We start from the raw sequence: 144,179 nt of genomic DNA, 5'->3' as shown, positions 1-144,179 counted from the left end.
TCAACCACATTGCCTTTCATTTTGCAGAATCACAGATTTAGCGCCAAAAAGAATCTTAAAGGTCATTAAATCTAACTCTGTTGGTTCCTGAGAGGGGACTGAGGCCCACAGAGGTTAAGTGACTTGCCAAAGATCACACAGACAGTAAATATGAAAGGTGATTTTTAACTGAGATGACTTATTAGGATTTATTTTTGGACTAGAAATCTAACCAAAGCAAAGTTTCAATCTTTATCATCTCTCTTAGGCTATATTTGTACTTTTTCCTAGAAAAAAGGAAGTCAAAGAAAACCAGATTGGAATATTGCCCAACTGTCAATTGGATGGAATACCTGAGCTTGTCGTGTAATCAAACTGGGAATAATGTAAAACAAAGAATGTGTAAGTTAGTAGTTGGACTGGAATCTTACACAATGAATAAAATTAGGTCCCTTATAATTCCTATTTCTGTGTTCCATTTTTTATCAAGTGTTTTTCTCAAGACCTTTGAATTTACTGTTTTTAGTGTGGTTACACTACCAACCCTGTCCTGTTTGTATAGCTTACACAGGGTGGCAATAGTCTGCCAGATTTCAGTTTCATAATTTCAGGTACTGTTGCCATAGAGGGCAAGGAAAGGGAGGTGTTAGGTATATACATAAAAGTATATTTGAAATGAAGAGAGGGAAAAAAAATCTACATTTCAATGGAAATACTTTCAAGGCATTTCAAATAAGAGTTGGAGAGAAATAATTACAAAGTTTGGAAAGAAAGAATCTTCGCTTTGATCTGCCTTTCTTCTGTAAAGCAATTAAAATAAGCAATTTTTCAAATACTAAGCAGAAAATTACTAATGGCTGAACCCAAAGCTTTCATTTTCTTCTTGGGGCTTTCATTCCTCTAAAAAAAAGACAAAAAATATTAAGGTGGCTTTCCAGATAGATTAATGCATAAAGCATTTACTGGTTGGCTGTCATAAAACTATGGCAGCATAGAATAGCTGAGATTAAGAGCTAGATTTAAATCATGCAACAGTCCAGTTAATATCAATGTCTAATTAAGAAATGCATAAGAAGTCTGTAATGTTGATTTGATGGAGAACAACTCTAATAGGGCTCTATTCGAATTTTCCATTTCAATTGCCTTTGTAGACATTTAATGGCTATGTCTCTTACACAGTCTTTGGTATTCACAGGAATCATTTCCGAGTTAAAATCAGGACCTAAAGTGGAACATAGGTAGACAAAATTAACTCATCTGGAACATAGGCTTTATAAACAGCAACAACAACAAAATGTGACAGTGCTTGAAGATTTAATTTGAAAAAGACTACTAGAATTGGACTTCAAAGTTAAGCTTCACTTTCTTCTTCACTTCTTAAGCCTTCAGATCAATCAACATTCATATATAGTGAGATATGAAATACTTTGTCATTTACTGAAGTTATTGTACTGGATGTGTTGAACTGTAATTGTACTAGCTGCTTAGATTGTAATCTCTTGGCATGTCTCCCCATCACCAGCAATGTGAGTAATTAACCATTTGTCTGCCATTGAGGAGGCATGACAAAGATCACAAAGGTTGTAATTGTTGATATTAGGAAGTATAATATGATTGGGTACTGCTTCAGTGGTCTTCTTTGTTATTCCTAAATGCTCTCAAGTAACTGAATTAGTGACTATTTCAATCGTTATGTTTCTAATGGCTTTAGAAAAGAGACAGAAGAAATAAAGGACTAGTGCTGTATTAAATCAGTAACGTACATGCTATCACTACCTTAGTGTTGATCCAGAGGGAATTAGAGTAGGATTTGAAACACTAAATAACCCTAATGACACTAGGAGGAAGCTCACCAGGGAGTTGTTTAAGAGTTTGTCAGAGCACATTAAAATACAATACATTCACATAATAAAAAAGGGTATATCATTCCATCTGTCTATACATTCCTTTCCAATATTATATTTGTCCAGGGACTTTTCAAAATTACATCACCTAACTCTATCCCTTTACTTAGTGAATAAAAAATGTGCAAAAAATGGAGACCAAATCAGAATAATGTATACAAGTGAAAGTCTATAATTTAAATCATTATTGCTTAAGTTACCATTGCTTTAATCAGTCTTATCATAAATCAGTCCTTTTCACATAAGAAGTTCTTAAAGTGCTGTTAAACAAATCGTGTCTCTTAAAAGGAATGATGCAATTGGGAAGCTTCCGAAGACAGAAAATTCTTTTTAGCTTCCAGTCCAATTCAGCTATTTTACACATTGGCTTTAATTCTATAGTTACCCAGTTATTTCTTGAAAATTATGTTACAAATATTTATGCCCATAGTATTGCATTAAAAAAAATACTATTCCTAGGAAAAATTCATACCTATCGGTTATTGCTTCTACTAGTTGGAAATAAAGTCTTATTTTCTCCCCTTTTGGACTCAGTATATTGCTATATTGGTAATATGAAGTTTGTTATTTGACCAAAATCCAGAATAAAGTGCTTTCTATGCTGTGTAGTGGATTATTTGAGGAAATTTAAGTCAAAAACATTTATTAAGGGCATAGTATATGCAAGGTACATGCTAGACACTGGGGATGCAGAGACAAGGAAAAACAAGTTTCTACCTTCAATAAGTTAACATGGGAATATAATTTTTAGTCACTTATATTTTGTAAGATATTTTGCAGTTTGATGGATAGATTTTTAAAAAATGTTTTATTTATTTTTCAAAAAGCCAGGAAAATTTACTTTTTGTCCTGGGTTGTTTTCATGTATGATTTCTTGAAATATAGTTCTGAAAAAACAGGCTTAAATAAAAGCCCATTGTGATTCAAATGGAGATACTTGACTATATCTCTAAACCAAATCATTATGATTTGGCTTTCCTTGAATGGCCAATGATAGTCTCCAGCCCAAACCTCTGTCACTCAATGTTTAGGCTGATGGCTTAGAATGAGCATAAATAGCAATTGTTTTCTGTTCTAGCCAGAAACTCCAGAGGGCCTTCCCCTTCCAAATCAATACTTTTGTGGTGGTAAACTAGGCTGTCTTGTTCTTTTTTGGGCAAACTGATGCAGCCTACCCTCATGACTACCTCTATTCCCAGGGGCTCCTCATGCCAAACTTAGTGTAGATACCTAATTGACACATCCCACTGCAGCTCAGAACTCCCTAGCTTCAGTCTTCCTAGGAGCTGGCATTATAGGAATGTCTGGCTATGCCAATTGTCCTTTAATATTTGACCAAATTATCTACCTCTGTAGCAATGGCCATATTCTGGACTTCTGGCAAATAAAGCAAGTGGCTTTGAAAGTGCGGAAAGAGCTGAACTATGATCTAGAATCTTCATTTGCGTATTTCATTGTAATGGTTGGTTGATTGGTTGTTGTCCATTCTCAAAGAGGATCAAAATGACATCATTATGTTGGAGCCAATGTACAGTATGTCTGACTGTGGCTGATCAGACCAATATGAGGTTGGAAGGTTCCACCACAGATTGAGCACAAATAGTCCCCATGAATATTTGGGAGGTAGATGTCTCTAGATTTGTGCATCTCACATTTCTTTTGAGCTACTGCAATTCTGTTTCACTTACAGAGTACAGCACCTTCTTTGATGAGGGCATGTCATGCTGGACAATCCTGTGCATCTCCCATGTCACACAATCAGTTCTAAAGTTCTTCAGAGAAATCTCATTGCAATAATCAGGTAAAAAGTAATCAGTTGAGTCAACTGCACCAGTAAAATCAGCTGAGAAGTTATGTAGCAGAAAGCATTGTTACACAAACTGTGCCCTGTGACTATTAAACAATGATCCATGTTCCATGTGTGGTATGTATACATACACATACATACATACATACATACATACATACATACATACATACACAGCCACATGTACATGGTCAATCCTGGGATCTCTCCCTCTATGTGCAGTCTGATCAGATTCCACTTGATTGTGCTCAGTTCTAGAGTCAGTCACAGAGGAAGAATTAAAAAAAATTTAGAGGGGGTTTGGGTAGCTCACTAGAACAAATAAAGACTTGGAAAGTCAACCACAGGAAAGGCAAAGGAAATGAGAATGTTTAACCTAGAAAACAGAAGACTAACAAGAGACTCAGAAATGGTCCTTAATATCCAAAGTATTTTATGAAGAAGTTTAACTAACTCTTTTTTTCCTTTTTCCCTGAGACAGAACAACATAAGATAACATTAAACTGTGGTCCAAGCAGTTTAGGCCAAATACAAGAGAGAAGAGTCAAATGTGGCTTAGTGGATACAGAGCTGGCCTCAAAGACAGGAAGACCTGGATTCAAGTCCTGACTCTGACTTAGACTACTATGTGACCTTGGGTAAGTCATGTGACTTCTCAATGCTCTAGTCAACTTTCTATAATTCTCAGGAAAGATGTTAACTTGCATTAAAAAAGAGAAATTTCCACACCAGGGAGCTCTTCATAATTATGAAATCATACTTTCAACACCTGTTCTATAAGGAAGAACATTTTGAGAGTGGCAGTTGTTGAATACTCTGATGGAACAGTTATGGAACTTCCTTCTGTTGTAAGAGTTGGGTAGATTCTTATCTAGGTATGATATCTTAGATATATGTGAAGATGAAAGGATGTATACATTGACTCTTGTTAATTGTATTACCTTTATGTATACCTTTAATGACTTTGATTAAGAGCTGTTTAAAACTCATGAGTGAAATATTTTAAATCTTAAAGCAGGCATACTATCTTTTTTTTTTTTGCAAAGTTATTGAACTAGCTTATCCTGATATGTAATGGATCTCTGAGCTTACTAATTTAGCTATTCCTGTAATTATGCAGCTCACTAGGTCAGCCCATCCTATGGAAATCTTGTCCATCACCTCCAGTGAATTCATCACAGGGACTCCACCCACCATTCAGGAGGCTTGCCTTGTTTTCTGGTGGATAATTTGCAGATAACAATCAAGTACCTAAGATGGTCATGGTTGTCTCTCACTCTCACCATATGACCATGGGAAGGGGAAAGGACTTCTTTTTAATTCATACATTTGTCAGGGTCACACTTTATTTTCCAAATAAACCAGCCTTTTTGCTCTTTTTCATAAGTGAAATTCCAGTTCCCATTTGTTCCTCATGCCTGGAATGCACTCTCTCCTCACCTATACTTCTTAAAATCCTGAGTTTCCTTCAAAGCTCAGCTCCAATTATGAGGTGTTCTCCCATCCCTCAGTTACTAATGCTCTTCCCCACTGCCGAAATTATCTTGTATATATTTTGTACATATTTAGATGAGTACACATTTTCTCCCTTGATATGTCATAAGCTCTCTGACTTGTAATATTTTAGGTACTGGGGATTCAGCTGCCTGGGACATAATAGGTGCTTAAGAAATGCTTGTTGATTGACTGAGTGGTCAGTACTTGAATTGCGTGCCACTGGGAATTACATATGACCTTGTGAGAGCTATTTGGAAAGGCAGCATGATATAGTGGAAACTGCAATGAACTGGAAGTCAGGAGCCCTTGGATCTAGTTCTAGTTTTGCTAATACTAGCTGTGTGATGCTGTAAGTAAGCCACTAACCTTGCTGGAGCCTCAGTTTCTTCAACTATAAAATGAAGTTAGGAAACATGATCTCCAAGGCTCTTTCTAGCTTACTGTTCACTCCTCTAAGCTCAGCTCCTGAGTTTCCAGACTTCTCAACCATAAACCAGCCTTCTCACACTGGAATGTCTTTCTCTTTGTCTTCATGGCGTCCTCCTCCAATTGGGGAGTTCCTCCTGAACCTCCATTTTGGGGAAGGCCAGCCATGTTAATTCTTTTACTCCTCTTCTGGCTCTATGATTGACTCTACAAACTTCTCCACTGTGGCCCTTAGTGGCCCTTCTCCTTCCTCTCCCCCAACAGACTCAGCTTCCTTTTATATATTTTCCCTCATTAGGGGGAAGGGTATAAGCGTTTCTATGCTACGTACCATGTGCTGTTCACTGTGCTAATGGTCTTTTGTTTTCTTTTTTCTTTTTTATGAATATTATTTCATTTTATCCTTGCAACAAGTCTGAAATACAGATGCCATTATTATTCCTATTTTATAGTTGAGGGATTTGAAGCAGATAGAGGTTAATTGACTCAATCAGGGTTACATAGCTAGTTCATATTTGTGACCAGATTTGAACTCAGGTTTTCCTTATTCCAGGCCAGGAACTCTCCTGCATTACCAGCCGCCTCTATTAGAATATAAGCTCCTTTAGGTCTTTCTCTTTCCTTGCATCTGTATTCCCAGTGCTTAGCACAGTGACTGATGCACACTAACCACTTAATATATGCTTTCTGACTTGACTTCCAGTTATAAAATTGTATGACTACAAAATTAATCTTTATTAGAAATAGTGAAGCAATTCATTTTTTTGGCATTATATATGTATCTGTATGTATATGTATGTGTATATATATATCTGTGTGTATATATATACGTATATATATGTGTGTGTATATATATATGTATATATAGGTGTGTGTATATATATCTGTGTGTATACATATGTATACATATGTGTGTGTGTATATATATAGAGAGAGTGTGTGTGTGTGTGTGTGTGTGTGTGTGTGTGTGTGTGTGTATGTCTAGGTGAGAGTAGCAAACAACGAGTCCTCCCCTCTGGACAGGTTACTGGATTCTCAAAGCCATTGCTATGATTTTTGTTTCCCTAAATTCTTTTTAACAGAGAATGCTGCCGTTGTCCCATAACAAGGATTGTAGCTATCAGGTTGTCTTTTAGTAGACATAGCCAGAAGTACATGTCCAGTATGTAAATACTTTGTTTTTAAAAAAATGTTTTTTATTTACTTACATATGTATGTGTTAGCTCCATCTATAGAACGTAAGCTCCTTGAGGACAGGGACTAATTCATTTTGTTTTTGTTTCCCAAGGGCCTAGAAGAGTGCCTGGCACAGAGAAGGTGCTTGGTAAATACTCACTGAATTAAATAATAGCAAGGGAATTCAATCAATCGATCAACACACATTTATTAAGTGCCTATTATGTGCTAAGTATACAGGAAAGAAAGAAATGTAAAGAAAGTGTAAAGAAATTCAGGACCAGTGAGACAGAATGTTTTTTCTTTGTTGTTATCCCAAATTTTTCTCAAGCACTACATTCATTTTGAAAAGCTAAAATGTTCTTTTGTATTTTATTCTCTCCAAACCAGGTTTTCTGTAGGTGTCTTAAAAAGGTTCCCAAACCAATTGTTCCTGCTGTGATTCTGCCCTTCAGACCTCAGGTGTAGGCCTCATTACATTACACCTGCTTTGCTTTGTGGTCACATGTGGGTGGCGTCATTCCACATTATTCCACTTTTCAAAACCCCTGTATAATTGACTCACCCATTCCAGTTTCCTCTGGGACTAGTGCTGTGTGCCTTGTCTACCTCACAATTGTGGGTAAGTGGAATTGTTCTCCATCATGTGATCTTTGGCCGTCTGGATGAAAGAGAAGAAATTGCTCATTTCCATTTGTGACCGATTTCAACACTACAAAGATAAAAGACTGGAAGTTGTGAGGTTTCTTGGGGGCTACTTGTTAGGTACTGAGAAAGACTTGAATGTAAATCTTACAAGGCTGGTAAGAAGGGTTCAGAGAGAAATCAGCCAATATTGAGGGAAGGGAAAGAATCACTGTTAATACCACTCACTACCCTTCTAGATCATTACAGATTCTTTATAACCATAAAAATCGACTTGAATAGTAAGCACACTAAAACAAATGAGGGGCAGCATGGCATAGGAAGGCCTAGATTCAAATCCTGAATCTGACACTTACTTGATGCTTAACCTTGAGAGGGTCTCAGTTTCCTCATCCATGATATGGGAATAATAATACCTGCAAAACCCATTACATAAACTTATTGCGTGTGAGGCATAAATGACCTAATTTGTATAAAGCAGTGTGTAAACTTTAAGTCACTATACTAATACCCATTATTATTAAATAAACTAAATGATCAACCTCAAGGTAAAAGGAAAATAGATGTGTTTGAGAGGAATTAATGCCCATAGACTATCTAGGTAAGAACCCCAATAAAACACGTAAGATATTTGGTGTCTTCTCTCTAAAGAAGTATTCAGCAAAACGTACCTATTGCATTTCCTAATCTAAATAATGATTTTCCTCCAAAGTAAGAAATGCCCACGTTACTAGACCAAAGAGATAGGACCTTCTTAAGCTGACCATTGTCTATGCCCATCTTAAATTCTTTTATAACTCAGAATGTAAGGAACATCAGAGATCACCAAGTCCTACCTCATTTTACAGGAACTGAGGCAGAAGTTACCAAGTGACTTGCCCAAGGTCACATAATTAGTGAATAACATAGCTAGGTCTCCTGATTACTAATCTAATGCTCTTTCCATTACTTGCTGTAGAAATGCTCTCCACTGATGTGGATTGGCAACTTGACTGTAATTTATAATCTTAGAGATTTAACTAGGGCACAGAGATGTTAACTGACTTATTCACAGTCACACAGCTAGCATGCATTAAAGACAAGACTTCAAGTTAGGTCTTCATGACTTCAAGGTTAGCATTTTATATGTTACGAGATGCTTCCTGTCATATTTCTTCATATGAACTATTAGCAAGAAAGACTCACCTTATTCCAGCAATAGAATATAAACTCCTAAAGGGCAGAAATAGGTCTTACTTTTTTGTATTTGTATTACTAGTGCTTGGCAGGTAGTAGGTGCTTAGTAAATATTTGTTGTTGATCATTTAGTATTTTATGTTTGAAATCTTTTTTTTTTGTCACATTCTGTGCAGGAAGATGGTACAAATCATTATTGCTCCCATTTGACAGATGGGAAAATTGAAATGCAAAGAGATTTCATATCTAGTAAATGTTGGAGCTAGAACAAAAGCCCAGGTCTCTTGATTCCAAATGTGGGGTTCATTCTATGACATCATGCTGCCTCTCTAATAGTTTGTAGCATTATATTGAGAGCACAGTTTAATGTGACAAAAATTATATTTTCTGAAAAATAATTTTTTGCCATTTTGCATTACAAAAGGGAAGTTTTACAATTCTCAAACCAGCAGAATTTATATCTATAGTGTATTTTATACTCAGAATTGTGGAATGAGAACATAGAAATCCTCTGTTAAAAGATCATTGGGCCATCTACTTTGGTGACTTGCCTTTGGCAATGGTCTATGCCTAATGTTACAGACGAAGGCAAAAATAAAAACCATAATGCACCTGGTCAATTATGCATTGCTATACCATAGGGGGGAAATTCCTTCCTAACCCCAGCTGGTTTTTGCCCTCAAGCATGGGGACTGATATGCCTTGTAACTTTTTAACCTAGTTAGTGTAACTGCCAATGTTATTCCTATTCATATAAATTTCTAATCCTTTTTTGAATCTTGCAAGACTATTTGCCTCAATAATATCCTGCGGCCACAAATTCCATAGGTTGATTATACGCTGCTTAAAAAAGTATTTCCTTTTATCCGTTTTAAATTTGTTGCTTTTTAACTTCATCAGATGGTTCTTGTTCTTGCATTATGGGGCACAGGCAGTTGGAACTGGCTTTTATTTACCCAATCATTTCCTCTATTTCCATTAAAATCTATTCTTTTAATTTTTCAGTCTGGCTAATACTATTTTGATCCTCAACAACATTAAGAATTCTTTGTTTATGTCATTTATCTTCAAAAGAGTTCAAAGATCTTCCATCAGTCTTGGGTAATATCCTAGCAACATTCATATGGCATTTATTATTCTCATTTTATTTGTGAGAAAACAAGAATGGGAAGTCAAATGACTTACCTAAGATAACATAGCAAATCATTGATTCTCCTTAAGAAAATAATTGGCTTCACTCTGCCATATTGCCTTTCCCTCAAATGCCCTAACAGCCTCTGATGAAGAAATGGCTCTTTTGCTCACCACCCCTACAGTTGCTGTTGCAGGCAGAGGTGTGTTGGAGCCAGCTCACAGGTGCTTCTGAGAGTCAAATACCAAAATTTCAGTGTGAGCATTTAACCTCAGAAATGAGCAAAGGTTACAAACCAGGCCTTGATTTATTGTTTTGTTGATTGTCTTGACTTAAGAAAGTGATAGATAAAAATATTATAACACAGATTAAACTCAAAAGTGTGTCATGTGTACATAACATCCCCCCACTCCCACCCAAAGAGAGCTAGTTGTTAAACAAGCATACCCATTCCCCTAGGTATACTTGATCCTATCCTGTTCCCCATTCCTGGCATATTGCCCCCACTCATCTTTTCTTTCTGTCTGTCTCTCCCAGTCTTCCCGGTTCTAGCTCCCTTCTTTTCTTTCTTCCACTCTTTCTCTTTCTTCCTTTCTCTTTTAATATCTCCCTATCAATGGTTCCTTCCTTGCTATCTCCAAACACACTCAAATTTTCCCCATACTTAAAAAATAACCTTGCCTATATCCCACCATTCCTGCTGGATATCATCTCATATAACTCTCCTTTTCTCACCCAAACTCCTGGAAAAATCATTTATATTCAGTTCCTCCACTTTCCCTGTTCTCACTCTCTTCTAAACCTTCTGCAATTTGGCTGCCAGCCTTATCTTAATTGCCAAATGTAATAGTATCTTCTCACTCTTCATCCTTGTTATCTATCTATCTATCTATCTATCTATCTATCTATCTATCTATCTATCTATGCATTTATTTATTTATCCATCCATCCATCCATTCATTCATTTATTTGTTTGTTTGTTTGTTTGTTTATTTATTTATTATTTTTGGCTAGGCAATGAGGTTAAGTGATTTGCCCAAGGTCACACAGCTAGTAAGTGTCAAGTGTCTGAGTCTGGATTTGAACTCAGATTCCAGGGTCAGTGCTTTATCCTCTGCACCACCTTGCTGCCCCAACTCTTCACTCTTCTTGATATTTCTAAAGCACTTGACATTGTTGACCACCCTCTCTTATGGAGGCTTTTCTTTCTCTTCTCTTGAGTTTTAATGATCCTGTTGTCTCTTGGTTTTCTTCCTACCTGACTGCTTCTTCTCTCTTTCTTTCACTCATTTTATCATCTATGTCATGCCCTTTACCCCAAAGTTTTATCCTGGGCGCTCATTCATCTCTTTTCTCTCTACATTCTCTCATTTGGTGACCTTATCAGCTTTAATATGTTCAATTACTGTCTCTATGCTGATGACTCTCTTTCTGTCTCTGTCTCTGTCTCTCGCTCTTTTTCTTTCTCTTTTTCACCTTGGTCTATCTTCTGAGTTCCATGTATACACCAATGGCCTATTGAACATTTTAAATTGTATATCCCATAGTCATCTCAAACTCAACACGTCCAAAACAAAGCTCATTATTTTCTCTCAGTATCATACCACTTCCAAACTTCCCTAAAACTGTTGAGACACCACTGTCCTCCTAGTTACCTAGGTTTGTAACATTGATGTTGTCCTCTACTCTCACTCACTCCCCATAGTTACATATTGAGGCATCTGGAGTCCGTAAGACTTGAGTTCAAATCAGGCCTCAGACATTTACTAGCTGTGTGACCCTGGGCAATTCACTTAACCTCTTTTTGCCTCAGTTTCTTTAACTGTAGAATAAGACTACCTATAGCACCTGTCTCACAAGGTCGTTGTGAAGATCAAATGAGATTATATTTATAAAGAACTTAACACAGTGCCTGGCATGTAATAGGCACGATATAAATGTTAGTTATTATTATTGTTAATCATTACCACTCAGGTATAAAATCTCAGTTATCAAAGGTTATTTCTGTCCCCATAGAACATCTTGTAGATGTCTCTTCCTTACCACTTACATAGCCACCGCTCTAGTTTAGACCTTTATCACTTCTTGCCCTCTTTCCCCCTTTCTTATATCTTTATCCACCCTTCCTCCATCTTATCTTACTTTCTATTGCTTCTTTTTTCTCACCCTTATCTTTCTACTAGTCTCAACCAGGAACATTACTTAGCTCTGTTAGTGGTACTTAAGACTAAGAGGATTGATAATGCCTGCAGTAAATCATGTTCATCTTAATTGATCTTAAGCATACATTAGATAGGAGTATTATTTAACAAATGAGTACAATAAATTCTCAGTAAATTCTAATATTTCCTTTTGTTCTGTACTATTTTTTTTGTTCCAGAACACAAAAATCACAGAACAACAGAGTTAAATGGGATATTAGAGATCATCTATTCTACACCATACTAATACAGGAATCATTACTACTACAATGTTCTAGACCAGTAGGCATCTTGCCTCAAACTGAAGACCTTCAATGATGGAGAACCTAGAACTTTATAAGGCAAACTCTTTCACTTTTAGACAGCTCTAAATATTAGAAAAATTTTCTCTGCATTGAATCTATAGTTGCCTTGCTACAACATCTGCTCATTGTTCCTCTTGGGCCAAGAAGAATAATTCAGATTCTCTTTCTATGTAATAGATTTTCAAACAGTTATCATATTACCTCCTGCTTTCAAGTCCTTTTTTCTCTACGTAAAACACTTGTAGTTCTTGTAACTGATTCATATAAAGCATGGTTTCCAATTTCTGTACTCTTTTTTTTTTGTTCTGTTCAAGGTCCTGCTTCATAATAAATGGCTCCCATAATTGAACACAATATAGTAGATGTGGTCTGACCATGGCAAAGTGCACTAACACCAATATCTTGCTCATTCAAGGTATTATATCTCTCAATGCAGTCTAAGAAATTTCTATAAGCCAGAGCCCACCTGAATTTGTAGTATCTTTTTATACACTAGACCTCTCCACTTTAACAGATTCAAGTTGCACATTCTTTTTGACTGCCATATCATACATATGTATATCAAGGATCCTTGAAATATGTAGCAATAGAGATAACTTTATTACAAGACCCTAATTATCACATACAATTTGTACTATTCTTACGATAGCAAGAGAGGAATAAAACAATGAGACAGGAGCTAGCCAAAAGTATTTGCCACTTTGGAGGATGTCCAGTGTAGAGTCCAAATGGAAGAGGAATTCCTTCTAGATAAGTACCTGTTTACAGCTGATGTCATAATTGCATCAAGTTCAGAATCACTATGTAACCTATTAAATGAAATTTATTATTAGGTAGAAACAGTTTGGCCTAATTAAATACATATACACATATACATACACATACACATACATATACATATACATATATATGTGTATATACACACACATATATAGAAGATAGCCATCACATATTATATATACACATATACACATACATATGTGTACATACATACATACATACATCCTTCATGGTAACTCTGTTTATTTGAAAGAAAATGAGTTCCAGAGCAATGAGATTATATAGAAACTTTCTGATAATTGAAGAAAGTGAAGTTTTAGATTTATCATTTAGATTACCCATATTCATTACCTAAATACTTTGGTCACTTACCAGCTCTTTGCTTTTTTTTTTCTTTTCCAACAATACAGCATCTTGGAATGATGCAAATAGAAATAACTATTTAAGTTTTCCCTTGGATTCTTTTTCATTGATAGTTTACACCCCTACAGTTTTGTTTCTTCAAGTAAATTGAAAAGGAGGATCAAAGAACACATTCAGGTAATTTTTTTGAAAAGCTTATGGATATGAAGAATCTGAGCTGTTAAGCTACAGGATGCAAATTTGTTGGCAAATAATGCAGCTGGTACCCTTGCACTAACTTCACTGCATTTTATTTTGTCTGTGGAGCCGTGGGCTGGGCTGACACTAGGAAAATTTGTGAAGTAGGTGAATTTCATCTCTTTTCCCCCTCACCTTCTTCTGTGTCTGTTTTCCTACCTTTCACTTTCTTTCCTCCACCCCTTAAACATCTAGTGCTATGACTTCCAGATCTCTCATCTTTATAAGAAAGTGATCCTGATTAGTCATTAACACTATAATGTTAATTCAACTCATTAAAAATACTTTAAAGTATACGGCTATGTCAAAGTTTATAAAGTAGAATATTTTAAAGTTCTAATCCCGATAAGGAATATATATGTTACTTATATATCATATATGTATGTATATATGCATGCATAAAATCTAGTTCCTCGTATTTCTCCTGGAAGATTTGAATTTTAAAGAAAAAAAAGAAACCTCCAAGAGTGAATCTCTAATTGTGCTATTTGAAATACTGTGCCTGAGAATGACTCTAGTCATACTCTTGGAGTGTGTAAGTGAAGTTTTTGTTTTTGTTTTTAAGTGCATTCACCACTCTTTGTTTTATGAAGTTGTAAAAATCAAATAATTCATCACGAAATGGACTGCCTCTTGATTATGACTTTATCCACTTTTAGCTAAGATGGTCCTCAGAAAACAAAGGGTTTAAAATATTTTTAAGGGGGGTTGTACTCAGTAGAATCTGCCAGAGCTCATGCTCCATTTCAGAATCTAATTCCACCTTGAGATGAGGCTTAAAGGTAGGACTTTGTATGGTTCAGAAAAGATGGCATTATCAAAGATGTATTCGCTTGAAAAAGATGGGTTGCTCAAGAAGTAAGTGTGATAGATAATTGAATATGAGTCTGTGAACTCCACTGGTATTCTTGAGATGTTAAGAAAATATGGGGAAAGCATCAAGGCATATTGGGTGATTCTCCTGTGGTGAAATTAGAGGAGGATTTGGACAGAGTTACATAGGATGAGGAGGCATGAATGGGTTACTATTTGCATTGCTGAGGGAAATACACAATCATTGAGATCATGGATCCACTGACATAACTAAATTTGCCATTCCTGGGAAAATATGCTACTTAATTTCTCCTCTGAGTTCTCATATATCCTTTTAGACCTATTTTGAATGTTTACATAGGAATGTACATAAAATGTAAATATACATGTATAATGTACATGTAAATATACATGTCTGTTTCTATTTTTATGCCTAAAGATCACATAAGAAAATATTTCTAAAGCACTTAGCACAATGTCTGGTACATAATAGGTGCTTAATAAATGCTTATTCCCTTCCCTTCCCATCCTTTCTCCAAAAATGCTGTGACTAACTGTCCTGCATGATTATTTAGTTGTGAACATCCTTAGAATACAGTTCCATGTCCTTTTTATGCACTTATTATGCATGAAACCAATCTTTTTTGGTTTGTTTGAGGCTACTGATAGACCTGTGGTGGTACATCACTCAGGCTGTACTTCTGTTTAAAATGCGTCATTCTATTTCTCAGCACTGGCTCTTCCATTTGCTACTGTTTCTGAGCTGTCCACAACTATGCTGGATCATTTGAAGTTGTACTGAAGTACAATTTGCGTTTCTTTTGACCACCCTGCTTCCTTCTGTCCCAATTGAATTCCCAATATAGCAGCTGCCTGTGTATCCTACTGTATGGCATGATGAAGTAAATTGGAGTTCTAAAAACAGATGTACTGAAGTGCTTCAAGAAGAAGTAAGTATGGCCAAAAATAACAATGCTTTACAGATGAATCTAGTTACCCAGCCACGATCATTACTAGAGCATTGTATCCTGTTTTCAGTTTTATACTGAAAAAAGGAAAAGTTATAGAAAATATGGGAAGGAGTAATGAAACAAGATAAAAGATATGAAAGAGGAACTATAATAATACACATTTATAGAGCAACTTAAAGTTTACAAAATGCTTTCCTAAAAACAACCTGTGTTGTACATAATAAGAAAGTGATGATTATTTTTTTTTCCTGTTCTTCCCCTGCTAAACCAATCCATCGTTAAAGTCCTTATTTCTGTCAAAGTTACCACCATCCTTGCAGTCATTCCGCTTTGCTAACTAGGAATCATTCTCAATTCTTCACTATTCCTCATTTTCTATACTCAGTCATTTACCAAGTCTTGTCAATTTTACCTCTAAAACATCTATTGCACCACTTCCTTTCTGTCTATTTACATGGCTAGCACGTTAGTTGCTTAGACCCTCAAGGCCTCTTCCCTAGATTATTGTCTCTTAATTGGAGTTCTGGCTTCCAGTCTCTTTTCTCTTCAGTCTATCCTCTGCGCAGTAACAACAACAACAACAACAACAACAACAACAGCCAGCAACAAAGCCTTCCTAATCACAGGTATGAAAGGTTTATACTTAATGCTTTTTTGAATGAAATTTAGCCATCATCTTAAAAATAAGTTAACTGAGGTTTAGGTAGGTTTCAGTGACTTGTCCATGTTTTCCTAAGGTAATGAGTAACAGGTTAATAGATTCACACATTTTTTGTTGTTGGACCAGACCTCAGCAACCATCTAGTCCAACCCATACCTTAAAAGGAATCCCAATTACAACATATTTGACAAGTGCTTAAAGATATCCAATGAAGGAGAAGCCATCATCTCCTGAGACAGCCTATTCCTACTTGGGAGATTTTCTTTCTATAAAACTTAAATTTATCTCTTTGAAACTTCTAACCTTTGCTCTGACTTAATATTCCAGCAAATCTGGAAAATTCCACAGTGGCCACTGAACTGAAAAGATCAGTTTACATCCCAATCCTAAAGAAGGGCAATGCCAAAGAATATTCAAATTACCAAACAATTGTGCTCCCTTCACATACCAGCAAGGTTGTGCTTAAGATTCTGCAAGCTAGGCTTCAGCAATATTTGAACCAAGAATTATTAAAAGTGCGGGCTAGTTTTTGAAGAGGCAGAGGAACTAGAGACCAAATTACCAACATTTACTGAATTATGGAGTAAGCTAGAGAGTTTCAGGAAAAGAAAAACACAGCATCTGCTTCTGCTTCATTGACAACACTAAAGTTGTCTGTAGATCACAACAAAAAGTGTCAAGTTCTCAAACAGATGGGAGTGTCAGATCATCTTACTTGTCTCCTGAGGGACCTGTGTGCAAGTTAAGAATTAACAGAACCAAACATGGAACAACTGATTGGTTTAAGATGGGAAAAAGAGTAAGATAGGCTATATATTGCCACTTTATTTATTGAACTCATATGTAAAGTACATCATGCAAAATGCCAAGATGGAATTAAGGTTGCCAGGTGAAATATCAACAATCTCAGATGTGCAGATGATATCACTCAGAAAGTGAAGAAGAATTAAGAAACCTTTTGATGTAAGTGAAAGAAGAGTGTAAAAGCTGGCTTGAAGCTTAACATAAAAAAAAACCCCTAAGATCTTGGCAAATGGTCTCATCGCTTCCTGGCAAACAGAAGAAGAAATAGAAGCATTGTCAGATTACATATTTTTAGGCTTAAAATCACTGCAGATGGTGACAGTAAGCCATGAAAGTAAAAGACACTTGCTCCTTGGAAGGAAAGCTATAGCAAATTTGGACAGCATATTCAGAAACACCTTGCCAACAAAGGTCTGTATGATCAAAGCTATGGTTTTTCCAGTAGCAATGCATGATTGAGAGAGTTGGACTATAAAGAAAGCTGAGTGCTGCAAAATTGATGCTTTTGAATTGTGGTGTTGGAGAAAACTTTTGAGAATCCCTTGGACAACAAGGAGATCAAATCAGTCAATACTTAAAGAAATTAATTCAGACTATTCATTGGAAAGACAAATACTGAAACTGAAGCTTAAATACTTTGGCCACATAATGTGAAGATAGGATTCATTGCAAAAGACCCTGGTGCTGGGAGAGATTGAAGGTAAAAGGAGAATGGGACAGCAGAAGATAAGATGGATAGATAGTGTCATGGAAGCAATGAACATCAGCTTGGAAAGACTTTGAAAGATAGTAGAGGATAGAAGGGTCTGGTGTACTATGGTCTATGGGATCATGAAGAGTCAGACACAACTGAACAACTGAATGATAAAAACCCCTTGTTCCTAATTCTGCCCTCTGAGATAAAACAGAAGAAATCTAATCCCCTTTTCACATGACAATCCTTCAAGTACTTGATGACAGCTATCATATCTCCACTGAATTTTCTTTTCTTCAGACTAAACATCCCTAGTACCTTCAATAGATACTCACATGACATGGACTCAAAGTACTTCACCATTCTGGTTGTCGTTCTCTGGAAACCTAATAATTTATTGATGTCCTTCCTAGATTGTAGTGCACACAATTGAACACAATACTTAACCTGTGGTCTGATGAGGGCAGAGTCCATTGGATTATGACCTCATTATTTTTGGAAACTGTCTTCAAAGAAGCCCAAGAACAGATTTGGTTTTTTTTTTTTCTTTCACATTATGTTTCTGACTCATCTTGAGTTGGTAGTGTACTAAAACCCCCATTTTTTTTGGACAAACTACTGTCTAACTGCCCCCATCTTGTAACTTGTCACATCGATTTAAAAAAAAATCTATGTAAAACTTAACATAGATCTTCATTAAATTTCACCATATTAGATTCATCTGAAAGGTTCAACCTGTCAAGATCTTATTGGATTCTGACTTATCCTATATATTAGTTATCATCTTCAGCTTTGTGTAATCTGCAAATTTGATAAGTATGCCTTCTATATCTATAGTCAAATCATTGAAAAAAGTTAAAAAGCCAAACAAAGATTTCTGGGCACCTCTAATGAAGATACCAGCCAAGTTGAAAAAAAAATTCTCAATTCTGAATCTATCTAATTGTACTATCCTCTGTCCATATCTCTCTATCTTTTTCACGAGGACATGTGACAATGTGTCAAATGTTTTGTTAAAATCAAGGTAAACTATATCTATGATGTTCCCCTGATTTGCCAGGTTAGTAACTCAGAAAAAAAGTGTTATAAGATTAGTCAGGTGTGAATATTCTTTTTTATTATTCTTTTTTAAAAATTATCAAGCATTTCTTTGTTCTTTTCTCCCTGGCTTGACCTATTCTTGATGAAGCCATGATGACTTTTGTAATGACTGTTTCCTTTTCTAGATTCACTAATCATCCCTTGAAAATACATCCTAGAATTTTCCCAGGAATTAAAATCAAACTCATTGGCTTATAGTTTGTAGATTCTACTCTTTTTTATTTTTTGGAAACTAGGATATCTTTGCCTCTGCCCATCCAGTAGTGCCTCTGTCATTCTTCACAGCCACACAAATATCACAAACAATGGCTCAAAATTTTTATCTATCTATCTATCAGATTTTTCTGTACCTGAGAATGGAATTCATCTGGGCCAAGTGTAATAATAATTATCAAGGGCAGCTAAGTGCTCACTTACTGTTGCACGGACTGTTTCTTAAGCCTTTCCAGCATGATAGTACTTGTTGGTGTTAGAGCCAGGGTTTGAACCTACGTCTCCTGACCAATTCCATTATATAACATTGTGGAAGTTTAAGGATCTGAGATTCTTTAGAAAAAAAGAAAAGAAAATGTAGAGTTAAATTTTGAAATAGTCCTTAGGTATTTGGAGAACTGTTGATTGATCATAGAATGTTGACTAGGTATTTTGTATCTCCTTTAAAAGTAAAAAAAAAGAGATATGGAATCAAATTGTGTAGGAAGAGATTAGTTACAAAGATGGCATAAACAACTGGAGAAAAGGGGGTAGAAGAAATAGATAAGCTTTTTTACCCCCTACTCTACATATCTGAAATAAAATCAACAGATATTTATCAACATCTCTGTTGATCTAGTCGCTGCGGGGGAAACAAAGGAGAGTAAAACACATTCCCTTTATTTAAAGACCTTGTAGTCCATATAGTGAGATGATATAAATTTGTATAAAGTCATATAATAATAAAGAAAGAACCACAGACAACAATAGAAAGACTATAACATAGAAAAAAATGATTGGTAAAACGACCAATAAAGTTAATAAGTGCTCTAGGAGTTTAGGAAGGGAGAGAAACTGTCAAAAGAGCTCAAAAATGTTGGGGGACAGCTTTAACTTTGTCTGGTACCCATGTCTAGATGGACATATATCTTCTTATTGTTTTTGCTTCTGTATACATTTTTGATTAGGGTCTTTGTTTACTCTTTCTGCATGTTTACATGTTATCTTTTATAATATATTCTCCAGTACTTCCTCCGTCTTGCCATTTTTCTGCCTGTGCTGATTTGTTACTATCCTGGAAAATCTTCAGATTTTCACATTTCCATGACCTCTGAATTTCAAGTCATTTTACTGGCTAATATTGCCTAAATCCACACATACATATAGATTTGTTTTCTCAACCTAAGACTTCTTTCACTTTCCCTATCTCCTTTCCCTTCAATCCTTTCCCTCAGTTACTTAATTCTATTGTTGCATTCACAGACATTCTAGTTCCTTGCTACTGCAAACCAAAACCAAAATTCAACAACGATTCTGCTTGTATGATACTACTCTCTTCTTTGGAGAAATCCTACTTTCTCCCATTCTCTCTTCACTCACTGAGAGAATTAGTTTTTGTCTTACTCTCCAATGCCATCTTCAGATCAATGAAATGCCACCCATCTTTTAGCTTTTTATTTGGAACTTATGCCACCTCTTTCTTTTATTCACAATATCAACTTGTATGTAGCCTTTTCTACTGATGTACCCCCAGCCCTGGAAATAATATCCATCTTTCTAAATGACTTTAATAGCTCTCTATTTCATCACTTGATTTTTCTTGGTAACTTCAGCGTCTCTATCAGCAACCCACAAAACACCTCACCTTCATAATACATCAATTTTCTGGACTATACTAACCTTGTGATCATATGTCCCCAAATGAACCTTCACTGTTATCATTAGCAAGCATGGCTTTACCTTTCAAAATTCTACTGTGGGCTTCCTCATCACATATCATTGTCTCCTTGGCTATAAGCTTTCCTATCTTCTGCTCACTCCGAATGTACTCTCTGTCCTCACTAGTACCTTGAACTTGTTGGCCTTGTACACTATAGATACCAGTTCTTTGCCATTTAGGATTTCCTCTTTATACTGAATTCCTGAAGCACAATTACTCTAGTCCTGCCTTTATCATCATCCTATATACCTTTGACACTCCTAAACTCTCTTAATAAATAAACTTCTAGTATTTACTATTTGTTTCTTGTGCTATAGTGATTTTAGAGAAAATATTTCCAAAATTTTGTGATGTCCTTCACAAAAACATATTCCAAATCTTTCTATATTTTGAGGCACTTTCATAATTGAACACAGAAGAAATGCAAATCATAAAGGTTGCTAGTTTGATCTGGCTTTAGCAGTCTAAGTAGGTAGTGCCCTATGCATTTCCTGCAGAGCCAAACTCAGGGTTGGCCTTATAATATACATGTGAAACTCTCTTTAGATATAAGAAAAGGAGAAAACTTGAAAAAAAGAATTAGTTTTTATTTCTTCTTTAGCTGGTGGAAAAAACTCTTAAAGCCAATTAGCTAATTCCAAAATGATCTTTCTTATGGCTTATTTCTCTTAATATTTGAGTGCTCTTTTTTTTTTCCAAATTAGGTGCTTTTTTGTTGTTGAAGATTATGAAGTAGTGAATTAGCCAATTCCACTTCTACAGAATGAAGAGTGAATTTCTTTTGAAATTTCTTTTCAGGTGTGGGGGCATTTAATTTTAAAATATGAAGAAAGCAAGTCTAGGCAGTTGTTTAAAAAATAGAAAAGCCCTTAATATTCAATGTCACATTTATTGCTATAAAATATTTCTCTCTCTCTCTTAGACATCTGGTTCCCATTATGTATAGTATTGGGTACTTCAGTTCACTAGCCATTTTGCATACAAAATAGCATGCTACCAAAATCCTCATTGGTATCAGTTGGTACATGTTTTCTCCAAGTAATTTTACTTGACAAAGGTTTACAGGCAATGCATCTATTATCAGCTTGAACCTTAAATATACAGAAAAGAAAAATTAATTTGACTCCAATACTCACCTCAAAGAGTAAGTTGTTTAAAACTGGGAAATGAAGAACTTCACAAAGAATCTTTCTTTTATGTGTTTATTAGGGAAAAACTGGGTTGCAAATAATAACAAAAAAGTGAGCAAAATATATGAAAACTGAAATGAATATTTTCTATTAACATTGACCTAGAAATGAGAGATGCAATATGTAATGTTTGTTAATGAGTCATGAATTTCATTGTAATTGCTTCCACATTTAGGATAGTGCCCTTCCTAAACCATCTAATCTTTGACATATCCTGCTACAATCCCATGTGTTGTAAATGATTTTGCTTTATTTCTTAGGGTACTATTAAGAGCTTATGTTATGGTTCATTTAATTTTCTTTTTAAAACACACACACGCACATTCCAAAAAACCACACACATATACACACTCAATATAATCATGTTCAATGTCTGTTGTCCTATATATTTCAAGACTAAATAATTATGAGACAAGAAGGAAGCACTCATTTCTCTCTCTGCAAATTAAAGCAAATACACTGAGGAAGAAATGTGAACTGTAGTCCATTTTAGAACCCTAACTCAAGACTCAGAGTTAAAACAGAAGTGCTTACATTAACATAGTGCTTAAAGATTTGCAAAACAGTTTATAATGCATTCCTCGGTTTATGTCATTCCTTCCTCACAAAAGCTCTGAACAGTTGATAGTATTGTTATCACCCCTCTATGGAAGAAAAAACTGAAGCTCATTGAGGTTAAGTGATTAGCTCAGAGTCACAGTCTCTAAAGATGGATTTGAATTCAAATCTTCTGACTACGTTATCATTTTCTATTGAACATGCCATGTTGCCTCTCAAACAAGTAGCCAATGGTACTTTATAATGTTCTCAGACTTAAGAACATATAACAGAGTTAGTAGAAATGCCAGTATTCAGTATGGTAATAACAACAAGTTACGAATGACTTTTAAAAACTGTTCACAGTATAAAATGATCTATTAACATTATATTACTTTAATAGTTACAGTGACTAATTTTAATTGCATGATTAGGCCTTTGGCAAAAAGTCAAGAATTACTTGATATGGAGAGTATTTTATCACTTTAAGATGGTTAAATGTGGATTTACTTGGGGGGAGAGGCTGTGTGTATGAAGGGGAAGCTTTATTTCTTTCATAAGAAACACTGTGAGAAGCAAAGAATTACTTTCTGGTTGAATTAAGAAGAAAGTGTCAGGAGTTTTTGTTATTTGCTTATTATTTGATTCATAAAGTAAGAAGCCAAGCATGTGAAACATCTGTCTATTACTCTTTGCTTTTCCTAATATGAAAACTGCTTGAAGTCTGTTCGCAGAACTTGCAAAAGTTGTCTAGAAGATACTATAGGAAGAGTCATCTCTAATGAGCTTCATTAGCAATTAAGGTGGTGTTTTTATGTTTTGCTTTTTTGTTATTGTTGTCCTTCAGAACTCCTTGTCATAAAATCAGTAATAAAGCATTTCTCAAACTTTTTCTACATGCCAGGTATTGTACTAAGGGATGAGAGCACAAGTGCAAGTAATTGAGACAGTCGCTACTCTCAATAAATTTCTATTCTACTGGGAGAATATAACAATAACAACAACAATAGCAATCACATTTATAGAAAAGCTTTAAGGTTTGCAAAGCACTTGACACATAGTATCTGATTTTTTTTTTCACGACAATAACCCTGGGAAATAGATAAAATCCTCATTTTATAGAAGAGAATACTAGGGCAGAAAGGAGACAAGTGACTTGTCCAGGGTTACCTAGCTAATAAATGTCTGAGGCTGGATTTGAATGTCAATCTACTTCACTCCATGTCCACACTCTTCTAAACACTGTGCAACCTAAGGAGGACCTAGAAAGGAGGCAAGGGCAAGTATGTGGTGGAGTCATGGTTCTACAATGGCCAGGAGGTGATGTGGAGCCCTGGTTAAGGGCAAAATAAAGGTGAAAGCTGGAGGATGCCTGATGTGAACTTCATTACTATACAGAATAATTTTCAATGTATCTGAGAGAAATTTAAGCAATTTACCATGATACTGTAGGCCCAGTTACAGTCTCTTGTCAGAGGACCATCCCAGTTTCAGGAAGCTTCATTCAATTGGTTACACAACAGAAATCCTGTGAAGATCAAATAAGCAATGGATATAAAGCATTTCGCAAACCTTAAAGTGCTATATAAATGCCAGTTATTATTATTATTATCATTATTATTATTATCATCATCATCATCATCATCATCATCATCATCATCATCATCATCATCATCATCCTGGTGATGAGTTCATTTCCACAGTCTTCTACTATACCCTGAGTTCAAGCAATGTTGATTGAGTAATACAGGGATATGCTAGTAAATGATTAATGATCAGGTTCTGGAGAAAACAAGTGTGTACATACATTTTCAAGTTTTATTTGAATTCTTACCACTTTCTTTTCCAGACAACCAACAAAACAACAATTTATAGGACTTACCAGTTTCTGAGGCGGAACTGCATTCAAGCTGAAAATTTAACAATTGCCTTACTGGCCTTTTACAGCTGTCTCCAGAATAGCCATGCCATAGGGTGACGACTTTTTTTGCCATGTTAATTTTCAAAGGCCTTTGCTAAGCCATAGGAAAACTGTGATCTGCCTGTGTGGAGGGAATATCCAGGTAGATGACAAAAAAAGGCATCAAAATACTGAAATTTTGTGAGGTAGCAAGTACTTTTGAAAAGTAATGATTCTGGGGCAGCTAGGTGGCACGGTGGATAGAGCACCGGCCCTGAAGTCAGGAGGACCTGAGTTCAACTCCAGCCTCAGACCAAACACTTGCCACTTACTAGCTGTGTAACCCTGGGCAAGTCACTTAACCACAATTGCCTTAAAAAAAAAAAAGGTAATGATGCTACACTCTCAGTTATAAACAATGTTTAAAATTTCCAGGAAAAAAAAAAGGAGGAGGAGGGTAGAATTTAAAGAAGTGATGTTCCATTAAAAAAAAAGTTTTCATTTTGACTTGGGCTTCAAATTTTTAATGTGTGTGTGTGTGTGTGTGTGTGTGTGTGTGTGTGTGTGTGTGTGTGTGTGTGTGTGTGTATTACAAGAGAATGACTGAGTGGCAAGTTGTGGAATCTTTGCTGAAATCCCCACATTTATACGTGTTATACCCTTAGGATGGAAACATGTACTTGAACTCCAGGTTTTTGCATCCCCTGTCATTGGAATGCTAATGGGCTAGACTGAAGAAAAATTGATCTTTTTCCTCACTTTTTCAAAAAATGACCTCAAATCCACTCAAGCAAATGAGTTATTTCTCTTAACACCTAACCTAGAAAAGGAAGATATTTAGTTGTGAGTGTGCTTTAGATAGTCACATCTTTTCTACTATTTGACATTTCTACCTATTTTACGAAAAGTTTTCTCAAAATTGATAGTGCTTACTAGAATTGGGTTTCCAAACAGTAGACTCCCCACACATTTTCCCCAAACCAAGTTACCTAGGATTTCTTTGTGTCTAAATCACAGGGCAGGAATATTTTGTATTGACTAGAGTTGGTATACCCAACAGCACTTTGGTTATAAAAATATATTCCTAAAGATGTACCTGAATCAGGAAAAGTAATGCATTTCCCTCTTCTTGAATCAAATTACAAATGTTATACCTCTTATGCAAAAAGATAATGATCCACAGATTTAGTTCATAAACTCAGTCTGAATGATGACATTTAATTATTTATTTTTCTTGGCATATTCTTTGCTGATCTTTAAATATGTAATGGCATAAGACACCACTTTTCAGTAAATTCATTTCTTTGGCACTGCAAATAGGATAAGATTTCCAGGTAATATAATTTTACCCACCCAATGATTGGTTGGTTGAAGAAGAGGTGATATCACAAACACACACCATGTGGAAAATGACACAATTATCTGAGTTAGGAGCAGATGATTTTCCCCAAAATATTATTCCAACAACTGAGGCAAAAGTGTTGTTTTTATCATCACTTGAGCTGTCAAGATAATTTCCTCAATATTCCACTTGTATATGTAGACACAGCATTAGCCAGTGAAAATTTTGTTTCTATATCATGACCAATATGAGTATGTGTATTATTTTTGCTATAATGAGGTGAGCATGGATGTTACCTATTACAAATGCTCTCATTCATTCTAGATATCCAACAGGATTTTTTTGACACCTTCTTGGTTTTTGTCTTTAGTAAACGAGCTTAGGAATACGTGAAGATGTAAAGCTTTAGGTTGTATGGGTTTAGAGTTAGAAGGCCCATTAGTGATTATCTCATCCAACCGTCTCATTTTACAGATGAAGAAACTGAGGCCCAGAGAAATTTATATGATTTGCATAAAATAAGGAGTATTTGACATCAGATTCTCTGACTATGCCTCCAATTAATTTTGGGGTCAGTGGTGTAAGTTTAAATTCTGGAAAACTGAGCAAAAGTTTTTAAACGAATCCAAAACTTTTTATGGCAAAATAAATAGGTAAAGGAGAGGATTTTTCTCCTTTGCTCCCTCTAGTTCCTTTCCCACTGTCTCACTCCCACCCCAAACCCTATAATGTAGGGGATGTTTGGGAAGCTGATTTTTGAATTTTTACAACTAAAGAGGATGACTAACCAAGTAGATATGACATAAATGTATGTAAGATAATGGCAATGATTTTCTTCTTATTATATCAATAAGAGCACTTATCTTTCATCCTTCACATCACAATGGATATTTATCTTGTCTCCTTTGAGACTTTGAAGCTTGTGACTCTTAAAAATAAAATAAAATAAAATAAAATAAAATAAAATAAAATAAAATAAAATAAAATAAAATAGTAATTACAATATCATCTCCCATATCAAACCAGGAAGTGGATGGTTCAAGTATGATCATTTTTGTTTTACAGATATGAAAATTGAGCCTCCGAGTGGTTAAGTGACTTGCCCAAGTTGCCATTGCTAGTTAAGTGGCAGAACTGGGCAGAGAATCCAAGAACACCTTATATCAATTCAGTACTCTATCGTTTGCTAGGTCTTAGAGAACTACAGAGAGCAAATGCTTTATTTTGTAATTCCTACTTATCTTGGTGAGTCATGAGATCTAAGCAAAAAAGAATAGCTCTGCCTTTTGGTTTGGAAATTTTTGGTATTAGTTACCTACTTGTCAATGAAATAGAAGCTTACTTTGGATGGAGCAAAGAGAATTGTATTTACATTCATTTATTATTACCTAGAAAACTATTTTTACAACTTATGTATTAAGTGCACATTCAAAAGGTCCTCCCTGAGGGTAGGGCTTATGACATTTTTCATCTTTCTTACATTATGGCTAAGGAAAGCAAGTATTTTTTCAATAGAATTGAACATGATCATGGATCATGTTTAGAGATGGAAGGGATCCTACAGATCGATTAGTCCAACCTCTCATTTTATTGATGAGAAAAGGGAGGTAAAAGGAATTGAAGGGATTTTCCCGTGGAAGCACAGATATTAAGTAACTGAGCAGTAAGTAACTTGAAAACAGGCCCTCTGACTCCAGATCCCAGGCTTTTCCTCCACACTTCGCTAATTCTTTCAGTGTGGACATTTCGCTCAACTTTGTTTGGCATTTTGAAGAATACAGAAAATATTTTAGGTCCTTATGGTACTGTTCAAACTACATTAGACTAGTAATTAGCTACCAAGAGCTTAAATGGCTTTCAGAACTCAGTGTGAAGTTGAAAGAAGATAAGCAATCTAAAACTTGGCCTACCACTATGTGATTTTAGAACTTCTCAGAGGTTCTGTCAGGATCCTCATGTGTAAAAATGGAGACTATAATTAATACCAGTCCTGTCTGCTCTGAGGATGTTAGGAAAAGTCTTTTTTTTTAAATAAAATCACAAACTCTATATTATAAAAATCTTTGAAAAAGCATGAAAGCTTTTTTTTTTACTAACCTGACAATTAGGTCTGCTGAAATGAATTTTATTTTGATAGAAGGTAAGCAGCACACAACTAACCAAATAACAGAGTACCTGAAATGTAGCTACAATGGCTCTAGATTGTTCAGAAATTTATATAAGGAATGGAAATCTATATTTATTATGGGTTTATGACTTAGATATTAGTTTAATAGAGTGAAAATTAAAGGGGATGTCAGCAAAAACATTCCAGAATTGTAAAAATCTATAGTTTTATCACAAGCACTTAAAAGGAAATGCCTATCTGTCCTTGAAAACTGACCTGGTGGCTTAGCTTGCAGTATTTTGGGAGATGGACAAAAAAAAAATCACACTTAAATGGTTAGAATATAATGCTGAACTTTCCCCAAAGTGTCCAACTTAGAAAAAGAGCAGTGTTGGTCCTGGGAAAAATTCTGACTTCTTTTAAGAATAATACATCCAGGGCCATCTCTAGTTGTCCTGATCTATATCTTGCCACTGGACCTACATGCCCCTGGAGGAGTGAGGCTGGTGAGGCCCTCCCTCACTTAAATCCAATTCACCTGCAAGTCATGGTATCCTATTCCTGATGTCATGGTCCTTTTCCAGAACAAAGGACAAACATCAACATTCCTAAAGTAAGATCACTTCAAAAACTAATCTCAAAAAATAGGATTATTGGAATAAACATTCCAATGTAGTTTGTTTGTGGAGGAAGGATATTTTGTTTTATTTTAAACATATTCACTGTCATTTCTCTTTTATCAAGTGGTCTGAGAGACTCACTGAAATGGCTGCTGTACACTTGTCAGCAATCTAACAGAGTTCAATGTTAAAGACGGATGGGGAAGCTTTTACTCAGACAGCATTTGTCCAGGAAGGATTTGATATGTAATCTAAATTGAATTATTGATGAGTGAAAGGGATTGGAACATAGGTAGTAAAACACTCTCATGGAGTTAACCAGCCTAGTAAATAAACCATTGGGAGCAACCTTTGGACATTGGAGTGTTTTTGTTGTTGTTGTTGTTTACTTGCTTCCTTTTATTCTCCCTTCCTCAACCTTCCCTCAGTCTCTTCTGTTTCATTCTTGACACCAGGACATTATTTTGTGTAGGAGACGCAGTGAAACTTAGCCAGTGAATGAAAGGGATAAAACAAACAAACACATGATTTCATAGGAATATGGAAGTCACATAAACCAGTGGTGTCAAACTCAAATAGAAATTGGGACCACTAATTCATCCCTGTAGGTGACATATTGACTTAATTTTAAAATGTAATATTACCTCGGATTTATTGTATTTTATTTATTTTTTTTAAATATTTCCCAATTACATTTTTCAGGGCAGCTAGGTGGCACAGAGGATAGAATACCAGGCCTGAAGTCAGGAAGATTCATCTTCCTGAGTTCAAATCTGGCCTCAGACACTTCCTAGCTGTGTGACCCTAGGCAAGTCACTTAACCCTGTTTGCCTCAGTTTCCTCATCTGTAAAATGAGCTGGAGAAGGAAATGGCAAACCATTCCTGTATCTTTGCTAAGAAAACTCCAAACAGGGTCATGAAGCATCTGACACGACTGAAACTAATAAACAACAACAATTACATTTTAATCTGGTATATGTTATGTGCCACACACATTTCACACTCCTGGCTTAAATGATTAGATATCTTGTTGTAGTAGATTGGACTTGAAGGCAGAAAGCCTTGGGTTCAAATACACCCTCCAATACTTACTAGCTATGTGATTTTGGTCGAGTCATTTATCATTTCCAAACCTGTTTCCTCCTCTCTAAAATTGGGAGAATAATATGTGAGAGAAGAATATTTCACAGACTTGTTATGAAACTCCAAGGAAATAACATATATAAAGTTCTTTGCAAACTTTAAGGGACTACGTACTCATTATTTCTATTTTCTACTTCTTTTAACTGAGGCGGCTGGGTATAAGACACAGAATGCTGGTCTTAGAGTAAAGAATTATTTGGGTTCAACTACCACATCAGAAGCTTGCTAGCTGAAGAATCCTGGAATAGTCACTTAACCTCTCTGAGGCTCAATTTACCTTCCGTATAAAGTAGGGAGATAGTGCCAGTAGTACCTACCTCACAGGGTTGTTTCAAAATTCAAATGAAATAATGCATTTAAAATACCTTTCAAATGATAAATGACTATATAAATGTTTGCTTTCACATTTAACTAAGTTAAACTGATATAAAACTAAATTAAGGATGCTAATTGTTCTATATTGGACAACTCAAGTGATAAAAACTACTGCATCTTGAAAAAATGAGGTTTTTTTTTCCCCTAGAAAATGTCCAAACTTAAAATTCCCACATGCAAACTACAGACTATATTGGGATTACTTTGGCTTCCTCTGAGATATATACCAAGGAAGCTGTCTAACAGAGGCAGAGCCACTCACCCCAACAGATGAATATGGATGGAGGATTCTATATCGAAAGCTGGAACCTGGCCAGACCAGAAAACCAACACTATGCCTTTTGAGAGTATCATGGGATCATCCCAGACCCCAAGGGCATGAAATTTGCGTTTGTGATCTCATTCCCCAGGACAGCTCTTCCAAGCCACACAAATGCTTCCTTTTACCCCGATAACCACAGGACAGACTACCTGTTCAGTGACAAAGTACTTCTCCCTCCCTTTTCTCAGCACAGCTATCCTTTGTATCGGGGGTTAACTCACAGGCAACTGCTTAACTCCAGGCTTAGAAAGCACATGCTGCATCTTTAAGAAATAGTTTACTTGTGAATCAGTAAATGGACTAGACAAGGCAGCCGTTATTTATGCATTCTTGCATACATGGCAAGGTGAAAATAATAGAATAAACATCATATACTTCATTATGATATCGGTTTACACTTCCAGGGTACACAAAAAGAGGCCATTTCATCAAGCTAATTGCCTGAAAGTAAAAGAGAGAGAACTTTAGCTATTAGTCTATTATGGGGCTTTTTTCTTAATCACAAATAGGGGCCGTGTGTCCCTAGGGGGATGTGTATTCTAATTTACAATTGAACTACAGATCAGAGCAATCAATCTTGTGCAGCACTTTTACAGTGTAATTGCTGCAACATAACAAATAAAAAAAAAAGTTGGGGAGGGGGAGAACCTAGGCTGAGCTTCAGCTTGAGGTGGGGATATTTACCAGGCATTGGTTCAGGGTAGGAGGGAGAGAAGAAACTCCACTGACATGAATATGCAATGAGGGCTCATTAGCAGCCCAGTGTTGCCATGACGAATGGCATTATCCCCAGCCTGGTGCTGCCTAAACATGAATTTTATAACAACCCATTTATCATGACTTGTCACGGGCTCCTCTACTGTACTTTCTTCCAGCTTGCACACCTTTGCCCATTACTGCTGGCGAATCCTGGCCTTTTATTATGATTGTTTCATTTCATATTGATTTCCATCTCCCCCGAAGTAAACATTAATAAACAGGAGCATACTAATGAGTAATTGTTGAGTTCAAAGTAAAAAAAAAGTACAATGAGATGATGTTTCTGACCTCTGTGTTAGCCTATGTTTTTATTCCATTGAACTTTTATGGAGAGCTTGGATTTTTTCCTCTTCTTTCTCTCTGTCTTCTAGATTCAGAGTAGTACATGTCAGTGGAAAGATATGAACTCAAATCTTCCTTAGTCTAAGGCTAGCCCTCAGTCCACTTCTTAATTCTGCCTTTCATTTTTCTGCCACATATACAGAGAGATGGATGCATATTAGAATTTAAGTTCTATAAATGAAGGGCCATGTCATCTCAAAACTTAACTACCACCCACACCCACACCTACTACCACAGCATTCTTCACCTAGATTGCAGTTAAACAAAATTTGTTAAATTGGATTCCCTTATGTCTGGGTGGAATATTTTTTCTCTCATGTAATAAAATCTCTTGTAGAGTATTTCAACAGTTTTATTTTGGGAGAGTCTTGGAATTATTTTCTTTTTTTTTTTGGTAAAGTGTAGATTTAAAAACCTAGAACAGAAATCTAGAAAAATCTAGAATCTTAAAAGTGTGTGTGTGAGATGGATCCTCTTTGACAGTCTGGTGAAACCTATGGACTCCTCAGAATAACATTTTCAAATGAACAAAATATGTAAAGTTATGAAAGAAACCAATTAAATTGAAATAAAGCTGTATTTTTTTTCCCATCCAAGTTCACAGACTCTCTGAAACCTAGCTATGTACTATGGATCCCAGGTTAAGAAACATTTTTAGTGCTAGGTAGTTTATGAACTTCTGAGTTAGTTTCTTACTCATGATGTCTTCTCCACACTCCAAACTAGCTAATAATTCATGTTTTGGTGAAAGCTTCCTAGCCATCAGCTTTTGAGGAAAGAAGAAATGAGTTAAAACGGTGATACATTGTTTGAAAACAAGAAAAAGTTAAAAAAAATGCAGTCTGGTTTATTATTTAGGAAGCTAAAGAGCTGGGATATAAATGTGAAAAAAAGAAATGAGACTGTTTATTAGACTTTTTTGCTATATGACTTTAGAGTACCCTTATTAGAAGGGACAGAATAGACACCTAGCTGGGTAATTTGCAGGACCAAGTTAGATTTGTCACAGATTCAGAAACTATTCTTAAATATTATTCTACATATAAATCATGAAATTCAGTGTGGTATAGTGAATAAAGAGTGAGCTGCAGAGCTAGGATGACCTGGATTCAAGTTATGTTCCTGACATACTGGCTGTTACCTTGTCCAAGTCACAACCTTTCAATGCTTTAATATAGCCATTCTCAAAACTTTTAGTCTTAAGCCTTTGCCCTCTTAAAAATGATAAAAAAAAAACCAAGGAGCTTTAGTTTATGTAGGTTATATTAATAGATATTTACCATATTAGAAATTAAATTAGTATTAATTAGTATTATTATGAAATAGTCATGAACTTGTGGGCCCCTTGAAAAGATCTTCAGACCATTTTGATAAGTGCTGCTCTAGGCAACTCTTTAAGAACGTAAGTTTCAGAGAAGGTGCCAATCTGTATTGATAAAGGAGTTTCATTACCTGGGAATTCCTTATACCAATGAAATCACAGACCCAATTCTTACCTCTATGTATGAATCAGGTTAGTGTCATTAAAAATGTGAGGTGATTTCTCTTTTCTAATGTGCAATATTGACAAGGAATTCCCTATTCCAGGAAAATCACAGTTCTGGTCTGTACCTCTATTGTTTGTTGTTCATTCTTCATTTTTTGAAGAGGACAAATGACAACCCAGGTGGTTCCTTGACTTTCTAGAGAGTTGGATTTAAGTAAGGCAGAGTTATACAAAGTTGTCAGCCTCATCCTCTCTTCCAGACTCATCAAAGTCTAATGGCAGGACAAAAGTTAAGATGACTGGCAATGGCTCAGGAAGCAGTATATGACCTTGGCATCCTTGATGTCTGACAAAGCTTCAGCTGCCTTCATGGCCATTGGAACAAATTGCCTCATCCACTCATTCTGCCAGGGGAAGAAATCATGTGCTTGGTGTAGACATCCTCCTAACTCAAAGGGGTTTAAAGCCTGTTAGTTGCCCTCAACCTGGTTTAGCCTATCTGATGAGATAGCTTTTCTGGGGTGTGACCCACTGTGCATACTACAGCTTCTTGGAGCCACAGGTGAGAGTTGAGTGACAGGTGGAGAACAAAGGCAGATAAGTAGCCCTGAAAAGGGTTTAGCATTGAATATCCCATATACCACCTCCAGCTGTCTATATCCATTAGAAAGAATGTTGCAGCAATCCAGTTTTATAACGGCATCTTTCTAATTGAGACATGTAAACATTCCTCTTCATGTAAAAACAAACCAACCAACCCAAAATCTAGTTATGAAATGTTACTTGAAATAAGGAACTTAAAGATTTAGAAGAGGTAATATTTTTAGAATATTAACTGAAAGAAATAACAAACCAAATAAAAATACGTTAGCATATGTTGTGGATAATAGACTATATGTATATTTTTCTGATAGTGAATACAAATGGGACTTCTAGGGAAATGTTTATGTCCTATTTAATAAATGAGTCAAGGGGTAGTGAAGGATACCAAATCACATCGTGATTCTAAATGAACAGATTAAAGCTAAATCTCTATGTTACCAAACATTTGGATTTTTTGCATTGATTTACATACATACACACATACATACACATCTGCCTCACCATTTTTTATCAGGATGTTTGGTATCATATTAACTCATAGGACAGATGGAAAGTTAAATTCTGATTTAAAAAAAATTAAATTATAGCATCAGAGGATTATTTTAGAGAGTAACCTGGTATATTTCAAAAATAAAAAATAAAATTGAATGTTATAAATGTTAGTTGGGATTATCATAATTAGTAGTAGTCATAAGTAGCAATAAAATAATAAATGTAATACAGAGCACGTTAAATCCTTGCCTAGTAAACTAGTGCAGGAAAAAAAAAAGGTATGCTTTGGTTCCCTGAAGATAAAGCTAGATGCCAGGAACATTTAAATCTCAATGGAAACATCAGCTTCCTCAAGCAGAATTTTTTTTGGGGTGCCTCAATCTACTACTCTCTAATGTGGGAATTGTTCCTCTAGGGTGCTTATGAAGATTCATTAATTTGTGATGTATTTGAGGATATGAACTGTGGGACACATGCTCTTTGCAAAGAGAATTATCCAGGCTCATCAAATCAATGTAAACCTTTTCTCTAAGCAGTCTCCTGATATGCCCCAGGCTGAACCCTAGAGAAAAATCAGCTGAAATTCCACTTCAAAGCCTTTAAACTTAATGAAAGGCACCTTGTTGTTGCTAGTTTTTCTGAGTCTTTCTAAAAGGGTTATCATACTTATCGAAATTTGTTCTCTACAGCTTATTCTCTGTATGAGGGAGTATATAATGAAAATCACCAGCCAAGTTTTAATATTCAAAAGTTTTAAAGTGAGGGGTATTTCCTTGAGAGCCCATGACTTGGATAGCTAATTCTGATGGAAAGGATTACATCCAAGAATTTATGCAAATGCAGAGATGATATTATTTAAGAAACCTTCTAAAATATCTAGACTAAGAAAGATTGTTTGGCTGTTGTTCTGGCGAGGTCTACCCTATAATATAATGGAAATGACAGATGTATCTAACGCTATATCTTTTATCCTATAGCTACATACCTTTTCAAAAATTCACTTTGGAAATTCCCAGGCATTTTTCTTTTCATTTTTTTTTCAAATCCATAATTTGTCAATCAAATTTCAAATTCTAATGAAATAAATTAGCCTGCACACTTGATCTGGTTTAGCTGTATCATCAATGAACCCATTTCTTCTTTTTCCTGAAGCCAATCATATGCTTATTCTCACTTAGAGAAAAAAAAAAAGCCTAACCCTTCCCCACTGCTTCTAATGACATCTTCAGTCATTAATGAGTTAATAAAAATCTCAGTCATCTGGGGATAGATAAGGAGGAAGAAAGAAGAGTATTGTACATGTAATGACAGGCTCCCTTGCTGCCCTCTAAGATGTCATGGGTCAGTCATGTTAAGAATGTGTGCGTCCAATCATTTGCTGATTTCTATCAGGCAGGCCTCAAGCAGGAGCTGACATGGGCCAGTTTGGGAGTTACAATGAATAAACAATGACTTTTTGGATTGTGGGCTGCTATGTGCATGGGGGGGGTTATATATACTAAATCATGATGACATTAGCAATCAATATACCAATTACGGGACAAGTTATTGGATGAAGAATGTATATGTCTTGAGCTTTGGTATTCTTTGAATAGGTCCCTAATAGTGGAAGGCCTCCTACTAAAATGTGATTTAACTCCTTGTGATACCAAGGTGTAAAATCATGCAGAGCCCAAGTACCTGCAACTCAGATATAAAGGGAAAACATTGATTCTTTGTATCCTGTTGTCTTTTTCAACTAGACTTTTAAAAAAATATTAGGGTGTTTCCTTAGGAAATTGGATGCTATGTGACTTGTTGAGTGAATGATTATTTGCTCGTAGTGACCAAGAATAAAGGTAGCTTTTATCTGTTTATAAAATAATGTTATAAATAATCTTAAAAGGGAAACTTGATTATATCAATAGAAAAGGAAATGACAATATGCTAAAAAATTTGATAAGTAAAATAGACGAAGTTATTCTATATTTTCTCTGGAATGATTGAATAAACTACATTTTCTAAATAGAAAAGGTGTTTTAGTAGTGTGAGGCTTCCTGCCATTTCTGGGGCCTTCTGCTCTGGTATCATAATCCATTTCTTTCCTGGAGCTGAAGCCCCATAAGCCTTTGTAAACTAAGAAGTGATGAACACATAATAAACTTGGACAAGGTTCTTAGAGACAGAGTTCTGTAAAAAGTGACAGAGAGAATAGTTCAATACATTTTAGAAGAGTATGAGTTGAACTCTATCGTTTAAAGGAATAGTGAACCATGACATCCAAGTAAATACATAACTAAGATAATAATTATGTTTGGATGCCCTAATGATAATATGTTACATTGAAAAATTAGATATTTCCAACTTATAGGTCACTAACCCTTTAGTGTCTTCAGTCACAAAATCTGATTCAAAATAAGATTAAGTTGAAATACCTACATATAATTATGAGCATTTCTGAATTCTTTTCAGACATGATACAACATTAACTTTCTTCCAGAAAATAACTGCTAACTAACAATCATAACTTTTATATGATGTTATTCTTCTGAAAGGCATTCTGGTATAACATACTGATCACTGGACTTGGAGTCAGGAGGACCTGGTTTCATAACCCGTCTCAGACAATACAGTGTGACCTTGGCCATGTAACGTGACTTTTTTCCCTTAGTTTTAGTTTCCTTGGCTGTAAAATGGGAATAATAAGAGTAAGTACAACATAGGATTGTTCTAAGGATCAAATGAGACAAAAAAGTGCTTTGCAAACCCTAAAGGCCTAAATAAATGTCAGTCATTTTGCTTCTGTATGTAGAGAAGTAGGATAAATTAATACAAATTCTCTTCCTCTGAATAATTTCCACTGCCTCTCCCATAAAATCTTTCACTTCAGTTGCTAAAATATACAAACATTGACTTATTTGAATTTTGTCACTGAAATGAATAGTGAAACAGGAAAACAACAGAGTCAGAAAAGAGAATTGAAGAGTCTGAATAATCCAAAACACTGGATAATCAGACCTTGAATTAGCAAGAATTGATAGTTTTTGATTGGTGAGAGTATGAGGCTAATAAGCTCACACTTGTCTTTATAGGCCAGCTTATTTAAGTTTGCTTCAAAACCACAAACCACACTCCTAACCCAGAATCAGGTGGGAGAATATGGATGGCTAAGTGCAAACCCATCATCTCTACAAGGGGAAAACATGCTAGATGGCTAGAGGAAAAAACAAGGCTGAATAGTTGCAAGCACTGTCTTACCAACTCAATGTTCATGATTTTCTATATGACAATAATAAAAGGATAGTAACCAGAATTTCTTTTGAATGCAAAACACAGAAAGATAGCTTCATTAACACATTCTGGCATTGACAAGATTATTCTGAGAAGTATGTTTCTCAAGTCCCTGCCAGACTCCTTTTAATTTTAGATTTTAGCTTTTTGGCTCCAAAAACTTATGTGTAAATAGGCAACTGGTGGATATTTTATGGCAACAGTCACCTGAGATTGGAGTCAGGTTCTCTTCCGATTTAAAGCTAAACTCTTTGTTTCTTTGTTTTAAATAATTAAACTTTGAATGCCCAGTCAGGTTTTATGACTTCTAACTCTTCATGCCAATCAAGAAGACCCAGATCCCTACCAGCAAGGAGTTAAATAACTGTCCAGCAGCTGTTGATAGTATGGGAAAATAAACTGGATTTTTAATTCCTGAATGGTTGACATATTTTCTGGTTCAGGTAGGCACTAATGTTACTACTGATGATAGTTATGATGAGAAGGAGGAAGAGGAACAGGAGAAGGGAAATAACTAAGAAAAAGGACAAAGAAAGAAGAGAACAAGGGGTTGGACAGGAAAAAGAAGGTAAAGGAAGAGGTGAGAAGGAGAAAGAAAAAGGGGAAGAGAAAGGGTAGAACAACTAATTTGAAAATGACAATTACTACTCCTCCTCCTCTTCCTCCTCTTCCTACTACTACTACTACTACTACTACTACTACTACTACCACTCCTCCTCCTCCTCCTCCTCCTCTCTCAAACTGAATTGTCAAACATTCAAACTTTACTGAAGAGAGCACAATTAGCCACAAGGCCCAAATGCCAAATGTAGGTTTACCTAAAATACTATTATACAGAGAACAAGGCAAGTTTTCACATGGAAATCAGAAAAGGTAGTGCAAGGACACTCTCAAGGTTTGTCCAAAGAGCTTTAGTATCAATTGTGAAACATGGGAGATGCTGGCACAGGACTGCCCAGCATGACATGCCAGCCTCAAAGAAGGTGCTATGCTCTATGAGTAAAACAGAATCACAGTGGCTCAAAAGAAATGTGAGATGTACAAATCTAGAGACATCTCCATCCCAAATGTTCAAACTGGCCATTTGTGCCTGACCTGTAGTAGAGCTCATATTAAACTGATCATCATGGTTGAATACACTGTACCTTGACCTTAACATGGTGATGTCATTGATCCTCTTTAAGTACAAAGGACAAAAAGCAGCTCCTCCTCCTAATACTACTACTACTGAGATTACCGCTACTGCTACTACTATTATACTACTATATCTCCTACTGCTGTTGCTGCTACTCCTCCTACTCCTACTGCTGCTACTACAACCACTACTACTGCTGCATCTGCTATTGCTGCCCCTGCTGCTACTACTACAACTACTGCTACTACTGCTACTGTTGTTGCTGCTGCTGCTACTACTACTACTACTACTACTACTACTACTACTACTACTACTACCACCACCATCATCACCACCTGGCAATTTTCTGTAGTGATTATATTGCTTCCCTTCTTGCTCCCCCCTTCCCCGCCCCTCAGGAACTGAGGTAATTCCACAGCATCCAATTTATCCAATGACACATACACATAAATTTCATGGAAATTTATGAGAAGTGGAAGATTATTAGCTAGTGGTTGTGCATTGGTTAGGCCTTTTTTCTTACATCTCTTCTTAGCCTTTCCATCTGATATTTTTCAAAGAGTATCTTTCTTTTCATCTTGGAAGTTGACTGATGGATTACTATGTTCTAGATGTCCCCAGCTGTGGCAGCCATTTTTGTCATGACACTAGCCATTCTTGAAAATGATGGAAGGCTTAGGATGTGCAGAGGTCAAACCAGTCAAGATTCAGAACAGATCATTGGTTGTAAAATATATTTTTCCTGAGATTTCTTGCCAGAACTGTGCGTTAATGCCAAATGCTAATTCTTGCTGGGGACATGATGTCTTGTAAATGTTATGAAAGAATATCATTTTTCCTGTAGAAGTTAAGGGACTTTTAAGGCCATGTTAAGAAAGGGATTGTTTTCCCATGTCACATCTGTAGGTCATGCATTGGCCTATAAAATGGCTTTATGCTTGAAAGCACCCTCAACTGTTTCACAACAGCTAGAAATTAGAACACAGGAAGGGGAAAATTGACCTAAAATTACATTTCAGAAATATGTGGACAGATTAAAAAAATACTCATATTTGCTGTCCTTTCTAAATAAATCAAAGACCTAGATTACAAGTCTATGCAAGACTAAGCTCATTTGAAGATCATCAGTTCTAAAAATAACAGAATTTAACTCAACTTGGGGAGGGCTTAAAGACATGTTTTCAGCTCCTTTTATAAAACTGTCCTTATTGACACTACACGTGCTTCATGGCTTTAAAGACATATTACATTTATTTGTATAAGGAGAAGCATTCTAATTTTTACAGACAAGAGAATAAGCTCAGTATAATAATGCTGAGGTCTAACCACTTTGGTTTGGCTTGTTATGTAGATGGATTTTTCTCTCCTTATAGTCTTTGAAATGTTTTGAATTAAAATAGCTTACTCAAGGTCACTGAAGGCATATGGTCCTGCTCAAAACTTTAAACAAAACATTAGTTTTTACAACCTTTTGTAATTTGGTATTGTATACAACATGGTTATATGCAGAGTTTCTGTAATCTTTTCAGTGGGTGACAGAAATATGAGAAGCAAATTTATAAGCCATTTAGTGAAGCATTTAATCAATTTCATGCATAGGAAATAACTCCGATTGCTTTGCTTTATCAATCTTTCCAGCAGAACTCCAGTCATCAGGATCTCCAAACACTCAAGGGGGAAAAAATGCTCAAACCTTACGGTGTACATGGAATGTCAGGAACTTCTGAAAGCTGTTTAAGCTTACTTTCCAGCATCAATAATACCTCTTGGGCTGTTAATATATTTCAGAAGGAAAACAGGAGTCTAATAATTAGAGAAAGTTTGCAAGGCCTCACCATCAAGTTATCCATTAAGCACCCTTTTCTTAGAATGACTCTTTCACACCAATGGTGGTATGCAGATTATGTTTCCTTCTGTGCTTAAAGATGTACTCTATCAGTAGCTACCAGCAAATACATTTTTAAAATCTACATTAAAATATGTCTATGATTAAGTGACTCATATATCTGACCAAAAAAAGTAAAAATCCACCCAAGTAGCCTTGTTACTAACAGGGCTATTTTAGGACAGTTGAACAGTCTTTAAGAGTTTATATTCTGATTTGCTTTTGAATTGCTTAAAAGATTAATGCAGCTCTTGGCTACATACGAGATTAATGTTTTCTTTTCTGTCATGTACCATAGCCCCTCTTATAACACTTTACCCAAAACACTATCAAGTTCTTAAGTGGAAAACTCCTAAGGGAACAAAAGACAATCTCTATCATAATCATCATCTGCTAAACTATATTAAAATTACATTAGTCTAGTGCCAGAGCTGCACCTTGCCCTCTAAAATTAGAGCTGATATAATGGTACCGTAGACATAGTTTCTAATTTAGAAATAATTTGCTTCCACTTATTTCTGAAACTAGAAAAAACTCAAGTGAATAAATTCCTGCCTAGATTATTCAGTTCAGATTTGAATGTCAAGTTTATTTGGAGACTACAGTGTTTCATGAGATTATGGCTGAGGCAGCAGAGTATAGTGGTGAGACCATTGGACCTGGAAACAGAAAGTCATAGACTCCAATGCTGCTCCAATCACGTGGTGTATGACCATGGGAAAAATCAGATAACCTGTCTGGGCCTTAGTTTTCTCAGCTACAAAACAAGGATCATAATGCCTGTATTACCTGCCTCACATAATTGTTGTTAAGGATCTGATGGAGTATTGCACATAGAGGGCTTTGTGAACCTTAAAGCACTAGATAAATATTATTTAAGAAGACGTTGATATTCCCACACTCCTCTCATCATTTTAGAGAGGGAGAAGGTTCTGGCCAAACAAATAAGGTTTGTCTACATTAGCACTTTAGTGGGCCAATAGTTGACATTTCTTTAAGACACCTAATTAAGTCAGAACTAGCAATGATAGCCAAATTATACATGGTAGACCTGCTTTGGCAGTCTGGTACAGAATAAGTAACTTATGTGGAAACTGGCCAGTAGAAATTTATTCTTGTTGATCAGTTCCAGCTATAGCTATCCTGGTGCCTGGTGGAGGTCAACATCTCAAAGTATTATGACTCATCTGCTTTTCCTAAAAATAATGGTAACAAAACCTTTTCAAAATAAAGTTCACAAAAAGTAAATTGGGGAAAAGGACTTTCTTTGGTACAGGTCAAATTTCTTACCTGTCACTTAAAGGAAAAATCCTTAGGCTCAAGCAATGCTTATTTTAAATCTGAATGTAAACTTTGGTTGTCATCACCACCAAAACAATACCCTCTTTGCAGCAGCAATTTTCAGGGATGTAGTCATTGATGGTAACCTAAGTTTGACATGTGAAGTCAAAAGCTTTTAAATCTACATATATAGTCTCATATGTATTGCTCAGTCTATTGGTGGCAGTCAATAAATGTTAAATAATAATAATTCTTAAGCCCTTTTCTACAATCAGAAGGATACAAAGCAGAATAACTTCTCTCTTTTCTCACTTTGTCCCAGTCCTTTCACATCTCCACCCCACCCCCTCAATTCTCCAAGGGGGAGGGTGGGCCTGGACATAGGACAAACCCATCCTCATGGGTTTGAGTGAAGATAAAAATTTTCCTTCATAATTGAAAAGAAGATTCAGAACAAATGCTTTAACAATCAAAGTGTTTCCTTCTTCTTATATATTTCTCCTTTTCTTGACAATTAGGGTCACCACAAAAGACCATGAAATGGAAATGGAAGACAAGAGTTAGGCTTTGTTTTTGATAGTAGCATACTGAGAAATGACCAGACAGAGTAGTTTCTACAAAGATATCCATGTGGTTTAAATAAAAGTTTGCAATTACATAATTGCCATAAATATAATGCTATAAAGGTGTATCAAATGCTTTACATATGATATTCCCATCCAGTGAGATATATTCTATAGGGGATCTTACATACATTTTATGGCTGAGGAAACTGAGTCTCAGGACAGGTTAAGTAACTTACCCATCATGGTCACATATTTAGTAAATGTAGGAGGCAGATTATCAATCCAGGACTTCCTGACTCCAGCTCTTTCCAAGATGCCAGACAGCTTCTTAATGATAAGCAATACTTTCTATGAGGATTCTATCAAACTATGGATGCACTGAGAAGCCTCAGATGCTAGTCAGGTCCAATGTTGTAGTAGTACTAGTAGTAGTAGTAGCAGTAGTAGTAGTAGTCGTCATAGTAGTAGTCCTAGTAGTAATAGCAGCAGCAGTAGTAGTAGTAGTAGTAGTAGTAGTAGTAGTAGTAGTAGTAGTAGTAGTAGTAGTAGTAGTTTTAGTGGCAGCAGCAAAAGAGTAGCAACAATAGCAATAACAGCAGCAGCAGCAACAGTAGTAAATAACATTTATATGATGTCTACTATGTATCAGGCACTGTGCTAAGTGCTTTAAAAATATTATCTCATTTGATCCTGACAGCAACCCTGCTGGGAGGTAGGTGCTGTCATTATCCCCATTCTACGATTGAGGAAATAGAGGCAAATCGAAGCTAAGTGACTTGTCTAAGTCTGAGGCCATATTTGAACTCAGGTCTTCTTAGCACTGGAACAAAACAGGAAATATATATGACAGAAACTAAGAACTAATCAATATACTGAAATATAGTTTCACTGTATATAACTCTAAATGTTGCAATAGTCATTTATTTGGGCAAAAATAGTGTATGGTACTTTTTATGAAGATGATATTTTTGAAAGTAATCAGTAAGATGTGCTTTGAACTGTTTTTGCAAAACAGGGCTTGAGTTTACACAGATCTCTCCACATTTCGTGTCCAGGTTCCCTAGTGACCAATGGTTTTTGCTGTTCTTCAATTGTTTCAGTTTGTCTGGCTCTTGGTGACCGCATTTGATTTTGTTGGCAAAAGATACTGGAGGGGTTTGCCATTTCCCTCTCCAGCTCATTTTACAGAAGAGGAAACTGAGGCAAACTGGGTTAAGTGACTTGCCCAGGGCCACAAAGCTAGTACCAATCATACTCATTTACAAAATTCTTGGTTTGAAATAGAGTCTATGAATCAATGTGTTTTGATTCTTCTCCACCCCCGACTCTATACAAAGCTAGTCCAGTTCAGGAACCGAATCTATAATATTAGCCTCTAAAAATGAAAGTTGAGCAGCAGGGTGCTCTAAGAGTTCCAACTCAGCCACCATCTTGCAATGTGATGTTAGGTACTAGCCATTTTAAATCTCAGTTTCCTTCTCTGTCCAAAGGGGCTAAATATACCTGTTTTACCTTCCCCCAGAAGTATTGTGAGGATCAAAAGATGTATTAATTGTAAAAGCCTTTTGAAAAGTGTGAATCACTACAGAAACAAAGGGTTATAGTTGCAAGTAAAGAATGAATGTTTTGTTTTTCCTTTGGGAAAATCAACAATTCAATATTTAAATATTTAGCTAATATCCCTATTAGTTATCTCCTTATGAAGATTTTTTTCCTACATTTTACTTATATCAGGGTACCTCACTAGAAAAAGGCCAGAGATTTCCATATAATATTTGTGCTGATTATTCTTTCTCTTTTTCCTATCACTTCTCTGGTTATATCGTTCTAGTCTCAATTTTTCTAAGGGATCTTTTCTTACAGGATCTATCCTCCTCTGGATCACTTCATCTAACTGGGAAAGCATGGTACCTCCTATTGTTGTCCATTTATGTTTTCTCTAGAGGTGCAACTTTCAAGAAACACTTTGGCTCCTGCTTTAGCTGGAGAAACACATCAGGGACTGCACAGTTACTTTGGTTTTTGTTATCAGGATTCCTTTGTCTTACTAAACCATCCATTAGGGAACAGACACTGCAAATGATTCTTCATTTGTCCTTCTGAATCATCCTGAGTTCCAATCTCTGCATATTCCCTTGTAGTTAGTTCCAACTCCAGCATGGATGAGTGCAAGGATCTGGGTGTATTTTTTTTAAAGCCTTCCCAGTTGACGATCTGTACTACAAAGCATACCTTGTGGCCTGATTTTGGAGTCCCTTCTCAGGAGCTAAGTTTAATAAGACATGAAGGTAAAACATAAAGTTGGAAGATGATGTACTCAAAGCTTAGGGAAGTGAGTACGCCTGTCCATAAATACAGTTATCCCTTCCACATCTCGCTCAGCATCTCTCCCCTGCCCCCGTCATCCCCAACCCTACCCCCTGCAATCTGGAAAATCCAAGTAAAATTTTTTGGCCCTCCCTTTGTACTACAGAAGAAGTCCAAATTATTATGGTATTAAAAGATAAAATATGTTGATGTTATACAATACTATACAAAAATTTTACACACTTTTGAAAAATTCCTCCTAGAACTCTCTTTTAATTTCTTGTGCTGACCTGTGATATATATCAAAACCTCAATGGGGAAAGTCTCAATATGGAAGGGATAATTATAGTAGGGGTTTGGATGAAGCTGACTGACTTCCTACTGTTTCCGATATCATCCTCCCCTATTTGTAAAATGATGGGGTTTTGGTAGATGAGTTCTAAGGTCCTGTCTGATTCTACATCTATGGTTTTATGTCTTAAGAAGACAATTTTGTTGAGTGGATTTAGGTAGTTTGAGTCAGTGTTGTAGTAGAAAGGTTGAGGTTCTAGATTGAGGTTCCAGATTAGATTGGCATTTATTGGTTTTGCAACTTTGAGTAACATTACTTAATATCCCTGAACTTCAGTTTTCTTATCTGCAAAATGGATATCATATTTATATGTACATTTGTCTATGTCTATCTATAAATCAAATACAGAGGGCTCATTATATTTATGAACTCATTGTATATATGCATAACTATCTATATGTCTGTCTTTCTATCCTCTTTCTGTCTCTCTCTATCTCTGTTTCTGTCTGTCTCTCTGTTTCTCTGTCTCTCTCAATCAACACATGGCAGTCACTGTGCTGAGTATTGGGTACCTATTGGCATACAAGTGTAAAGAATGCAATGATCCCCATTTTCAATGAAATTATTCCAATAGGGGAGAAGAGTACATATAAAACACAGATGACATAAAGTTAATATACACACATATACCCGTACACAGCAGTTCAATAAAAGGTAGCTTGAGAGGGAGTACACTAGCAGTTGGGGGGACCAGGAAAGGTTCCATGAAGAAGATGGTGCCTGAGATGCACCTTAAAATAAGAGAGGGATTCTGAAGCAGAGGTAGGGAGGAAGTGCATTCCAGGCATAGGGGGTGGCCAGTACAAAGACAGAGAAAGGAAAAGGAATGCTTTCTTTGCATTCATCATGGGGTTGTTAGAAGGGTGAAATGAGATAATGTCTGTGCTGATGCTTTGTAAGTCATAATGGACTTGAAAAATGAAAAATATTTTCACAGCAAATTACATCTATACGTTTTTACGCAGTCTTCTAACAAAAAATAACAACAACAAAACAACCTGGTGGTACATTTAAGAGATCAAACTTATCCAAATAGTATTCAAAACATTTGTTTACTTGAAACTAAAGTAGATGCAACAATTTAAAAGCTTCAATCAAGTTCCACTTTTTTTCTCTTGCTGTTTACAAAGCAAGATATTTTATGGATATAATTTATACCTTGAATAGAAGAGGGCTATTCCCAATATTATCTTTATCTTCTAGACATAAATAACAAACAACTCCAGTAATCAAAATTTACTACAATTGTAATAGATTTTGGCAACATTTATGTATCGTAGGCAATGTTAACATAATGTTGACTTCCAAGACTAGGGCCAGGGACTTTTGCTTGGCTTTGTTATAAAAAAAAATTACTGTATTGGTAACTTTTATGACATTCAAGAGATTAATTCTCATAAATAAAATTGTTTATATAGCCTTCTAATCAAAAAGTTGAAATTATCTATGACAATATACACACTAAAAAGTTGTATACTATGAAAATATTTCAATAATTAATGCATGCTCCATCTAGAGCAATTGACAGTGAGGTCATAAACATAATGGGCCATCTGTGTTTGATTTGTAGATGAAAATGCTTAAAGGGATAGACAGGTAATTCAAGATTCTTTTATAAATAGAGGCACCGAAGATTTCTTTCACCTTCTGTATTTTTTTCTTTTAATAAAAAAGTACTTTTTAGACTACCACTTCAGCCTTTCAACATTATAGAGGTCTAAGCTGTAAGGTCGTATGGAGTAGAATAATTCCTTTTAAAGTTTTTGATATGTACATGATTTGGGACTATGCTACCTCAACAAATATATTTTGGTGTTGTGATCAAAGAATGCCACAATTTCTAAAGAATTAAAATCTTAGGTTGCCACAAAGGTCAATGGAGAAACATGTGGTAGTTTTAAGTGAGATTTTTATTTCGTGCAAATAGGCTTTTATTTAGAAATCAGCCTTCTCAGGGGCAGCTAGGTAGCTTTGTAAAACACTTAAATATTTTCTTATTTCATCCTCACAACAACTTTGTGAGATAATTTCTATCATTATTCCTATTTTACATTTGAGGAAACTAAGGCTGAGAGAATATAAGTTACCTGGCCAGATTCATACAGATAGTGTATGAAACAGGGTTCAAACTCAGGTCTTCCTGACTCCAAGTCAAATGCTTTATCCAATGGCACTCTGCCTCCCATTAGTGCTGAATAATATAGTGCTACAACAGAAAGAAAACAGAACGAGTTAAACTGTATCAACCATTGCTTCTATTCCTTTCATAAGGCTATGGTGTAGATTTTGCTCTAGGTATGTATGGATTTTCTTTGACTTCATCATGATCAGCAATATTAGTGATATATTTCTTTATCTTAATATACAATAAAGAATTGTAAACAGCCATAGATTCTAGGTCTAGATGTTTAGTCTTAAACAACAATAAAAAGAAATATGAAGGGCTCAAGATTACTGAATAATAATAAACTGACTAAATTCAAAAGGTTTTTTTAATCCAATAGAATTCATTATTATATATTATATATTAATATATATATTATATATATATTATATATTAATTATATATTAATCTCAAGTAACTCATGTTTCAAGTTTCTTTGTGTGAAATAAAGTTTTGCGAGAGAAACACTAAAAATATTTGCTAGATGCCACCGTCCCCTCAAGTTATCATTCCATATCTTTCCTACCTTTCTTAGCCAATCTCCTCAGAAAGCTGGTTATATTTGTTGCCTCTGTTTTTCTCTCTCTTCCTCAACCATCTGAGATCTGGTATCTACTTCTTGACTCACCTAAAAATCTGCTTTTTCCAAAATTATCAACAATTTCTTCATTGCCAGATTTGATATTTCTTTCTCTGTCTTCATTCTTCTTGATCTCTCTGCTTCATTTGACATTGTTGAACATTCCTTCTCGTGATCTCTTCTCTTTGGGTTTTGGTGACATTACTCTCCTCTGTTTTTCCTCCTGTTTCTCTGTTTGCTTTGCTGGAAAATCATCCATTGAACATCTCAAACTTTTGGTGTACCCCAAGGCTCAGTCCTAGGCGTTCTTTTCTTTCTACATCATCTCTTTTAGAAAACTCATCAGCTCCCAAAGACTTAATTATTATCTCTGTGCAGATAACACACAGGTCGACATATCCAGCCAGATCCAGTTTCTCCCCTGGGCTCAAGTCACACACATAACATTTCAAATTGGATGTCTTGGAGGCATTTCAAATTCAAAACATCCATTAACTTTTCCTCCAAACCCACTCCTCTGCCACATTTCTTATTTCTGTCGAAGAGACTGCTCTTCTTATTACAAGATCTGAGCATTATCTTTAGCTCTTTAGTTTCTAACACCCCACATAGCCAATCAGTTGCCAAATTTTCCATTTCTGTCACTGCAATTTCTATCCCATCTGACTCCTTATCAACATCCACACAGCCTTCACTTTGGTTCAGGCTCTCATTACCTCTAGCCTAGACTACCAGAGACCTTCTGATTGGTTTTTGTGTTTTGAATTTTTCCTCATTCCACCCCTATGCAACTACTAAATTGATTTCCCTTAAGCACAGACCTGACCATGTCATTCCTGCACTCCACAAACTCCAGCAGCTCTCTTACTGACTCTATGATAAAATATAGACTTCTGTATTTGACTCGTAAATTCCTTCATACTTTGGTTCCAACCGAACTCTCTAGCATCATTATACATTACTCTTCTTCCTATAGTCTAATGTCTAGCCAAAGTGGTTTTCTCTTATTTTCCTTACACATGCAATTCATTTCTTACTAGTCTGCCTTTGCAATAGTAGTACCAAATAGCTAGTATGCATTCTCTCCTCACTTCTATCTTATGGAATTCCTCACTTTCTTCAAGACGCAGCCTAAGTATCAGCTATAGGATTCCCCCAACTACTAGTGGCCTTTCTTCCTCCCTAACTACTGTTTATTTACTTACCATATAGATATTCTGTATATATCTATGTCTGTATATCTGTATGTATATGTGTGTATACATACAGATATGCAGGCACATGTATATGTGTACACACACATAGATATATGAGACACATTTATTAGAATATGTACATTATTAGTATACTTAGTTATATATACTTGTACATTATATACATAATTACATATATATAGAGAGAGATGCAGATACAGACACAGATATAGATATAGATATAGATATAAATATAGATATAGATATAGATATAGATATAGATATAGATAGGTATGTATTGTATGTGTATGTATATGGCATGTCCCCAAAGTCTTACTGCAGTTTTAAGCTTTAATAACTTCAGACACACAAATACCACAAACTTGAAAAATATCATTTGTAAGTTTAATTATTTCCTTTTTTTTACACTTATTTAGTTTTGTGAATTTTGAATAATAAACTTTAATTTGAACAAGACAGGGCTCCCTGCCATTATGCGTCATGTGCGTGGCAGTTTCTATATGACAATTTCTCAAACCAGTGGATTGGTGGAGGAGGTTCTCTTGCTTGGTCACTTCAGTTCCCTGATCTATCTCCATTAGGTTTTTACTCATGGGGCAGCATCAATACTGCCATGTGTGCCTTGAAACCTCATTCTTTGGATGGCCTTAAGGCAAAGATTACATGCAACACTTTCAGTCACTGTTGACAGATTTTTACAAAGTTTAAAATCAGCTAGAGTGATGGATAGCATGACAGTGGTTATGTTAGATTTTAATTAGAAACAAAAATATTTTAAAATTTTAAATAATTAGTCTTTCAAATGTGTTCTCTGTAAGTTTATAGCATTTATGATTCTATAGTTATTAAAGTTTAAATCTGAACTAGAATTTTTCGACACCCTGTACATATAGGTAGGTATATGAATACAATGTAAATTCCTTTGGGAGAAGGGACTTTTTTTTCTTTATAGCTCTAGGGCTGGCACATAGCAGACATGTAAAAATGCTTGTTGTTTGATTGATATATCCCTGTATTGACAATATAACCTGCAGGTGGTGCAGTGGATAGAACAGTAGGCCTGGAATGACGAAGATTCACCTTTGTGAGTTCAAATCTGGTCTCAGACACTATCTAGCTGTATGACCCTGGGCAAGTCACTTAACCCTGTTTGCCTTAGTTTCTCATTTCTAAAATGAGCTTGAGAAGGGTATCTCTGCCAAAAAAATCCCAAATGGGGTCACAGAGTTGGACACGACTGAAAAACAACTTAACAACAATGCATATAATAAAGGAAGGTGATTTTAAAAATATTTTTGTGATATTTTATTTGTATACAAGCAAGAGGGTAGAATAATTAGTGGAAGTAATGAATGAAGGAGTATCATGGCAGTAGTGTGCTTTGACAGCACATGACCTAGAAGTATTTATCATTCCCCTTTCATGGTGCTCATGGAGTTTAAGTATTGTTTGAGTGAAAAAAAAAGGGAAGTAATCAAAGTGTGGAGGGCACTCCTAGACTGTTACATAATTTGGAAATTATTACATGAAAAGTACATTGAGTATCTTTGTCTGAGAGTAACAGATGTAGGTCTCCCTAGGATTAAGAGGAGACAGTGTTGTGTAAGGGAAAGAGCTCTGGACTTGGAAGTCACTATCTTTGAGTCCTGGATCAGCTACCTATTAGCCTTCTGAAACTGGGCAAGTAGCATTGCCTTTATGGGTTTCCATTATCTCATCTGAAAAATGAGGATGAGATGATCTCTAAGGTCATTTTGAATTTTACAACTACATAAGATGTAGTATAGGGTGACATGATGGAAGACTTAGAAGCAAAAGTTGAACTTCTTGATCTTAAAGATTATGGTCCAGGTGTGTGTGTGTGTGTGTGTGTATGTGTGTGTGTGTGTGTGTGTGTGTGTGTGTGTGTATGTGTATATACCAATGATAAGGCACAATAAGCCCTAAGGTGGGGGATCATTTGCTCAAAAAGATAGACAATGCAATTGATATATAACCTAGCAATGAGAAATCTGGCAAGGAATGAATTATGATGATCCAAGGGAGAGGTATTACATAAAGACTTGGCAAAAGTGGTCCTGAATTTCTAGGTTTTTACTTAAGAATTATGTCTTTTAAAAAATGAAGAATTTAAGAGCTTTCCTGGGATTTGCATACATATTTAAATATTCATATTTATATATGTGATCACATAGATTCATGAGTTTCTTCCAACAATATAAATTGCAACCCATCTCTGCTTGCTTTTCACATACAGCTTTTATTCATGTTCACCAGAGGGGATCCACCCTGAAGGCCTTTCTTGCTTTCTTTCAACATTGAGAGGATACCAACAGAGCATTCTAGCTACCTACTTGTCATTGTTTGCTATTAACATATGACTAGGCAATCTGTTCTTTCTGTCATAGAATGATGATAGAATTTGATTGAGTGATGACTTCTTTTACTCCTAATCTTCTTTAGAGTTCTCCATTAGTATATGTTTTGGTCTGCTCACATGCATCTTGAAACTTTCCTGAGTGATACTCAAGGTTGGTTTTTTAGTTGAAGTGGGCTTCCACATCTTGTTGACAAAGAGAAATATTAATAAAAGGTCAGTATTGAAAAGATAGGCCTTTGTCTTCCTGGAAAATTGGGGTCAGAAAAAGAGCTTGATAATTTCCTAAAAGAAATCCAGTTGGCTCTCAGAATGTAGCTTACAATGAAAGGGAGAAGGTTATAGTAGAAAAACCACCTTGGCTAAGTGTGAAGTGGTTAGAGTGCTGGACCAATTCAGGAAGACGGGAGCTCAAATTTGTGTCAGACATTTATAAGCTACATGACTCCATCACTTGACTTCTGCTTGCCTCTGTTTCCATGTCTATAAAATCAAGATAATACTAGCACCCTATCACCCAGAGTTATTGTGAAGATCAAACTAGATAATATTTATAAAGCATTATGCAAACCTTAAAATACTACATAAATGCTAGCTATTATTAATATTAACAATTGCCTTCATTAAATTCTAACATTAATACATACTATGTGACCTCAGGTAAGATGTGTAATTTCTCAATACCTTCAGGCAACTCTGCAAGGTTGGAAATTGCAGAGAAGACATTGTCAATCCGATTCGGGGGAGTGAGCTTCCTTATCAGAAAATTTCTTACACAGATGAAATCATGGGTACTTTAAAAAAAAGAAATCATGCCATATTATTAGGGAAAGCATTTTGTAAACATTAAAGTATTATATAAACTTGAATATAAAAAAATTAGGGAAGTTGAATAACATAGAAATTGTAAGGTGAATTGTTAGCCATTATATTGCACTTTTATCCAATCTCTTCTACTCATTTCCTGAGGCATGGTTTGGGAGTTGAGGAAGTCACCATCTTGAAAGCTGTGCTGGCAGGCTTTTGGGTGTAAATGAAATGGAATAGATCAAACCAATGGTAGGAACTCTGGGGCTGTGGCTGAAAGTGGAGCTATTTATTGGTGGCAGAAGTGGCCATTACTACACTCTAAACTTTCTTAGAACACAAGGGAAAAAGAACGCTACCAAAAATGTAGACATTGCTTTTCTTTTCCTTTCTTTTCATATTTCCTCTGGTAGAGCTCCCTTTTCATCTTATTTTTTTTTCACTATTCCCATTCAACCTATCCAATACTTGTTTTCCATGTCTCACAAATTTCCTTCTCTTTTCCCATGCCAGGTGTCTCATTACATGTGTGATCACACAAATGTTTTGAGCCATTTGTAATGAAATAAATCTTTTGTTTATTCCCCTTAATTTGTGTGTAATTTGGTTTATGTGGCCTAATTTATATGAAATTTGGTTTTTTCCCTCACCGGTGAAATATCTTTATATTTCTACAAATATGTGTCACTGGTCAAAATCTAGATAATTAGAGTAGGAGTCCACAGATATGAAGATCAAGGTCAGGCTACAATTTTTGATATTTGATCTTTTATAATTTTATTCAAATCCTGGAGATATTTCTGGTGTGTATTTCAGTGGGCTAGGAAAGGGACATGAATTTGGTATCTGTCATTGGCTTGCTGAATAGCTTGGGGAAAGTCACAACACCCTAGGCAAATGCCTCATTTTCCTTATCTGAAGAACGAAATTGCCAAGAAGGATTGATGAATTAGTGAATTTCAGAACATGTCAACAAGTCTTGAATTAACCTGACTGAAGAATAAGAAATGCAAAGAATAAAGACGCTAGAAACAAAAGAGGTTTGCATGCAGAAAAAAATATATATTCTGTACTCTCCAAATTAAAGTTGGCTAGAAATAATATCATAAAATTACTTTATTGATCTCATAAGACAAGGAATAACACAATTTTAACAACCATTTAATTTCTAGCACTTCCAACTGAGCAATAAAGTGGTTTGCCATAATTTTTGCTGCTTTTAGGTGGCCAGTTTGACTCTAATTGCTGATTGTGCAAAGATGCCCTTGATAAGCCTGATTATTTCAGGCTGCATCATCTGTAAGGCAGTGCATTCATTCTTAACCTCATTGAAAATTTCACACACAACTATGCTCAGGGCCAGAAGCTTCTACCTAATTCAGCACAACTCTAAGCAGCTAGAAAATCTGGAGTTCAGTTGGTAGAGTACCGCCATAACCAAACCCTCCCATATTTAGAGGATCTTGATAAAGTTTTTGTGGAGCTGGATACTTTTTTTTATCTTTTTCTCATGGCCTCTCCCTTGTGAGTTGAGGATTAAAGAGAGAATATCACTAGTAGCTATAGAGGGAGAGAGAAAAGGGGCATGAATAGGTCAGAGATATCTACTAGCTTCCTATGTGCAAAAGGAGAAAATCTGGATCAAGGTGTATAAGAAAAACACTCCAGAGTTCTGGCTAAAGGATATAGTGAAAGAAATCTAAACACAATAAATGATAGCAGCTATACATACACTCAAGACTTTGTCACTTAAGAAGTTGGAGTAATGACTATTAGGTCAGTGGCTGTAAGACAATCCTATAAACATGGATTATAAGATTTAAACAGGCTTTGCCTCACAACAATTATGTCAGCAGCTAATGGTGATATCGGTTGAGCTATCCTGTCTTTCTGCTTCATCACTTAAAGCGACAGCATCCAGTTTTCCAGTATGCATCTATCATAAAGACACATTGATTTCCTTTCTGGAGAAACACATATTTCTTCTCTCCTGCTAAAAAGATAAATCTGACAGATTTTAATCAAATGTAGTTGTTCACAACTACAGAAAAGCTTACAGTTTCACAGATGAAAAAAAAAACTCTGACCTCAGAAAGAGGATGATTTCTGAAGATTAATTTATTTGGAATATATACTAGTACAAGAAATGTAACAATATGCATGAGAAATTAACAGCACAGAAAACTCTAAAGCATTTATGTTTTGCTGGACTTTGACATATCATAGTCATCCAAATATAGGCTACATTTTCCCAAGTCTAGCTTATATAAAATTTTAGCATGGCTTATAATTGGTGTTATTTTTAATGTACAACTACACATGCTTTTCTTTTTCTTAAAGAGATTCTATCTGAAGGAGGCATAGTATAGCCTAAAGTCAGACCCATGTGGCAATGCTAATACTTGGAGTGTCATTTGTAAAATCCAAGGCCAGTTGGAATTTCCATCATCCCTACTATGTAGAAGCCCCATGCTGTGGTGGACAAAGATCTGTCCTTAGAGTCAAGAAGAACTGGCTTCAAGTCCTTCCTCTGACACATCCTGGCTTTGTGATCCTAGGTAAGTCACCTAACTTCTTATTGCTTCAAGAAATACTATAGGACTATCAGTTGCAGAGAAGGTGAAGATCTGTATTGGTTAAATGAGTTTCTCCTCCAGAACTCTCCACATGGATGACATCATCAATCTGGCCCAAACTTCCTACCTTGCCCCCCATACTACTATGCCTTCCCTTAACTGCTGTTTTCACAAATTTTTACAACTTGGTCATTTATAAATAATTACTTCCAAGATAAAACCTTGCTTGCAAAGGAATTGGTTTAACTAATGCATAAAGATGAAGAATAACCATATGCAACTACTCAAATCAACTCTCATGCATGCTTTTTGAGGGGTTTACTATTTAAACTGTACATATTTTGCCATTATTATTATTATGGTTATGATTATTATGCATTTAGATTGTCTTACAAATGTGTAAAGTGATTTACAGTTCTTAGTTTTCTTTTGAAACTATGCCAAGGAAGGATGAGACTAATTGCTCTCCCACCTCACTTTTTTTCCCCCAACAGATGTTTAAGTTGAAACCCACACTGATTCTGTATTTTTTTTTTCCTCCCAGGGGTCAACTAAGCAAGTCAGTGAGAGAAAAGACTTAAAGCTCACAGTTCTGTACTCATTTGTACTTAATTCATTGATGAGTTCACTGACTTACACTTTTCTGTGTAAACTGAGATTCTAGATCAAATCCTTATAAGTATTTCATTCTTACGTCTATTTCCCTCCATAAAAGTCCTACTCCAATGCCTTGTTGTTGTGTTTAGGTGACGCTGAGTTCTTATAGGCCATTCCCTCACAATGCAAACAGATTTTATCATTCTGGAAAGGCTTTGGGTACGTTTTCATGCTGTGTGTATTTTCCTAAGACCAGCTTAGCTACAAATGGAGAGGCTCAATACCAACTTTAAATAAAGTAGCCTGCCACTTGGTGCTGATCAATTCTTTGGCCTTGGTATATATATAAAATATATATATATATATATATATATATATATGAAACAAAGAAAAACATGAAAATCATCTTCTGTACTGTGCAGTGCCCTTCTACCTCTGTAGAGATGGTGACAAAAATATCGGAAATGGACACAGACAGTGCTGTCTGCGAAGTTTTAAAGTCACCTATGAATATTAACTTAACTTTTAATACTCTATATGAGACATTCTTATCCAGTGATCAACCAGATATATTCCTAGCAGAAGTAATTCATGAAAATCTGGAATAGATACACAACCACAGGAATTAGATTGTAAAAATATTGATAGATTTTTCTAAATTAAAATGGAAGATAAAAAGGAAGTTGCCAGTAGCTGGAAGGATGACTCACAGATTCTTTTTCAAGAGGCAAGTGAAGTTAATTTCATTGTGTGTCTATTGGCAACAAGAAACACAATTTTGTGGAACATCTGATCACCTTGTATTGTAGTGCTCATGATTAGTATCTACAAAAAGACCACTGTGAAAATAAACCAAATTTATAGAGCAACCTCTATTATAGAGGATGAAAAAATAAAGATCTATGAAGAACTTAATAAAATCTAACAAATTCAATTAACCTACAGTATGCTTTGATACTATGAGGGACAGCGTGGTGTGGTAAATAAAGAGCTTGACTTGTTATCTAGAAGACCTGAGTTCAAATCCCAGTTCTGATACATACAGGCTATATGACCCTAGGTAACTACCTAACCTCTCAGTGCCCCAGCCAATTCTCCAAGACTGCAAATTGCAAAGAGGTGCCAATCTCCATTGGTAGATACTGGTTCCTCTTTGAGTTTCCTTTGCCAATGAACTCAAAGATACAGTATCATTTCATCCCATATTTTGATACTAACTAAACTTCAGTGCAAATGTGGGCATAGGTAACATTAAAAAATATTGGAAAATAAGGTTCAGGAGTCAGGAATCAGAGAGGCCAAAGATCTCAAAGAATTATCACACTTACATGTTATTGATTTTTTCTTCAAGAAAAGAATCATGTATACATAATAAACACCAAATAACATCACAAAGAAAGTGGTTCTATGTTAACAGATAGGAAATAACTTACTACTGATGTGGGAGTAATTTATGAATCAGCTCTTCATGTAAAGTTGAGTCATCAATCTATTAGAGCAGAGATCAACAGTAACACAGACAGAAGTAAGAACAAATTAAATATATGCTACATTACAAGTAACTATGACCTGAAATATTTATATGTTATACACTCTGAAAAATGGGAAATGGTTAAAGGAAAGGACATTGACACCAATAATGACAAATTCTTACAGAAGTTTAAGAGCTGAAAGATGGTCTCAGCATCAGCAAAATATGGGTTACAGTCCCATATTTAACACATAACAGTAGTCTCTTCCTGGGCAAATTACAGCTTCACAGTACCCTAAGCAATTCTCTGAGATAATAAATTGCAAAATAGTTGCATATTTACATTGGTAGAGCTCCTCCTACTACTAAAAAATAATTACAATAGTAGCTAGCATTTATATACACTTGAAGGTTTACAAAGCACTTTATATATGTCATCTTATTTCCTAATGGGGATTTTCCTATACCAATTAAATCTCGGGTCCAGGCCCTCTACATGGCTAATTATCATCATTATGAAATTAAAAGTGCCTAAAACTCACCTCACTCAACAAACACTTTATTTGATTGACAAGAGGAGAAAAATGGTAACCAATAGAAGCATTTGCTTCAAATATAAATTCATTTGTAAAATCTTAAGAGTCAAATAGTGGAAATCCATGATCAGTATCACCTCATAAAATAGGGAGAATTAAGGGAAGGGGACAAAGTAGAAAGAAAGCTTTGTGAGTAACCCAACTAAGCAAAGTCATCCTGAGAGCACTTAAGGGTGAAACTTGGAGGACAAAAGATTAAAGATATATAGTATTAGATACGCAATTTTTTTTTATAAGGAACTATTTTCACCATCAAGAATAGTGAAGCTACCACATCTGGACTTTAAACATTACACAATCTTAGTTGTGCTTGAAGAAGAAATGACTTTGAAGAAAATATAGATGGAAACAACTATACCAAGAACATATCAAAGAAATTTATGCTATAAGAGGTGCAATTTGGAGAGAGTTGAAGGATTGGCATGGAGAGAGTCTTAAATAAAAGTATTATCCCAAAGAGGAGACTAAGGGAACATCAGTAACTACTTATTCAAATGACTACTTTTAGAAAAATGTAAAAAAACAACAACATGAGAATGATCTGCCTGTGAATTGAAGGTGTATAATACCCTAGAGGAGAATATTGGCAAGAAACAAGCATGTTTTCACAAGTAACACTCTAGTAGATTCCACAATTGACTGTAGTACGTGGAGAATATCTGATCACACTCTGAATTTTTTGTAATCTCTAAAAAAGTGTTGTATTCAATAGAATAATACAGTGCCATAGAAGATTTTATCCAACGAGGGATTTCCCATGCAGACATCAAAATTACTCAAACTTCTTTGAAAAATATGGCAGTCAACAAATATATATATTAAGCACCTACTATTCCAGGCACTGATCTAGGGATTAGGAATATTAAAAAAAAAAAAGCAAAAACATCATCTCTGCCCTCAAAAAGCTAATATTCTAATAGAGAGAAATAATGTGCAAAAATTAAATATATACTAAAATATATACAGAGTAGATAGAAAGTAATCCCACAGGGAAGACATTAGGGGAAGAAAAGGCCTAGGAAAGATGTCTTGCAGAAGGTGAGCTATGAGAGGAGTTTTGAGAAAAGCCAGAGAAATGAAGAGGTAAAAAGGGAGAACATTTGAGACATGAGGACAGCCTATTAAAAGGCACAGATCTGGGCATTGCAGTGTCCTGACTGAGGGAACAGTAAGTCAGCCAGTGTTGCTGGACTGTAGAAAACATGGAGAAGAGCAAAATTTAAGAAGATAAAAGGGAGAGAAATAGTCAGATTATAAAGAACTTTAAAAGCCAAACAGGATTTTACATTTGATCCTAGAGGTAATTGACAGCCATTGGAATTTATTGAATAGGGAGGTGACATGGTCAATTCTATGCTTCAGGAAGATCACTTTGGCAGTTGAGTGGATGATAGGTTGGAGTGAGAAGAGATTTGTGACAGAGAGACCAATAGACAGGCTATTGTAGTAATTCAAACATGAGGTGGTGAGGGCCTACACAAGGGTGGCAGTTGAATGAAGAGAATGGAGATACTACCTATACATATGTGTATGCATGCATGCATATGTGTTATATATGTACGTATACATATACACATACATATGTGTATGTGTATATGCATGTATATATATATTATATTGATATAAATAAGTGATACCGTAGAGATAGAAATGACAAGACTGGGTAACTGATTGTATATGAGTAGGGATATTGTCAGTTTTTTCTAATGCTCCAAACTTCCCCTTGAAACAACTACCTATCCTTTTCATGTCAACAGTTTTCTGGAAATGTATGTATAGCTGGGAGTCATTCGATACTATGCTCACTGAAGAATTGAAGTTGAGATCACACAAAGAGCAATTAAGAGGTGCCTGGTGAACACGAACAGGTTGTAAAGCCTTATAAACAAGGAATTACAAAGGAAGAGCAGCATAAATAATGTCATCAAAGAAATTCACAAAGGAAAGAAAAAATGGCCAAGAGTGGAGGATAACCAATGAGCTGCCTGCATACTCCATTGCTTTTCCTGCAATATCAGAACTAGAGAAAGGCCCCCAGCATGGTGGATAGACATGTTCCTGAAAAACTTATGACAGAGCATGAATAAGTCTCACAGGAGGGACAGGTAGGACTGGATTTTGATTTAATTGTAGGAGAGAATATATATATATAGAGAGAGAGATAGATATATCTATATCTATCTCTCTCTCTCTCTCTATATATATATCTTTGATAACATGGATTCATTTGAATATTTGATACATTTGTTTTTACAATTTCCTTTCTATTTCAATGAATCTGGTTCTATTTCCAATTGGCAATGAAGTGATCAACAAGTCTTGTTCTTTACCTGATGGGAATTGGCTGTTCTGATATATGCAGAATACATCTTATTCCAATTAATTCACAGAGGCATGAAAAAGAATCCACACTATGAGTGGAAATAGGGAAATGCAGATTTACTTTATAACAAATACACAGCTAATTTACAATGGGCCCTTCTTAACAAAGTGTTTCTATTTTATTCTTGTGTTTTGGAATATTATTCTAATGCATGGTATTTGGTATTTGTAGGAAATGTCTTCTTAATAATCTTAAACAGTGATTCATACGTATTTATATGTGCAATATTTCTCTGACACAAGTGGTAATTTCTTGCATGAATTCCTCAGTGTTTCAGTGGGAGAAAAGAATGATTTCTCTTTTTAAAAATGAATTTTAAAGTCCCCCTTTGAGTGCTGTAAAGCCATTCTTAGCTCCTTAAAATTGTAAAATATCATTATTTATATGATAACATGCCTTTATAAATGAATTGTATTATAATGCATAGTCCAGTTAATTCCAACAAGAGCTTCAGTTTAAAGGTGAGATAGCATATTTGATTTTAGTTCCAAAAGGTGCTATTTCTTCTGAGAGGCATGAAGTGACAAAGCAGTGAAGATGAAGAGTAGCTAAATCAGAAGTTAAATTATAAGAATAATGTGAGAGTCAGGTTGGCATTTAGATGGCAACAAGAATAAATTAACTCTACCAAGTTAAAAGTAAGACAAGTAAATCCAATAAAATGGACTTTACCCATTGAATGAAGAAGAAAAAAACAGTGATTTGTTTGTCTCTTTAGTAGTTTTCTATTTCTATATAGAGTCTTAAAGTAATTTATATCTCATCTGATCTCACTACAATGCTTTACAATGAGTGGTATAATTGTTATCATCTTCACTTTATATGAGGATATATTATCTGTCCAGAGCAGAAGACAGGAATAGAGTAATTAAAGTCAAAGAATATATGGCTAAGAAGTGGCAAAGTTAGGACTAAAGCCTAGGCCTTTCTGTGTCTAAACACATTGCATTAGAATACACTGCCACCTTTGGCAGGAATTAGGGTATATGCATAATATGTGATATTTGTGTATGATTATAAGAAAAGAAAGCCAACAACATTTGAAAGTTAAAAGTAAACCATTCTCACATTAGAAGTTTGAAATTCTTTGCACAAAGTTTCACAGTGCTCTATTCTAGACATACTGGAAGATTTGAAGTCTCAAGAAAACTATCGCCTGGAGTATGATTTATATATGTTGAACAGACAATAAACTCTCTATGGTCCTTTGCCCCCAAAGAGGGTGCTACCGACTAGCTATAATTCAAGTACAGTATTTTGAAACACTGATTGTAATAGTTACCTAGTTTTTTTTTCTTATTTGCAAAAGAGGCAATTCATTTTGCAGGACATTTCAAAATGGCAAATGGCCAACAACCATCTTGACCAAAGGTACAAGCAGAAGGTATTGCAAAACATAAAACCCAGAGAATATTTAGGAAAGATGGAAAAGAAATGCAAGAATATTCGTATATCCATGTAGCTTTTAAAACTATATACCATTATGCACATTTTCATGATGGTTCACATAAAATTGCAAAAGCACAAGGCTGAATAAATTTGTGAATGAATTACAAAGGAAAGAGAATAGATTCCAATTTGCAACGAAATTTCACTTATTGTTAGAGGATATGTAGAATGCTAATGCCACTGTTAACTATGTGAATAGATAATGTGATCTCGTTCTTCCTAACTTAACCAAAACTGAAAGCACCTTGTGACTAATCCATCAAAGGTAGGGGGTTGGGGGGAAAAGGTACAAACCAAAGATCTTTCTCCCTTCACTAAAACTAACTGTTACAAGATGGGAAAAGGTAAAGTCTTAAAGCCAAAATTTCCTTTTGTGTGCCAAGCATATTTCAAAATATATTTTGGTAAAAAGAAGGGGGAGTTGAACTTCTAAAAAAATGTGCTTAACTCTCATGGAATAAACTATTCAGACCAAATGTCATGCCATCATTCTTGTCTTCTCTGATTCAATTAACAGATGAGTAGAATCAGAGAAATTAGGGCTTAATGCGAGCTCCAGAGTTCCTCTGGTCCAGTGTTATCAAACTCAAATAGAAACTGATCCCTGTGGACTGTATATTGACTTAGAAAACCACAAATTAACATTATATATGTTGCACTGTGATTTTTGTTGTTGTTGTTGTTGCTAAGCATGTTCAAATTACATTTTATTTTGGTTCAGGCCACAGTCCAGAGATCAAGTTGGACACCTCTGTTCCAATACACTCCACTGCTTTCAGATAGGTTCACTTAAATATTTTAAGGTAAATTTGAAGGTATCACAGTCAAAAAGTTCTCAGATGGAGATTGTCACCCATCAGTTCTATGTCTTTCAGACAGAAGAAACTCCACTATTTCATCTTTTCTTTGAAGGGCTTATTTTCTAACCATTCACTTATTTTGGTAGCACTTCTTTGAACACTCTCTAAATTCTACGTATCCTTCTAATATTGAGGATTCAAACAAGAGAGGAGAATATATGGCAAGATTATCTCTCAGTACTTGCACATTCTTTTGTTTCATACATGTCTGAAACAGTTTGACTTGCTAACAAGAATGCCATATGTGGCAATTAATATTTCTGATGCTTTTATGTGTTCACTATTTATGTTGGATGTTCTGAGATGCATTCCTAGGGCACAACATTTTTTATATTTTATAAATACTTCTTCCCCATTTACCAGGACAGTAGAGAGTGATCTCATTCTTAACCTAACCAAAAATGAAAGCACTTAGTGCCTATGCCTGATTATACTATTTTTTGCAACGTTTTGACTATTTAAAAAATTACCAAAGTTATAATTTTGTCTTAAAAATCAAAATGGTAATACCATCTCCATTGGCAAGAAGAAAGAACCTGTAGGTCTGATCCTATGGAGTAAGCCACTTGCTGGCATACTATTTAGTAAATTACTCTGGTGCAATAAATGATGGCCTCGAGACCTGTAAGAATGAGTGATCCTTCAGAAGTTCTTGCTCTCCTGGATTAGGCAGTTGGCAGTCTTTTTTACACCACAATTATGTATTTCAGTGGTATGCATGTTATCAATATATGTTTTTAATCTTTATTTGGCATATTTCAAGTTTTTATCTTTCTTCCCATATGCACATAAACAACCCTGGGCCAGATATCAGGCACCCCTAGTGATTCACTCTATGAGTTGGGATTTGTTCAAAGAATATTGGCAGCCAGATGGCAGCTGTTAAGCAGCCTGTATAAGAGGAGAGAGTAGAGGTTAATATCCATTGGCATCTAGACAAATGTATTTTTTCCCTCACCTCTGATTATATCCTGCTGCAAGGGCTAAGCAGGAGACTTCTTGGTCCATGGGAATACCCTCATTCTTTAGTTTCTATTTACTTTTCCTATGAGCTATGTGGTCTTGCCTTTTGAGATCTGGGCACCTTGAGACCAGAGGGAAGGAGAGATTCATTTCCTTCCTCAAAAAATGAGCAAAAATTCTGAATATGTACTTCCTTCATTTTCCAACAAATCAGAAGCTCCTTTCTATTTTCTTTTGCTAACCCTCATGACATAATACTATGCATAATTCAGACTAAGCAAATGATGATGATGATGATGATGATGATGATGATGACCGATTCTTTGAATTATCTAATTAAAGAACATTAGAACTAGGAGGGGCCTTATAGATGATAATGCTTTGAGCATTGTGGCTCTGTAACAAATGGTTATTTAATGAATCATCTAGTCTAGGGGTGGGGAATCTGCAGCAAGGCCACATGTGACCTTCTAGGTCTTTGGGTGTGACCTTGGACTGAGTCCAAGTTTTACAGAGCAAATCCTTTAACTAAGGGGATTTGTTCTGTGAAGTTTGGATTCAGTCAAAGGGCCACACTTGAGGACCTAGAAAGCCACAGATTCCTCACCAATGATCTTATCTAACCCATTCATAGTATACATGAGGAAACTGAGGCCCAAAGTCACATAATTTTTTAATTACAGTTCTAGGACTGAAAACTTTCAACTGACTCTCAGGCCAATGTTTTTCCCAATATATCCTTTGCCTTTCTTGGACTCCATGAGTGGGAATAGTGAATTACATTCATTTTCTCCCCTTTTTATGATATATGTGGACAACAGCCTTATTTTCATTCCTGAAATTGGATTTCAGGGCACTCAAAAAGAATGTGAAACTTGAATGAAGTAGGATGGGTTAAGAGAAGATCAGTTGCTCTTATCTTTATTCCCAATCTCCTCAGACTGCAATAGCCTAAGGGAACTTTCCTAAATTTTTCCAACTTACTTTGCAGACACAATATTTAGTGGCTAAGTCATTGTGGAGCTCTCAGAAGGTGTGGTAATCATTCTTGTTAAACCAGTTCAAAGTTGACTAGAGCCCCAACCCTTTAGCCCTTGCACATGAGTGTAACCACTATACTAATCAATGGGACTTTTGTGTGCAAAAGGGCAGAAGGAAATTTTTGTGTTAGAAAAGACTGTGGGGAAACTCCCCTCATTTTTCTAGGGGCTGAGTAAGAAAACATTACATGTATGAAGCACAGCACACATTGTAGACTCCACATAAGCATCATTTAGCTAAATCAAAGAATTTAGGTTTTTTGGGAAAAAAAAATAACCAGGTATTTTTTTTTTCTGATAATGACAGGAATTGTCCCTAGGTATCAAATCCAATAATATCTTCAGTATCCTCCATAAAATCCAGTAATAGCCTCAGAATTGTATCCTGAAAAGCTTCAGACCCAATTCTTCAAATTACTGTTTTAAGACACGATTCTATCAAATAGGTATAGAATAAAATTATCTGAAAAAAGTTACAATTGTTCATCATTCTATTCCTTTGTTGCCCTTGAGGTTTGAGTTTTAAGCAGTCTCCAAATGCATTTTTTGAAGTAGCATAAAAGTGTATTTTATCTAATCTAACTCTAGTAACTTGGTAGATATGCACTTAGGAGGTCTATTGCCATTGATTGTTTTTTTTTTTAATTTTTGTTTTGTACTATTTTTACATTTTTGAGTAATAACATGAATATAAGCACCTAAAGGTCATGGACAATTTCAGTTTTTTTGTCATTGTATCCCCATCACTTAGTACAATATTTGGCACATAGCATGTGCTTAGTAAATGTTTTTTGATTGATTGATAATATCATCACCATCTACAATTCAACTGATACTTCATATCTAATATGGTATATCTGACTGTATCTTCATTCAAATTCATTTTAATTTGTTTCTTTTTAACTTTTGAGAGATTTCAGTTGCTACTGAGTCAGTGGCAGGAACTTCATGGTAGAGCTATAACTAGTATTTTTTGCATCTGAGGCAAGCAGCATGAAAGTTATTCTTAAATCAATGTTTTAAGACAAATTCATTTGCGGGAAGAGGGTAGAGATCAGGATACCCAGTCCCCATGGGCAAAGCCCATGAAGCCATTCTGCTACAAAGAGAGGAAGAGGAGTTCACATGTTGTATAGTAGCTAGTGGGAAGTAGCTTATTCTATCTGCTAGGGCAGCTAAGTGGCACAATAGATAGAGAACAGGCTTGGAGTTAGGAAGACTCATTGTTATGAGTTCAAATCCAGCCACAGACTCTTATGAGCTGTGTGACCCTGGGCAAGTCACTTCACTCGGTTTGCCTCAGTTTCCTCATCTGTAAAATGAGCTGGAGAAGAAAATAGCAAACCACTTCAGTATCTTTGCCAAGAAAACCCAAAAATGGGGTCACAAAGAGTTGGACACAACTGAAAAGACTGAACAACAAAACAAACTTCCTAGTTGAACAACTTATTCTTGATAACTGTACTAAGCTCAGCTTCATGGCCAAGAAATATATGTACTGTCAATGCCCTCTAAGTTTTGGTGCTTTGTGACAAATCCTCAGTTGCAACACCCTAGTAATGGATAATTTGTAACTTCGTTCCTCTTTGTTTGGTCCACATTCAGACCAGAGAATACTTTTGTGTGCTATTTAGTCATACCAATAGCAATTTGTGCTCATCCAAATGAAACTGCACCAACATTTCAGACTTATTGCTGACATATTGAACAAATAATAGCACTAAGGGTTGCTTTTCTCTTTCTTATAAAAACTTAAAAAAAAACAAATTGAAATGATATTTTATGAAACCAATCCCTATTAATGTGCTGATTGGATGTCTCTTTGTGATGGTGAGGTGATTTAATATTCTTGAAGGTAATGCCAGCAGAACACAAGCTTTGTCTGGATCTACAAAGATGTAGAGACTTTAAATACAAGCCTGGTGGCTAACTGTATATCTATCATGGAGGATCAACCTAGTTAAAGTCAGAGAAGAACATCACCAAGTTGGCTGCAGGACGATGGAAATTTCAGCCTCAACAACTCTTATTGACTAGCTAACAGGTCACATGTTAAGATTTATATCATTGGAAAGAGTGCCCATACCAACAAAATCATAGCTCTTTAGAGTATGACATTGTCGTTGATGAAACCAACTGAGGTTGGTACTAGATCTCCATATTATGTGTTGAACAATTGGATGAGGCATATGTTTCTTCAGGAAGGTAACAAAAGGAAAAATCTCATATTTAAATTTGGCAAGCCTTCAACAACTCTATACATGAATGGCATCTTGACTATGTAATAAAACTGTAGTTATGGTTATGATCCTCATAAACAGATCTTCACACAAGATTGAAAATTGTGTTGAGAATAATGATCTGATTTTTCTTCCCCTTCATATGTCACTGACTTTTATCTGACGAATAGTCTGAAGTATTCTCTAACAAATTTATTTCAGGCCATTGATAATATTCTCAAAATGGATCTTCTGAATGATTTAGCAAATTCAACATTCTTAATATTTATCTGCATGTTTTAGTAACATCCAAATAATAATTTGGGAATAAGTCCATTAATGGAAACTAACAGCCAATTGTTCTGTTTGTGTATAGCTTTTTATCTTTTAAAATTAATTTTTATTGATAAATTTTGTTTTTACATTAAAATGTCATTTTTATATCATCTTCACTTATGAAAATAGATCTGTTTCCCATCTTTTATCATAAAGAATAGCAAGAATAGAAAGAAAGAAAGAAAGAAAGAAAGAGGAAAAAGCCATAAAACTAATCAATTTGTCAGCTGAGACTGAAAGTATATGCAATGTTCCACACCTGGAGTACCACATTTCTGCAAAGAAGGAATAAAAAATACATTTTCTCTTCTCTTCTTCTGGGGTAATGGGAATAAGCATTTATACAATGCCTACTGTATGCCAGGCACTATACTAAGTGCTTTACACATATTATCTTATTTGATCTTCACAACAACCATATGAGGTAGGTGCTATGATTATTCACATTTTACACTTAAGGAAATTGAGTCACATAGAGGTTAAGTGGCTTCCCAGGGTTACAAAGCTAGACAGGTCTTCCTGACTTTAGGTCTAGCTTTCTATCTATTCCATCGCCCAGCTACCAACAGTTTGATCATTATCATGTTTCTCAAAATTAAAAAAAAAATTCCAAAGGGCGATAGTGTCACAAGCAATGTGCTTTAATAACCTTTGAAGATAGGAACAGGACAATAGATGTGCATATTTACCACTGTATTTTCCAGTATTAACTAGTGCCTCAGATAACATACTCTCTGTGTGACCCTGTGCAAGTCATTTAACCTCTGTTTACCTCAGTATTCTCATCTGTAAAATGGGGGTAATAATAGCATCTACCTCCCAGGGTTCTTGTGAAGATGAAATGAGGTAACATCTGAAAGTCCTTAGCACAGTGCCTGGCACATAGTAGGTGCTCTGTAAATGTTAGTTCATCATCATCATCATCACCATCCTCCTCCTCCTCCTCTTCCTCTTCATCATTACTATTTTAAGATCTGAATACATTTGTATAATAGGGATAACAGTACACTTTTGGGGAAGCTGAATTTTGATCAGAATTTTTCTCCCCTTATTAGTTGTGTAGATGACATTGATTGCTTTCTGATGTCAAAATGCATAGAAATGGTTAAGGAATTCTGATGATTTCTGTGTCTTTGGCTCACCTTCACCTCTGTATTTTCTCATCACCAGTCCTTAGTTCTAGGTCCTTTGCATGGTCATAAAGCTCCTTCCACATTCTGGACTTCAATAGCTATAGATATCAATCATTATATTAAAATGAACCGTAACTTTGAGGCTTTATAAATTCCAAATGCAGACAGAGTAACATAAAGGACCAATTTTCTCTGTAACATGTCAAAGAAAGACTCAAAACAAAACAATTGAACTGTTTATGCTTAGCAAGCACTTAACTATGACTAGTATATTTGAATATCTTCCTACCCACATCCCAGGCACAACTCTATTTAATTTCTTTCATTGTTTTGAAAAATGAGTTGAAGGCAGTGTGAGAATTTGGTTCAAAGTTTCTAAGACAGAGAAACCCAGAAGTGCTTGGGGACATTGTATCTTTTCCCTTTAATTTGACATTTGGAGACTTTCCTACCATTAGCCTGTGATATTAGACTAGAGAAATTCACTGAGACCATACAGGCACACAGACTCTACAATGTTTAAAAAAAAAATCAAAAGGACAGACTTACAATAATAACTTGTTGAGGTGGTTCCGATATTGAAGAACTATAGGAATGCTTTATAGTCAGTGACTTCTGCATGATATTTGCATAGAGAGAACTTTAAAAAAGGTTACATTTCTTTTTTACTTTCATATTTACTTTGTGTTAAGGTTATATGATCTTGTTGGCAGCAGAACTGATGCTATTTTAGTAAACTCCAAATCCATGTTCAAATGTAGTAAGATGGAAATTTTGAACTACAGCAGTAATAAATGCATTTTCATCTTCTCTTAACGTTAAAGCTTCAGCCTGCCTTGGATGAAGTGAAGTTTGTTTCTATCACAATTCCCAAGCAAGAGAGGGATGTTCTGTTTCCTAATTCCAGAGATTTTTCGCCCTTTGGATTAAATGCATTTCTGACTATGCTGTAAGTACCCTTTAAAGGAGTGGTAAGGAAATGTCAAATGGGCCTGGTTCTCGATAAAAACCTTTACTCAATAACATAGGTTCTTTACTTTGTGTTAAAGATATATGACTTCTGTCAGTCAAGGCTATGATCTGCTAGATTTATGAAATACTAGTCTTGGCCAATGAAGTGTGAATTATGCAGGTAGATATATATATATATATAATCTGAGACATCCCCCAGATTCATCCTCAGAATATATGATACTAAGTTAGCTTATATGGAACTTTCATATAAAAAGAGCAATTTTTCCCTCTCCATTTTTGTCTTTTTTTCACTTAATATTCTTTTTTGCATTGAACTTGTGGAAAAATGTGGAAGAAATGAAAAACTAACTAATCAATCAGAAGGCATCTTTTGGATGTATATTCAGCAGAAAGTTCTTTATGTGGTGAGGTAGCTAAAAGCACAAACCATTCCATGTTAAATGACTTTTTTCCCCATCATATACTTTGGGGCAGCTTGACATAGGAGATAAATTACTGTACTCGAAATCAGAAAGACCCGAGTTCAAATCTCATTTCAGACATTTACTGTGTGACTCTGAGAATATCACCATGTGTCTTAATTCCCTCATCTGTAGAATGGGCTACTCATATACGCAGCTACTTTAAAAGGTTATTGTGAGGGTCAAATGGTATAATGAATAGAAAGCATTTTGTGAATACTAAAATAATATGTACATTTCACTTTTTATAAGAGGAAGTGTGTTTTTTATGGGCAGAACATGGGGTGTAGAGTCAGAAAGACATAGATTTTGGTATCACCTCAGACACATACTAGTTGTGGGGCCTTAACCTCTCTCAGTCTCAGCTTCCTCATCTGTGAAATTAGGAAATAGCAAGCATCTCTTAGGGTAATTGGGAGCATTGAATGAGATAGTAAATGTAAAATGCTTTGCAAATCTCAAAGCACTATTTAAACATGATCTTTTGGTGTTTTTGAAACACCTAATAAACTAATGTAGTCATAGTTTGACCTAGAAAATCAAACTACCGCTGACACACATAGTCACTTTGAAATGGAAAAAGAAGGCATGATGGCCATACAGGCTAACCATACAGGGCTCACCAAAGAAAGTAACACGGGATTTCTCCATTAGAACTGGCATCTCGTCTTCAGAGCCAGCAAGTGAACAGTGACAAATAAGTTCTGAGCAAGCCTTCATATGGTTCACTATAGGACTCACTGATGAGATTTCCCAGATCACATAAGTGCTAGTCCTAATAATATAGACCTGCACTAGAGGAATTCCAAGAGCTTTTAGTCCAGTGGATTTAGTTCAATATGATTTAATTCCACAGACATTTTTTGGGTACCTCTTCTGTGCAAGTCAATGTGCTGGGTATTAGGGGGAAGACAGCAATGAAGAAGATCTTGATTTTATGTAGTTGACAAGCTAAAAAAGGGGAAGAGGAGTATGAGACAGGTGTACATATAATCATAACAAAGCATAGAATGAGAAAGCATGAGAGGCACAAAGTAAGAAAAGACTGCACTAAATAGCTGAAGTATGGAGATGTCAAAGTATTAGTCACTTCACCAGCGCTGCTAAATATCTAAACTAAGTGATCAATTTTACAAAAAAAAGAAAAAAGTTATTTTGGAATTGTCTGCCGCTTTGAATAGGAATATAGTTTCGGACCTTACAACTCTAGTTTACCATTGATCAGACAATGGACATTATCTTTTGACCTGGTTCATCCCTCCAAAGCATTGTTTCTTAGACTTTTTTTGTATCATGGATTCTGCTGGCGGTGTGGTGAAGCCTGTTCAGAACAATGTTTCTAAATGCATAAAACAAAATACATAGTATTTAGAAGGAAACAATTATATTGAAAAACAGTTTTAAAGTTCACAATCCAGGCCAGGGACTCTGGCCTACTTGCTATTCCTCTCACAGGACGCTCCATCTCCCCACTGCACACATTTTCATTGGTTGCCTCTAAGCCTGAAATGCTCTCCTGTGTCATTGCCACCTTATAGCTTCCCTGGCTCCAAGTCTCAGCTACAATTCCACCTTCTGGGAGAAGCATTTTCCAGGCCTCCTTAATCTTGATGACTTCCTTCTAAGACTAGTCAGCCTATCCCTACCCCTGCTCCCAAATTTATCTGCTATAGATCTTTCAGTACATAGTTGTTAACATATTTTATCCCTCACTAGACTGTTCTCCTTTAGAACAGGGACTAGTTTTTTTTTTGCCATTTTTTTTATACTCAGTGCTTAGCACAGTGCTACATCCATAGCAGAGATTTAACAAGTGCTTGTTATTTGACTAACTTTCTACCTTCCTGCCCAAAGACATAATAAGAATATTATACATTAGATTGTTAAGTATCCATTAAGTATATTCCATATGTCTAGTATTGTGCTTGATGAAATAACTTTGAGTTTTGCATAGGAGATGTGTTTATATCTTCCTGAGTGAAGGAGGAATGGTGGACTTTTTCAAAAAGTAGGATGAAATCTTTCTGTTTGACAATTAGCAAGTATACTGATATAAATAATATAAAAAATAATAATTTACACTTATATAGTTCTTTAGAGTTTTCAAAGGGCTTTACCTATGTTTTATCATTTGGTCTTTGTAAGTTCCCTGTGAGGTAGATGATATTACTATCATCTCTTTTACATATGAAGAAAAGGAGGGGGAAAATTAAGTAATTTGCCCAGGGTCAACTCTAAGTGTTATAGGCAGGATTCAAACCCAAATCTTTCTGACTCCAAGTCCACGTCATTAGCTTCCTACTATGCCTCACTTAATCCTACTGGTCAACATCTTTTCTGAAGCAAGGTATAGAAGAACCCTTTGAATGTCTTTAAGTCTTTTTATTTTGTTTATATTAACATACTTAACTGGCAATGGAAGCTTATGAAATTAACAGCAAATGATAATATTTGCAAATGAAAGGAAACAATAAGTTCTGAGGTCAGAGTTTTCCTATCTGTATTATATCCTTTAGCAAGAAAAATGATAACAATTTAAAAAACCAACTTAGAGTCTGTTAAACTCTGAATGACCACATCCTATACTTTATCCATAAAACTGTTCCATCTTCAAAAGTCTCTATGCCTTTTCAAGATTACTCTGGGTCATTTTCATTCACCAGTGTGTTCTCCAATAGTCCCTATGAAATCTTTACTGTACAAGCAGAACTGCCTTGTCTTTGTGAATATCTCCTGGTCTAACTTTTATCTCTTTTCTTTTACAATTTTGGGCATAATGATGATCAACCTTGTGCTTTGAATAGTCCAAATTTACACCCCTGGAGAAAAAAGAAAGGCTTCTTCTCAGAGTGGTAAGACGAGGATACTCTTAGGTTAATGAATGATCGCAGTTGGTTTTGAGAACTAATAATATGTTTTATTGTATTTTTTTCCATGGGTTTTTCAAATGGTGACCTTAACCTAAAATATCAGTAAATGGAAATTACATCCTTCAGAAGTTCACCTAGACAGCATCAAGCATTTGGTGAAATGAATAAAAGGGAAAAAAAAATAATGCACAATACAAAAGTATCAGAAGCGATATGTTGATCCAGAAAGGAAATATACTTTTATCACTAAATCTTGAAGGGATTTACCTCAATTTCTACTTAACCTACTTTTATTTAAAGAAGAGAACTTCATATTGGTCATGTGATATTTACCCAAGTCACAGGTATCTTAAACTTTGTGTATTGTGTTTAAGCCCCAATAACTACAGAATTTCTTTACTGACCATTTGTTACAGACAAAACAGCAACGATTTATATCAAACGAGCAATAGAAAAGGCAAATGGAAAGATACAGTGGATGATAAAAAGGTAATGCTTTACTATAACAGATGCTTCATTTTATGATGGAAGTGGGGAAATGGAATGCTGCAGGTGCTGGGCTGACATTAGCTCTGTGGAGAATCGTTAGAGCCTCCTCAGAGATCTAGGTTTACTCTGTGTTTAATCAGCCACAGTCAGAAGAAATGGCTTTGTTTCAGCTTGATGAGAGCCAGATTACAAAAGGAAGATAGATGGTCAATAAGGTTCATCACTATAAGCATATTGTCTTAATTTGAAGAAACAGCCTGGCATCTTGTGCTAAGAAAGAAATAAAATGCAATCTGACTACCATCAAGAACCAGTTATTTTAAGTCTCAGTGTATCCTGTAATGAAAAGTGCTCATGTGTTCTTTTAATTAATATTTTATGAAAAGTATGAACCACGCAGCATTAGCCAAAACACTTAAGAGATCCACTGTTTCAGGTTCAGGGCAATGGTACTGCCCAACTTAAAAACCTTGAATCTTTCCTACTAGAGACATTTTAGGAAAAGGCTGATCTAAATATCTAAAAAATATATATATATATAGAGAGAGAGCTCTTCTTCTGGTAGATTATTTTGGCTATCCTGCAAGTGTGGTTGACGTTTCTATCTCTTTCTTCCCAAATTATTTGGTTGACTCTGTCTTTCTTCCTTTCCCCCTTATTGTAGGTAGCCTCTCACATTCAATTGCTGCCTTGCCCAGTTCTACTCGTCATTAAATTCTCTAGGTTTGAATTCATTTGGAACATAAAGTTCACATTCACTTTACTGTTTTTTGTTTTTGTTTTTGTTTTTTGCTTTTAGGCAGTTGGGGTTAAGTGACTTGCCCAGGGTCACACAGCTAGTAAGCATCAAGTGTTTGGTCTGAGACCGAATTTGAACTCGGGTCCTCCTGACTTCAGGGCCAGTGCTCTATCTACTGCACCACCTAGCTGCCCCCTCACATTCACTTTAGGACCAACTAGGTTTTCTGCTTTCTTGAAACACATCAGAAAAATGATTTTCAGCTTTTGGAGGAGCAATAAGATGCATTTGATCTCAGCATCTTTGTCAGACACCTCTTACTTGAACTAAGAGCAGATAATGACTAGTTTGGGTAGTTACAAACAAGTGGATGTTTCTATACAATTTGCTATGTGTCACATCCATGTTTTCATTCAATCCCTTGAAACCCTGCACAAAGAGCTCTGACTCCCCCCCTCCAATAACTATTTTCCAGATGCACTGAAACAACATCAAGTGACCCAGTTCCCCCCTGAGAGGTTTATAAAGGAGCATTTATAGAGAGACTTACTGAGTGAGACAGAGATTCTTGCTGGCAGCTTAGTCCTAGATAATCTCACATGAACACAGTATTGAATCTTGCTTTTCCTAAGGCATATTGAGTACGATTTTTAGAAAACGATATGCTAAACACTCCTGAAGTGGAGAAGAGATTTAAGCAGCTTAACAATTGGTAGAAATATTATCATCCTCCATCAGCGTAATAGTATCCAGTCTTTCCCCACCCACAGGCACTCATGCAGGCAGACTCGATTTAGGCTTAAGAAGGTACAAACAACTTTCTGGAAGTGTGTGGTCCTAAGAGCATTTAAACATTTCCAACTCAGGTGAAATGATTTGTCTTTTGCAAATAATCTAAACATTAGCCACCTGGTTGGAGGGCTAAACTAAAACACAATCTCACTAATAATAATATTGAATGTGACATTAAAAAAACATTCTAAACCTTGCCTACAAACCTTTATGTAGAAACAATCCTGTTGCTTCAAAGGAAAGGAAAAAAAAAGGAGGAAAAGTCAGCATTTCTAGATATAAGGCATCTTTACTACTTTACTGGTACAAACTATCACCAATTACTACCCTGGGGTCCAGGTAAAAGAGTTCTTTTGCCTAGGTAATAGAGGCAGGGTGTTTCTAGAGGGGAAACAATGTGTGGCCTTATATTCATTCATATTAAAAGAGCCACCAATTGGTTCCTACCAATGATGGCCATCAGGCATCATGTTGAAATCTGGCAAGACGGTTGCATAATTCTTCTACAGCACATCTGCTATGTATGGATGGCATTCAGCAGAATAGATTTTTTTTTCTCCAGCAAGCCACATGCCAAAGCCTTGATGTGAAAAGTACTTAATGTTCTACAGTATGTCAATCACTTGATGGTCGCCAGTGTGAAATGAACATCCTTCATGGGATGGCTTCCATTATCACTGGCACCAAAACCTAGTGAAATAATCCTCTTGAGGTGTTTTACACATGAAAGGGAAAGTGAACACATGTGAGAGGCTCTTCCTCATGGCATATCTTGGACTGCTTAGCAGGAATGCGCTCTTTAGCAGTCCATTACACATGGAACCATGTTACACTGCTAACATCACTGGCTAATGGATTGAATCTTCACCCAGTTAAGAAACACAAATCTCCCCATTTCTAGGAAGGCTCAAAAGTAACACTAGTAAGAGTATTGGTTTTTTTTAGACCAAATTTTGGAATTAGTTATATCTGTAATTTCTTTTTTTCTTTTTTTTGGCTAGGCAATGGGGTTAAGTGACTTGCCCAGGGTCACACAGCTAGTAAGTGTTATGTGTCTGAGGCTGGATTTGAACTCAGGTCCTCCTGAATCCAGGGCTGGTGCTCCATCCACTGTGCCACCTAGCTGCCCCTATATCTGTAATTTTCGAAGCTTATTTAAATGAATGAAAATGTTCTGCCCACAAAATATACTACTCATACGAGCATGAGATTTGGGAGTCCTGATGATGAGTGTAGATTTTCATCCTGACTGTGGTGAAGGGTAATATTCTAAAATCCATATGCTACATACTAAACCTTGAAAATGATCTGCTTATATTTAAAGGCATGAGATTCATTACCCTTATCTTAACATCCATAACAACCAATGTTATTATTGGTCATAAAATTAGCCACTTCCACTGATTTCAAATCCACTGACAGTTTTGGGGTAGTTTGAATTGAGTGGCTTGGGCAAGGACAAATAGGCCATTTCCTCTGCCTCTAGTATAGTTAATCTTCCATTCTAGATATTGCTACATCATCTCTTCCAAAGAAATCTTCATTCCTAATTACAAGAATACTGCCAACAAAGATGTTTTAAGCTTCAGTTTTAGAATGCTACATTCCAAAGGTAAAGTAAGAAATGTTTTCCTGGGTTACAAGAGGCTTTTTTTTTCTACATATTACTCAGTTTCACCAGCTAACACAATCTATTTCTGATCTATACTGGCAACAAGAAGATTGTGTGTGTGTGTGTGTGTGTGTGTGTGTGTGTGTGTGTGTGTGTGTGTGTGTGTGTGCAAACAAAGCTATCAGGTAGGTAATAAAGAACTGAATGTTAGGTAGGACTTAGCCAAGGTCAACCTGACACACCAGGTTCCCTACCCTTTGTTCAACATTCTGAGCACTTTATCTCTACCCTGCCCTTCCCCCACCCTCCTCCTCAAACACCAAGAAACTCAACTGTTGACACTTCTAGGCTTTGCTTAAGTCTGTTCCTTATAACCGAGTGAGTGAACAAGCGAGTTATTGCCAGGACTTTTCTGATGATCTGGGTCACCCTGGAAGTTGCACTTTAGCTCTGGCATTTCATTACTGAGCTCATTCATTTGGAGTCCCCCAAACTGTGCTTCCTTTCTGTCCATGAAACTTCTTGGACTGCATGAGTAGTTGTGATAGCTTCCAGAAAGACTTTCTGAACAATACATTTATTTCAGCAAATATTTTATTTGATGCAATCTTAACTACTAAAATGTAACTTGTATGGCAAATATTTCCGAAAGGAGACATTTGCAAACATATGGGGAAAAAACAAGGTGGCTGAAAAAATGTCAACAATATTTCAGAATCTTTTTTTTTTGTAGATGTGCCCACACTTTCCCTGCTTGAATGGAAAGAGAAGACTAGTATAATGATAGATATATATGTGCATAGCCTCTCCCCATGGATACAGCACTAGTATATAGATAGCATGCAGTTTGTGAAAAGGGGGGAGGGGAAGATGTAACTTCTTTGATTGTAACAGCCATTGTGAGGAAAGTTGGAGTACTCCCCTCCCCAAATGGCAGTGTTTTGAGAAACAGAGCTATTCCTTTTTTTAAAGCTCCTCTCTAGGAAATAGTTATGATCACTTAAAACTATTTTCCCTTTGCAATGGCTTATGTTGAAAGGCATCTGTGAACATCCTCTTGACAGTCAGAAAGATACCTCAATGGAGAGTGAGTCATGAGCCTCTAAAGGAACTCCAGGTTGGCACATTGCAGCTCCATGCTCTTTCCCCTGGGCCATAAGCTCAACAGGAACACAAGATTCATGTAAGCAAAGTTTGATAAGAATGTGAGGGTCTCCACAGTTGGAAACACTTGTGTGTTGACATGATGACTAACCTTCCAAAGATATTAAAAGGGAGATTTTAGTTTTAAGTCAATCATTTTGGCTACAGCTGCCACTTTGGTTTTTAACATCTCTATTTCTTTTTCTGGTCCTGTTAAGTGTTACCTTATTTCTTTGCTAGGAACAAGGGAAACAGGACTGGTAATTTATGGCTCCTATTAATATGGTAGGCTGGATGTGTTGACAATACGTCAATAATTATATCTGGCAGGACCCTAACAGCAGGGTAAGGGTCTCTATAGAATGACTGATTTTAACACAAGACAGATATGCCTGACCTGAGTTTTATGACAGATGTCAAATATATCGAAGTGTGGTGTGAAGAAGATCGTCTTATTGGCAAAGTAATGAAAGACCACTGGAAAGATTAATGTTAACTCTGATTCCTGTTGTTTCTTGTTTCTTTCTGCAGGTGTTAGAGTAAATATAAGGGTCTCTGCTCTGGGCTGATGGTGATTTGGAAGTGAAGACACAGGTAAATACTCTCAGTTACTATAAAAGCCACATTTCCCTGAGGGTTTGAAAAATAACACCAAAAAGCAGGGGCTGGTGAGGAGGAAGCAAAGAAGACCAGGATACTTTTTTACCTATAACTCAAGATCTTTCCATGAGTAGCACAGATCTGATAATAGCCCAGTGGGATATTTTTTTTCAAAGTGATTACTTAATTCCTTAAAAACAACCAGAGGGTTATAATAAAAGATTTATTGTTGCACAAATATATTTTTCTCTTTCTAAACTAAAGCCTTTCTTCCTTTCACTTAATCAATGAAAAAATTCACAGGAATTCATTCATTCTGTGATCTATGATAGACATAAACTGTTTAAAATAACCAGAACCAAAGACTATGTACACTTCCAGAGAACAAAAGAAAGAACAGTCCAGGACAATGGCACCTCCAAATGGAAATTTATATGGCTAAGGAAGAGCAATGACCCCTTTCTATGACAGCTTCTATGAAAAGTTAGGATAAGAAAGTGGGAGAGAATAATTTTCCCAGAATTATTTTCAGGGAGAGTTAGCAATGGTAGGGAACAGGTTTTGATTTTTCCATTTTCTTTTAAAATTTCTTTTCCTTTGATTATTTTTGCAGAAAGTTTGAGATCCTTTTAAAAATGCTTCAAAAGTGAAAAAAGATGCCTAGTTTGCCTTTATCTTCTCTTATTTGTTTATTTGTATCAAATTCCCTTTGGGAGTAGGGGTATGAAGGTAAGGACTCACCTTTGTCATTCAGAGCCTGTTTACTTCTATTAGGCCAGCAAATCTTCTTTCTTTTCTAGCTCTACAGTACTTTTGTACTCACAGAGATCTGCCTTCAGAAAAGGGAAATGGGACGTGAAATGTTTTCCTAGGTTCAGTGCTCTTAAACAGCAGCTTAGGTGGTTGAATGCTGCTTCTGTGAGAGAGTAAGTGCAGGTGTCCCTATAAGGAAAAAAGAGGGGACCTGTTTTTTATACAAAAGGGTGTGTTTGAAATATGAACCAAAAAAGGAATTGCTTTTTGTAACAGGCCCTGGCTTTTACTAAGATCTTGAGGATTAGTTATTCTTTTAGGGAGCAGACTGGTCATTGTGTACAAGGTATCTTTCAAAGCATTTCTGTATAACAGAGGTTAAAAAAAAAGATATGAAATTCTACTTTGGAAAATTAGTGATCTTTTGTTGGAGGCAAGAGTAAATATTTTTACTAATAGGAAACATTTTATAGACATATAGTTTTTGCATTCTCCTTGAATACCCCCCCTGCTTTATTTGCCTCTGATTTTTTTGTTCAATAATATGCATGTTCTTTACAAAAAGGAAAATTTATACTGCTTGAAATAAAAGGAGAAAAAACATCTTAGAGGTTAAACTTTTTGAAAGTGAAATTCAGGATATCATATGAAGACATACTATATATGTTTTCCATGTTTAAGGAAAAGAAAACCTTCCTATGCTATCCTTCACTGAAGAATTGACAGATTATAATCATAAGAACACATGCATATATATCTATACATTTAGATATATGCATATATGTTTTATATGTGTATGTATATACTATCCATATATACACTATTTATCTGTGTATATATGTGTCTATGTATATGTATGAGTGTGTATTTGTGTGTATATATCTATACACACAGTGTATCGGGGTAAATTCCTGATATTTAAGCCACCGAAGCTTAAAATTGCACTATATATTTTGTGTATGTGTGTATTTATATTATAACAATATATGCATATATGTGTGAAGTATATATATGTGTGTATACACACATTCACACACACCCAAAGTTGACCTTTGGAAAGAATACATTTCCTTTTCCTTTTTTTTTTCTTTTTAGGTGATTGGGGTTAAGTGACTTGCCCAGGGTCACACAGCTAGTAAGTGTCAAGTGTTTGGTCTGAGGCTGGATTTAACACAGGTTCTCCTGACTTCAGGGCCAGTTCTCTATCCACTGCACCACCTAGCTGCCCCATACCTTTACTTTTCTATACTATATTGTCTCTGCTAAAGTCTTCCTCTGAAGCCTATGTGCCTTCATCCTGATTTGGAGGTGACTCTGAGCTTTTGGAGTCAGTGTCCATACATTCAATAGAAGGTTCAGCTAAGATGGACAGCTCTGAACATAGGCCTAACAATAATATGAATAGTGGGCACTTACACAGTACTTTAAGCTCTAAAAAGCACTTTAAATACAATGTTTATTTTAGCCTCCCCCTGACGCTGTGGGGTAGGATCATAGGATTAATGATTTAAAGAAGGTAATCAGGTCCAACTCCTTCATTTTACAGGCAAAAAACCCCTGAGGTTTAAAAAAGTTAAACAACTAGTTTAAGGTCATACAGCTAGTAAGTGGCACAAGTGGGATTTGAATCCAAGTCTTCCTGACTTCAAAGTCCAGCACTCTATCTACTATACTATGCTGCTTCTCAACACCATAAGGCTACTTAGGTTGAGGGGGAGGAGAAGTAAAGGGAGAGGGAGTGTGTCAGGTTGACAAAAAAACTCAGCTAGGTCATGTAGGTAACAGGAGCCTGTTGTAGGAAGATTGCTACCCGGATGCTACCTATTTTAGTGTTTAACTAGTTGTTTCTATACTACTGAAGGGCTGTAAGTGATGTCTGCATCCTCTAAATGCCATCCTCTGGGAATAAAGCTCTGTCACTTCACCCTATTATATATAGCTCTGACAGTAATGAATGGCATGGACAGATTGTTTCTTAAGTATCTTTCCAAAGTAATTTTTGAGCTTGGTTATTAATTAAAACAGTTACTTCTCTGCTTAGTTTTAAGTCATAGAGATGAATGCACAATTTAAAAAATATATTGAACATACCCATTACAAAGTGCTGGCTTTTTCAGAACTATTTAGAACCAGTGAGTTGTTCTTAATAGATCTATCAGTGAGTAGTGAAGAGGTTCAATGGTTTCTTGGAGTTATCATCCTTCTAGCCACTAGGGTACTGATTAATATTCTAGGGGAGGTTATTAATTAAATTTACTTAAGGCCTTAAAGAGTTCATCCAATTCCAACCAACATGATTTTTCCCTATTGGTTATGATTATGATAGCTTGAAAAGTCTTTTAGTCTAAAAGGAGGAAACAAGTGAAACAAAGTTTGATTTTTGGCAAGACCTTTGAGTTGATCTTATGTGATGGGATCATCTGCTAAGAAGAAAAAATAATGTTTAGGTGAACAGATGTTTGGATGATGATTATTGTTGGTCATTATTAAGTAAGCTTCCACAGAGATCAGTTTTGGATCCATTGATTAATATTTCCATGAGTGATGATAATGATTATGATGACAATGATGATGGAATAGAAAACCTGTTCGTCAGTTTTATAAATGATGTCATACTGGTCAATGGGAAAGATAAGGAGAATAAGAAAAGAGAATACAAAATATCTTAGAGGATACATAGATGGTAAGTAGAGATAGATACATAGATAGATAGATATATAGATAGATAGATAGACAGACAGATATAAAGAAAAATAGATAATTTATTAAATTCTAACCATGTTCCAGACATTGTACTAGGGTGTGATTAAAGATCTAAACATTTTCTTTGATACCTTGATAGAGTTGTGATTTCATACTATTAGTATCTCTCCTCTGACTTAAATAATAACACCTCAATGCCTTCTCATCCCACGTGAATCCTCTCTGTAGACTCACATATCCCATAGAGGATTATCTAACATATTGAAAGTCTTAACTAAGTTCTAAATGATATTCATTATTATTAACTTATTCTATTAGTGAAAACAGTGGGCATTAGAAGTGGAGTCAGGAAGATCTGAGTTCAAATCCCACCTCAGATATTTACTTTTTGACCTTGGTCAAGTCACTTAATTTCTCTATGTCACTTCATTTTTAAAATGAATGAGTTGGACTCAGTGTCTGCTAAGGTCCCTTCAGACTCTAAATCTATGATCCTATGATGAGGAAAAGAGAGACTACCAGTATTCATTAGACCTCCATGAACCTCAATTTTCTCATCTTGGTGGGGAGGGAATAGATGCACCTGATGATAAAGTCCTTGATAGGTCTAAAATGTTTTACTTCTGTAGCTTAACATGTTTAAAAGAAGAATTCATTGATTTATAAATTATATATATATATATATATATATATATACACACAACATATATATATATACACATACATACATATATATATATATTACATTTAATTGCCCATGATGTGCAAGAAAGTAAATTGCATTTAATGCTAAAATTATGGAATATCATTTAATTTTTCTTTTATTATTCATAAGGTTCTTTAGCATTTTACAGTGTCTTGGGGTCCTCATTATGAGCATCAATTATTACTTTATCCCCTTTTGTAGATGTGCAGAAAGTTATTTAATAGAATGAAAATAAAATCAACCAACATGTATTCATCAATATTCTATTATGTACTTAGCACCAAAATGATATGGGCTAAAAAAAGAAACACAAACCATGATAATCTCCCCCAGGGTTTGTATGAGCTAATTACTGTGAATTTACTGTAACTTGAAGTTCTAAAAGTAAAGGAATATAATTTAGGAAATACTTAATACATATATGGTAGCTAGTTTAATATATCATTAAAATTTTTGGAAGAACTAGCAAATATGAATAATACCCTGTTTGACTAAATCATAAAAGAAAAGCTGGTTTGAATTAGGGAGGTGTGAAAAATTCTTGGGTTGGTAAAACATGTAGCACTTCCATCATTTAAAAGTAGGTAAAATATATTTCAAAAATAATGAAAAATTCATATTTTAATTGAACTGGCTGTTGCATGAGCCTATATTTTTATGAAGCTTAATGAAACAAATGAAACCTTGCCCATTATGAAATCTTTGTTAATTGTCATCTTACCCATAAAGTTCACATCATTTTTTTTTGAAGTTTTGCAGTTTTGCCAACTCAAAATGCATGGCACCTGACTTCAATTTGGACTGTGTTTATTTTTTCTGGTAAAGTCAGACTTTCACATTGGCACAACCAAAAGCATTTGCTGAAGTGAAAACTTCCTTTGGAGATGACAAGAGACTTTTGGTTTAGAAATACCAAATTTGCGGAACATTCTTGTAAATCTGAAAAAGCTGTCATTGTTCTTACCAGTTCCATTAGTAGTGAATGTGTTTTTTTTTTATCATCTCCTATACTTTAATAATCTTAAATATAGTTGTGCTAGAAGGCATGGCTATATTAATTAAAAATATAGTCTAATTATTTACCCTAGTTGGTTCACACAAACCTCAGTGGTATAATCAGTAGACTCCCCTAAGGGTTTCCACTGTATTTCAGAATGAAATAGAAAAGTTTGTTACTTACTTTACACTTGACACAGGATTGTAATTAATTCACCTACAATTCACCTCTAGGTCACTGGATCAAATGTAAATTGTACAGAGCATGCTCACTCTTGCTTACTTGGTAGCTTCCAGAAGTGGGCTGAAAGTGGCACTTAGATCTATGAGGCTCAGAACCTGTGGATATCTTGGGGAGAATGTGTGGCTAAATGAGTCATTACTCTTGAATTACTTACCTTGAAGACAGGATACTGTGGAAAAGCTTACCAAGTCAATGGGGCTCAAGGTATTTGTTGACTATATTTTCCCACTTTCAAGAGCTGTCAATCTGACATGAGAGCCAGCCCAGAGCTGTAGAGTTTTTCATTTGAGTCTAGTGTGCCTGAAGCTGAACCCCTGTATTGAAAGTTAACAAATTTGCACAAGTCTAGAATGAGGGGTCATAAATATGTCAAGGATTACTTAGCATAAGAAGTTAATGTATTCAGGAAACAGTCCCAAAGGGTCATTGGGAATCAGCCCAGGCATATACCTTGTAGAAGCAAGATGGCAATATTTATATAGTAAGAAATAATCCTTTAAGGTAAATCAGTAAGCTAATCCAAATTATGCTAGTAGACAACTGTAATGCTCTGCCTATCACCTACAACATTTGGGACCTTTAACTCAATTCTAGGCTCAGCTCAGGTGCCAACACTTCTTCACAACAAGGCTTCTTAATGGGGTGGGGGAGTCTGTGAACTTGGCTTAGGGAAAAATCACATCTTATTTTCACTAACCTCTAATTGAAAGTTAGCATTTCCATCTATTATGAATATAGAAAACAACATTTTTTTTTCTGAAAAGGGGTCCATAGGTTTCACCAGCCTTCCAGAAGAATCTATAATACAAAAAGGATTAAGGATTCTTGTCTTACATGAAGTTTTCTTTTCTTTTGTTTTTTCTTTTACCTCTCTAGGTCTTAGTGCTCACCTGAAAAATTATATTTGTCTTATAAATATGCAGTGTAGCTGGGGATTATCCAGAGCATTTTCAGAACCTCTCTGCCTAATGCTGACCAACAACATGTACTAGGTCAGTGCTTGGTTATTTTGGGTACCTGGAAGTCCCCAGTTGATTACAATAGTCCACTTGTAACTCAGCACTGAAGGGCATTTGAGGGTGATGAAGCAATCTCTTCATTGACCACTGAATAAAACCAGCTGATGACTCAGTGGACCTTTGAAAAAGAGCGACCTGCTTCCTGTCATTTCTCTTTCTCTTCTTGGCTGCACAGTATGTGTTTATCTTCTGAGCCTCTTATTGGAAGGGTAGTGAATGTGTGAACAAAAGGTAGGGATGGGCACTGGCCACCCTTTCTCTATCCGAACCATATGACAGCTAGAGACCAAGACTCAGTGGATGAGCTTCAGCTTACATGTCTACATCTATCTTCTGTTTTGTGTTCCTTGGTCTAACTGTAGGTGATAGAGCAGCAATCCATAGAGAAACATGCACTGTCTTAGGCACATCTCATGAATTTGAGAGGTTGAAGATCCTAGATCCATCAGTAGGAGCTGCCTGATGAAAGAAGTGTTTCTGAATTGGAGAAGATAATCATAGACAAGAATGAACCCAAGCCCTGCCCTGTCTCTCCAGAAAGTCTAGAGTTGTTTGGACAATTCTGATTAGAAATGAAATGTAGCAATGGTTATTCCAGAGTACCCTAAACTGTTTCATGTTATGATGTTGAAGTCTTATCCTCCCAAGAATATATAACAGTAGATAAAAGTTGTTACTAAATTGTTTCAAGTCTGTCAATATGATTTTGTAAATTTTTGAGTTTGACTTGTTTTGTGTATTTGTGAAATAAATACCTGACTTATATCTGGTTTATATTGTACATTAAATATCTTTCTACTTATACACATGTCCATAGGCAAGAGCCTAAACCTAAGCAATTAAGCAGTTTTGCACAGGGCACTTCCCAAGTATTGTAGCTAGAGAGTTAAGTGGAATAGTGCATAGGATGCAGAAAAGACCTGAATTCAATTTCTGCCTCAGATACTTACTAGCTTTATAACCATAAGCATGTCACTTAATATCTCTGTGCCTCATTGTCTTTATCTCTAAAGTGGGGATAATGATAAGACCTATCTCTCAGGTTAGATCAGATTATTAGGATCAGACATGTGTAAAGCACACTTAAAATTTTAAGAAACTATAAAAATGTTATTAGTATCATTCCTGAATGGAGTCTGGAGTGTGGGTGTGTATCAAGAGTAGATGGGCACATTAGTGGAGATAGAGTGGGCTGAACTACTCCACTCCTTTGGGCTCAACAGTGGTTCTTATTATTAGATTTTGTATTTACTTTATATCTGTTGTTTTTGTTATTGTTCAGTCATATGTGATTCTTCATGCCCCACAGACCATAGCATGCCAAGTCTTTCTATTCTCCACTATTTCTTGAAGTCTATCCAAGTTCATGTTTGTTGTTTCTATCTCATTCTCTGTTGTGCCCTTTTCCTTTTGCCTTCAATCATTCCTGAAATTGGAGTCCTGACACATTTTATTGTGATCCACACAGGCAAAAACTTTAGTGTAGTCAGTGAAGCAGAAGTAGATTTTTTAAAACTCCTTTACTTTCCCCATAATCCAGCGAATGTTGGCAATTTGGTCTCTAGTTCCTCTGCCTCTTCAAAAAAACAGCCTTCTCTTCTGGTAATTTGCAGTTCACATTTTACTGAAGCCTAGCTTGCATAATCTTAAACATAATTTTGCTGGCATGTGAAATGAGCACAACTGTTTGGTAATTTGACATTTTTTTGACATTGCCATTCTTTAGAATTGGGATGTAAATCGGTCTTTTCCAATTCAAATAACTACTGTTTAGTTTTCCAAATTTGCTGGCATATTGAGTGTACTTTGTGTCTTTTTTATGTTACTTATCTGTGCAAATGTTGTATTCTTCTCCTCCTCCTCCATATTAGAATATAAGGTCATTGAGGGCAGGGATTGTTTTTAGTATACTCAAAGTTTTATATCTCCACTTCCTTGAATATAGTAAGCACTTAAATGTTTACTGAATTGAATTGAATCAGTGAGGCCAGACAGTAGCACATTTCTCTACAAGACGGCATATGAACAAGCTACATAGTGTCCAAGCAACACATTATTGAATTTATGTTACTTCCCTTTGAGAATGAACAGTAGAGTCCTAGTTGGGGAGAATCAGGTTGTGAAGAATGTATAAATTCACATGTATTAGGAAACTGCCAGCTCGGGCTGTCCTTGGCAACATTGTAATTGTATATTGTAACCTGTTCAACTACATATTTGGATTCTGGTCATGATGAAATGCCTCTCTACCTCTACCCCAACCTTATTCCCCAAGTACCCAGAAACAAAACAAAACAACAACAAAAGTCTCACAGAAGGAAGTCCCAATAGGCCACATAACTAATCAAGGATGTGACCTTCTATTGTTATAAGGTATGGCCCTTTTCACTAGAAAATTGGTTTGTCCCATAAAAAGTACTGGCCTCACTCCAAAATGGAGTCAATGAGCATCATATCCCCAACAGAGCACGAAAATGTAGAATGACAGTTTTGTCTACAACCCTTAGACGAAGCTGAGGCTATTTGAGACCCTGTTAATGGGGAAGAGAATTTTTGCCAAACTTACATAACCCATGACTGAGTAGTGGGAAAAGTACAGACATGTGTAGGACTTCTGTTTTCTCTTTCTGTGTAGCTCCATGCAGAACCTGACTCTGACAGGCTATGTCAGTGTCCAAGTAGCACCTTGATTCCTTCTTTCATGTCAGATTATGGGTCTGATTCTTCATCTCTTATCCTCCTTCTTCTAAGCTAGTGGCCTGGTCATGTCCTGAATTTTTATTTTGTTTTTATTTCTTTTTTCATTTCTACCTTTTATTTCTTTTTCCTCTTTGGAGCAATGAAGGCTTATACTATATGTGTTGCAAGAAGTCTATTATCAGCACCAACATTAGACCTTCAGAGTGGTCTGTAAGCACCCAATTTTCTTCCCATTTTTGATATATAGAGCTTGTCCACTGCTTTGGTGGGTGAAGTGTCCTGGTCATCTTCACAAATTCATGAAAACACTGTAGCAAATTTCCAAAAGCATTGATGAGATGAAAAGTTTTGAAGAGTATTTATTGCTTTTTGCCCAAATTCACACCCTTACAATTTCACATCTAGACTATTACAATATTTCAGCTTCCTGAATGGCCTCCTACCCTCCAATCTCTGCTTCATCCTTCCACCCCCATCATCTATCACATACATACATTATACACACACACACACACACACACACACACACACACACATACACACATAAATATATGTGTATGTATATGCATATATTCTATATTCTTAAATACTGCTTCAGTCTCATCATTTTTCTGATTAAAATATGCAATGGCTTCTCATTGCTTACAAGAAAAAGGGAGAATTCCTTAGCGTGGTTTTCAAGTCTCATCATTTCAACTCTTCAGAGTTCCCAGACTCTTTTCCAATCCACCTCCCATTACTCCTCTATACAAAGTTACACTCCATGAAGATATTTATACTTGTTACCATTTCTATATATCCATAAGGGCACCAGTAGAGTAGCTTTTACCAGTGCAGTGCCTTGAGCGTAGCAGATTCTCAAAAATAATTATGATTGATTCTTCTAGTTGACCTGCAACTTGGTAACAACAAGCATGGAATAGCTATAGAATTTCTCTTTCATTCTGTCCTTCCATCAATCTGACTCTGGAGGGGCGGTAGCATATGGTTCAGCAAAAGAAATGGCTGAGAGATTTTGGCATCATTTTGTTACATCATTGAGCTCACTCTTTGGTTAATACTTTTGAAATAACGGAAAAATGAACACATAAAACCACCTTGATTTATACTATTCACTTATGGAGAAGAAAGTGCTAGTTTTGTATTGCAGGGGAAATAGATGGATCTGATCAGACAATTTTCTGGAGTATATTGCTCTGTATACAGAAGCACTTAATAAATGTTTATTGAATTTAATTGATAATGTCTTTCCTAAGAAAGTAATATATCTGAATGGGGGAGTAAAAGTAATGAAGATGGTATAGCATTCTGCACTTTAACAGGTTTAAAGATTTAGAAACTTTTTCTTTCAATAGGTTCATTTGCAGCATGGCTACCAGGAAGTGATTGGCTTAATGGTTCACTGGTTCCAACTTACCTCATTTCCAGTCACTTTGATGGGGTTGCTGTGATTGCATAACATGTCAGTATGGGACATTACAAAAGAATGGTGCTACGCTGATGTTTTGAGCGAAGAGTCTTCTCTCTGCCCCCTCTAGACTTCCCAACACTATGGCATCCTTATTGGCTATATAAAAAGAATAAACACAGATATGTATAAAAATTCTCCACTAAAGTCCTATTCTGATATCTCATAGTGGTTGAAAGATGATGCTAAGTTCCTACATGGTGCCACTAGAACATAAGACCTTCTGGAATAACCGTCAAACTACAAAAGACTGGAATATAAGCTTGCTGCCTTCATTCCATTCTATCCCAATTTCTCTAGCAAATTGACCCCTCTATCATTCCCACTCTCTCACTAATCTTCAATCTGTTCCTACATACTTACTGACCTTTTTCCTGCTTCCTAGAAGCATTTCCATGTTATCCTTAAAATCCCTCACTTAATCTATTCATCCCTGCTAGCTTTCATAATATATCTCTTTTCCCTTTTGTGGTTAAATTCCTTGACAAGGCTGTTTACAATAAACACTTCTATTTCCTTTAACTCTTTTATTAATTCTCTAGAAGATGACTCATAATTCAATTGAAACTGCTCTATCCAAACTTTCCAAAGTTACTAATTATCTCTCATCTCTCTCTGTCTTTCTGTCTCTGTGTCTCTGTGTCTCTGTGTCTGTGTCTGTGTCTGTCTGTCTCTGTCTCTGTCTCTCTCTCTCTTTTTTTCCCTCCGTCTCCAAAGAAAGCTTTCTTTGCATACTAAGGAAGACTGGTGGGGCTGTTAGCATCTTCCACAGTGATCTCTTAATTGCCAGATTTAGTGGTCTTTTCCCAGTCCTCATCCTTTTTTTATCTCGCTGCACCTTCCAAATCTCTTCTCCTGGATTTTTTCCTTCTCCATGCTTCCATGGTACTGCTCTTTCCTGATTCTCTCCTCCATGTTATTTGATTGTGCCTTCCTAGTTTCCTTGGCTGAATCTTGATCTAAGTCACACCCACTAACCATGAATATTTCCCAAGGGTGTTTCCTTGGTTTCATCTCTACTTCATCTATATTATCTCTTTGGTGATCTCCTTGGCCCCCGTAAATTCACTTATTTCTCCATGCAGATGGTTCTCAAATTTCTTTGTCCGTATCTCATATCTCTCTGGTTCTGAAGTCTCATATCACCAATTGTCTTTTGGACACCTCAAATTGAATGTCTTGTATACACTGCATATTTCAAATGTACAAAACATCTCATTACATTTACACTAAAACCCTCTCTCCTTCTGAACTTCTCTGTAAGAATTAAAGGTACCTATAGTCTCCTAGTTTCCCAAACTCACAGACTAGATGGCATCCTCAATCCTTACTCACTCTCACCTCACATCCACTCTGTTGCCAAGTCTTATCATTGTTACTTTCTGAATGATTCACAAAGCCACTACTTGGGGCAGGTGCTCATCACTTCATGCTAGGACTATTTCAATGACTTGCTGGTTAGTCTCCCTTTCTTCAAGCTCCTACTTCCTCGCACCTTCCATTCAACTGCTAAAATGGTTTACTCAAAGTGTAGATCTGACAATGTAACCCAACCCCTCCCCCCCAGTATAAAATCCTCTGCTTGGCTTTTAAAGCCCTCCATAACCTGGTGCCTTTTAAACATTCCAGTCTGCTTACATTTTATTTTCTTCCATGTACTCTACAGTGCAAAAATGCTGCCCTTGAATCTGTTCCCCACTAATAATGATGATGATAAAACATTTATGTAGCACCTACTATGTGCCCCACACTGTACTAAATGTTTTATAATTATTATCTCATTGTATCCTCACAGCAGCCCTGAAAGGTAGCTTTTCTATGAATTCTTGTTGGACTTGTGTCCAATCTGCCTTTTTTCCTTCTTCTGAGTTTGTGGCTAGAGTTTCCCTGTCACCATAGTAGCCTTTTATCATCAGGTTCTTTTTTGTTATTTGCTTATTGTTGTAGCCTATTTCTTGACTTTGGATGTTATGATTGAGTTGGGATCTGTTCACCTCTGGGAGGTATGACTAGCCTATGTTTCAGTCTTCTATGCGTTTCTGTAGCTTTCACAGCTAGGTCTTGGGGCCTGTGTTTTTTGGTGCTTCCAAGGATCTTCTCCCAAAGATCCTTGGATCTAATCCCTATCTTCCTGGTCTGTGCTCTGGTCCTTACCCAAGTAGGGCCCCTGCTCCTTCAAGATTACATCTACTACTCTCTGGCCTGGAAGTATGACCCAGAACTCTGTAATACGCAAAGGAGCCACCAAATAGTGCCCAGTACTAGGTCTAGTTTTAGCACCAGCATTCCTGGTAATCTCTTTGTTCAGTCTTCTTACCATTCGTGGGCACTGGGCCCTGCCACTGCTACCTCCAGTGTTCATAACTGGTGTTACTTTCAACCCCCACCCTAGTATCTGCAGACACTTCTTTCTATCCTTCCAAGCTGTCCTGTGTTGGAAAATGACTCACAGTGACTTTTGGTTATCCCACTCAGAATTCAGTTTGATGTGCCTTTTAAAAGTTGTTTAGAGGGTCATTTTAGGAGAGCTCAGAAGAAATGCTCACTTCACCGTCTTGGCTCACCCTCCCCACCCCGAGCCATTTGATATTATTATTGGTGCTGTTGTTATCCCCATTTTTTTATGTAAGGAAACTGAGGTTAACTAACCTGCCTAAGATCACATAGCTAAGTGTCTGAGGTAGGATTTGAATTCAGATCTTCCTGATTCCAGGATCAAGGTGCCCCAACATAACTCTTAATCATCTCACTCTGTGCCTTTTTATTGGCTCTTTCCATGCCATGCTGTCCTCTGGGCCTCTCCCTCATTACTTCCGTGGCTTTTATTAAGTCCCAGAATAAATTCATTATTTTGTAGGATGATTTTCCTGCTCTCCCTCATTGCTAGTCCCATCCCTTTGAGAATATTGCCTATTTATACTGTATATATCTTATATGTTCACAGTAGTTTGCATATTGTCTCCCCCATTAGAATGTGAGCTACTTGAGGGTAGAGATCATGTTTTTGCCTTTATTTTTATCTCCAGTGCTTGGAACACTGCCTGCCACACAGGAAGTGCTTAATAAATGCTGGTTGTTTTTGTTGACGATGTTGACATTGATGATGATGATGATAACCAGCCTAATTATTCTGAGAGAAATCCATAACCAGAATAGCTGTAGGTTGAGGAATTTTTTGGCTGTAATAATTCTCAAAGAATGTCTAATATGTTATATATGAGTCATGATCTATTTCATTTGAGTACACATGCCTATAAAATTAAAAATGAAATATTGAAGTATGCATTAATATATATGTATGATTTACAATCATACTCAAACTCACTGGGATTAATAAGATCTTTTAAAAAGGTAAAGGCAAAAACAAAACACATAAGTAATGTATATAGCAAATCAAATGGAGATTTTAAGATAGATAAATAGATGGATAGAAAGAAGGGTGGAGGTTGACTGAATCAAGAAATCATTCCCCCGCCAGTAAAATAACTAGCAAAATATTTTATCTCTGGTAGGTTTATCAGTTCATAACAACTTGAACGAATGAATGAATCAAGGGCATTTCAATTAAATGCCCAAAAATCCACAATCAATTTGGAAGGAGTGCATTGGATGAACTAAAACGACATAGCACAGGAAGTATATTCAGATTGACTGAAGACTCAGTCATATCCTGTGGGTCATAGATATAAAGTAGCAAGTCAGTTTTGACCTCGGCAATTTACATGTCTGGTCAGACTAGAGGAGAGACAAGCTGCAGCTAAGTCCCTGAATGGGAATCACTTGTGGGGGGGATAAGGATAAAGATCCCCCTCCTTGATAAGAGAGAGGATTATCCTGTGAACTTTGAAGGATTGCAAGATTTAAATTTCTCATTTGTATTCTCCAAAATGGCAGTGACATCTTCACTGGAAGCTAAGGAAAAGCTAGACACACCAGAGAAAGGTACTTTTAGGACTCTCCAGGAAGCCCAAAACTATTCCATAATTAAGCAGGATTTTATGAGGATTCCACAAGGGAGAAAAGGGGACTTTCAGGAGAATGACTTGTAGGATCTGTGGATTCTACTTTTCCACATGTACTCTCTAAGATTGATCTCACTTTCCACCTGACCTCTATATTAACTTGTGGGCAAGTGGGCCCCTGATCTGGGGAGGTCTTTTGCACCAAATATTCTTTCTTTTTTTAAAATTTTATATAAATTTATTTATTTTTAGTTTTCAATATTCACTTCCACAAGATTTTGAGTTCCAAATTTCTCACCCCTCCCCCCACCCCAAGATGGCATGCATTCTGAATACCCCTTCCCCTGGTCTGCCTTCTCTTCTATCTCTCCCCCCTCCCTTCTCTTATCCCCTTCCCCTTCTATTTTCCTGTAGAGCAGGATAGACTTCTGTACCCCATTTCCTGTATTTCTTATTTCCCAGTTGCATGTGAAAACATTTTTTTTAAAACATGTGTTTTTAAAACTTTGAGTTCCAAATTTTCTCCCTTCCTCCCTCCCCACCCACCCTCATTGAAAAGGCAAGCAACTCAATATAGGTTGTACATGTGCAGTTATGCAAAACACTTCCTTAGTAGACATGTTGTGAAAAACTAACTCTATTTCCCTTAATCCTATCCTGCCCTCCCATTTATTCTATTCTTTCTTTTGACCCTGTCCCTCCTCAGAAGTATTTGCTTCTGATTACCCTCTTTCCCAATCTGCCCTCCTCTCTATCATCCCCCTGCTCTCTTGTCCCCTTCTCCCCCTATTTTCCTGTAGGGTAAGACAGATTTCCATACCCAATTGAATGTGTATGTTATTCTCTCCTTAAGCCAAATCCTATGAGAATAAGATTCCCTCATTCCCTCTCACCTTCCCCTGTTTCCCCTCCACTGTGAGAGACTTTTCTTTTTGTTTTTTTTTTGTGAGATAATTTACCCCATTCTACCTCTCCCTTTCTTCTCCGAGTATCATCCTCTCTCATCCTTAATTTTATTCTCCAGATATGACCCCTTAATCTTCAACTCACCCTGTGCCCCTATCTATCTATATATACATATATATAATTTTTTTCTTCAACTACCCTAATACTGACAAAGTTCTCATGAGTTACAAATATCATCTTTCCACACGAATGTAAACAGTTCAATCTTAATAAGTCTCTTATGATTTCTCTTTCCTGTTTACCTCTCATGTTCACTGGAGTCCTGTATTTGAAAGTCAAATTTTCTGTTTAGCTCTGGTCTTTTCATCAGGAATGCTTGAAAGTCCTCTATTTCACTGAATGACCATTTTTTCCCCTGAAGGATTATACTCAATTTTGCTGGGTAGGTGATTCTTGGTTGTAATCCTATCTCCTTTGCCCTCTGGAATATTATATTCCATGCCCTGCGGTCCTTTAATGTAGAAGCTGCTAAATCTTGTGTTATCCTGATTGTGTTTCCACAGTACTTGAATTGTTTCCTTCTGGCAGCTTGTAATATTTTCTCCTTGACCTGGGAACTCTGGAATTTGGCTACAATATTCCTAGGAGTTTTCCTTTGGGGATCTCTTTCAGGAGGAGATCTGTGGATTCTTTCAATTTCTATTTTGCCCTCTGGTTCTAAATATCAGGGCAGTTTTCCTTGATAATTTCTTGAAAGATGATGTCTAGGCTCTTTTTTTGATCATGGCTTTCAGATAGTCCAATAATTTTTAAATTCTCTCTCCTGGATCTATTTTCCAGGTCAGTTGTTTTTCCAATGAGATATTTCACATTGTTTTCTAATTTTTCATTCTTTTGGATTTGTTTTACAGTGTCTTGATTTCTCATAAAGTCACTGTCTTCCAATTGCTCTATTCTAATTTTTAAGGAAGTATTTTCTTCAGTAATCTTTTGGACTTCCTTTTCCATTTGGCCAATTTTTCTTTTTAGGGCATTTTTCTCCTCATTGGCTTTTTGGACCTCTTTTGCCATTTGGGTTAGGCTGTTTTTTAAGGTGTTATTTTCTTCAGTATTTTTTTGGGTCTCCTTTAGCAAGCTGTTGACTTGTTTTTCATGATTTTCTTGCATCACTCTCATTTCTCTTCCCAGTTTTTCCTCTACTTCTTACTTGCTTCTCAAAATCCCTTTTGAGCTCTTCCAAGGCCTGGGACTGATTCATATTTTTCTTGGAGGCTTTGGATGTAGGAGCTTTGACTTTGTTGTCTTCTTCTGGTTGTATATTTTGATCTTCTTTTCACCAAAGTAAGATAATATAGTCTGACTCTTTTTGCGCTGCTTGCTCATGATCCCAGCCAATTACTTGAGTTTTAAACTCCTTGTTAAGGTACGAGTCTGCTTCCAATGTGGAGAGTGTACTGTCCCAAGCTTCAGGGGTTTGTGTAGCTGTTTTCAGAGATACTTGTAGGGACCTGTAAATTTTCAGTTCTTCCAAGGTGGTATGATAAGGGGCGAGGTGTTTACTCCTTTCCTGGCCTCTGACCACAAGTATTCCTTTCTGTCCCATAACTGTGAGGAGGGGTTCTCTCACAGCCACTACAAGCTCCACCCGCCAGAGCTCCTCCTCACCCCAGCATTGCCGCCCAGAACTGTGACCCAGATCCAACACGGGCAAAGCAAGAGATTCCTGCCTCAGCACTGGCAAAGAGATCCCTGCAGTCCCTCTCTGATCAGCCACTGGATTCCCCCTCAGTCTGTGGGCCAGAAGCTCAGGAAGCAGCTGCATCCCCCAGGGCCAGGCTCTTGGGGAATGGAGCTGAGACCCCTCCTTCCTCTCTGACCACCGACAGAAACACACTTTTCCCACTGACCTTCTAAGTTGTCTTTGGCATTGGTGGATTGAAGAGTCTGGAAACCTCCACAGCTGCCGGGGATTCAGTCCTCTGAGGCCTGCTCCAGGTTTGCTGCGGCCTGCACGCCCACGCTGCACTGCGCTCCCAGCCCGTTGTGATACACCTTTCTGATCAATCATCCAGGTTGTCTTGGGCTGGAAATTTGTTTCACTCTGTCTTTTTGTGGGTTCTGCTGCTTCAGAATTTGTTTAGAACCATTTTTTATGAGTATTTGGAGGGGTTTGGGGAAGAGCTCAAGCAAGTCACTGCTTTCACACCGCCATCTTGGCTCCGCCTCCTGCACCAAATATTCTTACTCTAACAACTTAGTAAGTACCAATTTCTAAAAGCCAATCAAGTTTGGCTAATTAATACACTGATAACCAATAGGGAAAGCACAACAGTGGAGACTCCTGAACTATAATACTCAAGAAGCCATTTCCTTCAGGGTTACCCCTAGAACTCCAAGGGAAGAAATAGCCATCCACCTTCTGGGAATTCCACCTGTGCTAATAGGAATCAGGAAGCAGTGTGTGTGTGTGTGTGTGTGTGTGTGTGTGTGTGTGTTGTGTGTGTGTGTGTGTGAATGCTAAGAATTATTTACTGTTTTCTTTACGTAATGGGAAAACAGCTGAGGTTGTTGATCAGGAAAGTGACTAGGCCCGGCTAGTTTTTTTTTTTTTTACAAATATCATATGTGAGTCTATAAATACATATGCCCAGAATATGTATTTCTATATATGTACATGCATGTGCATATATACACATCTATGTGTGCATATATCTATGTATATCTATGTGTATATACATGTTTGGTTGTGTATATATACACACACATATATATATATGCATGTATTTCTTGTATAGCATATGGAAAGCAGGCCTTGTAATCAGAAAGACTTGGTTTCAAGTCCTACTTTGTGTTATAGTTGAATCACCTAAAGTCTTAGTGCCACAGGGAACTGCTCCCATCATTGGTGAAAGCAATCTCCACAAGATGAATTTCCTTGCCACAAATTTCCAACATTGATGAAATAAAAGATCCAGATATAATAAAGAGTGCACATATAGGTATATGTGTAATCTGACTTTATCCTCTGTATATGTACATGCAGCATACACATATAGAGAGACAACACTTGAATAAGAGTGTCACTGTTATGCTTCTATAATGGGGAAAAGATATGGGGGCATTATTAAATTACTATTCAGTGAGATAAGAAGCCTATAACTTAATAGATCACAAAAAGTGTGTTGTAGCTTTAAGAAAGCTAGAAGTTTGTCCTTCTTAGCACATCCCAAGTCAATGCTTAGTTTTAAATGAACACTCTATTTAGCATGACAGAAGGCCTTATTCCTAATAGAAAAATGCTGCTTGAAGCAAAGAGATAGAGAGGAAAAGGGAATGAAAAAAAGCTGTAGAGGTAACTGTTGGTGAGGTGCCACCTGCTGTGGGAATATGAGATATCTGTGAGGCCAGCTTTACACAGGTGCAGATACGTGGATAATTTTTAAAATTTTTTTTCATCTACCTTAGTTTTATTTCTATTATCGAGTATAAAACCCAAGTTTGTTCCTGAATTATACAGCAAGCCCATTTATTAGACATTTGCCAATCCTATACTTTGTGTCATGTGAACTTGGCATCAGACGCACTGGTGGTACCTCAGAGTTCTGCCACACTGTAAGTCTGCTACAAAGTAACTTTAAAGAGGAGCTGAACACTTGTTCTAGCTCCCCTTCCCACTTCTCCAGATCTGTCATCTATATATTTTCTTTCTCCTTTTCCCCCCAATCTCAAACACTTAGAGTCTTAGAGAGAAGGAGCTGCATTATCTCAACTACTATAATTTAATAGCATATGATGTAACTTTACGCAGCCCAAGACCTCTCTCACACGTTGGTAATGTAATGAAAAGGTGTTTTCACTCCTTTGGGACAGGTGCTCAACTGATACAATTTAGAGTATTAAATTCCACATCTTGACTGTTTGTTCTGGGGGCAAGCAACCAAGCTAAGAACACCTGTGAACCACGTTTTTAAATGTAGAATTGCTCCTCTTTTATTAATTTTTTTTCCTTCTTATAGCAGTCAGAGAAATGCTGTGTTATGTGATAACAAGAATATAGATATTATATAAATAAATGTTTACTATTTCACTATATGCAATTTAATTTAATGGGTGGCTCAGCATTTAGTTACAATAAATTCAACTAGTTTGGGGCTAAATGTAATATAAAATAGATTTCAAATATATACATACATACATACACAGAAAGTTGCTGTTAATTATACTTTAGATCTAGCCTTGTTGAATCGATAAAGAATGATTTAGAATCACTGGTTTTCAGTAGTTGGTTGCGCCTTCAGTCTTCCATAAAGAGGGTAAAATTAATTTTAATATGTTGATGGTGCTTATTGATGATAATATTCATAATAAATATCCATTGGAAAAAATCTCTGGCACATCCCTGTGACAGTGGGGTCAAGAATGTTAATGACAATCACTACTACAAAATGCAATTCAGTCAATTACTTTAATTAAATCTAAAACTATTTTATGTCTTCTCATTTATATAGTAAACTAATAGTGGAAAAAAAGACATCATCCTTCTCTGGCTTAATTTGGAGTCCAAAAATATTTCTGTAGATTTTGTTTTAACATTTGCAGCTCTCACATCCTCTCAGAAATAAGGTAATTACGGGTCTTACAAATAAAGCTTCTACAGCAAAAAAAGGTAGAGATTTTCTTTTGAATGCAGTTTTATAGAATAAGAGCTTTTCCTTCACAGATACTAATCTTGTATTTACAGACTGGGTTATTTTGGATAGTGCCAACATTCCAGTGTAAATGGTAGAAGTGTCTATATTTCAGTGAATCCTATTTTAATTATATTGTTTGAAATAAGAGGAAAGGAACACAGCTGTCTGAAGATTTTTATGCCATACAGGTTAGAACACTTATAATGCAATGAGTCATAAGAAATAGAATGATATGGTTTCAATTTTTAGTATTGCTTGGGAATTTTATAACATATATGTACACCAGTTAGCGTGTAGAAGAGAAGAATCATGGAAGACAGCTATTTTCACATATTTGAGGAACTATCATATGGAAGAAGAATTAGACTAATATTTTTCTAGAGGATGGAACTAGAACTAATGACAGGAAATCACGGAGAGGAAGATCTTGCTCGACTTCAGGGTAAATTTTATAGTAATCAGTACTGTCCAACAGTCAATTAAGCTGAAGGCGTGCAAATCGAGGACAGATGACCATATGTCAGAGATTTTGTAGAAAGGATTTTGAAATTCATTAGCAGGTAACTTTTAAATTTAGGATTTCATGAAAAATGTATTTTAGAATGTCCAATTAAAATTTACCAAACTAAGTAAAACCTCATCTCTTTTATGTTCATTCGCTCCTAAAATTTTGAGTGTCTTCTATATAAAAGGCATCATGACACATAGGGAGGAATAATGCAAAGACATGTAAGGCAAGACCTCTTTCATCAAAGATCTTACAATCTGGTGGGAAACCTAACACATACAAAAATGCAAATATAACTGATATTGTAAGGTTATATGTGGTTAATGCCATAAGAGTTGTACATAATTTTTTTCAGTTGCAGCTATGACCTAGACACAATATAGCTATACTGTCTCTTTCCCCCCACTTTAAGAAAAACTGATATGAAAAAAATTATACTTATGCAATGTCTTTTTAACTTAATCTATACTCAAATACTATTCCAATGCCTCAACATGAGCATGGAGGTGACTCTTGCTTTTAATGGCCATGCAAGTGGAGCACAGGCTTTAACTCTGCATTTGCTATATGTATTATCTTGAGGAAGTCACTTACCTTCTCTGATCCTCTGCTTATTCCCCTGCAAAATAAGAGAATTGGACTAGATGACCTAGGACGTCACTTTCAGCTTTAAATCTGTGACCTAAGAACACATTGGAAAAGCTTTGGGTACAGGCTCAGCAAAGGGCTGTAAACTGGGTAGTCTACTAGCCTAGCTGTTCTAAAAAGGCTATCATCAGGAAGCTGGACACCAGTTTATTTATTTATTTATTTTTGACCCAGCAACTCAGTAACTCATGAAGTATTAGCTTCTAAGATGTGGAGAGGCCATGAACTATTGGATATAGGACAACCTCTACCTATGAAATCACAGAAAATTTCTGATCTTATAAACTATTGGAATATTGATATAAGCATGAATATTACTCAAATGCAATGGGATTCAGTTAAGGGAACATTTATTAAGGATCTACTTTGGGCAAGACACTATGCTGGGTACTAGGGATATAATTCCTGTTCTCAAGGAACTAATGGCTAGGCAGTCAAAATGCTCACATGATCTTAGGCTGTATTGATAGAGTTTGATGTCCCAAACAAGGAAGGTAATAGTGTGTCAATACACTGCATAGGTCAGAATACATCCAGAGCATTATGTTCTATTGGGAAGGAATATTTTAGGGATGGTATTGGAAAACAGTATCAGAGGAGAACAAATGGAATGGTGAACTACTAACTCTATGACCTGGGGCAATGAACCAGCAAGCATTTATTAAGCACCAACTATGTGCCAGTCAGTGTTCTAGGGAGCAAGGATACAAATGAAAAGAAAGAAACAAGCTATTTAACCTTTCTGGACCTCAGTTTCCTTCTTTGTAAAATAAACCATTTGGATTTAGCATACTTCCTGGCACATAGTAGATGTTTCATATATATTATTTTAATTGACTAGATGACCCAAGTTCCATTCAAGCTATAAATCTATGATCTTCTGACCTTGCAAGCTAATAGAGGATATAAAAACATATACAACTAAGTGTGACAGAAATTCAGATGTGCATCTAAAGTGCAATACAAAATTTAATGAGGGCAAAAGTTTTTTCAGACAAAAATAAGGAACAGCTTCATGAAGCTTCCAAATCCTAACTTAAGTCCCAGCATAGATTAGTTGAATTTCAAAGCTGGAAATAATTCTAGAAATCATCTAGTCCTAACCACTTTTTTTTTTTACAAACAAGGAAACTGAAGCATATTGCTTAAATGACTTGTACCAAGTCTTATAATAGCTCCTATTTTTATAGTGTGTTAGGTCTTGCAAAGTACTTCACACGCATCTCATTTGGTCTTCACAACCACCCAGTGCAGTAGGTACTATTATTAATTCTCAATTTCACAAATGAGGATACTGAGACTGAAAGACGTTAAGTATGTTGCCCATGGCTACAAAACTAGTAAGTTACTAAAATGGAATTCAAATCCAGATTCTCCTGTCTCCAAATCTAGTGCTCTCTGCACCATATCACATTCCCTCTCATTCAGTAGCAGAACTGGGACCAAAATATATGTTGACTCATTTTTAATACATTGCACTTTATACTATATATGCCCGAACTACAGTTATATATGTACTTAATCATACATTGTGATACATACATACACACATATGTATATATGTAATATGTATATGCATACATGCATTGTGTATAAACACACACACACACACACACATATATATATATATATATGGGAAAGAACTATGCCTTAGCTTCTTTTTATCCCACATGGATCCTAGAAATAGCATACTAAATGTCCAATAAATATTTTTTGTTAAATAAGGATCTATAGTTCTGAGAAATTGCTTAGATAGTCTGCAAATATTTTGACTAAACTTTAGGTGAATTTCTAGAGGTCTGGGGATTTTGGTAAAGACTTATTTCTAGTATGAAGAAGTACAAATCTCTTGACTTGTAGGAAATGGGGCAAGGTCCATCTGTCTCATTAGTATATTGTCAGACTCATGATGTGGAGGTATGCTTGACTGGAGAGTATAATTTGATTTATTGAATTTGGATGTATATTATTACTCTAAATAGTTCCAGAAATGATGGGTTCATGTTTTAAGTGAAAATAACATCTAGTTCATGTGTAGTATATAAAAATGATGCTTTCACACTTTGTAAGTATATTATGATTCATTGACTTAAAAACCTACATGGCATAGTGTGTTTTCAGAAGTATATTCACCTATTCCTTTCTTATCTATTTTCTAGAAAAAAGGGACATGGAAACAATAGAACTCAGATTTAGTTAAATAATAATATAAAATAATATTTAATTATAATAATATTTGCAGAAAAATAGTGAAAAAGATTAACTAGGGTATGTTTCATCCATTTCTTCAGTTTGAAACAGTTATGAAAAGGACTTACATGGATCTCCCAGGTCACTATTATTTAATTGGTAGATATCAAACAACAAAAGAAGGTAATATTGTAGTGAAAAACCACCAGAACTGAGTCAGGATATCTTAGTGCTGATCCGAGCTCTGCCACTAATGGACAAATGTCACTTTGGGCCAGTAATAACCTCTCCGGCTCAGTTTCCTCATCTGCAAAATTACTCATTATCTCTGCTCTCTCTACTTCACTGGATTGTTGTTTATTGTTGTTTTACTAGCATTTATTAGGCACTTACTATGTACTAGGCACTGTTCTAAGTGCTAGGAATACCAAAAAGGCAAAAGGAAGTCTATGCTGTCAAGGAGCTCAGAGTCTTCAGGGGGAGAAAACATGCAAACAACTATGTACAAATAGGATACATACATACACGCATATATATGTATCTATCTCTGTCTATATCTATATCTATATGAAGAGAAAGAGAAAGGGAGGGAGGAAAGAAAGGAAGGAGGGAGCAGTGGAGGAGGGAGAGAGAAGGAGGGAGGGAGGGAAAGAGTAAGGAAGGAGGGAGAAAGAGTAAGAGAGGAAGGGAGAGAGAATTGAAGTTAATCTCAGAATGAAGGCTCTAGAATTAAGAAGGAATGAAAAAAGCTTCTTGGAAGAGGTGGGATTTTAGCTGAGACTTGAAGGAAGCCAGGGAAGCTAAGATGTGGACATAAGGAAGACAGCATTCCAAGCATGGGGGTCATCTAATGAAAACATTTGGACCTGGAAAATGGAAGCTTGTGTGCAAGAAACAATGAAGAGGCCAGAATCACTAGATTACAGAATATATTGGAGGGAGGGAAATGTAAGATGTAAGAAGAACAGAAAATTAAAAGGGGGTAATGTTATGGAGTGCTTACAACTAAACAGAGAGCATTATATATCATTCTGGAGACAAAAGGGAAGCTCAGGAGTTGATTGAATAGTGGAGTGATGTAGACTTATACTTTGGGAAGATCAGTCTGACTGCTGTATGGGGGCTGGGTTGGAGAAGGGAGAGAGATGAAGCAGGGAGACAAACCACAAACTACTGAAACAGTCAAGGCATGAGGTGAAGTACCTGCATTAGGGTGGTGGCAATGTCACAGGAGAGAAGGGGCATGTATCTTTTCTCTAATCGATGTAACGAAGTTAGAAACAACAGGATTTGGCAACAGATTGGCTATGGGGGTGGGGAAGTAGGAGAGAGTGAGCAGTCAAAGATAAGACCTAGAGTGTGAGCCTGGGTGAGTGGGAGGCTAGTGGTGCTCTGCACAGTACTGGAAATTAAAAAGAGAGGAAGTTTTTTGGGGAAGATAATTAGTTCAGTTTGGGACATGTTGAATTTAAGATGTCTAAGGCATATCCAGTTCAGATTCCAATAGACAGTGTAAATGGTAGATTGGAGGTTAGATTTGGTTAGAGCCAGATGAATCTGCATAGAAATTGAACCCATGGAGGCTGAAGGGATCAATAAGCAAAATAATATAGAAGAAGAAGAAAAGAGGGCTTAGGACAGGTGCCTGCAGGCATCAATGTTTAGTGGGTGTGACTTGTATGAAGATCTCACAAAGAAGGCTGAGACAGAACAATCAACAGGTCAGAGGAGAAACAGGAGACAGCAGTGTCATGAAAACTGAGAGAAGTGTATCAAGAAGAGTGCCACTGACATTACCAAAGGCTTCAGAGAGGTCAAGAAGGATAAAGACTGAGAAAAAAAAATCATAATATTTGGTGATTGAGATCACTGGAAACTTTGAAGAGAGCAGTTTCTGTTGAAGGATAAGTTCAAAAGTCAGATTAGAGAGAGTTAAGAAAAGAAAGGCTGGAAAGGAAATATAATCATCATTTTAGATAGCTTTCTCAAGGAGTTTAGCCACAAAAATCAGAAGAGATATATGATAGCTAGCAGGGACAGATGACTTAAGTGAGGGTCTTTGAAGATGGGGAAAAATATGGGCATATTTAGAGGTAGTAGGGAAGCATCCAGTAGACAGAGAGATTGGAGATATATGACAAAGGAAATGATAGAGGGGGCAGTCTTGGCAAAGATGAAATGGAGTGAGATCACTGGTGCACAGAGAGGGGTTTCTTCATGGCAAGGAGAAGGGTCAACTGATTATGAGACGGGTGAAGAGGGAGATAGTGGCAGAAGACATCTGGGTGATGTGAGATGAGTGGGAGGGGGAAGAAAACAGAGTTTTCAGTGAATAATCCCATTTTTCCCCCTAGTAAAACATGAGGCAAGATTCTCAGCTGGAAGGGAGAGGCAGGAGAGTCATGAGAAGTTTAAGAGGTTTGAGGAAGGATAAAGAGCTACTGTCATGAATGGGATAGTGAGTCAATTAGCAGGATATAAAAGGATTGCCTTGTTGCAGTGAGGGCTCAGTTGAGATTATGTAACAAAAGTTTGTAGTGTACTCATTCAGCACAGTTTCATGGTTTTGTTTTGTTTTTTCATTTCTGTTCAACAATAATTGAGGAGGATTGAAGACAGCAGATGGTGAGAGTAATTCAAGTCTGAGGCTTGACAAGGCAAGATTCTCAAAAGAATAAAGGGGTAAGGGAATTGAGAGATGAGAATAATGTTTAGTTGAATTGATTTAACAGGGGGTCAAGACAGTTACATGGCACAGTGAATAGAGTGCCAGGCCTGAAGTCAGGAAGACCTGAATTCAAATCTAGCCACAGACACTAGCTTTGTGACCCTAGGCAAGTCATTTAACCCTGTTTGACTCAGTTCTTCACCTGTAAAATGAGCTGCAGAAGGACATGGCAAACCACTGCGGTGTCTTTGCCAAGAAAGCTTCAAATGGGGTCATGAATAATCAAATAAACTTGAAACAACTCAGCAGCAATAATAATAACAATAAAAAGGGACAAAAAAGGTATTGGGGTAACAGCCTGAGAAAGCATTGAGAGGGGGAAGGACTGAATGTCCTGGTGAGGATGAAGAATAGTTTTGGGGTCACAAGGCAGTGAGAGAGGTAGAATAACAACAGATTATGATTAGTTAAAAATGTCAGAATTCAGGAACATGGAAGTGATATGTTTGTGGGTAATGTGACAAGGTTAAGGATATGACCATTTTTGTGTATAGCTATAGTGGGATAGAAGAATAGGTTATGTAAAATGATTAGTGTGAGGAACTGGGAGGTTAATGTGTTTGAAGGAGTATCGATTTGTATATTGAAGTCCTCAAAGATGAGAGCAGGAGTTGGACAAAGGAGAGAGACTGTGAGCTAGACACAACCCATTGAGGAGGCGGGAAAGTGTCTCTGAGTTAAGTAGACAACAGCCATCAGAATTTTGATTGGGTGATAAATATGCGTTGAATGAATCTCAAGATAAGTAGAGCCATTCCTAGGGTGTGTTAGGGAGGTTGGGCAAATATATAGATAGATAGATAGATAGATAGATAGATAGATAGATAGATAGATAGATAGATATAGATATTTGTGGAGAACCTGTCTATATAGGAAATTTGATAAAAAAAAAAGTATAATACATTTCATGGGTTCACATGAAGTATACTGATTTATCAGTGAAAATTACAATAACTAATTTTTAGCATTCACCTTTTCGTAAGAATTATTGTGATTTAAAATACTGAAGTCTATAGTTCAGAAATGACTTTCTAAATTTGGATTACTATTGTAGTCCACACAACCATTCTCATTATAATTCCCTGCATCAGTGCAGCTTCCTTGACCAGTGTTCATTAAAGAATGAATCCTACTACCCATCTTCCCAGCCACTTGCAAAACTTCATCAGATATCCCAGGAAAATGGTTTACAACATGACAGCTCACCTCATTCCTATGTTATCCGCAATTCCTTAACATGCCACAAATATCCAGAGATTTATTTTTCAGGATATGCTTTCAATACCATTCAATATCAATACTCAAAAGTTAAAATACAGTAAACAGCTCACTATCACTTCAATAATACACATTCCAAGAAAAACTTAAAAATATTGTCCTTTTTTGTAATAGCATGTGTCAAAGAAGAAAACAGTGAATAAAAACTTTGTCATAGATTGGAGATCTGTTTTAGTACATTTCATGTGAGAAAAAAGACTTTCATTGAAGGCCTAATAATGATATTCCTTTTCATGAAAGAGATAATTTTATAGATAATTTTTGTGCCTTACACTAAAGTTTAAATTGTTACCTTTTATTATTATTTTATATATTGGTTAGCACAAATAAACCAGAGAATGGAAAATTGATAGCACCTTCACATTTCACAGTGCCCTGTTCTTCTGAAATCTCTGGTAGAATAACTCTTAACTTTCTCAGAATTAAAATAAACATTTAATGTACAAAATATATCAAAATTATAATTAAAAATTAAATCAAATTGATTTTAAGTTTCAATTGATATAAAGTTATCAATATTTTCATGTTAAAAATTGCATCACAACCTTTTTTTCACTATTGGTTAAGACAGTTAAAATACATACAAACACAAGAAATGCAAAATTAAAATCTTCTCTTCTATACACAAACTATTTAACCTGTAATGTAATGTTACATAACAGAAAACACCATTCTACACAATATGATGAGGTAGCACACAGGCACAATTTGCTAGTGACCATCAATCTGGATTTTCTTTAGATGGAAGAATTTTTTAAAAAAAATCTAAATAAGTTACAGTTATAGCCATAACTGTGTGATTATGATATATATTTAAATTTAAATTTAAACTTGAAGAAATAGTGACTTATTTTGTGAATTATTAAGAATCTATGTAAAGCACACAGAATTTTTAAGCAACCAATGAAGGATCTGCTAGAAATTCTAAGAAACAATGACAGAACAGCAAAAGCAGTTAACTGTTCAGAACATATTGGACTACTAATATAAATATTTAAAGATTAATTTCGTCAAACTGCAATGCAATATATTTTCATGTCATACACCTGAAATGTACAAAAGAAAATCCTTACACTCAGCAACAATGCTTTGGTACTTACTTCAGGTCAGAAAACCAGAATATTTCTATCAATGTTGCCACATTACATGTTTTCAACTGCGACGGCTGCTAGCTTAGCATCAATGATTGCATCTCGTTTCTCATATAAAGTAGTATCTTGTAACATGCAGGAAGTTCTTGCTTGTTGTTGTATACATTGGTGTCTACTTATGTTATTTATCATCCATGATGATATATTCAGTCAACAGTATGTGTTCTTCTTTCAAGTGACTCATGATGATCAACAATGAGCAATATGTCTATGAGCATTTAAATGATTTGAGGAAAATTTGGGGTAAGTGGAGCACATGAGCAAATCTGGAACATTTTCTGGGATTCTTCATCATGTTGGGAGCAAAGGATATGGGAACTGGGAACTATCCTGTCTAATTCAGAAAAACTAGCTGGATTAGTTTAGGCATTTTCAGATGTTCTTGTATCCCATGTAATATATCCCATACAAATAAGGTAACATTTGCTTGGTTACCCAGATAATTCATGATTATGTTGATTTTTCTGCACATTTCATTTTTATGTATTTGTGCCCATGATGAGTGGGGTCCCCCAAAACATGGAGTCTCTGAGGTATGGGGCATTAACTGTTTCCTTGCTTAGTTACATAGGCCTAAAGGAATGTACTTCAAGGAAGAGAGATTACTGAGTAATGCTGGTAGAGTGAGAGTGACAAAGAATTGACACTGGGGAGCAAGGACTCCTGAACCACAGCCAGTGAGTGGGGGTATAAGTAAAAGGTCCACTAGTGCTAGAAAGGGTAGATAGACAAGCTGCATTATTAGGAAGGAGCCAGGTATAAATGAGTATAAGAAAATGCAAGGAATGGGATGGGAAAAGGTTTAAGATGAAACTTAGTTTGTCAACTATGGGTTGTTAAGAGGATCAAATGAGATGCTATATTTAAAATACTTTGAAAACTGTTATGCCAATTCCAGACCACTGTTCCTTCCACCATTTCAGCATTCTTTTCTTTTTTGAAATCCATCACATCCACATATATCAGTGTTACCATGGTCCCAGGTTTCCCTAGTTTCAGGCTCACACAGACCAGGTCTAAAACTAGGGCTTGATCATTGAAAAGGTCAAAATATTATTTTGAAAACACAGATTTTACCATGGCACTCTCATGCCCAATAAACTCTAATGACTCCCTATTACCTCTAATATTGAATACAAAGAAATGCCTCTTTGGGGCATTTTAAATCCTTTACCACCTGGTTCCATCTTACCTTTCCAGATTTATCATTCGTTGCTCTCCTACATGTCCATCAAAATTGACCATCTTGTTGTTCCTCACATATGAGTTCGTCTCTTGTCTCCATGCTTTTGCATTGGCTATCCTCCATCTCTGGAATCTACTCCCTCCTCACTTCCATTATCTTAGAACCCCTAGTTTGTTGGGTTTTTTTTTCAAAGACTCAACTCAGATGATACCACCTATATAAGGTCTTTCTTGATCCCAGCCCACCTCAAGCTGTTAGTGCATTCTCTATGAAATTACTTTGTTTTTATATATTATTTAAATATTACCAATAGTTTACAACATAATATATAACATATATATTATGTGTATGTCTATATATACACGTGTGTGTGTATGTGTGTGTGTGTGTGTGTGTGTGTGTGTATGCATTTTTCCCCCTCCAAAATGATGTTAGGTACTTGAAGGAAAGGACTTTTTCACATTTGTCTTTGCATCTCTAGCATCTACCATGGTGCCCAGCTCATAGTGGGTTCTTAAGAAATGTATATTGACTGTTTTTTTCTTTGGCTCATAATACTCCTTCTTAAAGCTTACTGTGAAAAATCTCTAAATATAGCTTATGTTTAGCTCATACCTATGGCAGCAACGCGGTCTAATGAATAAATGAGCTGTATCTGGAGTCAGGAAGACCTGAGTCCAAGTCTTCCCTCTTACACATATTGTCTAGGTGGCCCTCGGAATGTTACTGAATCTTTCAGTACACTTAGACGTAATTCATTTGAACCAGTTTACTATAATTTATCAAGGGTATCTAGGTTTTCTTTTTACTCTCTTTTCTTCTCTTGGTTATCAACATATAATTTATTCTGTATCAGTATCTTTCAGTCCAAAGATCATGTTCCTTAATGAAGATAAGAAGAAAAACAAACCTTGACAGTTCTTTCTTCATTCTGTCACTTTCATGACCATCCTATGCACCCTACATAGTGGTCCTATGCTGCCTTTGTTTTCCCTCTCCCAATACAGTTTAAAAACCAACAAAAATAAAACTTTTTTGCTGTCCTCATCTTTTCTTGCCAGCCTTTGAAAGTTCTGAATTTTAGAACTCCAAATGTTATTCTTGCAAGACCATGTTCTGCTTTTGTATATATTTCTCTTGCCTACCTTAGCTTGCATCACATGTACATATCTTTTCAAAATCTAAGTCAGTTGGTGAGTTCTCTTTCCTTCTTCATTAGAATTGTTCCTCTTTGTAATCATAAATAAGGTGAAGGAATGACCTCTATAGTTCTTCGCAATTATACATGTTCTGACTGTAACTATCCTCTCCACACACTATTTGCTCCTGTCAAACCAGACTATTTACTTGCCATTCTCTACACTATGTCTGGCCTCTTCTGCTTCTGGGACCCTGTGCTTGAAATGCGTTGCCTTTTAATCTCAGTATTTCAGACTCCATCTCTTTCTTTAAAGTTCACTTCAAGTGCAGCCTTCTCTAAATCTTATTCTGATGCCCCCAAATGAACATGTCTTCTTCAAATTTTCTTTTAGCACTTTGGAGTATATGTTTTCCTCTCAAATGATTCCACCTTATCTATGTACGGGTTGTATACTTCTCTTCCTCACCCAAATTAGAAAGTTAACTTCTTGAGCACAGATATTATGTCACTTCTTATTTTTGTTATCATCAGTATCAAGTACAGTACTTCACATGTGCTTAACAAATGATTCTTAGAAAAACGAATGAATGATTAATCTAGTACAATGGATTTGTTTTATATTTACTAGTCATATGATGGTATCATTTACACTAAATAAATGACACAGGACAGGCTTGAAAGAGTTAATATTATTCTGAAAGAATTGAAATGCACATACTTGAAGAAGGTGGCTGAATTCTATGATGCATTTTCTTTTTTCTAATGTTTATGTTCTCTGTTTTCTGTAAAGTCTTCTAAACTATGGCAGTATCTTCTGTGAAGCTTCCAAGTTCTCTGACAATGCTATAAATTTCATTGGGAAGATGAAGTCTTATAGTGCAATTAACTCCAAAAGTGGCACAAAGCAAGAGCACAGAGATACTGGCCTATAGTACTTAGCACTTAGCTCTGAAATCCAGATAAGCCCTATCAACTCAGGGTTGTGTTTAATGTTCACTGCTGCTTATATACCACAGATACAACCTAGCGGTCACCGTGTTAACACTCCCCAATATCTATTACAATTAGTTTTTGATTAAGAGGCCTAGCATGGCTTTTGAAGCCTTTTATGTTGTGTCAAATGGCTAGTGATGGAGTGAGATGCACAGACACCTCCCAGTAACAAAGCATCTTGTAAAAGGTTTCAAGTGAACTATTTTATCATCCTAATGGAAACCAGATGACTCTAACTCCCCCTTTAATTTCAACTATTTACTGAAGAGTCCTTGTTTTGAATTACTTAAAGATTTATTCTTAAATGACTACCTCATGCATTAAGAATCACTAATAACAAAGCCATTTGGACCAAAGGGAAGCTTTTAAAGATGACTGGAGCTATTTTCAATGGAACACTTCTTTATCTTTCATGAGTTTACATGAGGAAATGTCTTTGCCCTTTTATATTTTCTTATTTATTTCTAATTATTGCTCCTCCAAACTTTCTTTGAGTTATGATCATTTTTTTGGGTATAAGGCATCATCAAATAGCATCAGATTATCGTTATAATATAGATACCATTGGATATTTTGTTAGCAAAGAAAAATTAATTTATTTGTGGGGCATAACCCTGATGCGAATAGTGGAAAATATTTTTATTAGCCCTTTTAGCTATTTGTTCCATTTTCAAGATAGTAAATTTCATGAAAACAAAGTAAAATGGTTTTGGAGAGGATGTAGAATACTATTAGCTCAAAACACTTTTATAAGCTTTAAAGTAAACATTTAAGATTAATAAAGTAGAAGGCAAGTATTGCCTAGAATAGAATCTGCATGTCAAGGATAGTTTTGTAGTTGGAAGCTTCCTGAAGGCAGAGACCTTTTATATCATCTTCTTTATGATATAGTACCTGGTACAGCTTGAATGCCTCCTGGAAGATGGTATATCCTGCTGAGTAATTATAATAATTTATGACAGGGCCAAGGGCTCTGCAGGAGAGCTAAGGAAGCATCTTGCTCTTCAGCAGAAAGAAGGGACTATTGGTAGACCATGCTGTATACACTGTCAGTTGAAGTCACTATTTTTTTTTTCTGAATTGCTTTTCTTTGTTATAAGGCTTATAAGAAAGGATTCAGATTTGAGGAAAGGGCTATAAGAAATGTCTATAATATAAAATGAAAAGGCATCAACTCCTCTATTTGGCCTTTAAACCTCTTCACAGGCTGGCCTCTTAACTACCTTATCTCTGTTTTCTCTGAATCTTATATATCTGTCTTCATGTGGTCTCCTCCATTAGGAATGTCCTAGAAGACAGGGACTTTTTTACTTTTGACTTGGTATTTCCATCATATATCACAGTTCCTGGAACCTATTAAGCACTTACTTAAATGCTTATACATTAATTATTTTTTTAAAATCTCAAACAAATTTTTGGCCATATTTTATTTTTACATTCCTTACATTTTCTAATGTTTCTCCTTACTTTCTCATGGAATAGTCCTTAAAACAAAGAAGAGAAAGGAAAAAAAAACCAGTGCAACAAAACTAACCAATCCATTGAAAAAATTTAATGATGTAGCTAATATTTTAAGCCCATAGCTCCCCACCTTGACAAAGGAGGGAAGAGGACGTGCTTTCTCAAATCTCTTCTTTGAGACCAAAAAAGCCCCCGAAAAACCTAAAAAATCTTTTTGCTATTGTTGCTCTTTAAGATGTTATTAATGAAAATAACAATTTGTATGGCATTACAATTTAATGTGAAAATATGGCTCTATTTCGGGAACATATCTGGGGCAATTTCTAGTATGGGGTAGACACGTTTATTGATTTCTTTCTTGCTCATAGCAGGAGGTAGTCAAGGACAATATCAAGAAATCTAGGTGGGAGTGAGCAAACTGGTGTTTGGTGTATATATTCTAAGAAAAAAATGCCACAATCATATATGATCAGAGGTCTAGAGCTAGAAAAAAAATTAGAGGTCATCTAATTCAATCCCCTCATTTCATAGAGAAAAAACAGTGAAGCCCAGAGAAATTAACAGATTTGCCTAAGATAACATAGCTGGTGTAGCTGCGATACATATGAATGAATAAATGAATGAATCAAGAAGCATTTAACTACCTACTATGAGAGAGGCACTAGGAAAATGAATACAAAAATGAAAACAGTTCGTTTCTTCGAGGGGCTTACATTGTAGTAAGACTATAAATGTACTTATGTGTATATGTATGTATGTATGTTTGTGTATATATGTGTGTGCATATGAGTGTGTGTGTGTGTGTATGCATGTGCAAAACAAATAGGATGTCATTTCTGTGAAGGAGGGAAAACCTTATCATCTGGGGATTCAGGAAAGTCCTTTCCTATGTCTTTCCTAAAGACACTACATTTAAGCTGAGCTTTGAAGGAAGTTAGCCAGTTTAAGAGGTAGAAATAAGGAGGGAATGTATTCCAGAAATGGGAGATAGCCTACTCAAAGGAATAAAATTATCAAATAGAAAGTCACATGTGAGTGCACACAATAAGACAGCCAGTTTAGCTGGATTACAAAATGCATGAATGAAAGTAATATATAACAAGTCTTGAAAGGTAGATTGGACCCAGTTTCATTAAATTAAAGAAAATGAAATTAAATTTTAACCATTTAGGCCACCAGCAGGAAGGATTTACTGATGAGGAAGGCAGAAGTCTAAGATATGAAAAAAAACAAACATCATATTCAATTCAACTCTTTTTAAGTTTGACCCATTTAGAAAGTTGGTTATCAAGATGGCAAGTCAGCCAAAGCTGAAGCCATATAAAGAGTCCCCAAAACCAATAGAAAAACCATAAAAGTTTCAAACCATAACAGATCAGTAAGGGCAATAAAATAAACTAACTATGCATAAATAAGATCTGAAAAACTAAAGCATATAGGAAGATATATTTTCCCTCTTTGACACCTCTTCTTGTAATCCCTGGTTTCCTTCAAAATTCAGCTTAGGTGAGACCTTCTACAATCTCCATGAAGCCTTCTCTCATCCTCTATAATGGCTTGTTACCAAAACTACCTTGACTAATTTTACATATAGATTTATAAATGTATATATTGTCTTCCTCAATTAGAACATAAGCTCCTTGAGGGAAGTTTTTGTTTTTACATCCCCGGGGCTAAGCACAATTCATGATACATAATCAATGCTTAATAAATATTTTCTGATTGATGATAAAAGTTAAAGTCCTGAGCCTGGAAGTAGGAAGACTTGAGTTCATATATGGCCTCAGATACTTACTAGTTGTGTGACCTTGGGCAAGTCACTTAAATTCTACCTCAATTTCCTCAACTATAAAATGAAGTTAATAATAACAACTATTTCCCAGGGTTGTTGTGAAGATCAAATAAGATAATACTTGTAAAAAAGCACTTAGCACAGTATTTAGCACATAGTAGGTACTATATAAATTTTTGTTCCTCTCCTCCTTTCAGTAGCATCTAATTAATAATGCACTGTGAATAAGGAGATAGAGACCACCAGTGCTGCATGGATTAGAACAATTTGTGCTGGATCAATCTAATTTTGTTCTGTGGTAAAGTGATAACTAATAGGAAAGTGATAGGATTACATTTATGTAGATTTTAATAAAATATTCTTTTGACTTTAACATTCTAATGAACAAGGTCATTTATATATCATATAAGGAGAAAGTTCTGGGCCAGAATGCTCTGACAATGTCTCACAGACTAAATTAAATTTTATCTGGGCCTTAAGGAGCAAGTAGAGTTTTGTTACATCCCTTTTATCTCTTTGTCTTATGATCCTAATATACTACGGGAATCATACTACTTTGAGGAAAATCATGTAAGAGAGATAAGACCATGCAAGGCATTTGGAGGACATTGAGTAGATTATTTATCTGTGGTAGAAAGTTAGTATAGGGGAGTAAAAGGAGAAAAAGTTGTAAAGGTAGGTTGGGATCATATATTGGATCTTGAATGTCAGGCTAGGGAATGTGGACTTGATCTCATATGAGAAGAGTTGAAGAGAAAATGTTAGAGAGAAGGAACATAAGGAAAATAGGCCTTTTCATACATAAGGGAACACCAGCTGAGCTGGAGAGAAGATTGGCAGGGGAGAGAAATGCTCTGACTAGAAAGTAAAGGAGATATACCTGGGACATAACTAGTTAGGGATTTTGCTTTTCCAAAGACTCAAAGAAGGCTATAGTAAAGAATTTGGCTTTAGATCAGAGGTCAAGGGTTGGTAGGACTATGCTGAAGAATCATAACCCAAATTTTTAGGGGTTGAGAAGAAAGTGTACTCCCAGAGAAGAGAGAACACAGAAGAGTCATCTTTGACAATATCCCCACTTCTTGCCTTTGGATGTCAGCACTAAAAATTAAACCTATACTTCAGCATTCAATAGAATGGAGAGCTCTTTGGGGGCAGGCATCTCCACTGTAGCCATGTAGAGTCAGCAGGCCCTGCCTCTCCTCCTTCTGCCTTACCGTTGTTCACTCTCACCAAGGAATAATTCAGTCAGTAAGCCACTCTACTACCATGGCATGCAGACACTGGCAAGAGAATTTGTGGAGCTCCAAGTGGCCATTCACTGGCTCTGAGTCACCTTCGCCAGCCACAATGTGAAATCACTCAACAAAGTGTGTGCTGACCTTATTAGAGGAGCCAAAGAAAAGAACTCGAAAATGAAGGGACCTATTTGAATGTCCACCAAGACACTCAGAATCACAACCAGAAAAAACTCCTTGCAGGGAAGGTTCAAAGACTTGGGATCAGTTCCAGATGAGAATCCATAAATGCCTTATTAACTTGCACAGTCCTTCTGAAATTATTAAACAGATCACTTCTATCGGCATTGAACCAGGTGTAGAAGTTGTCACCATTGCAGATGCCTACCCAATGATCTCTTTTAGTAAAGTGATTGCAACTATTAAAAAACATAGTATTGGGAGCACAACTAGGGTGGCCTACGGTCACTCATTTAAAGAATTGCTCAAGTAATGGATTAGAAAGGAATGTGCCCTTCACAGGTATACAAAAATAAACCCATATCTAGTCACAAAATGATCGTAACTGTATTGACCAAAACTTTTGGTTGGAGAAATTTTTACTGCTGATAGACATGACCATGTTCTTGTAGGATCATGGGATTAAATGCAAGAAGGAACCTTAGAAATCATGTAGTCCAAAGATTATAATGCCATGTAAATCTGAATTAAAAAAAAGCAAAGTTTTTGGTGCCAATGGTGTGATGATACAAGTAAACATTCCAATGAAATTAATTTTAGACCTCAAAAACTATTATAACATTTCTTACTTGATATTTCTTATTCATCCCAGCACTTTTAAAAAATATCGCTTGTTAAAGACTCATGGCTAACACCAGTACCCACCATAATACAAAACTTAAGACATCATTTACTGCCCCAGCTGTAAGAAACAATTTATTCTATCCTCTATACATTGTATTTACATGAAATACTTTATTACATTTTCACTTGCATCTGAAACTCTCTATTCACATTCCCTCTCTATTCCCTTAGCCTAGCCCATTAGTAGGTTGTTGTTTTAGTTTATTTATCTGCTTTCTAGTTTTACATTCCTATTTAAAAGCTAGTTATAGGTTATTACAAATATAACCAACCTCAAATAATTTGATTTTCAAGTTGCATGTCTTAATGTCTCCTGTGGACTTGACAAACTCCATATTTATCTAATATTTTATATCAAGAAGCAGTATTATTCATCTGTAAACTATTAAGATATATAATATATTGTCTAACTTTCTTTTATTCATGAATTTACAATATTTCAGATCATTGCAAACATTCCATGCACCTATTAGATACTTTCCCCCCATAATTGGACCTTTTGCACTGTTTATTTTTCCTTTCAGTATTTCTGTGAAGCTCTTTGCATTGGGCACCAAAGGTAGTGCTAAGCTTTATAATCATTGTAAAAGTGCTTAACAAAAAGGTCTTGCTTGCCAAGGTTACAAGACAATTTCTAACTTTTGAGTGTTTATTTGTAATCAGAATGTGAGAACTGAGTGACATCTTGAAATTTATAGCGCAGCAAGGCAAGTATTTCTTTACAGCACAGAGAGCAATTTAGATTGTCAGGGTCTTTGAGCCAGAAGGGGGACTTGAGTCATTTCTGAGAGTTTTAAAAGAGACAAACACAGCCTGGTAGAGAGAAGATTGAGAAGAAGGAGTTGTTGTTAAGCCCCAGCTCCATAAAAGACTTAACAAGTTGAACTGTGGTGCATCAATGGTGCAGGAGCAACAACTGGCAAAAAATAAATGAATAAAAGGAAGAAACTAAAAGGAAGAAGGGTGAGATCAAGGAGGGCTAGAGGGCCTCTGCGGGTATCTTGAGAACGAGGCCTCAGGCTGAGACAACCAATCGTATACACCTAGTTAAAGACAGAAGGAAGTTAAAAAAGTCTACTCTTTCCCCAACTTTCCCCTCCCCATGCCTGTTCAGTAACAGATGTTATCATATACTTTTAACTGAATTTTTCTCATGTCCTGGAGATAGACAAACATTTAAATGAAGACAGAAATCTAAACCTCTGTCTGAATTTTTCCAACTGGGGGCTCTGAGCTATTGTGATTATACCATTAATTTTTGTCTGCAAAGTAACAAAGGAGGGGACCACATGGGACTGAGGGCCATCATATGTCCCATTGGTTAAAGATTGAATTAACTATTATAACAGCATATGGTTGATCAAATACCTAGAGAGAAATGGGTAAGTAGGAGAGGGCAGTCTCTAAAGAAAAGCATATACCCTAACCCATCTCTCCATGGAGGAGATTGGCAAGGCCTGGGGAGGATTTATTTCTGTTCCAGAGTACAAAAAGGGTCCAGTAACTTGCTTAACAATTCTACACACTGCAACAACACAGAGAAGTGTTACACACTTATAAAATTTTGATTTGGAAAGTTTCATGATTACCAAATATCATTCTGATTAGAATTCTAGCCAGTAAATTTCAGCAGAACCTACACAATTACAAATTTTAAAATCATTCAGTATAACAATGACAAGAGTGAGGAGTTATTATTTTTTAAAAAGCTCTGGGACAAAAGAAATGCATAAATATTTAATAAATGAGTAATCATATAAATACATATTTAATATTTATACATTAATAATTATTTATAAATACATAAATAAAATAAACATTTAATAAATAAATAAGCTCCTTAAGTATTCTGCAACCTGCCACATAAAGAAAAAGCAAAGTACAAGAAAATCAAATTTTAGTTTGGGCAAAGGATCCATTTCAGAAGTCATCCAACATTTATTAATGGATTAACCAGCTTTTCTGTGGTCTCCAAATTCCATTGCTATTAAAATGCTAGTGAGCAAAGTAAAGATGAGAAATTATTTTTTAAAAAGTTAGTAAGCTAAATTCACTGTAAGTTTTGCCTCCTTTGTTCTTGCTTCCTTATGAAGTTACTTGGAACACATAGTTTCCCGAGTTTAGTTCAAACTCCTAGTTTTTCTCCTGTGTTAATTATTAATGTGACCTGTTTATGTACCAGTTATCCAGCTAACCATTAATATCTGTTTACTCATTGATGACCTTTGCAATTGCGTACCAAGCCCCTGGCTATAAATGTCAACATTTTCTTCATATGCTCAAAGTGCGCTTCATATCCTGTGCTTACCAAAGCCATTTCCTTAAGGTTTCACAGAAAACTCAACAAGTACTACACATATATAGCTATAAAACAATATATGCATGTATGTATAGATACATATAGACAGACATAGGTACTATGGCTTTAATAAAATCAATGTACATAATTTTCCTTAGTGGAATAAGCAAAAGATTCATCCCAATGGCACAAGCATGAAAACCAGAAAGAAATAATCAGCAGGGGAAACACACACACACACACACACACACACACACAATCCAAGAAGATCATGACCTAGTTCTGGACAATAGAACACTTTTCTCCTCTAAAATGTCAGTGTTAAATGCTTCCATATTCAAGTAAGTCTGCAGGATTTATCTCTAGTTATCCAGTCAGTCTACATTAACCCTAACACTAGCAAGACATTTCTATTCTACACCACTCTAATGGCAAAAGCCTAGTTAAGCAATACAGTTGGATTAGGTTTGCCACTGGTAACTTTAATTTTACCCATCATTGGAGGCTGTGCATCTTTGACTCTTGTTAATTACATTTACCTAACTTAGAGGTACAATCAGCAGCCATGGTTTTTGTTTTTAATAAAAAGAAAGTAGCTAGAGCTTTTTCTTGGAAATAGAGCACACAACAGTCTTGCTATCATTGCTTCTGTGATAACAATGTCAGGAGCTTTTCTCTTTTTCTTGGTCCATTAACATACTAACACAGGGAAAGACCCATCAAAATATTATTATCTTTACATAAAAATACAAATGTAGCATCCCAGAGTGTCTTTTTATTGAGGCATTTTAAAATATTAATATCATTTCAGCCGTAAATTACCATTATGACATTTACAGAGATTAAAGTTTTGAGATATGCCCTAGGTATACATTCAGATTTTCTTGTTCATTGAGTTCCAACTTCAGTAAAATTAGTTTTTTTAAGATAGAGCCTTGAACACTTGCTGTGACTGTCACTTCATGTTGAATTTATCATATAGACTTTAAGCCATAACACTGGGGAGCAATCTGTTACAAGTCATCATATTTATAATCTTTGAGGGTTTGAATTGGGGCTGGGTGGAAGACAAGTTTTCTAGATCTCTGTTCTTAGCCTCATAGACCACTTGGGCTCAATAGCTTCTGTGGTAAGGGGATTTTGCTAGGATGCATTGCATTTCCTTAAATAGCACTTCTGCTTGAGATGGTTATAAGGTACTTCAAGTATATAAATGTCTCTCGGGTTTTCTATGCTGAATGATAACTCAACTTGTCTTTCCCAGTGAGGTACATAATAAATACATATGGGATAAATGTGTGATTTTTCACTTAGAATATCTGGTGCCTTATAGAACAGAGGTAGGCTCAATCACCATGTCAAGCAACAATATGAACATTTTCAAATTAAATATTAAGATCTGGCTTTAATGCTCGCTGTGATGACAAGAACTGAAGGGGAATTCTGAGTTAGAGTTAGGATCATAACCTAATGTCAGTGTGCCTAAGGGGAGAAAAGATTCTTTGAGATTTACACCATCCTTGAAAAACATAAATATGTATTATGAAAAAATGAGGGAAAGTGAGTCTTTCTGACTCTCCCCAGATTCGAGGAGCAGCTACATTAAGAAAAATAACTATATATTTTCTGTGACTTCTGTTTATCAAGAGAGGTAACATGAAATAGTTGAAAGAGCAATAGATCTGCAATTAACTGCTGACTGTCATTCCAACTCTGTGAGTTGGGGGAAGTCATTTAACCTCCCTGTCCCTCATTTTTCTCATTTATTAAAAAAAGAGCACCATAATACTTCCATTACTTTCCTCCATAACACTGGTATGAAGAAGTCATTATAACTTAATCAGTCAAATAGTTATTAAATACTGACTATGCATCAAGCACCATGCTGTGTATTGGTGAATATAAACACAAAGAATGAAACAATTCAACCTTTTCAAGAGCTTATATTTCACACAGCTCTCCAAAAGGCATCAATATCTGAAATATACAGCTTTTATTAAATTCTCTTTATCATAACTAAATTTCTTAATCCCCCAAATATGCATCTGAATTATTGATTAGAATAGATTCTTCTATGTATATGTATATATCTGTTTGTGTGTGTGTCCTTTTACATAGGTTTGTCCTTTACACAATAGTATCCTTTAGGGCACTTTATGAAAGATAAGTTTAGCTCTTTAGCTGATAGGTACATGGACATTTTCATTTATTCTCTTTCTATATTGAAAAACTAAAAAAATGTAGACTTGCAGAATTTGTCAGCATTTTTGTACTACCTTGATTCTGCCACCAGCCTAATCCCAATGCATGATATGATTTGTCCTAGGAGCAGGAGTCTGTGAACAGTGTTGAAGAGAGGCACAATAAATAATAATGCATAGAACTATAGGTTAGAACATTCAGAGCCCAGCAAATGGTGATTGCATTCAGGTATCTGAAAGGCTGTCACATGGAGAAAAGATATGATTTGTTCTATTTGGCTCCCAATGGCCAAATACAGAGCAAATCAGAGAATTAGGTTCCTGCTTGATTGAAGAAAAAGTTTCCTAAAGATAGCAAAATTCCAAAATTGGAATATACTTCCCTGAAATTCAATCAGTTCCCCTTCACTAGGGATTCTGTGATTCCTGAGGGGCTTGATTAGAGATGTTTCAGTTAAGCTAACAAGCCTTCATATCACAGGATCACAATGCGTTATGGAATCTCACAGTTGGAAAGGAGCTCAGTGGCCATTTGGTTTAGAGTTAGTATTAGACCAACATATTCCTGACCAACATATCATTCATCCTTCAGTGGGGAGGGAACTACCAGCTCCTGAGGCAGCTCATCCCACTTTTGTATAACTCTAATTGTTTTCTATTACATGGAGCCCAAATTTGCCTATTTGCCACTCATTCCTCATTGCTCCTGTTTTTTTTCTTTATGGAAAGAAGAACAATTCAAATGACTTTTCATCATTAATATTTTCTTTTACATAATTGTTAATTGTTTCTATGATTTGTTCTTTTACCTACTTGTTATTTAGGATTTCATTGTCAACTCTATTTGGGTCTATACCTTTTATTTGTTTTCCTGAACCAATTACTATTTTTTATTGCATTTTAGTCTGCAAAGTATGTACTAACTATTTTTGCCTTTTAAAAAAAATATTTGTTTGCAATATCTGTGTCCTAGTATATGGTCAATTGTTGTAAAAGTTTGATGTGGTACCAAGAATACGTGTATTCTTTTACTGTCCCATTTTGCAGACACCCAACTCTAGTTTGTCCAGCAGTTTGTTCATTTCCATATTTTCCCTCTTGTTTGCCTATTAGACTTATCCAAAACTGATAGAGGTATATTGCATTCTACAGTCACTGCTGTGCTACTGTCTGTTTTCTTGTAGCTTGATAATATTTCCTTTAGGAATTAGCACGGTAAGGTGTTCAGAACATTTATGTCTATTACTAATGTTGATTTGTTGCCTATGGTTCCTTTAAGCATATTAAGTTTCCTTATTTGTTCATTTTTATTTTTTAAATGTTTGTTTTTACTTGTCAAGTAATATAATTATACCTCTTGGCTTTTTGGGGGGGGATTCTCAATGCATAATTAAGTTTTCCATTCCCGTAATTTTATTTTGAGCATGTCTGCTTTTTAAAAATGTGTTTCTTATAAGCAACAAATTGTAGGGTTTTGTTTTCTATTCCAATTTGTCATTCATGTGTGTGTGTGTGTGTGTGTGTGTGTGTGTTTTATTGAATTGTGTAATCCATTCATATTTAAAGTTATAAAAGTTAGGTTTACATTTTTTCTCCATCTGTCTCTAATATTTTCCCCTCAAGTTCTGTTTTTCCCTTTTCTGATGTAAGCACAGTACCACGTTACTTCAGTTACTTTACATTAATTTATTTAAGGTGGCCCTGTTCCCACTGGCACTCTTTCCCTCACTCCTGGGCCCCTCCTCTCATTTCTTATCTCTTACACTTTAGGGTTTTGCTTATTACCTCCTTTTTCTCTCCTGCTTCCAGTTGATTATATATTTATTCCCCTCCATCTCTTTTTTCCTTAGTCAAGTGCATTTCTTCTTCCTCTCCTTCCCTTCCCCTTTAGTCCTTTTCATTAGTTTTTTTAAATTTAATTTTGGCACCCCTTTTCAAAAAGGATTTCTCTTATGCTCTTCATTATCCAGCCTTTCAGTCTACTCTTGCTCTAGACTGTCATTCTCTCTGATTCATGACCCCTACAATCATTTGTTCCATTTCTTTTCTCTGTATTACTCATGTAATCAAAGCTTCCAAGGTATCCATTCTAGGCTGTTCCACTCCAGGCTTCTTCTGCCACTGCTTTGTAGGATTTACCCCAGGACTCCCTTTTCCCATTGTGCCTCCCTTCCAGAACAATGTCAATTATTGCAGGTATCAGAGAGGCCTCATAGTAGGTCCCTGATTTTGTAGCCCATTATTAATCCTCCCCAGGTTACTTTCCCTCTCCTTGCCCCCAGTGTGACTCAAAATTTTTTCCCTAGGTCCATGCTTTCCCACTCCCCCAGATTCTAGCTGCCTCCAGGACTTCTAACTTTCCGCTTCCTGAGGAAAGACACATAGACACTCCACGCACCAAATCTCCCAGGCCACACCTAAAACAAAGTCCCAATCTGCTTTCACAGACCATTTTACTTTATACATAGAAGCATTCATACCTGGAACACTCTCCTATTACCAAAGCAAGGCCTCCTTCCTTTCCTCACTTCCAATCCTTCCCTTCTCCTTCTCTTCCTCCTCACTTACTCCCCTATAGCTGCTTCTTCTTCTTCTTCTTCTTCTTCTTCTTCTTCTTCTTCTTCTTCTTCTTCTTCTTCTTCTTCTTCTTCTTCTTCTTCCAGAGAGGTCACCTTTCCCTCATTGCCAGCTTTTGATTTGACCCTGGCATATCACACATACCTCTCTATCCTCCTACTGCCCTCTCATCCTTTCATGTACCCTCCCATATTGTAATGTAGTTCCACGTACACACAAACAAATGTCCTATAGGCAGGGTGTTAACAGGTTCTATCCATAATGTCCCAGGTGTTCTTCTTTATTGTTACCTCCACCAGACTTCTGCCTTTAGCCTTGTCTCCCTGTATAGATTCAGAAAGAAGTTTCTTCTTTGTGTCCTTACTGTCACCTTTTCTGTTTTATGTCATTGGCTGCTGAATTTATTCACCCCTCATGCATTTCTATTGTTTGGAGATGTTTGAGAAGTAAATAATTTCTTCAGTTCTGGTTTTCTTTCAAAAAATGTTTCAAATGTCTCTCTGTTATTGAATGTCCATCTTTTTTCAGCTAAGATTAAGCTCAGATTTTCAGGATAAGTCACCCTGCACTGTATCCTGAGCTACACTGCTTTTTGGAACACATTATTCCATTTCCTCACGTATTTTCTGGCGGGCAAAGAATAGTCTTGTGTTATTTGAATTTCCTTTCCTTTGTATTTGAAAGACTTTCTCCTGGTTTTTGCAGAATTTCTAGTTTCTGAATTGAATTTCTCAGTTTAACCACTATATATCTTGGAGTTTGCAACCTTGGGTTATTTATTTTTCCTGAAGGTGACCTGTGAATTCTTTCAATTGATATTTCATTTTCTGTTTTCAGAAGTTCTGGGCAGTTCTATTATTTCCTACATTATGGTATTAAGGTTTTGTCCTGGGAGACCTATGATCCTTACATTGTCTTACGCATCCTGTCTTTGAGATAAGTATATTTTGTTTGCATGGTGAGCATATTTTCTTTTAATATTATTGTTTTTTGTTTCTCATCTTCTAGATTATCCTTCGCTTCTGTATATTTGCATTTCAAATCTGTTGTTTTCTCCTTTGTTTCTTCTGTGAGACTTACCATGACAGATTCCAGTTTTTCTATTGTGCTTGTTATTTTTGCTGGGCACATCATAAATTCTGTTCTCAGAATTCTCATTTCTCTTTTTAACTTTTCAGAAACAGTGTCATGGTTTCATGTTCTCCTCACATTCCACAGGGTCCTCTGTCTCATCAAGTGTTGGATCATTTTCCTTTGTTCCATAGCATTTATTCATAGATGCCGGAACTCATTAACTAGATCCTTCCTTCTACTGTTAATGTTTTCCCTGTAGATTTATCTGCTTATATTCAAGGTGCCTGAGTTCTCTTCCTGAGATCTTTGGTAATTTCAGTTTTTGTTTTACTCTGTTTTCCCCCTATTTACTTTCTGTCTCTATCCCCTCCAATGATTATTTCCCTGGGGACTGAGTGTCGAGGTGTCTCAGCCTTCTCCCATACTGGGAATTTATGGTTCATCATCCCAGATCTGTGTCCCAAGTAATTTTGGGGGGGTCAGAACTGGCCACAGCTGGATGCTGTGATCTTTCTTTCATGCTCAGTGAAATGCTGCATAGAATCTCCTCTACTCCCCCTCCTCACATACACACATAGTGTTCTGTACTGATGACCTGTCCTGCTCCCTCTGTGCCTCAGTTCTCTGACCTGGCAACATCAGTTTAGAGAGGTGGTGCTATAGAATTATCTGCTCTTTCAGAACTTTGCTTTGCTTATGCCATGATGTTGTATGCCTTTTTGAAGCTTTGCTCTACTGGTGCCGTGGTGTTGCAGTCTCCAAAGGTTGTTTTCTGTTCTTGAAGGGTTTTAGCAATATTAATCGTCTGTCATGGCAGGAGTAAACTTCAGAAGCCTGAAGCTGAGGTCTATACAGCACTGAAAAAAGGAAGGGAAGAGGACCAGAGTTTTGTGTCTGCCTGTAAAGCTTCACTGTGTATGTATGCATAGCCTCACTGTGAGTAGTATGGGAGGCAGGGAGGAGTGCTGAATGAGCTCAGGGTCATTGAAGTTCTGTTCATAGGAATAGGTTTTTTTTTTAACCTTCTTAATGTTGTAGACCATGACACAGCTGAAGTTGCTTTATCTTTGGCATATAACTTCTGTTTTGGAGAGATTTGAGAGGTCATAGGGATCTTGTTGCTCATCCATCTTTTTGCTCACATTTCCTATAATGGCTCTTTTATGTCACAGGCCTTCAGATATTTGAATATAGCTATAATATTTCCCTTAAGTGTTCTCCAAGCTAAACATACCAGATTTCTTCAACTGCTCTTTATATGGCATTAACTCAAGGCTCTTCATTCTCTTGACTTTTCTCCTATAGACAATCTCCAGTTTACCAACACACTTTTTAAGATATAATACCCATACTCCAGATACAGCCTCAGGGCAGAAAGAGTACAGCAGGATGATCATCTTCTTATTCTTGATCTCATTGCTTCTTACAAAAGAAAAAGAAAGGATAGATAGGTGGCACAGTAGAGAGAGCACCAGCTGTGGAGTCAGGAGGAACTGAGTTGAAATCTGACCTTGGACACCAGCTGTGTGACCCTGAGAAAGTCACTTAACCTTAATTGCCTCCAAAACTGCCTTCATGGTACACTAAATCCCCAAGATGCTCAGACAAGGGCTATCTAATGATGCTTCCCTTATGTTGCACTTTTGAAGTTAATTTTTTTATTGATTTTTTTGATTTAGAGGCAGATAGGTGACACATTGGATAGAGCCTTGGAGTTAGGAAGATCTGAGTTCAGATCCACCCTCAGACATTCATTATTTTGCAACTTTGAGCAATCTCTGTAATCTCTGTAAAATAGGAATAATAACAGTGTTTACTTTTCAATGTTATTATAAGGAGATGATATATTTGCAAAGTACTTTGTAAATCTTAAAGTGCTATATAAATGTTGACTATTATTGTTAAATATAAAAGTTAACATTTATACCTATTCAAATTTATCTTATTAAATTCAAGCCAATGTTTTAGCTTGTTATGATCATCTTTTAATTTTTTAAATTAATTTATTTTGATTTATTAACAATCACTTCCACAAGCTTTTGAGTTTTAAATTTTTCTCTCCCTCCCTCCCTCCCTCCCTCCCTCCCCAAGACAGCACACAATCTGATATAGGCTATGCTTATACATTCCTATTAAATTTATTTTCACATTAGTGATGTTGTAAGTAAGAATTAGAACCAATAGGAGGAACCACCAGAAAGAGGAAACAAAACACAACAGAAGAAAAAAATAGCAAATAGTATGCTTCCATCTGCATCCAAAGTCCAAACTTCAAACATTGTTATGATCATTTCTGATTTGAATTGTCACAGTGTATTAGGTGTTCCAGTTTGGTGTCACCTGAAAATGTGATGAGCACACTACCTATACCTTTATGAAGCTCATTGATAAAAATGTTGAACAGCACAGACCCAAGCCCATAACTCTGAGGCATTTCACTAGAGACCTCCTGATCAATCAGTTTAGTTACCCTGTTAAAAAAGGAAATAAAATTAATCTTGCATGGCTTGTTCTTAAAGAACCCTTGCTGGCTGTTTTTGATTACTCAGTCCTTTAATCTCTTTAATAAAATGTTATACACATTTGCTACAAATTGTAACTAAGCTCACTAGTCTATAGTTTGCAGACTCTGTCCTCTTCTCTCTCTCTTTCTCTCTCTCTTTTGAAAATCAGGACATCTCTTCTTTGTCTAGTCCAGTGGTATCTTACAAAGATTATTGACAACAGACCAGCAATACCAGTTAGTCAGACAGTCAACAAATGTTTATTAAGCTATACTATGTGCCAGGCACTGTAGAGGGTAGTCCCTGTTTTCAAGGAACTCATAGTTTAAGGGGCAAAATTTTTTTTGCAAAAAACCCTTTGTACAAGCAAGCCATATATAGGATAAATTTGAAATAATCAACAGAGGGAGAGTATTGAGATAAAGGAGGCCTGGGAATGGCTATCTGTACAAATGGGATTTTGGCTGGAACTTGAAGGAAACCAAGGGAGCCAGGAGGCAGAGGAAGAGTGAGAGCATTTCAGCCCCGGAGGACAGACAGTGCAAATGCTAGGAATCTGGAAATGAAGTGTCTTATTTGAGGAATAATAGCAAGGAGTGCAGTTTCACTGTATTGCATAATATATACATATATTTGTGTGTATCTGTTTGGGGTGGGGGTGGAGCTTAAGGTGTAAGAAGTTAAGAAGAGGGGAAGGTTATGAAGGATTTTGAACACCAGAAAATTATATATTTGATTCTAGAGATTATAGGGAACCACTTGAGTTTATTGAGTGCAGAGATGACATGGTCGGATCTGAGATTTAGGAAGATTGTTTTGACAGATGAATAGACGAAGGAATGTGGTTGGGAGAGAATTACAAGCAGACCTTCCAGCAGACTATTGCAACAGTCCAGGTATGAGGTGATGAGGGCCTATAACAGGGTGACAGTGTTGTGTGAGGAGAGACAGGCGTCTTTGAAAGATGTTATAAAGGTAAAATTGACAAGTCTTGACAATAGACTGGATACAAGGGGTGAAAGTGAGGAGTTGAGGATGACATCTAGGTTATGAGTGTGGGTGACTGGGATCATAGTGGCACCCTCAATATTAATAAGGAGGTTGGAAAGATTTAGAGGAAAAGATAATGAGCTTAGTTTTAAATATGTTGAATCCACAATGTCCACTATGTAGTTATTGATGTGAGACTGGAAATCAGCAAATAGATTAGGACTGGATTTGAGAATCATCAGCCCAGATATAATTGAATAGATAAGAACTGATGAGACCACCAAGCAAAATAACATAGAGTGAGAAGACAAGAGGACCAAGGACAAAGCCCTTTGGGACATTCATGGTTAGTGGGCATGACCCATATGAAGATTGAGATGAAAAGGAAAATTCAGATGGGTAAGAAGAAAACCAGAAGAGAGTAGTGTCACAAAAACCTAGAGAGAAGAGAGTATTAAGGAAAAGAGAGTGATCAGCTGTGTCAAAGACTGCAGAAAGTTCAAGAAGGATGGGGCTTGAGAAAAGGTCAGTGGATTTGGCAATTAAGAGATCACTGATGATTTTAGAAAGGGCAGTTTTGTTGAAATGACAAGGTTGGAAACTGCATTGTAAGCAGTTAAGAAGATTGTGAGAGGAGAGAAAGTGGAGGCACCTATTGTAACCAGCCTTTTTTCAAGGAGTTTAGTCACAAAGGACAGAAGAGATAAAGGATGACAGTGGAGATGGAAGAAGGGTCACTTCTTCATGTGAGATAAAGGTGAAAAAGGAGGTCATGGCAAAAGGCATCTTGGTGATGTGAGATAAGGAGGTTAAAAGGAAGCTCTCAGTAAAATGGAAGGTTTGAGGAAGGATGAAAAGTTTTGGAAGAGCCACTGCGTAGGGTAGGATTGTAAAATAATTAGGGAGATATTAAAAGATGCCTTGCAGCAGTGAGGACCCAATTGAGGTTATGTAAGATCAGTTTGTAGTAGAAAAAGTCAGTACTGCTTCTCATTCAGCAGCACTTGTGTAGAAGTGAAGGCAGTGGTTAGAGAATGATCCAAAGCTGAGACTGGGCAGCATAATTCCATCTGCTAGTTCCTTCAGTACCATAGAGCATAGTTCACTGGGGCCAGGTGACTAATAATGAATCATCAAGCAACACTAGATAAACACTGACACTAAATCGGGGTCTGATGGAAATATTATGTCAGTAATAGAGAAAACTGAAACAAGATCAAAGAGCAGGATTTACTGAGTTTTGCAATATATTCCATAGGCATGGTACTTCACTCAACTGATGGCTACATGAGCTATCCTTTTGAGTTTGGGGCCCAGGGTGCTAACTATTCTCCCTTTACAGCCTGATGAACCTCAGCTGCAATTGCAGGCTGCTGTTGACATGCATACCTCAAAACTTTTCAAATTAACTGCTTGAACATTATGTCTAACATGCCTGGACTGAAGTTGTAATTCATGAATTGGAGTAAGGCAATCCTGTTATTGGAGTCCCCTGCTATGCTACAGCATTTCTTTAAAATTTAATTTAATTAAAGGGAAAAAAACCAACTTTATTGAGAGGCCTGGGAAACAGAAGGATGATGAAAGCTTTTTCTTCTCTCCACCTTTGTTCAGGGTTTTTCTTGTTCTGAATGAAAGTATTGGGAGCCTAATATTTTCCTTCATTGATATTATTAAGCTGGGTTTGGTCATTTTTATCCTTTGCTTTGCCACCTGTCCAAAGATACTATTACTATAATCTAAATAAGATTTAGCAGGTGTTACAGGGCTGGGGATATCTGGAAAGAGGCAAATACAGTGCATGCCATAGCAGAAATGGAAATACACATGCACACACACACACACACACACACACACGTACATGTGTGTGGGGAAAGAAAGACAGAGAGAGAGAGAGAGAGAGAGAGAGAGAGAGAGAGAGAGAGAGAGAGAGAGAATAAAGTAATTACATCGGATGTAAAATTAGAAGTGTTGTTTGATGGTATGTTGTTTGACACAGGTGGAAAACTTAGCTAAATTGCAAAAACAGCAGGGCTTGTTATACCACATCCTGTGGTAATGTTCCTCCCTTGGCAATCACAAATGTTTGTAGTATTCTCTGTTTCAGGATTTTTATTTTGTGACTTATCTGGAGTTTGATTATTGTTTCTTCCATACTTCAAAGATTTGTGATGTTGTCAGTGTGCTATTTCTCAGGGAAGCAGACTTCAAGCCCTCTACTCCTTAGGAGATAGTCTTCATGAATAAATATCAGTGGCTTGAAGAATTCTTCAGTTGGTGGCCAACTTGCTAGTGATAAAGCCTATCTGGTCAGGGTGGTCCTTGGATAACTGATGTGCAAACTGTCACTGGTCTTCTTGGAAACTGATAAGGCTAAGAAGAGAAAGAAGAGAGGAGAAGAGAAGGTTAAGAACAAAACCTTAGTGAACACCCACAGTTGGGATGTGTGTGTTATGGATGATGAACCAGTAAAAGAAAGAAAGGGAAGGTCACATAGGTAGGAGGCAAATCATGAGAGATATCACAAAAACTCATACAGGAGAGTATCCAGGAGGAGGGAGTGGTCAACAGTGTCAAGTAGAGTAGATAGGATGAGAAGGATGAAGCCTGGGCACAGATAATCAAATTCAACAATTCATAGATTACTGGTAACTTTGGAAAGATCTGTCTCAGCTGTGTCTTGAGGTTGAAAGCCACATTGCAAAGGAAGAGGAAAGCAAAAGAAAGGAGAGGAAGTGGATACATCAAGTGTAGGCAGCCTTTTCAAGGAGTCTGGCTGAGAAAAGGGAGGAGAGATAGGGATGGTATTGTCTAGTGAAGGTTTTTTAAGGATGGGAAGTGATGGCTACATTTGAAGGTGGTAGATGAGAAGATAATAGGGAGCCATTGAAAATGAGAGAGAGAGAGAGAGACAGACAGAGACAGACAGAGAGACACAAAGAGAGACAGAGAGACACAAAGACAGAGACAGAGAGACAGAAAGAGATAGAGAGACAGAGAGAGGCAGAGAGACAGAGAGAGGCAGACAATGAGACAGAAACAGAGACACACAGAGAGACAGATGCAGAGGCAGAAACAGAAGATGCTGAAAGAAATAATCTGCTATAGGGCCATGACCAAGTAGACATGTAGAAGGGCTGGCCTTGACAAGTAAATGAGAAGGGCAACATCTTTGTGAGAGACTCAGGGAGACTATTGAATGGGAAACGATGGAAAAGGATTTTGAGATTAAGAGAAAGATAGGAGGTATCTACTGTCAAAAGACCATTATCATCTCAGTAAAAAAAGAGACAATGTCCTTAGCTGAGGAGGGTGGGGAGACATGTAGGAAGTTTAAGGAGAAAAAAAATATTTAGAATAGCTTTTTTTGGGAGTAAGGGGGCAATTAAAGAAAGATAAAAGGAATGCCTCACTGTAGTGAGAGCCCAGATAGGGTTGGACAACATGAATTTGTAATGTACTAAGCATGGTTATGAGACTTCATCTAGCTGATATAGTATCTCTGAGTAGAAACAGAAGAGACATGGGTGGTGGAAGTAATTTAGGTTACAGTTTGGTGAGAGATGAGTGGCAATCACACAAGGGCACAAGAGATTAGAGAAGAGAGGAGAGTGTAAAGTTGAAAATGCTAACTATTGAGTTAAGATTATAGAGTAAGAAAAGTGAACCCAGGGTATGGAGTAATGGCCTGAGGATATTGACTATGGAGAAGTCAGAGGTTTCCATGAGGGTGAAGAATAGATTTAGGAAAGATGAAGCATAAGAAAAATTAAAATGATAAAATTTTATTATCAGATAGGGGAACATAAGAATTTCTAATTAGGAAAGTGGAACACTGAGGGGTAATCTAAAGGTACAGATTATCCTTATATATTGCTCAGATGGAATCAATAAGCAGATGCATTAGGAAAAAGAAGAAATGTAAACCTTTAAAATAATTTTCTGGTTAAAATGAATTTAGTTTCTCAATCAAGAGGGATGGCACCTACATAAAATAAAGGAATGGGAATAAGGAGCCATCACAAGACCTGTTATCTAATCATACCATAGCAAAAGACTTGGAAATAGTTGTCTAACATTACTGGGGATGGTGGGAACAGGGACTTGGAGTAGGGAAGGGGAAAAGACCATAGGTAAGTTACAGCTACAAAGAAAGATCTTATAGGATCATATTAAGGAGGAACTACAAAGAAAAGAATAGTATGGTCTTGGAGGAGCTCTGAAATATAGTCTGGAATCTAGAAACACATGTGACATGTGTGTGTATATTTGTACGTATGTGTGTGTGTGTGTATATATATATATATATATATATTATGTATGTGTGTATACATATATATGTATATATATATATATATATATATATATATATATATATATATATATATAGAGAGAGAGAGAGAGAGAGAGAGAGAGAGAGAGAGAGAGTATAATAAGAACAGGCTATAGAGATAAAATTTACTCCAGAAAAGAGGATGAAACTATAGGAAGGAATTAAATGGAATTTTCAATATAAGATATTTATAAGAAACTTAGTGTACATATATTTATAAAAAAATATTAGTTTGTTCATATATGCATAATATTATACTGTGGAAATAAGATGGAATAAAGGATGTCATCTCTTTTGAAAGTTGAAAGTGCTATAGAAAGATAGCAGGGTATCAATGCCTCATGTATTTAGCATTTGTAGGGCTGGGTATGGTGTAGAAAAGTAAGTTTTCCTGGTAAATGAAACCCTCTCCCTTTAGAGTATCAAAATTAGAAAATAATTTGTTTTCTTAGAAATTTTTCTAAAATAGATTCCTTGCCTTCTTAAACAGTATATTGAAAATAATTTCAATTTTTCTTTGTAGCTTAATAAGATGATAAATTATTATAGTGTGTTATAACACAGTGATACACTCAGGAGCTTTTGAGGCATTGAAGAATACTTTTCTATTAAATGCCACTGGACTTTTGTGCTTTTTGAGCTGTCTTTGCTTTTTATACATTATATGCCTCCTCATAGCCTCCTCTCCCATTTCTCCTTGTCCTCCTGCTCTTCTTCTTCTTCCTCCTCATCCTCTTTCTCTTCCTCCTTTTTCTTCCTTCTTCCTCTTCCAAAAGGTCCAGGGTCCTATCCTTCAGCTGAAACTCTGTATTGTATTGAGTTAGCACATATTCTCTCTTCCAAGAATCTCTGCTGACTTTATGTTGTCTTTAATAAATAATGTATCCTTGATTACTCTTGGAATTGGGCAGGTAGATGCTGCAGTGGATAGAATATTGGGCTTGGAGTCAGAAAGACTCTTCTTCCTGTTTCAAATCTGGCCATTTACTAGCTATGGGACCCTGGGCAAGTCACTGAACCTTCTTTGCCTCAGTTTCCTCTTGTAAACCACTCCCATACTTTGGCCAAAAAAAAAAAAGTGGAGTCATAAAGAGTTGGACACAACTCAACAACAACTCTTCCAGTTATCTTATTTTCTCTCTACCCCCAAAAAAAAACCCCTCCCATGTATTTTACATATTTCTGTTAAAGAGTTTGATACTTTTAAAAACAGTGTTTGCTTCCTTGAGGGCAAAAGATTATTTTTCAATATACTATCTCTTTTGCCTAGCAGGGACTTGCATATAGAAGGCATTAACTGCTTTTAATTGCTTTGTATTCATAGTGGAAATATGTTATTTCTTATTATAATTCCCCTTATCAATATGTCTGTGATTTTTTTAAAGGCAATTGAGGTTAAGTGACTTGCACAGGGTCACACAACTAGCAAGTGTTGGGTCTGAGACAGGATTTGAACTCAGGTCCTCCCGACTTCAGGGCTGGTGCTCTATCTGCTGCGCCACCCAGCAGCCCTTTCTATGATTACTTCTTGAGGTGGTTAGTATGCCTACTGCTAGCAACCTGCCCCTCTATTTCTAACTGGTTATATCCAATCTTCTATAAGAAATCGATTGTTAGATTTTTGTCTAAAATTAGAGTTATTAGGGTTCAACTATGAATAAAGTGTAAGATCTTTTGTGCAAAGATTTTATGATAGCTATTTTGGTTGCTGAATCTTTTTTTTCCCCTTTTTCCTTCTATTTAATTCAATTCAAGATATATTTATTAAGCACTAGGACAAGGCAATGTGGTAGGTGCTAGTGATAAGACAAAAACAAAATGTCCTTGTTCTCAAGAAATTTAATTCTATCAGATAGTTCTGATAAGTGAAATTTGATATCTGAAGAATTGTGTTGTTGTTTTTGTTGCTGTTACTTCATCATTATTACTATTTCTGCTTAACTGAACATAGTTAGGCATTCAGCATTGCTCACTATGAAAGAACTCTTCAAAGGCACAGATAATCTAAGACCAAACTACAGAAATTCTAGTGAATTTTCATTTATGGACATATCGTCATCCCATGTCCTTTAACAATGGAGGGCATATTGTTTGGCAAACAATTGTGAACTGTAGTATGAGAAATACATGACAACATACTGGCAAGGGTAAAAGGTCAGGAATTTAAACTATGACCAAACACATTCCTTTTCCTTCTATAACTGTACAAGGCAGGAGTGTAAACTTACTTGTGGAATTTACACTCTACTAGACTGAGCCTCTTTGGGAATCTTTCCATGGTTTTCATTTTATACCTCTTTCCATAATAAACTACAGTGACAGAAATTTAAACAACTCTTGAACCAAAAAAGGGAGAAAGAAAATGAGAGGATTTTTTTTTGCCACAATATTCAATTAATATAACTCTATACACGATCCCACAAATCCTACTACTAACTCAAGACTTTTTCAGAAAACTTGGGCAGACAATATTACATTGTTCCCATTGTTGCCTAAAAATGGTTTAAACATGAATTGGAGGGATTTTGTAATTTCATTGCAAAAGGAGTTGGGAACTTCTTCTAAAAATGCAGCTCACCACCTTATGGTCTGCAATTTACGGTCCCTAAGACTTGTTGAGTCTCCAAAAGTTGCCTTGAGTAATGAGAAATGAAGTAACCTATGAAGAGTAACAAAGCCAGTATGTGTCAGAGATAGAACTGAACCCAGGTTTTCCTGACTCTTGATTCTCTAATGACTAGGCAACACTGCCTCTCATAATATATTACTAGGCTCTATTAGAAAAACACTGCTCAGATACAGGAAATATTCTTTGTTGGTCTGGTCATTTGGGAGGTATAATGTCTTTAGGTCTAGGCATAGAGAGACATTAACAAATTGGCATGTTCAGAGGCAACTAGGATCAAAGGAGTTTAGAAATAATGCCATATGTGAGACAGCAGGGATATTTAAGTTTAGAGAAGAAAAAATTTAGGGGGCATAAAACAGTTGTCCTTAAATATTTGAAAAACTGTCTTGTGGAAGGGAGAATATTAATACAGAAAGTAGATTTAGGATCAATGGAAATTGGAGGAGATAAGATTTTGGTTCAGGATGAAGAACTATTTTATAGACTTACAGAGTTGTAGAAAGAATTACTAACTTGTAAAATAGTGAGTTCTCCATCAGCAGAAGTATTCAAACAAAAACTAGATAACCAAATATCAGAAATTTTATAGATCAGTGTTGTAGGTCAAACTCAAATAGTCACTGTGGCTACATATTAGAAAACCACAAATTAATACCATCTATGTTGTATTAAAGTTTAATTATTTTGTTAAACATTTCCCAAATCCATTTTAATCTTGTTCCTGACACATTCAGAAGTTTTGCAGGCAGCTTGTGGCCTACTGCCTTGAGTTTAATGCTATTTATTCTAAGGCATATTTCTTCATTAAACATTGAATTAAATGTCGTCTAAGGTCCCATCCATTTACTAGCTTCTGTGATTCCTTCCAAGTATAAGAGACAATCCATAGATATAAAATATTGTTCAAATAGTGGAAATATAAAACATCATTTGTTACTCTCAAAATAACATTAATATATCATGTATACTGAAGCCTTTTGTACTTTTTCTGATTACCAAAAAAACTTTCCTTTTACATGCTGAGAAAAGTAAAGCATAGATGGATTTCCTTAGCCCTTGTCTCAAAAGTCCAGTAAAAGACATTACACCATTAAAATTATTTAAACAAATACATAATTCTCATTGGAGGTTATAGTTGCTTATTATGTGATGGTGAGCAGATGTATGAACATTGGAAGATTGTCTTTCTGTATTATATGCAATTTTTGATAACTACTAACTTAAAAGGCCAGAGGAAATTGCTTGCTATCTTTGGAGAAGAAAGTGGATTGCTTAATTTGAAGTGGATTTGGGCTGACTTTAATTTTTTAAATTAAAATTTTTAATTTAGCATATTATTTTACCCCAGTTACACATAAAAACAATTTTTAACATCCATTTCAAAAATTTTGGGTTCCAAATTCTCTTCCCTTCCTCCTTACTCTACCTTCAATGAGAAGGCAAACAATTTGATATAGGTTATACATGGGTAGAGCTGACTTTAATTTGTACAACACCTTTTCTTTTATTTGTGACACTGATAACTTGTGGTTTTTGTTTAATATTTCATTGTTGGAGTTTTTTTTTAGTTGTTTTTGCTTTTGCTTTTATCTGTATCCCACAATCCTTGGCACATAGTAAGTATTTATTAAATACCAATTGACTAATATGATTTCTACCTTTTTCCTTTCTTCTCCTGTTGTTTTGGTAGTTGTTTTTTCCCCAATTTAAAAAAAAAATTAAATGCCATTATTATGTTTATATAGAACTTTAAATCTGGGAAGGACCTAAAAGATTATTTCTTCCAACCCATTTATTTTATAGCTGAAGAACCTAAGGTTCAGATGAAACCACAACTTAAGCCTCCTTATTCTTACTCACCATTCTTTTTACTATGCTATACTGCCTTTATTTTAAGTAATGACAAAAGAAGAAACAATTTAAGATATATGTTCATATGTATATGAAGAGAAACTAGACAAGTACATGCAGTGTGATAAGTTGGAATGATATATAAAGATAATACAAAAATGTCAGAATGGAAGAGAAGGAAGTATAATGTAAAAAAATACTAATAATATCAAAAGGTAGAAAAGAATGAAAGTGATGGACCATGTCAATCTTTATACAATAAAAGCATGGAGGCAAAGGAGAAAGAAACTTTGGGAGGACAAGCCTCCTTAATTATACTGATAAAACCAGAAGGATTTTAGGTTCCACGTCATAATCTTTTCACCCACACTTAACCCATAGTTTTCATTTATCTCATGCCTACTTGGAGGTATATAAAGTATTTTTTGTTATTGTGCAGTTGTTTTTCAGACATGTTCAACTCTACAATAAAGTGTAATTCAAAGATTTGTATTGAGGGTGATTCTATTTGTTTTTCAGTTTGGCCAAAAGAAGATTCACAATATATATATATATATATATATATCATATATTCAAGATTGCCCACAACAATGTTATAAATTTCTAGTTTCAGAAATATAGGAGAGAAGGCCTTGTTTTTAACTCTAACACAAAGCATGTACTCTTATGCAACTAAGTTTTAAAAAAGTTTTTATCATTTTTCTGACAGCTGTTTTATAAAAACTGGAATCTCTATCTTTTCCCTGTTGCATATTGAAGCTATTATTATTAATTTTTTTAAAGTCCACTGTTGAAAAAATTTGAAAGTAAAGAACAAAATAGGAAGTTCTAAGATCCCGTATAAGAACCAATCCATTAGGATAGTTCTGTGAAGGGTCATGGAAGGGTCTGCAAGAGGCATCCAATTAGAGGTCTGTTTTCCCTTTAAAAGTCCTTGTCTGTTTCCCTCAGTCTTTTCAAAACACCCTGAAGTAGACATATATCACAATGAGGTCAAAGCAAAAAAGAAAAAAAAAGCCTTAGAACAGCCTTAGAACAATGACAGTTTCCATTTATTATCCAATAGTCATGTGAGTTTTAAAGCCACCAATCATTATCAAGAGAAGAATGAAGTTCAATGCCTGACAAGAAGATGTGCTCTGAAGCAGCATAATATTCAATTTACTTCCAAGGCTACTGATTTAGGAAGCAAAAAGAGAATAAGTGGAATAATTAATTTCCTACCTTGAAGGTAAGATTGCTTAGCGTATGAGTATGAGGGTGGGGAACAATATGTCTCTTGGGCATTTATTCTGGATTGCAATTAAAAAAAAACTTTCACAACATTTAAAACAAAAATTATTCTTAAATGGGCCCAGTTTGGCTTAAGCAACTGGAACTCATAGGGCACATTTTTACTCTCTAAGAAGCAAGTGGAGACTTGAAAAGTATGCAGCATGTCATGAAAAGGGAGGGGTGAACTTTGCCCAAGTCTACAGCCAAACCTGAAGTTGGAACCTTTAAGAACATTTTTTTTCCCCTTCTAGTTTTACTTTCTTTGTATCCAGTGTCATTGGGATCCACCTCTGGGCAGAAGCTGAGAAGCTGGTCGATGCAAACAAAACCTATTCAGAGTGTTTCTGACTTCATTGAAAGTAAGAAGTCCTCAAAAAAAAAGAATCCTACTTTTTTCACTAGTTTAAATGCAGTTTTGCAGAACAGGTAGTTGATAGTAGGAAGATTGTCTCCAAACCGAAGGTGAACTTCCAAATGGTTGAAGTTCATGCAGGAACAGGAATCCAAGAGGCAGGTTTCACTTATGTTGCTGAAAATCACACAAACACACAGAATTCCGGCTGCTTGCAATGTAAATCTTTTCATAGCAGGAAGAAACACAGTAATTTGAGCTTGGCTCGTTCCTGAAATTCTTCTACATAATTGAAGATTAATTTGATTCCACAGATTGTGGAGGGTGGCTGTGAGTGGGGGGTGGGGTGGGGGGGGTGTGAATAGATTATTCAAATGACAAAAGAAGTAGGTGGTGTACTAAGTGACTGTTCTATCACTGTTCATAAATGTTTGTCTTCCCATGTATTCATCAAACACAATCCCTACATAAAGGGAATAGGGAATGTTTAGGAAGTAGGTCAACTCTAGCCAAACAAATATTTAGCAAAATTTACATATGATGTATATGTTATATATATTATACATATATGTGTGCATGTATATCCATGTATATGTATGTATGCATGTATATATAGGTATATATGTACATATATATTATACAGTCAATGACTACTACAAAATCCATTTGCCCTTAATCAAGCTGTCTCAAGGGTGCTCGCTTTGTCAAGTGTCTAACGTAAACAATATGAAAGTAAATAGTGGAAGACATTCCAAGATAGTATTAACACAATTGATTTATTGATGATTGCACAATGGGAGGTTATCTTTTGTTAATTGACTCAGTAAATAAGCTTTTATAGGCATTCCTAGTGAAAAAAAAAGTTCCCACCCTCCCTCCACCCAAAAAAAAATGGTCTAAGGAAAGGTGAAATGACTGGATCATAATTTTTAAGTCTTTCATCCTACCTCATAAAATGTCACAGAGCTGCCTTCATTTACTAGGAAGTAGATATAGGTTAGCAATGTTAACTATTGTGTGGAATTTAGCAACTCTCATATATTGAGAGAAGATTGGAAAGGACTTGCATTCCTGTCAAACCTGAAAATTCTTTCTCTTTTTCTTTCAGGCAAATTTTAAAATGCAAGAACACTCTGCTGAATGACAGCTGGATGGAAATGTTGTCTGCCAAAGATAAAAAGAAAAGGGTACTAAGGCTGCTGTTTTATAAATCTAGATGAGGTGTCCAAGATGTAGACATAGACATATGTTTGATATGGCTAAACTTTAAACAGGTTGTGATTGAACACTAGGTAAAATATGTCAAGTTTTCCATTGACAGTGATATATTCAGTGCAGCCAGATAACTGCACCCATCATTTGGGAAATCCACATGGAAATCAATAATAAGAAAATCTTTGTAAATTCTTTAAAAAAACATAAAAAATTATGCCACCCTTAATGAAGCATGGTAGAGACATGCTTAACATTTTAGACTTATCTGGATAGTTTTATTTTCTGCTTTTTTTAAAAGTTATCATGACAGTCTTTGAATAATTATTAATCTTTTCTTTTTTATTTAAACTCTTCAAGGTTATTATTTTTCTTTTCTGTTTTCATTTGGCTGCTCAGCTATATTTTTTCCCCTTCTCTGGAGTACTGCCTTTCTATCAAGTGAGTAATTTTATTATTGAAAGGGGCAAAATGAATGAACTTTTAGGATAGCAAATAAACTTTGGCATAAAGAAAAATAATTAAATCAACTTGTGAAGGATGGAAAGTATTACCCCTTTTATGTATGAATAGTTTGCTTATGAAAATGACAGAAAATAAACTTTTATTTTTTCAAAAATGATAAAATTAAAGTATTAACACAGCTTTTGGATAAAAATGTGAGGATACACAGATGGCTAGGAAGACCAAATAGAAAACTTATAGTGTTAAACAGAGAACTTAGAGGACCTGTTTGAGAACAGGGAAATGACTGAGGTAAAAGGGCATTGTTACCACTCAGCTTATTTGTTTACAATTGTGTTTAGAGTTTGCAATGTTGAAACTAACAAAGATATAAATCAAATAACTGTTTGGAGCCTATGGGGGAAGGATTAAAAATGTGGGATTTTTACCTCATAAAGGAAAGATGTCACCTTCTCCTTAGAGGTGATGGTTTGAGCCATCCAATAAGTTGTAGAACCCAGGAAAAGAGAAAATAATGGGACAGTTAAAAAAGTGGTAGAGGCTGAGTGAGAAGGCAATAGCAGAAACAGCTGATAGAAAGGCTTTAAAAACCATTACATTTGGGAAGCTGCTGACAGGAGGAAAGAACGGCTTCGTGGACCAGGTAAAGAAAAGGCTGGGAGCCTTCTAACTGTAGAACAGCTGAACTCTGCTGGTTTTATGTATGGCCTATTGGAATTTGAGAAGAGCAAAATCTCTCAGAAGTGCCTTTTTGCCTCATCTAGTTGAACTGGAAGAGCATATGGGGAAAGGCAGTTTTTATGGTGACTTCTACTTGCAGTAACAAGTTGATAGGATGATACAGATAGTTGATAGGATTATGCAGAATCCACCTGATGCAGAAGCTGGCTGAGCTTCTCTGCCTTGCCCAAAGGACCAATCTAAGGACCTTTGTAGTTCTCTGGTTCAAAGGGAACTTTTTGTCATTACAGTAGAGTAATACTTCCTCAATACCCTTTAAAGGGTGATTGTGAATTTCCAAAGCATATTATTTCTTTATCATTTCATGGTTAGGAAATGAGCAGATTTGCACAGCAGTAAACTGGCAATGTAGAGAAGGATGAGCCTTTAGCAAAGAATGGCTTCATGTTGTGTAGATTGCTTTTGAAGGGTTCTGGACTGCAAAGTCTAGAGTTGTAAATTGCCTTAAGTACATGCGTTGTCCTAAATCATGTGTCTCTCTGCCAGATTTCTATAATTATGTGCTCACTCAACCCAATGGATCCTGTATGCATGGGTAAGAGTGTGGCTAAAGTTTATGTGTGAACTTTAATATATTCATTATTACTATATTTGAATTTATATTGAATAAATGTGAGGCATTATTATATTATATATTAATACATAATATGTATATTATATTGTCACTTTCACTTCATCATAAAATAAATCTTTTGTGCCTAAGAGTTAATAGTGTCCTCATCATAATTGATTTTGCATAGATGGGAATCATAACAGTGGGGGCTCATGAACTACAGTGGTGAAAAGGGGGAGTACGTCTCACCTTTCTTCTCCCAACAAAGTTACCCTGAAGATCCTGAGGGAGTTTAAATTATAGCAAAGCGACCGCCCTTTTCAGGGAAACCAGACTGGTCAGTCAGTATGAGGTCATGTGGGGTAAACAAACAGCCCAGAAAGCAAGTAGGTGGCCGTGTCTCATGTGAAATGTTACATTAGAATTACATTTTTCCTACTAGCTCATCTGGTGCTTAAAACTATTTAGAAGTACTTAGTAATCTGTGTTTCAAAATGCTAGTCTCTAGAACACAGAGCCTAATTCTCCAGCTAAACTCTCCAGCTAAGTTTAAAATGGCATTACAACAACCTATAGCGTAGTGAGAAGCAAGCTGATGCAATTTGTACTAGGGATGAAAAGATTTTAGGGTACCGCTTATATAGTAATGACCCAGCCTCATGTAATTTCTTTATCCTCTTTAATGTACAAAGTGGAACTGTTTGCAGTCATCAACAGTATGAGATACAAATTCAGACACTTTTTAAAAAGCACATGATCATTCTGGGGGGAAAAAAGGTACCGCTATTTTTTAAATTTCAACAACAATTAGGATATCAAATTGGCAGCCTGTTTATATTCCTGGATGATGCATGAGAACAGTTTGTGTTTGCATTCGCATTAAAGGAATACCCGCCCAACCATAAAGGTCACATAAGAAATAAAACATGTTGATTATGAACAAAACCAAGCTTGCAAACGTGCTGAAAATGACCAGTGACATTCCTTGCATGTCCTGGCTTTAAAATTGCTCAGGATCATAGTGTTCTCTGCTTTACTCCTGAGAAGTATTTCCCAGCAAGAAATCTCCTGTATTTAAGAGATATGCTACTTTAGGGGTAGAGAGGTGGTGGTGAAGCAGGAGGAATAGGGCTGTTTCTTGTTTCACATTCTATGGTTCACTTAATGAATGTAATGTCCTTCCTAATGGGATTTAACCACAATACCTACCCCTAACTTTGTCTCACACACACACACACACACACACACACACACACACACACACATAGTATACATGGACACCTTTAGTTGGTTATTTTCAATACTGGCTGCCAGATAACTGTGCAAAAGTCTGTTCTCCCAATGTTCTAAGTGGTAATCCTAGCATTATCCTGGCTCAGAAATAAATGAAGAACTCATGTACAGGACTCAAATTTCCTTACAGAGTTTGTAACTAAATAAGGATTAAGTGCCAATATGCAAAACCTCTCAAAGGTCCATAGATAGTACTGCCAATGCCTATACATTCTTCTGTAGAAGGCCCTAACTCTTTCTCCTTTAAAAGGTTTAAGACTTTTAATAGGGATTTAAAAGTGAAGTAATTTAGCTCATTTAAAGGCATTGTATTCATCAAAGGCAAGGTACTATCTAAACTCTCCTGCCTGTAGTTTTGTTTTGGTTTGTTTGGTTGTTTTTTTTTTTTTGCATGATGCCAATTCAGTAGGAAGAAAAAGAAACATTCAAATTAGTTGTTTGGTGTGATGCAGACAAAACAATTAGGTGATCGACTACATTTCTCAGTTTTCAACTATTTATTCTGATGCCATGTAGACAAAACCTGAGTAATTCTGGAATAATTCAACTATCCACCTGTGCCTCAGCTTCCCCACCCATCCAATAAGTTTAGTGATATGTCCCTTATTGGTATATAATCATAATTGTAGATTAAATAATATCTGGAATGCACTTAGAAATTTTCAGAGAATGGCATGAAGGAAATACAGAATGATGCTGCTTCTAAAATGGAAAACTGTGGTCTAAAATTTTTAAAGACACAATCTGCATTCATTATATTTTAATTCAAGTTTGAATCTGCTGAAACCAGAATTTATGGCCTTCCTTTTTCCTCTTTTTTCTCTAATTCCATTCTTTGCTTTATTCCTTGTGATTCCAATGAATCATGACTTAATCATTCTCCTGAATATGGGAAGGGGAAGGAAAGAGAGATAGGTCAGCAGACAGAGATGGAGAGACCTAGACAGAAGGGGAGAGAAACAGAGACATATAGAGTAGAGAAGAAAAGGGAGGAGAAAACTGTTTAGGAACAGAGTTGGGGGAAAAAAAGAATCCAAATTTGTCAAAGGATATTCATCTCCATTTTTGAAGTCTAATTACACCTTCTGTTAAAAGGCCAAAGCCTGTCAAATGTGGTATCTTCTAATATTTAGACCAAAACCCTTGCATGTGATCAGCAAACCTTTCAGTGGGCACATGAGAGAGTATCCGGAGGATGTAAAAGGAAACTACTAAATGACAAAAGAGTACATGAGTTGACACTTAACCTAGACCTTAAATTTTTGTCCTAAGAGTTTGTGTAAACTTAAGAGATTTATCAGAAATAGAGAATTTCTCCCTTTTAATTTTTAGTGTCTCATGGTTATGTGAACATTAAGAATTTCATCTTTTTGAAATTTTGCACTTTTAAAGAGATGCTAAAGATGTGGAGCTGAGGAGCAATATCTTGGTCAGTAGGATTCAGCCTAATATCTTTTAGAAGCAATCACAGAAGCCTAAATGAGAAATTTAAGTTTTCCTCAAAGTCAAGACTTGACTTGCCTTCAACTTAAAAAGCAGCAATTTTGTCTCAGAAATAGATAGATATAGATACAATATTTGTGTATATATGTATATGTATACATAAAATCAAGAAACATTTATTAATAGATTACTCTATGTAGGGAAGCTAAAATTATTTTAATTCATATTTATTTGATCATTTTTATAAGTATTAAAAGACCTTAAGGCACTAAAGATTCTTTAAAAGAGAAATGCATTTGAATATTTTCACCTAATTAAATGTGCTCTTTCCATTCAATTCAATGGACTTTTATTAAGAACCTCATATAGAAAAAGACCCTAGTTAAGCACTGATGATACAAAGATAAAAAAAGAAACTATCCTTACCCTCCAAGGAGCTTACAATCTAATAGAGGGTATCAGAAATATATGGAAACTGAATGTTATAAAGTAGCATATGATAAAGGTGAAAGAAAGATATAGAAAAACTGATATAAGAAAATTTTAGAACAGAGCAATCATTTTCAGTTGGGGTAATAAGGAAAGGTTTCATGAAGGGAAAGCATTTCAACAGGTTAAATGGAGGGATTACATTCTAGGAATGGAAGCAAGCCTATTTGAATTTTTGGAGGTAAGAACTGGCAGGAAGACAATGGAGATGAGTCCAGTTTGTCTGTATTACAGAGCGCATAAATAAAATCAGAGTGAAAGAACTTTTAAGAATGTAGGTTGGGGACAGGTCATGATAGGCCTTATTAAATAACAGGATTTAAAAACACCCAAAACAACAACAGCAGCAACGAACTTTTTATAAAATGCTTTAAGGTTTATGGAGCATTTTCCTTATCACAGAGCCAGGAAGAATGAGGGACCTTGTAGCCCAACCTAAATCTGACAACTCAGTCATGATAGACAGTACAAATATAAATCATTTTCATTTTACAGCCAAGAAAACAAACTGGGAAGGTTTAAGTGATTTGCTCATTAGTAAGTAACAGATACAAGAGTCAATTCTAGGTATCTTGATTGCAAGGTCAGTTCTCTTTCCACTATACCATTCCATGTCTCAAAGATTATTTTGGCAGCTGTGTGGAGAGATGGACTGGGTAAGGGAGAGACTGAGTGGCAAGGGGACAAGGGAACCAGTTAGGACAGTATTACAACAATCCAGGTCAGAGATCATGAGGGCTTGTATCAGGGAGGTAGAAGCGTGAGTGGAAAGGAAAGAAAGTGGGAGGTATTAAAGTAAAATCAACAGAGTTTGGCAACTATTGAATTAGGGAAGGGGACAGCTATCACTAAAGGAGAGGAAAGAACTAAGGATGATTTTAATGTTTCAAGCTTGGGTGATTGGGAATGTGGTGATGTCATCAATAGAATAAAGAATCTGGGAAAAGAGACAGTTTTTGGATATGCTGAATTTCAGGTGCTATCATGACATCCATGTCTAACAGGAAATTGGAAATCAAAAGGACATCTATAATTAGAGGACAAAGAAGATAAAGCAATGAATGCTTAAAAGGGCTGTTTTCAGTATAAATGTGGGTCAATCTTGGCTATCTATGATTTTTTAAAGGCTTCATAAGACTTTTGTTCATGTGAATAAAATTCATGCTCTGGGCCTTATTTTGCCATTCTACAAAATGAAGGAATTCAGTAAGGTAATCTTTAAGGGCCCTTCCAGTTTTGTGGGATTTGATTTATTTTTTGTTTGGAGTTGTTTTACTTTTTTAAAGGATATAAAAAATTCTTGCTGGACAATGACGTAGAAAATCCCCCTTGAAGTATTACACTGATAGTTGAATTTGTGTGTGTGTGTGTGTGTGTGTGTGTGTGTGTGTGTGTACACAACTTTTTCTTTTAATATGTAGCTCTTCATCTTTTCCACATCTTTTCCTGGAGATCAGTGTAGTCAAGAATTTTCTGATTATAATAAAGATGTGGTGTCCTGAAGATAACATTGGCTAAGAAATCCAG

General features: G+C 36.0%; 2 long non-coding RNA genes across 14 annotated transcripts in view; both read left to right on the top strand.

The window, feature by feature from the left end:
- Positions 1-24,718, top strand: part of LOC110192771 (uncharacterized) — a 64,023-nt gene extending 39,305 nt beyond the window's left edge. For 8 of the 12 annotated variants that reach the window (XR_013485312.1, XR_013485313.1, XR_013485310.1 and 5 more), the window contains 6 exons: positions 271-381; positions 1,175-1,389; positions 3,574-3,684; positions 4,172-4,328; positions 7,180-7,411; positions 12,123-24,718. This is a non-coding gene — a long non-coding RNA (uncharacterized LOC110192771). The remainder of the gene's footprint in view (positions 1-270; positions 382-1,174; positions 1,390-3,573; positions 3,685-4,171; positions 4,329-7,179; positions 7,412-12,122) is intronic. The other 4 variants (XR_013485318.1, XR_002320239.2, XR_013485311.1 and 1 more) reach the window with 3 other exon arrangements.
- Positions 24,719-54,086: 29,368 nt separating this feature from the next.
- On the top strand, positions 54,087-139,567 carry LOC110192801 (uncharacterized). 2 transcript variants are annotated; one of them, XR_002320253.2, is made up of 9 exons: positions 54,087-54,299; positions 58,739-59,086; positions 68,189-68,313; positions 71,605-71,652; positions 72,087-72,159; positions 76,977-77,039; positions 135,896-136,060; positions 136,356-136,463; positions 137,565-139,567. It is a non-coding gene; the product is annotated as an uncharacterized LOC110192801 (long non-coding RNA). The 2 variants fall into 2 exon arrangements; XR_002320255.2 differs by lacking the exon at positions 71,605-71,652.
- Positions 139,568-144,179: the final 4,612 nt, after the last annotated feature.

This window comes from Phascolarctos cinereus, unplaced genomic scaffold (assembly GCF_003287225.1).
Source record: "Phascolarctos cinereus isolate Bilbo 61053 unplaced genomic scaffold, phaCin_HiC Scaffold_3;HRSCAF=262, whole genome shotgun sequence".
Lineage (NCBI taxonomy): Eukaryota > Metazoa > Chordata > Mammalia > Diprotodontia > Phascolarctidae > Phascolarctos > Phascolarctos cinereus.
This window is presented reverse-complemented; position numbering and strand designations above follow the sequence as displayed.